The sequence below is a fragment of the Arvicanthis niloticus genome, chromosome 13 (genome assembly GCF_011762505.2).
Source record: "Arvicanthis niloticus isolate mArvNil1 chromosome 13, mArvNil1.pat.X, whole genome shotgun sequence".
Classification (NCBI taxonomy): Eukaryota; Metazoa; Chordata; class Mammalia; order Rodentia; family Muridae; genus Arvicanthis; species Arvicanthis niloticus.
Window position 1 is genome coordinate 41,450,954 of NC_047670.1, and position 144,179 is coordinate 41,595,132.

Genomic DNA, 144,179 nt, shown 5'->3' on the forward strand with positions numbered 1-144,179 from the left:
GGCACAGAGTCAAATTCAATGAATTCCAATGCACTATACTACATAAATCATTTTCAAAGAAATGTTTAAAATTAAAGTGTTGATATTAGAGCCTGAGCCACTAGTTTTTTGTTCAAAAAATTTCTCCTGTACCAATGCATTCAAAGCTATTTCCCACTTTCTCTTTCATTAGGTTCAGAGGGTCTGTTTATATGTTGAAGTAGGGCAGGTCAGGTATGGGGAAAACAGGAGGAAGGCCCAGAGGACCATGAGAATGAATCAAAATATATAGCTGCTGGGAGTGGGGGGTGGGAAAACCTTTAGAAAGTCCCAGAGACCTAGGATGCAGGAGGCTCCAAGGACTCAGTGTGGATGATCTTATCTGAAATATCCAACAGTGGCGACATGGAACCTGAAAAGACCACTTCCCATAGTTAGACCAGACCTCCAGGGGAGGGATTGGGACACCAACCCACCTACAAAACTTTGACTCAAAATTGCTCCTGTCTAAAAAAGCAGGGACACAAATGGAGCAGGGACTGAAGAAATGGCTGACAAGTAACAGTCCCAACTTGGGATGCAGCCCATGGGCAGGAACCAATTCCTTACACTACTACTGATGCTATGTTGTGCTTGCAGCCAGGAGCCTAGCCTGGCTGTCCTCTGAGAGATTCTACCCAGCAACTGACTTAAACAGATGCAGACACTCAAAGCCAAGGGTTGGATGGAGGTTGGGGTCTTCTATGAAAGAGTTAGGAGAAGGATTGAAAGAACTAAAGGGATGGCAACCCCATAGGAAGACCAACAGTCTTCCTATGTAACTATGTAACCTAAACTATGTAACCTAAACTATGTAACTATGTAACCTAAACCCCTGGGAGCTCCCAGAAACTGAGTCATTATCCAAAGAGCAAACAGTGGCTGGTCTGAGTCCACTGGTACATATGTAGCAGAAAACTGCCTTGTCTAGCCTCAATGGGAGAGGATGCACCTAATCCTGTAGAAACTTGATGCCCCAGGGTGGGGTGCACCCTCTCAAAGGCAAAAGGGGGAATGAGGCTGGGAGAAAGAACTCTGCAAGGGGAGATAGGGATGGGAAAAACATTTGGGATGTAAATAAATAAAATAATTAATAAAAAAGTGTTAAACATAATTAAAACCGCTATAGTTAAAAACATAGTGTTCTTCTGTAAGTGCAATATCCACATCATACCCTTTTCCCTGAGGCTCAAGAAAAACCACAGAAGAACAGGCCGAAAGATTTATGAACCAGTGGTAGGGGAGGACTGCCTCAAAACAATGTCTTCAAGACGTGGCAGGGCACTTGCACTAATGAAATCATAGTACTTTTGATCGCCTGTACAAGACTAAGGCAGTTATCCAGCATAGATGGAGAGAGGACTTCCAAAAGCCCACTGTTAGCTGAGGAAGTGTTACCAACTGATGACTGATGTGGGAGGAAGAGTCAGTTTTTTAAGGGTACAGCTTATGGTAAGTTGTTCATGTTCCAATGGATATTCCAGTATCCATGCAGATATGGTTTCATTAATTAAATTTAGGGGTTATTTTAAAAAATCAAAATAAAAAGTAAAGAGGACACAGAGCCTAGAAGAGAATGTGGTTAGTGGATCTAAGAAGAGTTTGAGAAGGAATTGGAGCATGGACAGAATCAAAATACATAGATACATAATACATAGTTACAAAATAAATAGATACATGTATGAATACAAGTTCTCCAAGAATAAAAACAAAATGTATTTTTAAATGTATACTATGACATCTATCCCTGGTTCAAGGGGTAAGAAAATAAAAGAAATTTTGTATCTAATTGAGTTTATTAACCTGAAACAGCTGTTAATGTTAAATTGTTGTTATGTTATAGCCTTGAAATGGTACCTCCTGCCTGCCTGCAGTTTTGTTACATTAACTGTGATCAAGCAGGGTCTGAAAATATGAAATGGAAAGCTCTCAAAATAAACAATTTATACTTTAAATGATATACCATTCACAAAAGTGTGATGAAATTGTTCAGTGTCTATGAAATGGAAAATTCTAAAAAGAAATAATTTATAAGTTTTTACATTACATGCCATTCATAGTAGCACGATGAAATTTTCAACATCCTGTTCTGGCCCACCCAGGATACGAATCATTCTGTTGTCTACATTGTCACACCTTAGTCTTAATCTACCAGTTAATCATATAGAAGCTGTCTGGGTTATCAGACTACCTATCATCATATGATGGTGCTTGTATGCAAGTAACCTTTATGTGGTTTAATAATGGCCTTAAAGGGAAAGAATTCTGGTGGTAGCAATTTTACTATAATAAATTGTTACATTTGTTCTATTTCCTCATAATTATTGTTGTTAACCACTTAATATGCCTAATTTATACCTTAACTTTAACATAGGTATATTATTAACTATGTAGAATTTTGTAATAACTTTGGTTTCAGGATATCTTGGAACACATCTGCTTCAGATATGAGACAACCACTTTATATACTGGTAGAACTCAAAGCTTCTTGGAAGAAATCCTTGAATGACTACACAAAAAAATAATGAGGGACTCAAAGCACATAGATACATAAAATTCACCGATTTAAAAAATGCAAAGAAACAACGGAGAGCTAAGAGTATCATTAAACAGTTAATAGATTACAATAACATCTTACTCTTTGAGTAAATACTTTAAATGCAAATAAAGAATATGCTCCAAAGTCATAAAAAGTTGAATATCTTTAAAACAATAGAAAACTGAGATATGACAAAAGTTTATCCTGTCTATGGGAGACTAATTTTTGCTTATATTAAAATCAAGGTGAAATATAGAAAAATATAATCTATAAAAACAGCATCAGAGAGTAAGGGTGGCTATAGTTTAAAAAACATAGTTTCAGTCACAAAAATCAAGAACAGATACTGTATAAAGAGGTCAATTCATCTGGAGATATAAGTGTAATCATGTGTGCATTCAACATCAGAGAACCTAAATATGTACATCAAATATTAGCCCAAACAAATAGTGAAAAGAATGGTAGACTAATAATAGGAGTGTTTGGTACCTCATTTTCCAAAATTTATAGATCATCCAGACATAAAAGACAGAAACACTGGACTTTGATAATGCTAAACATCAAATGGTCTGTCTTAGTTAGGGTTTTACTAAGCTGTGAATAGATATACTATGACCAAGGCAACTCTTATAAGGACAACATTTAATTGGGGCTGGCTTACAGGTTCAGAGGTTCAGTCCATTATCATTAAGGCGGGAATATGGCAACATCCAGGCAGTCATGGTACAGGAGGAGCTGAGAATTCTACATCTCCATCTGAAATCTGCTAGCCGAATACTTATTTCCAGGCAGCTGGGATGAGGGTCTTATAGCTCATACCCACAGTGGCACACCTACTCCAACAAGGCCACACCTTCTAATCGTGCCACTCCCTGGGCCAAGCATACAGAAACCATCACATGGTCCTAACAAATGCACATAAAACATTCTATCCAAAGCAGCTAATATAAATTTTTCCAGGGTCAATGTATAATAATATTCACCACAATAGATCATAAACTCCAAAATGAATGGTAACCAGTTTGAAAATAAGTAAATCTTATTAATCATTTTTTTAAAAATAAAAACTCATATTTCTATGAAGCCTAATTCAGTAGCACCAGACAGTAAAACAATTCACAAATTTGTAAAAATGAAAAAATAAACTCTGGAAAGACCAATGGCTCAGAGAAAAATGAAAAGAAAAAAATAAGAGAGATGAAACTGTCAATATAACACAAGATATGGAGCTAAGCAGAAGTGTTTATATGCAGAAAGTTACAGCAATAAATGCTTCCATTACAAATCTGACATATATAGCATTGATGTAGTCCTCAATGGACTAGATAAAATTTAAAAAAATTATTCAAAAGTTGGTAGAAGAACCTGAACAACAAATATCAGAGCAGAAATAATTGAAATGAGAAAGACAATAGGAAGGATTAATGAAGCTGAAAAGTTTAATAGATCAGCAAATTTGGCAAACTTAAATATAATCAAGAAAAAGACAACCTTAATGTATGCAACCATAAAAGAAAAAGAGAAATTATAACTGAAATTACAAGAACAAATAACCATATGACCATTATAAACAACTTACCAACACATTGAAATAACTGGGTGAATTACAGAAAACATAGCTACCTACCATGACTGAGCCATGGAAAATAGAGCTTTTGAAAGGACAGTTAATGAAAATATAAGCCACAATCAAAACATCTGGGGAAAAATGATCTTAGAACCTGATGGCTTTGTGCATGAACTCAGTCAAATAATTAAAGGATGAATTACAACCATTTTCATACTTGTACCCCTTAAAAATAACAAGAGAACGATGCTCAAAGTCGTAAGACTAGAATCATTCACATGACAGTAACATGACACTGCAAGAAAAGAAAATTACATATCAACATCATCATTTCTAGTGAATATACATGCAAAATTATCCAAAATTTCTATTAATAGAAAACAAAGGTCAACATCTATTAAAAGCATCATATACTATGATTAAATACAATCAGTTTAATACAAGGTTAGATCAACAGGAGCAATACAAGGTTAGATCAGCAAGAGCTGGCAAATATCAGTAAAAATAATCATGATTTTATTCTAAGCAGGAGAATAGCTTGACAACAACAAAGAATAAGAAAGACTCTATGAGCAATTAGCTTTATAAGGAATATACTTCAATATAGCAAGAGCCATACAGGACATGGACACCTAACAGCCAGCATTGTTTAATCTGAAAAGTTGAAACTTTTTTTCTAACATCAGATAAGAAACAAAGACACCAATTATCACTTCAGCTTAATGAGATCCTTAAAGTCCTAACAAGAGCATCAGGCAATGGGGCTAGAGAGATATCTCAATGGGCAATAGCATTGGTGCTGGGTTTGGTCCCTGAGTTGGGCTCCCAGCGCCCATTTCAAATGGCTCACAACCTACTGTAAGCCCAGTGCTAGAGGATTCAATACCCTCTTCTGGTTTCCACATGCTGCTACATACATGCAGCATACTTACACACCAACACGAAATATACAATATATCTTATTTTTTAATTTTTTTCTTTTAAAAGTGTTTGTACCATGTTTTGATCAGACACTTTCCTTAGCCCAACTCCTTCCAGATCCTCTCAACTTCCTACCCATCCAACTCCATAACCGACCTAAGTGAGTGTGCGTGCATGCGTGTGTGGTGTGTGTGTGTGTGTGTGTGGTGTGTGTGTGTGTGTGTGTGTGTGTGTGTGTGTGTGTGTGTTCTGCTGATTCAATTGGTCTCTTCATTAGTTGATCGTTGGTACAATTCCTATACAGTATCTTCCACCAAATAAATTATAAGTTGAGGTGAAATTACATTCACATAAGGTGTGTCCTTTGTGAGAATACTAGTATTATATTTTAAAATGTTACATACCAGCCACTCTCTAACTAGACTTAAGACCTATTGAATAAGAAGTAAGTGGTGCCTTTTACTGGAAACCTAGTCAACCAGGGCTAGTGCCATTGTAGATCTTGGAGGAGAACCTGTAAATACCACCTTATCATACCAGCATAATCAGGGGTTCTGTGTGAGATTGTGATTTATAACAATGTCAGAATCTAAAACCATAAAGTTTCACATGTCCACATAAACATGGGCTGAACATCAAGAGGATCTTGAGGAATCTTCTGGAAGAATAGGGATAGGATTGAGCAAGCTGGAGGCACCAAGGATACTACAAGAATACCTGCACAGGCAATTAATTTGAGCCCAGGGGGGCTCACAGAGACTGAACCATCAACCAAATAGTGTGCAGGAGCTGGACCTAGGTCCCCTACACATTTGTAGTAGTTTTGCAGCTTGGTCTTTATGTGGATCTCCAAAAATTGGAATGAGGCCGTCTCTGACTTTGTTGTCTGTCATTAGATCCCCTTCCCCCTAGCTGGACTGCCACATTGGCCTCAGTGGGAGAGGATATGCTTAGTCCTACTTCAACTTGATGTCTCATGATAGGATGGCGTCCATAAGAAGCTTTCCCTTCTTTAAAGAGAAGGGGAGGGGGATTTTAGGGAGAGGCTTGTGAGGGTGGTACTTGGAGTGGACTGCTTTTGGGATGTAAAGTGAAAAAAAATAAATAAACTAATGAAAAAAAAAGATTAAATGATTAAAAATTTGTACACTTACCATGGTCGTCCTAGTCCAAGACACAATGTATATGTTCTCATATCTTATTAGATGCAATTCTATACCTTTATTCTTTTTCTTTATCTAAATGTGAAGCTTTGGATCTCTGCATTCTGAAAAGCTGGCCTGACAACTGTATATAATCCATTCACAATGCATTGCTTTTAAGTGTTGTAAGCTAAGCATGACATGAAACAAATGCAGAGAATGAAATGAGCAGAGAGAAGAGACTCCAAGGATAATGGAGGGAGGCTCAATATGAGACATGTGACTTTGTAAAGATGGCTTTGCTGCCAGAACTCCGTTTCCTCAGCTGATAAAATGAGGTTGTTTTGGTGTGTCTTAGTTACTTTCCTTGCTTTGTGACAAAGTAGTTAACAAAATCAATTTAAGGAAGGAAGGATTTACCTGAGCTCAAAGCTTAAAAGTTACTTACAGTCAATCACAGTGGTAAAGACATGTTTGAAGCACCTGGTCATATTGTATCCACCCACAACCAGAAAAAAAGTAAATAAAAAAGTAAAACAGACAAACAACAACACAACAACAAAACCCCCAGAGATGAATGCAGGTAGACAACTAGCTGTTTCCTCTGTGTGCAGTCTGCTTTCTCAGTGTAAGGGGTGGTACCACCCACATGTAGGATGAATCTTCCTATCTCAATTAACATAATCTAGAAACTTTCTCACAGACATGAACAAGGGTCTGTTTCCTTGATTATTGTAAGTCTCATCAAAATGTGAAACAAGATCATCTGTTGTAAGGCTCGTAACTCTAAGATCCAGCTGTATATGTAGGGGAGGATGGCCTTGTCGGGCATAGGTGAGAAAGGAGATTCTTGGTCCCATGAAGGACGAACACGGGGGGAGGGGAGGGAATGTGAGGGTGGGGATGGGGGAGTGTGGGTGGGGGGTAGGTGGGGGCACAGCCTCATAGAAGCATGAGGAGGGGGTATGGGATAGGAGGTTTCTGGGTGGTGGGTGGAAGTGGGGTAAGGGGATAAAATCTGAAATGTAAATATAATACCCAAGAAAAGAAAAGAACAGAAAAGAAAAGAAAAAAGGCCCCTGTGATTTTTAAAAGGTATAATGCTGCTTTTTTATCTTCTAAGTTTCACATAAGTAGTAAGAACCCCCAAAGAAGTATCTATTTATCAAAAATATAAGGCATCATACAATTGGTACATAGATATCAAAAAAAAGACAAAACAGGTTTCCTTTGAAGGCTCCTCTCTTGCCACTGTTTAATGAAGACACTGGGTGTTGGAGTGCCACAGGCAGCGATTACAGGTTATTAAGTTCTTTCCAGTTAAGAGGACACATTTTAATTTACATTAATGAATATGCATGAGCATCTTTCAACTGAAAAAAAAATTTTGCCAGTTGTGACAAGGCCTTCACCAAAACTGTGACATGAGTGTTAGCGATGAGGATGTGAGGCTTCCTCCTCCAGCAGGAAAGCTGGGATCCATAGAGTTTCCACACAGACTGTGGGCGAATGTCTCGCTTTCTAGCAAGACCTAAAACAAAATCAGTTTCTACTGGCTTCTCTTGGTACTAGGTCTCAGAGTGGCGTGGCTAACACATTCTTCTTCATTGGAAAGTGGAAAGAATGTTGAAATGAAGGCTGAAGGACTGACGAAGAAATCTACCCATAATGACCTCTTCACCAAACAAGTCACTGAACTTCTTTTAAATCTAAATATTAAGAAACTTAACTGGTCCATATATATGGGTTGCAATGTATTGTTTCAATGTGTGCCTATGCTGTACAATGTTCAAATAAAGAAAGATATGTTCTTTTTTGCAAACATCTATCAGTTCTTGTAGTAAAACTATTTAAAATATTTTCTTCTAGTATTTTATGCTTCATACTGTTTTAAATTAAAATATAATTACAACCTTCCACTTTCTTTTTTCCTTCCTCTAACCCTCCTTATTTCCTTTCAAATTTATCTTTTTTTCTATTACAGATATATGCATGTAAAGATAGACACATGTTAGACATAAATAGATGACAGAGGGAGATGATAGATAATTAGAGATACAGAGTAATAGAGAGATAATAGAGGGAGAGATAGATAATAAATAGATGATAGATATATAGATGATAGATAATAGATAACAAATTGATGATAGATATAAATGATAGATAAATAGATTACAGCTAGATAACACATAGATAATAGACAAGTAGATGATAGCTAATAGATAATAGCTATATGACAGTTTATTGATAGATAATAAGTAGATGATAGATACATAGATACATACATAGATACATAGATAGATGGATATAGAAATGGATGGATAGATCGATGACAGTTGATTGATAGATAATAAGTAGATGATAGATACATAGATCATACATAGATACATACATACATAGGTAACCAGTTGAGTTCATTTAATGATGCTTTTATGTACATGATTTTAGATATGACCATTAATATTGTAAAGTCATTGGGAATTCACCCTTTAGGAAGAATATTTCTTCCTCTATCAGTAGTTATTCATCGCCTTGCTTTTTATCTAGGGGTATACTTTCCTCATGAGTGTGTCTATTAGTATGTCACTATTAATGTTTGATATCAGTAACCATATTGTTGTGGTATCATGGCTGCAGTTTTTCTGTAATTTATTTTGGCTTTCTGACATGCATTGTGTAGTATCTATAGTTGTTTACTCTACAATATTCTATCCGAGTAGTTTTGTATGGCTATAGTTTGGTTTACATAGATCATTCTGTCGCCATTGCCCCTTTTCATTAATCCCTTCAACCTCTGACAATGCCTTTTCTAGTCTAAACTTTTATGAATTCAACATTTCTCTTATATTCCTCATGTGAGTGAGACCATGTGCTATTTGTCTTCCTGTGCTTGTTTTTCCATTAAAATTATTACCTCCAGCTCCACGAAGGTTATCATAAATGAAGGCTGTCTTTGTATTGTGGCTGAATAGTATTCATCTGTGTTCATGAACATCTTTCATCAGCTGGTACTCACTTTGGTTGTTTAGATTTTGTAGCTATTAAATACTAACACAATAAGTACAGGGCCTTTCCTTTTTGTGTACATCTGGTGATAAATTTGATAGATCCTTTGGTTGCTATAATTTAATGTTCTGGGAAAACTGTTTCTCATGATGGTTGCAATGATTTACATTGCCAGAACTCCTTTTTCTGTATACACATTATCTATCACCAGCATTTATTGCCATATATCTTTTTGTAACAACTGGAGTGAATTTGTATTTAATTATGTATTTCTCAATAATTAGAATGTCCCCTGGTAACAAGAGATGATGGACATTCTTTTCATCTATGAATGATCAAAATGAATTTTGCACTATTTATATCTTCTCATGAAAAACGTCTGTTGAGATCTATTGTGAAATTTTAATAATTGGAGACAGGAATTCCTGGAATGTCATGGGCCTAATTTGGCATACACAGTGGTAAACAACAAAGCACCCCTGGTTTAAATAAATGAGGACCAACACCTAAGCTTATCCTCAGATCTACATACACAAGCACTCTGTGACAAGCCCCCTCCCACATACACATGTGCATTCACACACACACACACAAGATTGAAAAACTGGACTCCATGGAACATTTTAAACATTAATGTGTAAATAATACAAATAATGTGCAAACATAAAATGTACATGTTGACACCAACTTTGTGTTTAACTGAAAAGGCCTGAAACAACAAATCACTAATGTTAAAATGTGGGCTTGGGTTTATTCTGATCTCCAAGGTAAGAGCTGGATTAAGAACAATATTATGTCCTAGGCAACTGGGCCTTCATTCAAAAACTGAGTTGAGCTTATTTGGAAAATGATAGGTCCATAATAGGTCTACAAGCTTGAAGCAATACAAATTATCAAGCAGGAGGCAAGATGTCCCTGTTATACAAATGATGGGGTTGGTACACCTTGGTATACCATGAATCCTACTGGGATCTCTGAACAGTAAAAATCCCCAGAACCATTCTTGGCTACATGATGATCTAGGCTTATGATGATTCACTCAGAAAAGTGAAGGGAGAGAACCAGGATTACCATCGGTGTGGGACTAGACATTCATTATTGCAGAAGGGTTATTTCTTCACCTCATTCTCCCATTCACAAGACAATAAGAATAATGACACAATGCCAAGAGATAATGCCTGCAGGGCATAAGTATGGAAGCCTCAGTTTTAAAACATATAGTTAGTTGACAGACAGTAACATTGAACAATTCCATAGATATGACTTCCTAGTCATCATAGAAATATGCCTACTTATAAGAAGCATTATACTCACAGAAGTTCCAAGCCAGAGAATGCCAACCCAGTATTTGTCATTCTCCTATAGTTTATCATTTACAATGATAAATATTGGTTACTAACATAGGTGACATCATAAGCTTACTGATTCCTAGAGTCACTTAACAAGACCAGTCACTGTAGATCAAATGTCCACGCAGCAGAGAAAGTCTTCATAACCTTTAGCACTAGAAACGGATGAAAGTGTGTTACTAACTGCTCTCTTCAAGTTCATATTACTCTTTTCTGGGTGACTGCCAAGAATTATCACGTGTCTTATTCCTTTTTATACCCATTTTCCCAACTGTCTGAAAAATAAACAAAAAAAAGGAGTCCAAGCTAGACATGGTAGCATACACATACAATCCCAGCACATTCGATGTTGAGAAGGAAGATCGCCATGAATTTGAAAGTTGCCTGGGCTGCTTAGTGAGTCCTAGATCACCTGACCTAGGTAACAAACACAAATTCAATTATTTAATTTCTTTCTTCTAAACATTTCAAGGCAGCTGAACCTCAGGTATACAGGAAACACCTGTGTAAATGGAAGGATAAAGACGTATAAAAGCCAGGAGTTCCATTTAAAAAGCAATGAAAACACTGGCAAAAAGAGTGGTCAAAATAACTTTTTCATGGCCCTAAAAATAAACTGAAGCTTTACAATAAACTGAAAACAAATGAACAAACAAACATAACCCTGTTGGATATGGACAGAGTAGCTGACTGGATTTAACTTCCCCAAATATATGTATATCTTCTATCTGGAATGCCCTAATTTCTCTAAAAGACATCCTTTCAAGTCTCAGCTCAAATGTCAACTTTTAAAATAAGAATCACCTGGAAGTTTCAGAAACACAAAAATATACTCTACAACATGGTCCCACAGTCCTTTCCCTTTACCTCTGTTTTAGATCTGACTTATCGTTAGGCAATCATCTTTAAATTCTGAATCACTGGGCAACAAACTTCATGTTATAACTGCACTTGGTAACTCAGGAGCTAGTATATACTTAACAGAGGTTATGATCATTACAAAGAATGTTTGCTAGACACAGGAGTAACAGTCTTCTTTGTGTATACTTTAATCTCCACAGCCTTCCCAGCAAGTGTAAATGGAATAGGTGGTTTCTAAGATAGAAATGAGTTTTCCTACAGTCTTAAAACTGGGAAGTCTCAGATTGGGATGCTAGCTTCTTTATGTCCTGATGTAAACTCCATTAAGCTGTCAGACCACAACTTTCTTGCTATATTGTTACTTAGACTTTCCTAGGTGACCTTATGTGGAGACTGACATAAAGGAAGAATGAGACAGACACAGAGATGAAGACAGAGAGACAGAGAGAAAAAGAGAGAGAGAGAGACAGAAAGGGAGAGACAGAGATACACAGAGTGAGAGAGAGACAGAGAGAGAGCAATTTCTACTTTTTATGAAGACACCAGTTTTATAAGATAAGGACTCACCCCCCTATAACCTCATTTAACCTTAATCATGTCCTAAAGTCTTAAATCTAAGGGAAGTCACACTGGGGTTTCAGGCTTCATTATGTAGACTTTGTGGAAAAGTAATTCTGGTCACAGCAATCTACAATAGGATAGTATGCTCTAACCATGTATAACAATAATCACTAGACAATAATACCATTATTAACTCTGATCCCAATCACTCTTATGCTGTCACAGTTTGGAAATTGTGTCTTGACCTTGCTCTCTGAGATGAATTCCCATGGTCAGTAAAATATGCTAATTTATCATCAAGTAATGTGAAAATCAGCTTATATTTAACTATTCTTCTCATTTTACATAAGAAGCCTCTTGTCCCAACCTGACATGAGTAGAAATAGAAATGTACCAATTAAATGACTGTTCTGTGTATCAAAATCCTCATTGGAATATGTTGGGCAGGAAGCAATTTTCTCCTCACTTATTTTCATGAATATACATGACTGAAATGTTGAAACCAAATACACATTAGTCCGTGTCTGTACCCAACATGAAAGTGTATGTAATTTATCTTTTTTTTTTTGCCTTTATAGCCTGGGGTTAAAAAAAAAAACATGAATGGAAAAAGCTGGCAAAGGCACCAAATATTTATATACTACTTAGCAGTTTAAAAGGAACATGTATGCACTTGTGGGGGAGATATGTTAGCTATCGCTGATTCAAAACTAGCACTCTGAAATGCTAATTTCTCCCAAGATAATTCTACTGTTACATTACCTGTGGATTTAAGTAATCTCATCCACTAATTTTAGAATCTGAGCTTCTCTCCTATCCTTAGATGACCCTGAAAATCCAAAGCTTAATTTTTATTTTGTGTCGTATTTTACATACAATTTTGATACATTAATTTAATCAATCTGCTTACCACAATGAGAAACTTGAGGATGAGGATTTAGGGGTGATTACCTCACAGAAAGCCTGAAGTGATAGAGTTTAATTCTGAGCATCAGTGATCTGTCAGCACAGGAATCGAGATCCCTATGCCTCGGCTTCCTTTTTCCCGATGATTGACAAGTTTTCAGTTTTTAACAGGCTTCCCTGCCTCGTTCCATTTCCTCTTTCCATTTTCAGCTCTGATGTCTACTTATCAGGATATTACTTTCTCATTGCTGTGACACAGTATCATAAGGACTCAAGATCAATGGGCCTTCTAAGAAGGAATAACAAAATACTCATGGGAGCAAATATGGAGACAAAGTGTGGGACAGAAACTGAAGGATGGACCATCCAGGTACTGCTCCACCTGGGTATCCATCCCCTGTGCAGTCACCAAAGGCAGATGCTGATATGGATGCCAGGAAGTACAGGTGGACAGAAGCCTGATAGAGCTGTCTCCTTAGAGATCTGCCAAAGCCTGATATATACAGAGGTGGATGCTCACAACTAATCATTGAACTGATCATAGGGTTCCCACTGGAGAAGTTAGAGAGAAGACTGAAGGAGCTGAAGGGGTTTGCGGCTCCATGGGGAGAGCAGCAATACCAACCAACTAGAGCTCCCAGGATCTAAATCACCACCCTGGGAGCACATAGGGAAGGACCCATGGCTCCAACTGTATATGTAGAGGAGGATGGCCTTGTCAGATATAGGTGGGAGAGGAAGCCATTGGTTCTGTGAAGGCTGGATGCTCCAGTGTGGGGAAATTCAAGGGTGGGGAGGTGGGAGTTGGTGGGTAGGTGGTGGCACACCCTCATTCAAGCAGGAGGAGGGGATATGGGATAGGGGGTTTCTGGGTGTGGGGAGAAATGGAGAAAGGGGATAATATCTAAAATGTAAATAAAATGTCCAATAAAAATTAATTTAAAAAAAGAACAATGGAGCGGGAGGGTCAAAGTTCAAAAATACAATCCATCATGGCAGGCAAATCATGGTAGGAGCTTGATGTGTCTGTTCACATTTCATCTACAGTCAGGAAGCAAAGATCAATCAATTACTGAAGGTTTGCTATATTCTCCTTTTTATTCAATCCAGGATCCATGGAAAGTTACAAGGCACATTCACCCTTCTCAGTTCAGCCATGTGGAGAGTCTCTCTCAGGCATCTTGGAGATGATTCCAAATACAGCCACCTGATTCATAGGCTGTTTAGGATTCTCATTGTGGGCTTCTTTTTTGCCTCCAATAAGTTTCTTAACCATCATCTAAAAATTTCTAGTCATAAAGGAAACTACAATAAATCTGAACTATATATAAAAACTCTGATGTTGATGGGAGGTTCCACGACAACTCAATGCCTGGGGGAAATGTATAAATAGAATAAGAATTACTACAAATCAATAGAAAAGACTTTTCTAAATGCAGTTTAAACCATGATAGGTACATCAAAAACATACTTTGCAGTAATTGGCAAACAGGAAACTGTGTCCCATGGGGACAGCGACAATACCAACCAACCAGAACTCCCATAGTCTAAACAGCTAGCCTGGGAACACACATGGAGGGAACCATGGACTTGTGTTTTGTGTAAGAAGGTAAAATGGATAGATTTGCATTCTTCTACATGCTGACAGCCACTTGAGCCAGCGCCACTTGCTAAAAATGCTACCTTTTCCCCACTGAATGGTTTTAGCTTTCTTGTCAAAGATCAAGTGACCATAGGTATGTGGGTTCATTTCTGGGTCTTCAATTCTATTCCATTGATCTTCTTGCCTGTCTCTGTACCAGTACCATGCAGTTTTTAATCACTATTGCTCTGTAGTACAGCTTGAGGTCAGGGATGGTGATTCCTCCAGAATATCTTTCATTGTTGAGAATAGTTTTCACTATCCTGGGTTTTTTATCCTGCAAATGAATTTGACGATTGCTCTTTCTAGCTTTATGAAGAATTGAGTTGTAATTTTGATGGGGATTGCATTGAATCTGTAGATTGCTTTCAGCAAGATGGCCATTTTTACTATATTAATCCTGCCAATCCATGAGCATAGGAGATCTTTCCATTTTCTGAGATCTTCGATTTTTTTTCCTTCAGGGACTTGACATTCTTGTACAGATCGGTCACTTGCTTAGTTAGATTCACACCAAGATATTGTATATTATTTGTGACTATTGTGAAGGGTTTCATTTCCCTAATTTCTTTCTCAGCCTGTTTATCTTTTGAATAGACGAAGGCTACTGATTTGTTTGAATTGATTTTATATCCAGCCACTTTGCTAAAGTTATCAGGTTTAGGAGTTCTCTGGTAGAAGTTTTGGGGTCACTTAAGTATTCTATCATATTATCTGCAAATAGTGATATTTTGACTTCCTCCTTTCCAATGTGTATTTCTTTGGTCTCCTTTTGTTGTCTAATTGCTCTGGCTAGGACTTCCAGTACTATATTGAATAGGTATCGAGAGAGTGGGCAGCCTTGTCTAGACCCCGATTTTGGTGGGATTGCTTCAAGTTTCTCTCCATTTAGTTTGATGTTGGCTACTGATTTGCTGTATATTGTTTTTACTATATTTAGGTATGGGCCTTGAATTCCTGTTTTTTCCAAGACTTTTACCATGAAGAGGTGTTGACTGTTGTCAAGTGCTTTCTCAGCATCTAGTGAGATGATCATGTGGTTTTTTTTTTTCCTTTGAGTTTGTTTATATAGTGGATTACATTGATGGATTTTCGAATACTGAACCATCCCTGCATTCCTGGGATAAAGCCTACTTGATCATGATAGATGATTATTTTGATGTGTTCTTGGATTTGGTTTTGGAGAATTTTATTGAGTATTTTTGCATCAATATTCATAAGGGAGATTGGTCTGAAGTTCACTTTCTTTGTTAGGTTTTTGTGTGGTTTAGGTATGAGCATAATTGTAGCTTCATAGAACAATTGGGTAGTGTCCCTTCTGTTTCTATTTTGTGGAAAAGTTTGAAGAGAATTGGTATTAGGTCTTCCTTGAAGATCTGATAAAATTCTGCACTAAAATCATCTGGTCCTGGGCTTGCTTTTTTTTTTTTTTGTGGGAAGACTTTTAATGACTGCTGCTATTTCTTTGGTGGTGGGGTTATAGGACTATTTAGATAGCTTATCTGATCCTGATGTAACTTTGGTGCCTGGTATTTGTCTAGAAAAATTTCCATTTCATCCAGATTTTCCAGTTTTGTTGAGTATAGGCTTTTGTAGTAGGATCTGGTGATCTTTTGAATTTCCTATGTTTCTGTTGTCATGTCTCCCTTTTCAGTTCTGATTTCACTAATTTGGATACTGTCTCTGTGCCATTTGGTTAGTCTGGCTAAGGGTTTATCTATCTTGTTGATTTTCTCAAAGAACCAGCACCTGTTTTTTTTTTTTTTTTAAAATTCTTTGTATAGATTTTTTTTTTTGTTTCTACTTGGTTGATTTCAGCTTTGAGTTTGATTATTTCCTGCCATCTACTCTCTTGGGTATATTTGCTTCTTTTTGTTCTAGACCTTTCAGGTGTGCTGTCAAGCTGCTAGTGTATGCTCTCTTTACTTTCTTTTTGTAAGCACTTAGAACTATGAGTTTTCCTCTTAGCACTGCTTTCATTGCTTCCCACAAGGTTTGGTATGATGTGTCTTCATTTTCATTAAATTCTAAAAAGTCTTTAATTTCTTTCTTTATTTTTTTCTGAATAAGTTATCATTGAGTAGACTATTAATCAGTTTCCACGTGTATGTGGGCTTTCCATTGATTTTATGGTAATTGAAGAGCAGCCTTAGTCTGTGGTGATCTGATAGGATGCATGGGATTATTTTAATTTTCTTGTAGCTGTTGATGCCTGTTTTGTGACCAATTATATGGTCAATTTTGGAGAAGGTACCATGAGATGATAAGAAGAAGGTATTTTTTTTTTTTTTGATGAAATGTTCTCTAGATATCTGCTAAATCCATTTGGCTCATAACTTCTCTTAGTTTCACTGTGTCTCTGTTTAGTTTCTGTTTTCATAATCTGTCCATTGATGAGAGTGGGGTGTTGGAGTCTCACACTATTATTGTGTGAGATGCAATTCATACTTTGAGCTTTAGTAAAGTTTCTTTTATGAATGTGAGTGTCCTTGCATTTGGAGCACAGATGTTTAGAATTGAGATTTTCATCTTGGTTGATTTTTCCTTTGATGAGTATGAAGTGTCTTTCCTTATCTTTTTTGATAACTTTTGGTTGAAAGTCGATTATATTTGCTATTAGAATGGCTACTAAAGCCTGTTTCTTGGGACCATTTGCTTGGAAAGTTGTTTTCAAGCCTTTTATTCTAAAGTATTGTCTGTCTTTGTCACTGAGGTAATTTTTCTGTATGCAGCAAAATGCTGGGTCCTGTTTATGCATCCAGTCCAATAGTCTATGTCTTTTTATTGGGGAATTAAGTCCATTGATATTAAGAGATATTAAGAAAAAGTGAGTGTTGCTTCCTGTTATTTTTGTTATTAGAGGTGAAGTTATGTTTATATGTATCATCTTTTTGGTTTGTTGAAAGAAGATTACTTTCTTGCTTATTCTAGGGTATAATTTTCTTCCTTGTGTTGGAGTTTTTCCTCTATTATCCTGTATAGGGCTGGATTTGTGGAAAGGTATTGTGTAAATTTGGTTTTGTCATAGAATATCTTGATTTCTCCATTTATGGTAATTGTGAGTTTTACTGGGTATAATAGCCTGGGCTGGCATTTGTGTTCTCTTAGGGTATATATGACATCTGTCCAAATTTTCTGGCTTTTATAGTCTCTGATGCGAAGTCTGGTGTAATTCTGATAGGTCTGCCTTTATAAGTTACTTGACTTTTTTCCCTTACTGCTTTTAATATTTTTTCTTTGTTTTGTGCATTTGGTGTTTTGATTACTATGTGATGGAAGGAATTTCTTTTGTGATCTAGTCTAGTTGGAATTCTATAGGCTTCTTTTGTGTTCATAGGCATCTCTTTCTTGAGGTTAGGGAAGTTTTCTTCTATAATTTTGTTGAAGATATTTACTGACCCTTTAAGTTGAGAATCTTCTCTCTCTTATATACCTACTATCCTTAGGTTTGGTCTTCTCATTTTGTCCTGGATTTCCTGGATGTTTTGTGTTAGGAGCTTTTTTGCATTTTACATTTTCTTTGACAGTTGTGTCAATATTTTCTATGGTATCTTCTGCAGCTGATATTCTTTTATATCTTGTGTTCTGTTGGTGATGCTTGCATCCATTACTCCTGATCTCTTTCCTAGGTTTTCTATCTCCCTTTGTGATTTCTTTATTGTTTCTACTTTCATTTTTATGTCCTGGATGGTTTTGTTCAATTCTTTCACCTGTTTGATTGTGTTTTCTTGTAATTCTTTAAGGAATTTTTGTTTCCTCTTTAAGAGCTTCTAGCTGTTTACCTGTGTTCTCCTGTATTTCTTTAAGGGAATTATTTATGTCCTTCTTATCATCCTCTATAATCAATATGAGAAGTGATTTTAAATCCAAATCTTTCTTTTCCAGTGTCATGGGGTATTCAGGACTTGCTATATTGGGAGAACTAGGTTCTGATGGTGCCAAGTAACGTTGGTTTCTTTTGCTTATGTTCTTGTGCTTGCCTTTCACCGTCTAGTTATCTCTAGTGCTATGTTCACTCACTGTGTCTAATTGGAGCCTGTCTGTCCAATTATCTTGGTTGTGTCAGAACTCCTCAGAGTCAAGCTGTCTCTGTGATCCTATAATTCTGAGATCCTAGGTGTAAGAACTCCTGGAAGTCAGGCTGCTTCTGGGATCCTGAAATCCTGGTGTGACCAAGCTCCTGGTCCTATTATCCTATGTTCCTGGGTGTGTTAGAGCCCCTGGGAGTCCAGCCTCCTCTGGGTTTTGGGGGATTGGGTGCAGAGCTGGCACTCTAGGACTGCTGAGGACACTGGTGCAGACTGGAAGGATCCTGAGCTGCTGGCCATGAGGGAGTTCCTGGGTCCATGAGGGTCCCAATTACTTCCTGTTTGGGGGTGGGGTGTTGCAGCCTTCTCACCTAAGATCCTGGGCATGTTAGAGCTCCAGGGAGTTCAGCCTCTTCTGGGTTTTGGAGGATTGGGCACAGAGCTTGCTCCCTGGGACTGCTCAAATCACTGGCGCAGACCAGAAAGATTTCAAATCTCTGGCCATGAGGGAGTCCCTTTTCCAACTTTTATCTATCCCTAACTACCACCCAGCCTTGTATCCTCTTTCTAAAGATGAAAACTGCCAAGTCCAAGATTGACTGATCCGGGGCCACAACCATAAAGAAAGCTCTTCAGTTAGGTGGAATACTTCATGCCCACCTCTACCTATATTCTTGAATTCTTTTTTCTAGCATAAGTTTGTATAAGCTTTCTTCCTGCTGTCACAACCACTGTGAGTTCAAATGTGAAACTGCCTTGTTGTGCTAGGAAACAGTTTCCTTACAATTCGCTACCAACTCTAGTTCTTATAATCTCTCTTCCTCTTATTCTGCAACAATCATGGAGCTTTAGGAGAAGGTAGTTTGATACAGATGTCTCATTTAGGGCTCAGCACTCCGTATTATCTTACTGTAGTCTCCTTCTTGACCAGTTGTAAGTCTACTTGTTAATAACCAACTAGTATCTACTAAAAAAAAAAGGATCCTCTTCTTTATGAGAGCTGAGGCTTTAATAATCCCTGGGTATAGCAATTTGAAGCTAATTTGATTCTGTATCTATTTAGCAAAATAACAAGAGGTTCTATCCAGAAGTTAAGATCTATTGAACCACAGGTTCTTGGCCTTGAAACAGTACCACATATGGGTTCCGTTTCTTGGAATGGACCTTAAATTTAAACAGAATATGGTTGGTTATTCTCATAAAATTTGTGCCACTATCTCACAGGCAAGCATATCTTGCCAGTCCAGTCATTACTGTAGCTCATAGTATTCACAGCTGGATAAGATTTGTAATTACTTTTCTCTTCCAATAGCATGCATAGTACCTTCTAATACATAAAAGCTAGCCAGTGAGTATGAAGATCCCAATATAGTACCAGTTAGATTTCTCTATATTCTATGACTGAAGTACATGGGTCTTCAGTAATAGAGTCTTGATGTCACATTCTGGAGGATAACAGAAAGCAACGGCAATAGATTGTAATGTCTGGGGGAAGTCTATAGAAGCTTCTTAGTCAACATCTCCAAAAGAGAAAGCCCATTTCTTACAGTAGCCCTTTCATTCTTTAACTGATGTTATGCAGAAGAGGCATTATAGAGTAATTACACTTAAATTATTTTTATATGTATATACTTATATATTTTAGGAGGCTCCTAGAGTAGTAGGTTCCCATAGAACCTTTCCCAAAAGGCTTTAGTGTTAATTTTGTCTCTTTGTATTCCCTTTTCTACCCTTCCCAATGCCCTTTACCCCTTTATATTTTGTTAGATCTCTTCTCCCTTGAAATCCCCCATGGTATCCCTTACCAGCTTCCTGATCTCCACCAGTATTCCAAATGAAAAATACATATTTAAAGACTCAAAGCTTGAGCAGACACATGAAACTCGTCTTTCTGGGTTACCTCACTCAGAATAATTTGTACAAGAAAAGAAAGAAATGAAATGAAAGGGATACAAATAGAAAACTTCAAAATATCCTTCTTTTCAACAACATGATGCTATACAAAGGAGGTCATAAAGATGCCACCCGAAAACAGAGTTAGAGACCACTTTATGCAAAATGTCAGAATAGATCATTAACACAGGAAAGTCAGCATCCTTTATCATGTCTACTCACATTTCACGAAGTGAAGCCTCTAAAATGGGTAACATGCGGCAGTTGTATCTAAAGAAGAGATTAACTCATGTTATCTGTGCACAAGACAAGATAATGAAGCTGCTTTTTAAAAAGCTCTTAAACCATTCATAGGATGTCATTCACAGCTGATGGCACTTTTCTTCTCTACAGACAGCATATATCTTTTTAGTACTAAACATATCATTGTTTCTATGATCTAACTACCAGAAAAACAGTTCCTATTTTGGAGCTATGTGGTTGCTTATTTAGGGTTTCCATTGCTAGGAAGAAGCACCATGACCAAAGCAACTCTTATAAAGGACATTAAATTCAGGCCTGGCTTACAGTTTCGGAGGTTGAATCCATTATCATCATGTCAGGAAAGATGGCATCCAGGCAGCCATGTTGGAGAAAAAGCTAAGAGTTCTGTACCTTTATCCAAGTGCAACCAGGGGAGACTGACTCTTCCACACTAGGCATAGTTTGATCACTAGGAGCCCTCAAAGCCTGCCTACACAGTGACACACTTCCTTCAACGAGGCCACACCTCCTAATACTAGCACTTCTATTGGCCAAGCACATTCAACCACCACAGTGGTATAAATACTATACCTTTTTGGCCAAGTCTTTGTGAATTAATTCTGACAATCTAATTGTGCATAATCTCCATATGTGCTTTCTCTTTCCTTATAGAAACTTTATTGAGATATTAGTAGCATATCACAAAACCTTAAAACACAAAGCTTTTTTAAATTGTATGATTTGATTGTTTAATGTGGTCATTAAAGTTTGTAACAACTAATACTAAATGATTCTAAAACACTTTAATTATCCCAAAGAAACCACATCTTAGGACAATCATTTCCAATTCTCCACTCCCCCTGCCCCTGAGGACACTAATCTACTATCTGCACCAAAGATCTGCTTGAACAGGACATTTCATAGCAGCACATTCATACTTTCTTACTTGTGCTTGGGCTTCATTGATGCATAGTTATTCTTTTATACACAAATACTATTCTGTTGTATGGATAAGCATGTTTTATTTATCTCTTTGTCGCTTACTGGACAATTGGACTATACACTATTTGGAAAATTCTAAATAATATTTCTTTCACAGCCAGACAATATGCAGGGAGTGAGACCTTGGTACATTATTCCCTAAAGGGAATATCTCCATCAAATCCCTATCCTCAGAGTTACCATATGAAAGAAGAGACAGGAAGAATAGAAGAGCCAGAGGAGATGGGGAAACATCAAGGAATCAGGCCTTCTAAACATAGAAGGACCAACGCATATAAAAACTCACAGAAACTGAAATGGTATGCACAAGGCCTGCATGGATCTGGCCAGACAGGGTCCTAGCACTAAAAGAAAAGGTGGACACATGCACCAGCCCTAATCCAGAAGCTGTCTTCAATTGATAACCACTTACAAGTAAAAAATAGAAAATAGTTTTCTGCAGTGAGTTTCACTCAGGAAAGAAACTACTTTTAAGGGTGGGCTGCATGCCCAGCAGGCCAAAAGAAAAATAACTCTATGACATCTTGGGAGGATGGTCTCAAAATGTTGTGTCAGGATATTTTTTTAACTAATGGGCCCTTTGCATATATGGTATGGCTTCCAGCTTCGTGTTTTTATGGGATTCCTGCAGTGTGAATGTGTGTGTCTCTGCATTTATGTGTTCCCTCTGCTTTTTCTTTGGTACTTTTTTCCTTTGTTTGTTTTGTTCTATTTTAATTGGTTTCAGGATTTTTGGTTTGTTGCTTGTTCATCTTTTTTTTTAAATTTTTATTTTATTATTATTCTTTAAAAGCCTTTTTAAAAATTCATTAAGCTATCTTTTTTACTTCTTTTACTTTGCATCCCTATCTCAGCTTCCTCTTTCTTCTCTTGTTTCAGCCCCTTCCTCTTACCTCCTGTCTCGTGCCATCCACCCCTCCCCACCTTCTCCTCAGAAAGGAGGAGGGCTCCAATGGATATCAACCAACCTTGGCATATAAAGTTGCAGTAAGATTAGTTGCATCTTCTTCTGTTAAAGCTAAACAAGGCAGCCCAGCTAGGGAAAAGAGGTCCAAAGGCAGTCAATGTATTCAGAGACAGCCCCTGCTTCATCTTTAGGAGTTTCACATAAGACCCAGCTGTACCACATATGTTCAGAGAGCCTAGGTATGTTCAATTCATTCTCTCTCGTTGGAAGTTCAGTTTCTATGAGCCCCTGTGGGGTCATTGTAGTTGATTCTGTAGGGTTTTTTTGTGATGTCATTGACCCCTCTGTTGCTTTCAATCCTTCTTTTCCCTCTTCCATAGGATTTCCCAAGCTTCACATAGCAGTTGGCTGTTAGTCTCTGCATTATTTTGGAAAAGTTGCTGACTGAAGTCTCTCTGATGACACTTATGCTCCGGTCTACAAGTATAGCAGATTATCATTAGTAGTGTCATATTAATGATATGACAGCCATAAGCTCCCTCTCATGAAATAGGTCGCAAGCTGGGCCAGTCCTTGGTTGGCTTTTCCATTTAATTCTGCTTCATCTTTACCCCTGTACATCTTGTAGTCTGGACAAATTGTGAGTCTAAATGTTTTGTGGATTAGTTAGTGTCCTAATAACTCCATTGGAAGTCTTGCCTGGTTAAGAGAGATGGCTGGTTCAGGCACCACATCCCTTTTTGTTAGCAGTCTTAGCTAGGGTCACCCTCATAGGTTCCTGGAAGTCTCTATTATCTTACGTTTCTAGTTCAAGTGTTTTAAGTATTATGAGGCAGGTGTATTTTCTTTTTTTGGTCCACTCTATTTTGGGTTTTGTCAGCTTCGTCTATATTTATAGACATCTCTTTATTTAGGTTAGGGAAATTTTCTTTTATGCTTTTGTTGAAAATACTTTCTGGGCCTTTAAGCTGGAAATCGTCTCCTTTATCTATTCCTAATATTCTTAGGTTGACCTTTTTACAGTATCCCAAATTTTCTGGATGTTTTGTGTCAGAAACTTTTTAGATTTAACATTTTCTTTGGCATATGTATCAATTTCTTCTATAGTATCTTTTACACCTGAGATTCTGTCTTCCATCTCTTATATCCTGTTGGTGATGCTTATGTCTGTAGTTTCTGTTCTCTTACCTAGATTTTCCGTCTCCAAGATTCCATCAATGAGTGTGTCTGTCTACCTGTCTGTGTCTGTCTGTGTTTTATTGTTTCTATTTCCATTACTGTGTCTTGAACAGTTTTATTCATTTCCTTCACCTATTTGATTGTATTTCCTGTATTTCTTTGAGGAATTTATTCATTCTCTCTTTAAAGGCCTCTACCATCTTTACAAGATTGAATTTAAGGTCATTTTCCTATGGCTCAGCTGTATTAAGGGATCCAGGGCTTGCTATAATAGGTAAGCTGAACTCTGGTGGTGCATTACTGCCCTGGCTCCTGTTGATTGTCTTCTTATGCTGTTCTTCAGCCATCTCATTGCTCCTGTTATTTCCAGACCTCTTCGAATGAAGGCAAAGTTGAAGGCCAGAAAATGGAGCTCATGGTATCTGGTACACTTAACACTGTTGGGTATGCCTTAAGGAATAACAAAATACTCAGGGGAGCAAGTATGGAGACAAAGTGTAGAACAAAAACTGAAGGAGGGTCTGTCCAAAGACTGCCCCACCTGGGTATCCATCCCATGTACATTCACCAAAGGCAGATGCTGTTGTGGATGCCAGGATGTGCATGCTGACAGGAGCCTAATACATGTCAGCATGTCTCTTTAGAGGCTTTGCCAGAGCCTGACATACACAGAGGCCCATACTCACAGCTAACCATTGAACTGATCAAGGGGTTCCCAATGGAGGAGTTAGAGAGAAGACTGAAGGAGCTGAAGGGGTTTGTGGCTTTATGGGGAGAGCAACAATATCAACCAACCAGAGCTCCCCGGGTCTAAATCACCAGCCTGTGAGCACACAAGGAGGAACCCATGGCTTAGCTGTATATGTATGGGAGGATGGCCTTGTTGGGCATAGGTGGGAGAGGAGGTCCTTGGTTCTGTGAAGGCTGGATGCTCCAGTGTGGGGGAATTCGAAAGTGGGAAGGTGGGAGTGGATGGGTGGGTGGGGTGACACCCTCATAGAAGCAGAAGGAGGGGAGATGGCATAGGGAGGTTTTGGGGGGAGGGAAATGCCAATAAAAAAGGCAAGGGTTTGGGGGGGGGGGGTCTTACCTGGTTGTCCCTAATGCTGGTTGGCCTCAGAAAATGGAAGCAGACTGGTGGGCCAGAAAGTGGAGAGCATGGGACCAGGTACAGCTTACTGCTTTTAGGTGTGCACAAAAGAACCTAGCAGGAAAGGATCTGCAGGCAGGAATCTTCCTGGCCATCTCTGATGACAGCAGGTCTCCAGGAATAGAGGCAGAGTTGTAGGCCAGAAAATGGAGCTCAGGGAACAACAAGCCTGTTCTTTTTTAATGAAAGACAGAAAGAGGGTGATCCAGATGAAAGGGTTATTAAGGAGGAACTGGGAGGAGTTGGGGAGAGGAACTTGAAATTACAATATATTGTAGGAAAACAATCCTTCAATAACATAAATAAATGCTTTTATGGATGTTCATATAAAAATTTCTATATGGACACAGGTTTTCAACTTTTTACAGAAACTGTCAAAGTTTCTTCATCATTTAACATTTTCACAATGTATAAGAGCTTCAATTTCCCAAATGTTTCCCAGCACCTCCTACTGTCTGATGTTTATTCCAGCCTTTCAAGTGAATTTAAGTAGTGTTACATATGGGTTATGTGTACTAGAGATGATGTTCAAACAAGGTTGAATTGAGAAGTGTAGTTACCACTTTATTGACATGTTGCCAGTCTATTACTGAGCTGAAAATGCAGATAACATTGAAGGGTGTGTGTATGTGTGTATATATATATATATATATATATATATATATATACATATATGTCATTTTTTCATATGTATAATGCTTATGTTAATTTATGGACTACACATAATAATAGATTAAAAACAACATACACTAACACATAATAATTACAATGAAACTGTTATAAGTGCTATATGAATGTTGTTTGTTTCTATGCTTCTGCTGACTTAGTCAAAAAAGTATTACCATTCTCAGATCTTAATTTCTCACAGGTAACTAAAACATTAAAACATAGAACTACAGCTAAAGGAGAACTACTATACATAAAAATTTTAAACCAAAGACCAATCATATTGTGTTGGTAGTGTTATTATTATGGTTACTGTAATAAATAAAATACAGTGGACAGGGTTCTTCACTGTAAAAATGAAAAAATACAAGTTTAAAAAAAACTTTCTGAATAAGTCAGATAAAGAACTTGTGAAAAATATATCAGGACACTGATAGATTCTGAAGAATGGATAGAGAATATAGTTTAAAGACAAGAAGTAGCTTAACAGACTAAGGGATGAAAAAAAATGCCATGCTAGCACATGGAAATGCATTGGAGAGTCAGCTGCCTCTGGTGTTCCAAGTGAACCAGGTGCCCATGCCCAGCCACTCCACTGTATCTCTTACCATTCCTTAATGACAACGAAAAGAATTCTGCTTATGTCATTTATCTCAGGCTCAATGTCATGAAGGAAAGATCTGATCTACCTGCCAAATGTCATTTCTGTGATGGCATCTGGGAAAGGAATTGTTTTCCTCCACTTAGTTTTTCTGGACACACTAAAATAAAAATTTTTATTGTAGATAACATATTTAAGAGCACAAAACACAGCTCTGTGTATACTAAACTAACCAGCAAATGTATTTCCTGTCCTCCTTTTATAGTGAACACCTTGTGAGCACACAGGAGGCAGGGTCCACGAATAACTAGTGATGACCTGATCCTTCCATCACAGAGACTTAGGGGAATCCAATAGTGCCCTCTATGCAACAGTGAGTTCAATGGATTCCTTCCCAAGAATGGAAACTTCCACTCTCTATTCTTATTAGTATTTCTCTGTCTTCTTGTGATTTTTCAATTACTTATGTAGTATTTAACATTATTCTTGTCAAGACCCATGCATAAACCCTGAAAACAGAATGCCAGCATCGACTGCCAAGTCCCTGAAGTTTCCCATTTTAATTCCCAATATTCTTGGCACATCAAGAAGGAAAATAAAGAAGTAGCCAATACTAAAGGGCATCGGGTCTCTGGCTTCTGGAAATGACAAGAAAATTCATGTTATCCAAAGAGAGCTGTATTCTTGCAAACCTACCATGTCTGCTGTTTTTTGTAGCCTTGTCTATACAATGACAGAATAATTGAATGACAAAACTACTTTTGTAGTCTAACTTAGAAGGTCCTAGCCATTAACTAACTGAGTGCATTAAAGATACACCATTGAGAAACCAAATGCCATACGTCCAGATGGCCAACCATAGACCTCCATGGTAATAGTGTAAGGAGAATAAATATTAGTGGTAAGCACAGTAAGGGATGGAAAGCTGTTTTGTAACCTGTTGAAATTGTACCTTAGCAAGGCAATCTATACAGCATTGCATATTTGTAAAAGCCTAGTAAATTTTTTTTCAAGGATTTTCTATAACCTATCTTCATTGTCTAAGCATAGGCAAACTGTGGATATGAAGCTTTCCTATTGGCTAGCTTTCATGCTATGCATGAAAGATGCTATGCATGCTATTGAAGGAAAATATAATCATCAATTCTACACAGCTTTGAACTCTAGAAGCTACATAATAATTAGCAGAATAATACATACCTACTGGTGCAATAGTGACACAAACATCAGGGAGACAACCAAGCCTGGATTTAAGTTCTACTCCACAAAAGGAAATCCATACATTGAACCTCTGTTGGGACAAGAACATTGGCAAAACAGGTAATAAATCCTAGGAAAGAACTTACCACTATAATTATATTAAATAGACATGCTATTAAACTGACTCTAAATTGCTTATCACTATGCCTATAAATTAATGTATTTCTCAACCTTCATTACAGAAGCTTTCTTATCTTTTTTCATTTTTTTCCATTTTATTGAAAACAGAGAAGCTTTTATTTGCAACAGGTGGCAATTAACATAGAGCCACCTAGGTCAACACGCAGAGCATAAGAGACTACAGTATTCTCAATTTAAATGTGACCTCTACACCACAAGTCCTCCTCCCAATGTTTAGGAGTCAAGAAGAAGAGGCAGAGTATTAAGAGGTGATGGATAATTACAAGGAAAATGATATTTTTTTGACACAGCAGGACAACTGCACTTATGAACTCACAATGGTTGTGACAACACAATAAGACCTGTGTAAACTCAAGCCTGACAAACTTCCAGTAGAGAGGGAAAGGTGAGCATCATTACCACCGCCATTAAGACCCATTGGCAAGTGGTAGCTGCTGGGACAAGGAGAGTGAGTTTTCAAGAGTGTCAGCCCTCATAGGTCAGCCATGCTCAAGTGGAAGGCTGTGTCACACACCAGAGAATATGTGCTAGCACAACATAGACTTGATGGATGGATGGATTTGTACTTAAAAAGGACATAAAGGGATGAGGGAAGGCTGGGAGATATGAGAGAAGGAGTGACTATCATCAAAACACTTTAGATGAAATTCTCAAAGAATGAATAAAGAAGTGAGAGAAAAAAGATTAAAGCTTATCAAAAAAAATTATGATTCACTGAGTCTAAGGTGGAATTCAGCAACAACAAACTTATTAAAATTCCCTGAGGTACTTCTTCTGGCTGGAGAAGCACTGGTTTGGAGAAAACATTTACACCTAATTTTCCTAGACTTGCTCCCATTTGTAAGTGATTTAAATATGGGCACTGCAAGTTCATCAGAGGCATGGCAGGGTCTGAAGGGTTGCGGGGGAGAACCTCTGGAGAGGAACTAACAGTCTGACAAAGGGAAAAGCATTCAAATAGAAAATTTATCTTTAAAAAAAATCACCACAGCCCTTAAATAGACTCCTGACTTGGAAACAAGAGAACAATTTTCAAATATCTCAATGAACACTGCACTTAGCTAGCTGTCAAATATGCAAACACACTAATTTTCTATTCTAATTATTTTGAGATATTTTTCCTTGGCTTCATGGTTATGTGGCTAGCAATCCTAATTTGATACTTAAGTCAGTGAAGATGCATGCAAGCCTTGCAGTCCACAATAATGGCCAATGTACTTACTGACAGAGCTTGCCCTTGCACATTTCTGACTCACAAACATGAGTAAAACATTTAAAAGTAATTAAAAAACAGCATCACCTTCTAACTCCAACAGGACTGATATAGATGTAATTTCACAGTCTATAACAATATGTTCAAAACCTGCATATTTTCAAATCAGACAAAAATGCCACCATAGAGAAGTGAGCACCGAGTCCCACTCATAGCCATGAATCTATTTCTAATTCATATCTGCTGGGAAAGGAATAATTGGTTTTCTCCAATGGAGTGACACTTGGTCTATCAGCCACATCCCAGAGTAGGGCCATGTCCAGGCATAGTAGGCTAACACAAAACAGACTCCATGTTCATGTGGAAGAGGATGTCTGTGTGTATGTGTATGTATGTATGCGTGTTTGTGTCTATGTATGTCCGCATGTGCTTTTTGTTTTTTTTCATATTATTGGTTATTTAAAAGATGTCTGTTTTGATTTTATTCTTTTGTTTTGTTTTTCTTCATTTGTATACATATGTGAAGGAGATAGAAAAAGAACATGAAGTTGAATGGGTATGAATGTGGGGAGACCTGGGAGGGGTTGCTGGAGAAAGGCTATTGTTCAAAATGATGTATGGATGAATTTAATAAAAAAACAAAAAAAAATTAATAAAATTCTAAATAAATTTAAAGAGATGTAAAAATAACTCGAAAGGCTTATGTATTTAAGGTACGAAACATGATGGCTTGATATAGGTATAAGCCATGTGTCATTTTCTCACAAATTACTAAACATATCTATCACCATGAATATTATACTTTGGATTCCCAGAATGTATTGTTAATGCAAGTAAAAGTTTGCATTTTGTGATTAATGCCTTCTTAGTTTCCCCCACGGACCCAGTCCCTGACAACAAACAGTCCACTCTGTTTCTGTGAGCTGAAGATTTTTGAACTTCATAAATGACAAATATAGTGTTTGCCTTCTGATGTTTGGTTTAACCCATTTAACAAATGTCATCCAAATTGGCACAATTCTTTACTGTTACAGCTGAATAATTCTCCATTATAGATGCTTGCCCTATATTTTCTTTTCCTACTCCTGCTAGCTTGTTCTGATATGTTGGCTGCTGTGATTAATTCTACGATGGACAAGAGGATACAGATTTCTCAAGATTCTGATTTTGTTTCTTTGAATTTAAAATCAAAAGTAGGAAACTTGGATCACAAGGTAACTCCTTTTTTAAGAATCTGGGGGACCTGCCAGGATTTTTATACAAATATTCTGTTTAGTCCACACCAAAGCTAATACACTCTAAATTACAGGTATTTTAATGGATATAAGGTGATGACATGGCTTGGTTGTGCTTAGCATTGCTTGTTATCAGTGGTGTTGAGCACTTTTATAAGTACCAGTTTCTACAGGCAAACCTTCTTGGGAGAAATAATTTTTAAACTTATCCACCACTTAGATTCATTTCTTTGGATTTGTTTTTTTTTTTTTCCAATTAAGTTGTGTGTATTCTTTTATTAATATTTCATATTAACCCTTAATATAATAGATGGTTTATAAATATCTTCTTCCATTTTGTATGTTGTATTTTAATTTTATGGTTTATTTGATATATAGAAGTTTTTTAGTATAGTTAATCCTTTTAGTAGTATATCAGGTACATGCCACAATACTATATCCCATGCCTAATATGTGTTAAATGCTAGGTTTGATCCTTACCAATGCAAACATAATTTGTAGAAATAATTTTTATGTGAAAAACACTATTTGTAATTTCTATCAAAATTACATAAAACCAATATCAATTTTAGATAATTACATAAAATCAGTATCAAAACAAATATCAGTTGTACATTAGGTATTGATACTGGGCAATCCAGAAAAATTAAGAAAACAATTCATGAGAGATTGGCTGAGAGATTTGGCATTGTTTTTCCAGACATAACAGTTCTGCATTTTTTTTTTTCTTGAGAAACTCTTTACAGGTGACTCATTGATAAGTCAGAGTTTCTGTGTATTTGTGGTTCAGCTTTGACAGGTTGTGGCTGTCAAACAGAGGTCCAGACTACCCAAAGTAATCTGTAGATCCATGCTACTGTAGCACAGTTCTAATGATGGGGCTGAAGAGATTGCTCAGCAGTTAAGGCAGAGTATTCTTGCAGAGGACCCGAATTTGATTCCCAGCATCCAGACTGGGTGGCCTCTAATGGCCTGGAATTCTAGATCCAGTATATCCTTTACCCTCCTCTGGCTTCCATGGATGCCTGCACTCATGTGTATGTGCATGCATTTGCACAGACATAACACATAATTTAAAAGAAATATTGTTTTAAAAAATCAAGAAGGGCACGGCGCAACTGTGCGTAGTGAAGCAGAAATGATACGATGAATATTGTTGTATTCTCTTGAGAAGTGTTTTTCAATTCATTTGTTTGAGCTGGTGTACAAAAAAAAATGGCTTTCGTAATGTCATTGTCACAAATATGTATTACCATGCTCTGCATGTTTGCCCTCATTATCATATCATGCCCCCCACCACAACTCTATGGTCCTTTTCCTTCCTCAAAATAACCCGTTTTCCACATTTGCTTTTTGTTGGGTTGATATTCATTTCATATCCCTGCCTGATTTCCTTTGTTGAATAATCTCTCAATTTCATGTCATCTTACTGGACAGTGTATAAAGATCTAAGAATACCTTTCTCTAACTGAAAAAAATAGATGAACAGCCTTCAAATAAGTCCATCTGACCTTTGTTTGTGAATCTGAATATTATGCAGAGTTAACACAAAAAGTGACTAGAATCAATCCACATTGCTCATTTCTTTCTGCTTAAAGCATTAGGTCAGAACTCTCATTTTTCAGAATACCTGCTGCTTAATTTTCTTGTGATTTTGTCTGCTACCTGTGTTCATCTAACACACTTACATTTAAGTTAAGTATTTGCAATCTGTTTCTGTTGACTTGCAGCATCCAGAGAACTCTAATCAAGTTAGCAGTATGTGATGAAATATGCAGCAGTGGCTTCAGACAGTATTATTTCTCCCTGGCTCTAGATGACATGCAGAGAATCTGTCATCCAAGCATTTGCTCAACACCTACCCTCAGCAGCTTTGATTTTTTTTTTAAAGTAGAAGATGCTTATTTCCTTTTGAGTAAGGTGGTTTTGTTTGTATAAGTGCACATTCACTATGTAAAAGAGTGAGTTTCATTATAATATTTTCATAAGTGTTCATATTCACATCATACTCCCAGACTTTCTTTCCCATTTTCCTTTTTTGCCATCTCTCTCTAAGACTCAGGAGAGAGATAAGGTATATATGTTCTTTTAAGGGCTGAGCACCCTCTGTTCCTTGACCAGTTGTGTATCTCTGTGTTAATCATCATCTACGGGAAATAGAATTTTCTCAGATGAGGGCATGTCTTCCTAGGCCAGTCATTATAGTCGTTCATGGAGCTCACAGCTGGCTGTTGATTAATGATTACTCTTCTCCTCATATTGCTCCTCTCCTCATAATGCCAGCATTATGAAAGTTAGCAAGTAAGTGTGAAGCTTTCAAACCAGTAACACTTGATATCTTCATGTTCACGGATGCAAGGATGCGGTGTCTTCATCAACGGGGTTTTAGAGTTAAGTCCTGGAGGATGACTAAGCACCACCTGACCACTGGTGTTGAGTAAGGTAATTGTGCTGTATAGAGATGGGTAAATAACACTAAAGACTTAGAAATGGATATATGGAAACTTCCTCCTACTGTAGAAGTCTCTCTCTCTCTCTCTCTCTCTCTCTCTCTCTCTCTCTCTCTCTCTCTCCCTGTGTGTGTTAAAATGGAGTTACTTTATGTATTTTTCGATCTATCTCATTAGTATTTAAAGTAATGAGTTTTATGAGGACACTTCCCTACATATTTATCAATAGTCTTCCTTCTTGTACGTCTCCCACCCTACTTTTCTCATCCCATATCTCCCTTTATTTATGGATCTTCTTACTCACAAAGACTGTTCTCATTTGATTTCATGGTATATATATTCCATTACTCACCCAACACACACACACACACACACACACACACACACACACACACCTTACAGTCTCTTCCACTTCTTTCATGGTCTCCTTTCTAATTTCTTGACTGATTGTAGAGACCAAAGTTCATAAAAACTATCCCAATAACTCAATTCTAAATGGATTGTGCCCATGAAGTCCCTCCCCTTAGGGCTCAGGGGAGGGAACCCTGTAGAAGAGGAAAGAGAAAGGTGCTAAGAGCCAGAGGAAAGAGAAAACACCAGTAGATATATTGGTCCTCTAATATAGCAAGACCATCTGTGGCAACATGCTCAGGGCCTGAATTGATCTGGGCCAGACAGGGGCCCCAGTACTGATAGGAGAAGTGGATGCAAGCTCCCATCCAAAACATAGAAACAATCTTTAATTGATAACTGCCAATAATGAAAAAAAAAAAAGTTTCTCCAATGGAGTCTCACTGGATAAATAAACTTCTATTAAGAGTAGGCCTGCACTTATGAGTGAATATGTACCATGCATGTCTGTTTGTGTCTGGGTTACCTCACTCAGGGTGATCTTTTCGTGTTCCAACCATTTGCCTGTAAAATTCAGGATGCTCTTTTTTAAATAGCTGAGTAGTATTCCATTGTGTAAAGTAAACACATTTTCTGCATCCATTCATTAGTTGAAGGACTTCTGAGTCCTTGTTTCCAGTTTCTGACTATTACGAATAAAACTGCTTTGAACATAGTTTAGCAAGTATCCTTGTCGGACAATGGGGCATCTTTTGGATATATGCCCAGGAGTGGTATTGCTGGATCTTGAGGTACAACTATTCCAATTTTTCTGAGAAAGCACCAAATTCTTTTCTAGAGTGGTTGTACAAGTTTGCACTCTCATCAGCAATGAAGTGTTTCCCTTGCTCCACATCCTTGCCACTATGTGCTGTCCTTTGAGGTTTTTTATCTTAGCCATTCTGATCGGTGTGAAGTAAAACTTCAGAATAATTTTGATTTGCATTTCCCTATTGGCTAAGGACATTGAACATTTCTTTAAGTGTTTCTTGACCATTTGAGATACCTCTGTTGAGGATTCTTTGTTAGCTCTATTTAAATGAGTTATTTGGGTCGCTGGTGTCTAAATTCTTCAGTTCTTTATAAATTTTAAACACTAGCCCTCTGTCAGATATAGGTTTGGTGAAGATCTTTTCCCATTCTGTAGTCTGCTGTTTTGTCCTATTGACAGTGTATTTTGCCTTACAGGAGCTTTTCTGTTTCATGAGGTCCCATTTATCAATTGTTGATCTTAGAGCCTGAGCCATTGGTGTTCTGTTCAGGAAGTTGTCTTCTATACCAACGTATTCAAGGCTATCCACTACTTTCTTTTCTATTACATTTAGTGAATCACATTTTAAATTGAGATCTTTGGTCCACTTGGATTTGAGGTTTGTGCAGGGTGATAGATATGGATCTGTTTGCATTCTTCCACATGCACACATTCAGTTAGGCCAGCATCATTTGTTGAGGATGTTCTCCCTTTTCCATTGTATGGTTTTGGCTTCTTTGTCAAAAATCAAGTGTAGGTAGGTATGTGGATTCATTTCTGAGTCTTCAATTCAATTTCATTAATCAACCTATCTGTTTCTACACTAATACCATGTAATTTTTATTATTATTGCTCTGTAGTACAGCTTGAAGTCAGGGATGGTAATACCTCCAGAAGTTCTCTTATTGTTCAGGAATTTTTTAGCTATTCTGGATTTTTTGTTTTTCCATATGAAGTTGAGAAATGTTATTTCAAGTTCTGTAAAGAATTGTGTTGAATTTTTATGGCAACTGCATTAAATCTGTAGATTGATTTTGGTAAGATGGCCATTTTCATTATGTTTATCCTACTGATGCCTGAGCATGGAAGACCTTTTCATCTTCTGATATCTTCTTCAATTTCTTTCTTCAGAGACCTAAATTTCTTTCCATACTAGTCTCTTATTTGCTTTATTGGAGTTACACCAAGATTTTTTTTTATTGTTTGCTGGTGAGAGTATGAACTTGTACAACCACTCTGGAAATCAATTTGGCAGTTTCCAGAAAACCATTCCTGGACATATACCCAAAAGATGCTTCATTGTCCCACAAGAACACTTGCTAAACTATGTTCATAATACTTTTATTTATAATCATCAGACACTGGAAACAATTCAGATACCCCTCAACCAAAGAATGAATAAAGAAAATGTGTTTCATTTGTACAATGGATTACTAGTCAGCTATTAAAAATAACGGCATTATGAGTTTTGCAGGCAAATGGATGGAACTAGAGAATATCATCCTGAGTGATTTACCTAGACCAAAAAGACATGCATGATATGTACTCACTTATTACTAGATAGTAGCCATAATGTAGAGGATAACCATCCTGTAATCCACAGGCCCAAAGAAGCCAAATAACAAGGAGGGTCCAAAAGTGTATGCTTGAATCTTACTCAGAAGAGGAAATAAAATATACTTCAGAAGTGGTTGGAGGGACTGAAGTGGTTGAGAGAGGAGATGGGGAGGAGATCTGGTACAGCGGATCAAGTGTAGGAAAAGTTGAGAAAAGAGAACTGAAATTGGCTGCAGACATGGGACACGGCATCACTAGGACGTGCCAAAGACCTGAGACAGGACTAGGGGTGACCCCAGGCAGTATATGAGGAAAAGTCTATCTGATACTTAGCAGTGAGAGATTTGGAGCCTGAATTGGCTACCTCTTGTAGCAAGGCAGAACTTCCAATAGAGGAATAAGGAGACAAACTGACCCAAAAACGCCTTAACCCAAAATGTGTTCTGCCTACAAGATGTGCAGGGACAAAGATAGAGCAGAGATAGAGGAAATGACCAATCAATGACTGGCCAAACTTGAGATCCATCTTATGGGCAAAAACCAATCCCTGATATTATGAATGATACTCTGTTATACTTGCAGACTGGAGCCTAATAGAACTGTCCTCTGAGAGCTCCAGCCAGCAGCTGATGGAAACAGATGCAGAGACCCACAGCTAAATATTAGATAAAGTTTGGGAAGTCTTGTGGAAGAGTTGTGGGCCTGAAGGAGATAAGGACTCTATACAAAGACCAACAGAGACAACTAACTTGGAACCTTAGGGATTCCCAGAGACTGAACCACCAATGAAAGAGGAAGCATGGGCTGAACCTTGCTTGCCTCAGGAATATGTGTAGTAAATGTCTATATTGGTCTTTATGTGAGGCCCCCAACAACTGGAGAGGGCTGTCTCTGAATCTGCTGCCTGTCTGTGGATCCTGTTCCTTTAACTGAGCCAAGTTGTCTGGCCTAAGTGAGAAAAAATGAGCCTAGTCCTGCAATAACTTGATATACCAGGGTGAGGTGACAATCAGGGAGGACCTCCCCCTTCTCCAAGGGAAAGGGGAGGGGAGAAAGAAGGGGCTTTGTGAGAAGGGTACTGGGAGGAGGGGGACCTGCATCCTGGATAGAAAGTAAATAAATTAATTAATTAAGGAGAAAACAAAGAATAGGCCCCTATCCAGCAGTAGATGGTAATACAAAATGAACTCAGAGGCATTTTTGGAGGTTCTTCATCTCATAACACTTTGTCAAGAAGTATTTTCTTACAGTGTGGGAAGCCGTGGTCAGCGGTGATAATCCGCCATTCCAAGATGGCTCGGACATCGTGTCCTTCCCACTAGTAAACAATGGACTGTGCAGGTGCAAAGGCAGAAAGCCCGCCAAAGTCACTGGCCAATCCCGAGGCGTAATATTGGGTGATGAGTGAACAGCCAATCAGAAGTGAACACGTCACTCTAGGGTGTATTTAAGCTGTGCCTCTTCCTGTCTTTGGCCTTTCTGCGGTTTTTCCGCTTCTGCTTATACAAGAAGTAAAGCCTCGTTTGTAGTAACTACCCGATCACTGCCTCCGTGTCCTTTTTCGAGGGTGAAGGGGACACAAGAGGTGCACGCAACAACTGGAGCCAAAACCCAGAGTTTCAAGGCGACGCAGAGGCCCCCAAGTTTTGGGGTGGGTTAAAAGACTACAGGACGAAGTATGCCTTTGGAAGATATGCCTGGGGTGGAAGCGTTTGTGGCAAGCGGACTTAAACTCACTGCTGCTGCTCCACTAGCAATCCTCTTGCTTGCATTGCATTTGTTTTTAACTTATTTGTGTTGTGAGAAAGAGGGCCACTCTAGCATACCAGAACCAGGGCGTGTTAGCCGGCATCAGGCCAAAGAGCCTGGGGGTCAGGCCAAAGAGCCTGGGGGTCAGGCCAAAGAGCCTGGGGATATAGAGTACTCAAAAGGAACAAGGGCTACTGCAGAGCTCATTAAGCTTATGGAACCTTCACTGGCGGGTGGAGAGAGAGCGGAGGATAAAAGGACCCTCCTTTATGACAGAATATTTGGGGAAGCGTCTGCGCTCTGCTGCCTGCAGCGGCTTGCAGCCTGGCAGAGCGAGAGCAAGAGAGCGTGGCGCGAAAGACAGGCAGAGGAGGGAGACAGTCTGCTCTGAGAAACGGCATACTGCCGGCAGACACACGGGGAGTGCCCAGCGAGCTTAGAGCAAACAATGCCAGTGATAGAACAGATGATCTTTGAAAATGTCACAGCTGAATGCCGTACAGCCATTGTCCCTCGTAAGAACAAGAGGCTACAAGATTGGCTGAGGGCCTGCTGTGGCCCGGGGTGGGAAGCTGTTTGTGCTTATTCCACAGGTGAAAACAATTCAATTTGGGTCCCTACGCGGCTGGTGCAGATTGTGAAGAATGAAGCTAGGTTGCAAGATTATGGCCTTGATTCTCTTGACACTGATGTTCAATTTGGCGATAAGTATACCACTGTGGGCCATAGTTAGATCTTGGCCTGTTCCCAAGCCAGTACATTCAAATGCTGAAGTACTGCCATTGTTTACAGCTATTGAGTGTTACTTGGTTGCCCCGTCCTCAGGGCACACCGGCCAGCAGCCTTAGTTATACAATGCTACAAGTTTTCCATTAAATTTTACACTTTGTTTTGTGGCAGCAAAACTTTACAGCATAAAGGTAATCTACTTGGTGTTGATTTTAGATAGAGAAAAGATACAACACGTGTCTTTTAAGGTTTACAGTTTAAATTTAAGGTTCAAAGCTAAAGTCAAAATGCACAATTTGGCCTAGCCAAGCCTCAGAGAGCAGGCAGAGGGAGGTTAAGCACATTTACATTTGAATTAAGACAATGCAGACTGAGCTACAGAAGCCCAGGTGCTAAACATTCGCTTTTGTTCTGGGTCTTTACAACCGGGTCCTAGAAATGTGCTTATTGGAATTTGTCTCTTGTCTTCATTGTTTCTTGTGAGAAGAGGGGTAAATCTAAGACCCAAAGACTTTACAACAGTCTGTGGGCTAAAAGTTATGATTATGCTGGAGAAATTAGAATTGTGTCTGCTTCCCTCCATGAGTGTGATTGTGCCTGCTGATAGAGTATGGTTCAAATTGTTCTAATTCCTTTATATTCAAAGTTGTTAAAAATGAGATGCTTTAGATTCCTCTAATATATGTAACAGTTATTAGAGAATAAGGTTGGCTTTTATCCAATATTCTCATTGGACAAAAAAAAGATTGGTTGTTAAATTAATCCAAAATAAAGTTCAAATTTAAGATTTATACAGCCTAACTTGCCTACTCCAGCTGCCATTTCAGTAAATGCTTATATAAAAGATGTTTTTATACCATCCCTTTACATTTCTGGTAAAGGTGAGAGATTTACAGTTAGTAAATTTATTCATAATTTTTAAGAGCCCATGAAGCGATATTTGTCAGAAATAATTGCTTCAAAAAATGGTTAATTGTTTTTATATATATATATATATATATATATATATATATATATATATATATCTGCTGCTTTAATACAAAAAATTAAGAGGTTAAATCTTTTAATGTATATTATTCATTGTGTGATACTTTATTAGTGGATTTCTCTAAAGAAGTTTTCTACAAGCCATTGCTCCAATATAACGAGCTTTAAAAATTTTTAGAGTACTTGTTACTCCAAAAAAGGATTCAAAGACAGTGTCTTTCAATATTTGAGACCTCAGTTATATCCTAATCAGATGGGGCTAGAGAGATGGCTCAGCCATTAAAGGCTGGACTTAATTTGAATTATAAAGGCTGAACTCCCAGCAACCACATGGTGGCTCACAACCATTTGTGGTGGAGATCTAACGCCATCTTCTGGCTTGTGAGTGTACATACAAAAGAAAATGGTTTACTTTTAATTTTGATTTGCTCTTAGTGATTTTTAAAAGTTGTTAAGAGATATTAATTGGCTAAAACCTCATCTTAAGCTTACCATAGGAAGATTTAAACCTCTGTTTGATGTTTTCAAAGAGATGCAAGTCCTAAATTAAATCATATGTGTATTTTCTTGAGTTTATCCTGCTTCAACACAATTAAATTATGTGTTGTAGCCACTGTTTAAAATGTTAAAAAGGGTGTATCTGCCTTTGTCTTGTTGAATGGTGTGCTTCATGAAGTGCAGAATGTTTCGGCTACATGATCTAATATCTCTAGCTATTTGAATAACATTAAAATTAATAAGGTGTTTAAGAATGCATCTACACAACCGGTGTCCGTGTGTGTGGACCCTCCATTTTTCTTTATGTTATCCAACTTTCAGAATAATTCTGATATCTTGGATTATAAGAATGTTACATGCCTTTTGGCACAATGTTAGAATGGATCACTAGACCTAGCCATGGTTAATAAAGTTACAGCAGCTACTGTTGTTAATCAAATCTCAGAAAAGACCTCTAAGGCTTTGACCATTTTACAGAAAGTGGATGCATATCAGGCATCCTGTTGGTTAATCAGAGAGTTGATTTGCTCCAAGCCCATGTGGAGCAGCTCACGGATGTGGTTCAAATAAGCTGAGTGTCAGCAACCCCACATCCAGGTATTACACCTCTGAGATTTGTGAATGATACATTTGTTCAAAGCCATAATCTTTCTGCTTATTTAAAAGGGAAGTGGACTGGGAAGTTGGACCAGGTGCAACAACAATTGCAGATCCGGATTTCGAGCCTTGATGGAGCACAGATGGACCCTGTTTCCCTTGGCGATTTTACTTCTTGAATTTCTTCTGCCTTTTCCTTCTTTCTTAAGTGGTAGGGATAGGCCTGTTTGATGCAGCCCTATGTTGTGGATTAGTGTTCATGATGGTTGGTCTGTAAGCTCAGAGCCCAACAAAAATGTGACAAGGCAGCTAGCACCCAAGCACTCGCAGCCTTGAGCAAGCATCTCCCCCCTGAAATTTGGCTATCTAGGCTAAGAAAGTAGCCAATGACTAAGACCCTCAGTCGATGCACCCCAAGGGTTCAGCCCATTGCACTGGGTCGATGAGAGGTCTAAGTCCAGCCAGCCCTTGCCTAAATAACTGTGGTACCTGAATAGTAGGTTGACAACCCTTGCACTCCTGGGAGCTATACTCCATTGCACAGGGACGGGTGTCAATTCCTCTTTACTTCCCCTTAGCCCTTGTACCCAGAGGACTTGTTTCCATTGCACCTGGTAGGGTAAGGGAGAATCTTCGGGCTGTAAGCTCTTGATCGCTTATTCCCTCAAGATGGAGTTTGCTTGATTGGGCTTGAGTTCGAATCTTGATTGGTGCTGCGCTTAATAGGCAATAGGCTATTCCATATTAATAATTTAAACAGGGGGAGATGTAGGAAGCCGTGGTCAGTGGTGATAATCCGCCATTCCAAGATGGTGTGGACATCGTGTCCTTCCCACTAGTAAACAATGGACTGTGCAGGTGCAAAGGTAGAAAGCCCACCAAAGTCACTGGCCAATCCCGAGGCGTAATATTGGGTGATGAGTGAACAGCCAATCAGAAGTGAACACGTCACTCTAGGGTGTATTTAAGCTGTGCCTCTTCCTGTTTTTGGCCCTTCTGCAGTCTTTCACGTTTGCTGATACAAGTAAAGCCTCGCTGTGGTGATACCCGAATTCTGCCTATCGTGTTTCTCTTCCACAGTGGAGGGGACATGGGAGGTGCGCGGAACATTACAGGTCTTTTGTACATATATTATGGTTTCCAGTTTTGTGTTTTTATAAGAATTTCATTGTGTTCTTTCAATGTCTTGGAGGAGTTGAGAGGAACAGAAACCATAATCAGAATGAAAAAGATCTATTTTTTAATAAAAGAAAAATATGAGTCTATTTTAAAGGGACAGGAAACTGAGCATTTCAGAGAGACAGTAAGATGTGGAAGGCTTTGTTGTTAGAAAAAAGCTAAAGATTTTCTTCCAAGTGCTCTGCCTCTAACACTGTTCCTTGCACTTCTATTTTAGATCTTCTTAGTGTCTCTCTTGTTATTCTACTATTAGCTTGCTGATTAGCCATGCAATTTATAATTTACATTTCAAATAAAATACTATGTAGCCACAGTTCATCAGTAGCCTTCTTGCAACTCTTTTAGCTACATCAATAGATCTCATAGGGCATTTGTTATCCGTCAGGCCAATGTCCAGGCTTATTCCATCTGTGGCAATCTGTTCACCAAAAATTAGCCTGGAGATCTTCTCTTTATGACTTCTGGGGATTCAAATGGCTTCGCTTAAAACAAATGAAAAAGTACTGAGCAGAAATGTAAACTCAGATCTGAGTAGCTCAATAGCCTCAAACAGAGTTTTGCTCTTTGGCCTTCTGATTTTCCTTCTATAAAATAGCTTAGCCACTTAGTTCATTTTACATTGATAGTAAAGCAGAAATACAATAATTAAGAATGGAACTTCAAAAGTAATAAGTTTAATCTTTTTATCTTTTATACTGTAACAAGGGTCTCAGAGCCTGTCCCAGAATCAATAGGCTATCAAAAACAGAAACAAAAACAAACAAGACAGTCTAGATTATTTCTTTTTCAGTTGTCAGCCAATGGAGTCCAATAGCCCCTCTCAAATGTTACAGAATATTTACATTATTCTTGGTTACCCTCTACAACTTGATGGTAAGAGCCTACTGCCAACATACTTGAATCAAAGAGGATAAAAAAATCAAGCAGGAGGTTCTCTTGCTTACAATGCAAGGGAGCCCTGGTGCACCAGTATCATTAAACCTCATGTTATTGCAGCGAATCTGGTCCATGTGAATTTCTGGGGGAGCACATCCCCTGGTTTTGGATTTTACAGTCCAACATTTTGGAGGTCCCACTGAGATATGCTCTTTCAGAACCCCACGACTCAGGGATCAGAGGTTTTTGCTTGAGCAGGTGTGTTTTCTGTTTTCTGTTTTGTGTCTATGTAATGTCTGTGCCCCTGGCAGAGGCAACTGTGTGTGTGTGCTGTCTGTGAAGTATCTGTGCACCTGTGGCAGGGGCAACTGTTTATGAAGCCTGGTTTCTATGCTTGTGGCAGGGGCAAGAACTGGGCAAGCCATGGAGGGGCAGGACCCTGGGATAGGGTCGGGACCCTGGGATGAGGGTTAGGTTACAAGTTCCAAAAGGGAATTTGTCAGTAGTGGAAGCAGTGGGACTGACGTGTCAGCACACTGCAGGCCACAATTCTCTGAGGGACACCCAGAGTTTGTTTGTATGGGAGATAGGGTCAGGAATGACCCCTCTCCATTTGAAGGTGGTCTTTGGCCACTGCTGCCTGGGGTGGTGCTTGTTGCGCTCTCGTGGCACTGTGTCTGTGTCTAATTTTGTTTGTATTGTTCATTGCTGGTGGTGTTAGAAATCTGTTAGATTTGGTCCAGGATGGGCTGGCCAAGTCATCTGAATCTGTTAGATTTGGTCCAGCATAGGCTGACCAAGTCATCTGAATCTGTTAAATTAGGTCCAGTGTAGACTGGCCACATCATCTGGTAATTGGAGCCATCTATCAGCAGTCTTTTTATGTCCTGATTGTGTAACCTGGTCTCAGCGCCTGTAACAGGGATGAAAACTGTCTGTATTACCGGGTTTATCCGCCGCTCTTGACAGGGGTGAGCTGTCTGTGTTGTTTTTCTTTCTTTTCTTCGCAAACTGTCTGTGTGTTGGTTGTTGTTCTTTGTGTTCTTGAACTTTGACTGACGTTATTTTAGACTGAATCTACTGTGTTCTAGTGTATCTCCCCCAGGGGTCAGTCTTTTGCATGTTGCCTGCTAGTGTAGGCTTCTTCCTCGTCTCCTTGGTCATTTGTGGTCGGCTACAGCCCAGCGGCCTTGCCTGAAGCAGAGGGTCTGGGGCCCTGCTTGCTACCATCACCCCTGTGTTCCTTCTCCCCCTTGGATAAATTTTTTTTTTGTTTTGAGGCAGTTTTCTTTCTCATGGCTGAGAACTCCAAGCTGGACCTGGAGAAACTGCTCCCAAGAGCTGCTGGCTCCAAGCCAACCTCCACATGTCTCTTTCCCATAACCCAAAATCTCACTTCTTCTGATTCTGACTCTCCTATCAAGCCTCTATGTTTCTTCCTCTAAGCTTTTCTTCAAAGTTGGCCTTTCCTCTCCTTCTCTACAGTTAAGATTTGCCAGTTTAAAAAAAAAAAAAAAAAAAAAAAAAAAAAAAAAAAAGGAGGGAAACTGGGAATACAGGGGACCTCTCTGCTGGAACACCCAGCCACCACATGGCGGAACAGCCACTGCATGGCAGGGTAGACCCCCTCCCCCACTGCTTCTAAACTCTCCATTGAGATAGACTCTGAGTTCCCACTGACCAGACTCAATTGGGACTTCAACATGCCTGACAGTATGAAACACCTGAAGGTCTACCGTCAAACTCTAATGGCAAGTCTCCAGGGAGCTGCACAGCATTCCACTAATTTGGCTAAGGTAAGAGAAATGGCCCAAGGGCCTACCAAATCCCCTTCAGCATTCCTAAAATGGCTGATGGAGGCATTTCACTGGTTCACGCCCTATGACCCTACATCTGATAAGCATAAAGCTACAGTAATGATAGCCTTTACTGACCAATCTGCCAGTGATATTAAGAAAAAGCTACAGAAGTTAGATAGATTACAGGACAAGTATTTTAGAGATCTGGTGCAGGTAGCTGAAAAGGTGTTTTATAACAGAGAGACTGAGGAAGAAAAAGAAGAGAGAAAGTAGAAAGAGCAGGAAGCTAGGGAACTGAAAAAAAAAAAGACAGGAAAAAACTGGACTAGAATCTTGGCCACAGAAGTTAGAGAGAGTCAAGGGCCAGGCAAGAGAGTACTGGGCAACTGAAGGGGGCCTTTAGATAAAAATCAGTGTGCCTATTGCAAAGAAAAAGGACACTGGACAAGAGAATGCCTGAAGAAAAGGGGGATAAACCCCTGAGGAGCCCAAGAAGAAGCCCCTGGCCACAAAATACTGGCCCTGGGTAAAAACAGTGACTAGAGAGGATGGGGCTTGGACTCCATCCCCAAGTTCAGGGTAACCCTGAGAGTAGAAGGGAAGCCCACCCAGTTCCTGGTGGACACTGGAGCCCAACATTCAGTCCTTTCATGAACCATGAGCCCATTGTCTGGCAAGAGGTTGTGGATCCAGAGAGCTACTGGTAATAAACAATATTCATGGACGACCCGAAGGACAGTGGACCACCTCAGCGTGGGCCAGGTGTCCCACTCGTTCTTAGTCATTCCAGAATGTTCCTACCCTCTCCTGGGCAGGGACCTGCTTACAAAGATTAGAGCACAGATTCACTTCCTTCCAGAGGGGCCCCAAGTAAAAGACAGACAAAGAAATGTGTTGACTGTAAAACTCGAAGATAAATATCACCTTTTGACCACCCCCCCCCCAAAAAAAAACCCAGCAATATGGACTTGTGGCTCAATCAGTTCCCTGAGGCATGGGTGGAAACTGCAGCCTTGGGTGAGGCTAAGAACCAGCTGGTGGTCCCTGTAGAGCTGAAAGCCTTAGCCATCCCAGTAACAGTCCATCAGTATCCCATGAGTAAAGAAGCCCGAGATGGAATTAGACCTCATATCCTCAGATTGCTAGGTCTAGGGATACTTAAAAGGTGTCAGTCAGCATGAAACACACCCCTGCTCCCATTACAAAAACCAGGTACCAACGACTACCGACTGGTGCAAGATCTATGTGAGGTAAACAAGCAGGTAATTTGTTGAGCTCTCTTCCCCCAGAAAGGACTTGGTACACTGTACTGAATTTTAAAGATGCCTTCTTCTGCCCCCAACTGTGCCCAAGAAGCCAACCAATCTTCACGTTTAAATGGTAGAACCTGGGGTCAGAAATATCTATACAACTAACATGGACTCGTCTTCCACAGGGGTTCAAGAACTCCCCTACCATTCTTTTTTTTTTTTTTTTTTTTTTTTTTTTTTTTTTGTTTGTTTGTTTTTCGAGATAGGGTTTCTCTGTGTAGCCCTGGCTGTCCTGGAACTCACTCTGTAGACCAGGTTGGCCGCAAACTCAGAAATCCACCTGCCTCTGCCTCCCAAGTGCTGGGATTAAAGGTGTGTGCCACCATTGCCGAGCACTCCCCTACCATCTTTGATAAAGCTCTACTCCAGCATCTTGCCCTGTTCAGAACAGAAACAACCCCCCCCCCCCGTAACCCTTCTTCAGTTTGTAGCCTGGTTGCCCCTGACAAAGACACATGCCTCAATAGAACCTGCCGGTTACTAGCTGAACCAGAAAAACTTGGTCACAGAGCCTCTACTAAGAAGGCCCAGATCTGCAGAAAACAGGTCAGTTACTTGGGGTATCTGTTCAGAGATAGAAAGCAATGGCTTTTAGAGGCTAAAAAAGAGACTGTGTTTCATACCCCTCCTCCCTCCAATGCCAAACAAGTAAGAGAATTCCTGGAGACATCGAGGTTCTGTCAGTTAGCAGAACCCACACCTCCATTCCTATATACGGCCCAAGATCTGGCCTTAATGACTCAATTCAAAAAGGAGTTTGATAAGGACCTGAGGGTGTGGAAAACCCCAGCTGGAAAGATAATTCTGTCCCAGAAAGAGGCAGAAGTCATGGTGAAACAAATGCATCAATGGACCCGCCTAAAAGTCAAGAAACTTGTGGCAACTGTGTTAAAGACAGACAAAGAAATGTGTTGCATGTGTTGACTGTAAAACTCGAAGATAAATATCACCAAGTTCCACCTGCTTGGACTCACACTGGCTGGTTGAAGATATCGTACATGCATGTATATCCTGTCAAAGACAAATGCCTGCCGAACCAAGGCTGAACCTGGCAAATGCCTCTGAGGCAACAGACCGAGAGCCTATTGAGAGGTAGATTTCACAGAGATCAAGCCCGCCAGGTATGGTAATAAGTAACTCTTAGTATTTATAGACACCTTCTCTGTTTGGATAGAGGCTTTTCCAACAAAGAAATGGCAATAGTGGTGGCGAAAGAGATTCTAAAAGAAATCTTTGAAAGAGATTCTAAAAGAAATCTTTCCATGGTTCGGGGTGCCTAAGGTAATCAGCTTAAATAATGGGCCTGCCTTTGTTGCCCAGGTAAGTCAGGGATTGGCCAAGTACCTGGGGTTTTATTAAAAACTTCATTACATTTATAGACCCCAAAGCTCAGGTCAGGTAAAAAAAAAAAAAAAAAAAAAAAAAGCCTAAAAGAGACCTTGATTAAATTGTCCATGGAGACTAGTGGTACAGACTGGGTGGCACACTTTCCTCTGGCTCTTTTTAGGGTTAAAAACACCCCTTCAAGGTTTAACCTAACTCCTTTTGAGATTCTATATGGGGCACCCGGTCATTTGACCACCTTTGGAGAGGTGACTGTACTTACTTGCCGTAGTAACAGTAATTTGTATGCTAGGTTAAAAGGACTTCATGTGGTGCAGAAAGAAGTGTGGACCCTGTTGGCCCAAGCCTATGAACCAGGGACCCCGGAAACATCCCATAGTTTCCAGGTTGGAGACCCGGTCTACATCCAGCTGAAAGGGACCGTTGCTGGTGTTGCTAACCACTTCCACCGCAGTGAAGGTTACTAAAATATCAGCTTAGATTCACGCCTTTCATGTGAAACCAGCTCCAGAGAGACCATCGCCCAATTAGATAGTCCGGTGCACTCAAAGCCCACTTGAAATAAGGATCCAAAGGCAGACTAAAGCTGACTAACATGATTCCACCTGAGGTACTCATGGTCTAGACCGCGATCCCGTTCCTGGTGGGAAGGCCTGGACTAGCCCTTGGTGGTAACCCTTGTGCCCCCCCCCCCATAGTTGATGCCTACCAGGTCTCCTTAGCCCACAATACTTCCGACCCCGAAAGCCATATTAGCTGAGACTTGCCAAATTTAGATGGGTCAGAACTCAGGTTGGTCCAAATAATAGAGCAGGCTTTTCAGGTGTTAAATTCTACTAACCCAGATGTTACTCAGGCTTGCTGGCTCTGTTATAATGTAGCCTCTCCTTACTATGAGGCTGTGGGGCTCATAGGTAATTACTAAACCTCTGTCTCACCCTCAAACTGCTGCTGGACCTCTTGAGGTGCTAAGATCACTCTAGCAGTGGTCTCTGCATGAAGGCTCTGCCTGGGAAAGATCCCACATACTCACTCTCACCTATGCAATACAACCATCCATGTAGCACAAGAAGACAGTATTAGTTACTGACACCCCCCTAAAGATGGTTGGTGGACATGTAGAACAGGGCTTTCCCCCTGTGTTAATTCCAGGGTGCTAAATGAAGCCCAAGACTTCTGTGTCATGGTCCGGCTAGTGCCTAGGCTAATAATATACCATGCTGAAAATGATCTCCTAGATGCCTGAGAGGGAAAACTTCACAGGTCCAAAAGAGAATCCGTTAGCTTGACTCTCGAAGTCCTCTTAGGTTTAGGAGTAGCTGCAGAGTAGCTACTGGAAGAACTGCCCTAGCTCTACAGCCTGAGTACTACCAGAGACTTAGTGAGGCCATAGATGGAGATATTCAGGCTATAGAAGATTCAGTCTTCTATAAATTACAGGAGTCCTTGGCCTTTCTTTCTAAAGTAGTCATGCAAAACAGAAGATTAGATCTCTTTTTCCTCCAACAAGGCAGGTTTTGTGCAGCCTTGAAAAAAAAAATGTTGTTTTTATATAGATCATTCAGGAGTAATCAAAGATTCCGTGGCCAAGGTCCGAGAAAGGCTAGCTAAGAGACAAAGAGAAAGAGAACAGGATCTAGGGTGGTTCCAGTAATGGTACAATAAGTCTCCCTGGTTTACTACCTTGGTTTCGGCCATAATGGGACCCCTTATAATCTTGCTTCTATTGCTCACCTTTGGCCCCTACATTCTAAATTGCTTAGTTAAATTTGTTAAAGATCATGTTAATACCATACAAGTGCTTATGCTTAGACAACAATATCATGGTGTATACCAAGATGATAGCTTGTGATTCCAAGATTGGAATCAGCCACAGAGAAAAAGGGGGAATGTTAAGAATTCGGTTAAACTTAAAAATTAACTGCCCCAGGACACATCCTGGTAGAAGCACATTCCTTAGTCCAAGGACACCTTCTGGATTACACTGCTGGATTAACATTCAGAGGAAGAAGGGATTAAAATTCCTCAGACAACAGGGAAGAGAGCATGTGGTGATTGCCCAGAGTATGTAGACACATTCTGCAGGACGACCAACCCTTGACACTTACAGACAAGGGAAGTTTTTGCTACCTCATTCCCCAAAGACAAATCAATTTGAAAGTCACACTGTTCTGCCAATCATATCGTCCCTAGTCACTGTTTCTGTAGTACGCCCCTTAAAATGTATAAAAACTGCTCTTAACCTCAACTCAGGGTTCTCTTGCCTACAATGCAAGGGAGCCCTGGTGCACTAGTATCATTAAACTTCATGTTATTGAAAAAAAAAAAAGAGAGAGAGAGAGAGAAAAAAGAGAAAAAGAAAAAAGAAAGTGAAGACCCCCAAACTCGGGAGACCCTTATTCAAGTCTCGGGAAGTCACAGCCACCCACAAACTCAGAAACTCGAAAGACACCTGGATGCAATCAGCAGAGGTTTATTAGGGAGGAGAGTTGGCAGCCAATGGTCAAACTGCTCACTCCTGCAGGAGTAGAGTTTGACAAAAGACCAGCAAGCTGAGGGGCTTTTTAAAAAGGTAAAACCACAAACCAGGGGAGTGGGAAGGGGGGTGGTGAGGGGTTGTCAAGGATACATAACATAAAAATAGTGGAACATTCCAGAGGAGCCCATACCTAAATGATTCAGGGTCATGTGGAAAGCACTCTGCACACCCATTCCTCACAAAAATGTGGTCTTGCCATGTCACTTGTTCAACTATTTCTCAGTTGTTGCCCTGTCACTTTGCCCAACTATTTCTCAGTTGTTACCCTGTCACTTGCCCGGTGATTGTGGCTACTAGCTTCCCAGTCCCACCTAGATGACTTGCATCTTTTTTTTGTAGTCAGGAATGTGTCTTCCTGCTTTGGGGCTTCCCTACCCACAGGTGGGTTCTCTTCCCTGGGGATTGAGGAATGTTAATTCAGCAAGTGTCCTCTGACTCAGGGAAAATGTACTCCTCCCGGAATGTATCCCAGGGCAGTGAAGGCCTGAAATATTACATTCAGTTCCACTTTCTGGAACCTGCATTTTTTTCCTCAGGTCTAGGGGTAAAGAAAAAGCCTGTATATATTTTATAAAATAGTCTTTATAATTTTTCACTCTACAAAAGGAAGAAAGAAATCAAGCAGGAAGCAACCGGAACGCTTCCTCCATGCTGCTAGGATTTATAATCCTGGAAGACACTATGCATGGTCCTGAGGGAGTAATCAACTTTCTTACCCATCAGTGAACCATCTGAGCTACAATGACAACTGGCTTCACAAAATATGGACACTAGTACAATAGGGGTACCAATGTTGTGGTTTAAATAACAACAATCTGATAGAATTTAAAGCCTACTTCATAATGCAACTTGGTACAATTAACTGGGCCAAAAAGGAAAAAAAAAAAAAAAAAAGTGGCTGGGTAGATCACAAGCCCACAGAACAACCTAGTACTATTATTCTGGTAAATAGAAATAATATTCAATAGCTCCTTCCAAGTTCTTCTCTTTATACACATAGATTAATACATCTCTCATTAGAATAGACAGTAAAACACAGAAGCTCACAATTGGTTGACATGCAAACAATAAGATATTCTGGAGTACTCAAATCAAATGGGACATCTATGTCATACTCTTTCCCCAAATCACTCAGGCACATTGCAGAAGAAAGATTTAAGAGTCAGAGGTAGTGGGCATCAGCAGTAAAATAGTATTTGTCAAAAATGACAGTGCCTTTGCACAGATGAACTCATAGCACCTGTGACTACATACACAAGACCTATACAAGACTAAGTCAGAAAACATCTCCACACAGATGGAAAAGGGATTCTGATTAAGTCCCATCTGTGAAGAGCTATTTTTCAACTGATGGCTGCTGGAACAGAGAGAGTTGTTTTTTTGTTTTTGTTTTGCTTTGTTTTGTTTTTTTACCAGTGTGATCCCTGAGAGGCTACTTATGCTCCAGTAGATATCCATTCTTATATCCATTCATGTATGGGCAGCATTACATTAACTCAGGTTTTGTAAAAGAGCATATGAAGGAATAAGAGAAAAGCAGTGGGGAATGGGGACAACTGCAGGGATGAGAATGCAGGACTGAATTCCATGAGAATGTGTATGCTTATGTGAAGTTCTCAAATAATAAAAAAAGTCAAGAAGAAAAACCCAAGTCCAACTTGCCTGCTAATAAACTATGATGTCTTAGTTGTTGGCTGGCTGTTCAGTCTCTCCAGTTATAATGCTATTATAACCATTCTTACTGGATAACCTTGCTTTATTCATTGAATAAAACAATATGTGCAAATCCCCTGTGTTTTCATAGGCACTTTAATAAGCCATAGCTTACAAAAAAAAAAAAAAAAAAAAAAAAAAAAAGATTGGGTCATTAATCCAGAAACACAAAGTTACAAAACCGTTGTCTCTCACATAATATTTACAATAGCCCCATGTCGGTGAAAGGGGCTAAGAAAGTACTCAGTTTAAGTTGCCTGTTCCCCAGTGTAATAATAGCACTGACTCCTACTAAAGGCCCTGACAGATGTGAAGAACAGCAACAGCACCCAACTCAGTGACTTCTGCCCTAAGTACCACATATACTTGCATGTATTTATTAAATCATTTATTATCTCATTTATTTCATAAACTATATGCCAGCTCTATGACAGACATTGAAAACAACAAGACAAATAAAGGCTAGTATTTCTGGCTCACTTTTTGTATGAATCTTACTAAATTGCTAGGTTTTCCAAAAGTGCCCTCCCCCCATGATGACTTGAGATTACCAGCAAGTGCTTGGATGGGGACATCCACCTCAGCTTTCCACTGAGCCCTCCTTAGTCACACTCTATCTGCTCTTTGACACCCATTAGTACAGCTGCTGGAGAAAGATGGAAAGTTTTCCTCAAAGGACAAGACACTAATTCCCCTCTAGCAAAGAGAAGGTCACTCATTCACCTAAAGCTGGAAAAAATTTATTCTGTAAGGGTAAAAGAGAAAACAGCTTCATTAAGTTGACAAATAGTCCTGACCGCTTGCCTCCCAGGGCTGGAGAACTGGAGATTTTGGAGTAATTATTTGTAAAGGCAGACTTAAACATCATTTATTATTCTGCCTTAATCAACTTGCAAATCAGAAGCCTCCAGACTTTCTCCTCTAATTTCTATAGCAGGAATGCTATCCTGTTTTTAAAAAGAACAAGTTGTTAATGTTCTTCAAGCATCTTTCCACATTAATATGTAGTTATGCAACTCTCACAGCATTAATTTAGATAACACAGTTTTCCCAGCTTTATCTCTATTTTCAGATAAATAAACAAAGCCACAAGTAAAGTCAGTGCCTACCAAGCTTCCAGCCATACAAGATCACCATACTTCAAAATTATATGTTTTGTGAAAAATTGTGAAAAAAGGTTGGAACTCCTAATCCTGTATTTGGGATGATCTAAACTATGTAACTAGAAGGACAGAAGAGAGGACACAGTTGGTGGCGGTGAGTTTTTTCCTATGCGAAGAACTTAAGAGACTTCTCCATATTTTATTATTAGTTTTCCAAAATGTTTGTATACTATTTTTGTAATGTAATGGTTGGCTTTCATTCTCCTCTAAAGAAAAAAGAAAGGAAGAAAGAAACAGAGAAAAAAGAAAGAAAGATAAAAAAGAAAGAAAGAAGGAACAATGAAGGAAGAAAAGAAAGAGAAGGAAGGAAATGATTGTACATTCATTTTATTTTTAGAGATGTTAAAAAGGTTAACTATTAAAAGCAATATGTGAGAGCAGAGATATTTCTACTCTGTTAAAAAAAAAAGAACCACTAACCAAAGAGCATACATGAGGGAAACCTAGGCTTCTCCACACATATGTAGCAGATGTGCAGCTTGGTCTCTATTTGGGTCCCCCAACAACTGGACCTGGGGCAGATTCTGTTGCCTGTATGTGCATCCTGTTTCCTTAACTGGGGTGTCTTGTCTGGCTTCAGTGGGAGAGGATGTGCCTAGTCCTTCAGTGATTTGATGTGCCAGGGTAGGATGGTAACCAGAGGATATCTCTCCCTACTCAGGACACACACACACACACACACACACACACACACACACACACACATATATACACACACTAAAAGCATAAACAATGCTCAAAATAAGATCTGCAGATATCTGGGAGAGGCCAGAAGAAGCTATTTACAATTTGGGGCATTGCTTAATTTGAGGCATTGCTAATAGCTGAGGCATGTCAGGAACGAAGATTATCTAAAACCCAAATACACTGGCAGCACAAAAATCTAGTTTTAACCAAGAAGAAAAATTATTTCTTGCTCATGCCATAGTCCAGTGAGTCAAGGAGATGTTTTAGAGTTTCTGCTATGTGCAGTCATTCAGGGACTCAGGTTTCATCAAGTGCTAGGGACTCAAAGACCTCTGCAAACAATAGGAAGGACTTAAGCTACTGCAAGAGTATTGATGACAGACATGGGACCTCTCCCTTCCATTCCACTCATGTCCTGGTTCACTGTGAAGACCTGAAAATGAAATCTAGTAGATATGTAGGAATGAAAAGACATGGGTCTGTTTAACACTTTGCCAATGTATCCCACAAAGGATTTTGGAGAATAGTGAATTGCTGCAGGGTTGAATTGCCAGTGGGTATTATGTATTTGCATATAGGTATGGCCCCATAGACTTCCCCACACCTTATAAGCAGTTCAAATATTTTTACAGTAGAGAAAAATCTGCTATGGATACATTTCTAATCTTCTGGTAACAAACAAAGGAAGTCCTTGCCAGTATTTCTCCACCTTATTCATTCCAGGGTGTATTTTTAAATCATAGTATTTGTAGAGTCCTGTAGAATAGCATACAGAGTAAAAATATGTACAGCCAGCTGACAGAACTCCAGAGGTCCCTGGCCCTACCTAATATTTCAGTCTTCTGTACAACTGACCCTGAACTACAGCTCATCTGTGGGTAACTTTCTCTTGATCATGCAATTACATAGGGTAGGAAAGAAAGAAATATTAAAAAAAAAAAAAAAAAAAAGTATGGCCAGACACTCACAACTTTCCCACTGCTCATACATACTCCTGCAGTGAATAATTGTTATTTCTGGAGAAAAGACAGCTTCCCAGGCGAAATTGGAAAAATATCATTAAATCTACATTAAATCTTCAATTAATCATTATGTTAAGAATGGGAGGAAGTACCAACAAATTCTGTGGCCATATAATAACTCATGAATATAAATCAGAGACTTTAAATTATTCCTTAACTAAATATTTGGACATTCACCATTATCGATAATAATATAGCTTATCTGAGAAGGAAAATTGAAAGAGCAGTATGGACTTAATGCTCATTTAACTTTGAGTGAGCTCAGTTCTTTAAAGGACAAACCCACTAAAGTGGCCGTCCAAATCCTTGCATGGAGAATGCTTTCCAAAGCCCCTGCTTGTCAAAAGTTGCTTTTGTGACTCTACAGTCTTGTTTGTCATTTCATTGAGTGAAGCCAAAGATAGTTTATTAGAAAGAAGTAACTATCTGGTATTTAAATTGATTCATTCTTAAGAATTAATTTTTTAGAAACCTGAATGCTCAGACAGCATGATCCCTGGTCACCAAAGAGATGCTATGAAATCTCCAACTGAGGGAAGAACAGAACTGTGTTGGTGGAGGCCCCAGAGGGGCTAGGCCAGCAGTTCTCAACCTGTGGGCCGTGACCCCATTGGCGAGCCTCTATCTCCAAAAATATTTTCACTATGATTTATAACAGTAGCAAAACTACAGTTATAGTAACAGAAGTAATTTTATAGTTGGGAGTCTCCACAACATGAGGAACTGTATTCAAGATTAACAGACTTTTAGTGAACTCTATTAGGCAGGTTGGGAACATTTGGGCTAATCAAAGACCTTACCTTGTAATTCTCTGATTTCTCCTTAAAGAAATCTGTTTTGGAATTTCCTTGTCATTGAAGGTCATTCTTCTGTAGTTTGTATCACATGTTGAGCTTCTGTTAGGGTTTCTCATTCTATTTCTAACTGTGTCTTCTTTGCATAGATGGATTTTTCCCTTGGTGCTCAGCTACCAAGATGTTGGTATAAAGTATTATACTTGATGCCTCCCTTGCATGGGAGAAAGTGATGAGAGCAGAAGGATGAGGAAGTCCTGGACTATCATGCAGTACCCACTCCTCTTCTCCTCTCTGAATCTGCCATACTAAAAAGCAAAATTAATCTCATCCTTCTGAAAGAATTCTGAAAACTAGAGTACTCCATCCTATCATTTCAACTTTGAGCTACAGGTCAGTCATGAATCACTGCAGGCAAAAGTCCTTGGTTAAGCTTTGAGGTCACAAACCTTGGCAGAAATTAACATATTGAAAGGTAAGACTTGTTTGTCATAATGCAGCCTACACTGAAACAGAATCATGAAGCTGAAGACTAAGAGATTATTCAGTACCCTAAAATCCCCAAAACTATTCAAAATATTTATTTCAAAGTACCTTAAAATATATAATTCACTAGTTGTAGAAGTTAGTAATTCCAAATAACAAAAGTCATACACATCCCTTCAGATGAAGGAATTAAGCACTCATTTACTAGCCCCATCCATGCAAGAAGCCTGTGAGAACAACTCAGACTACATATTTATATGATGAAGGAAATACTTAACTTAAAAAACACAGAAATAAATTTATGATTATGAAGAACAACAATCACAGGAAACACAATCATTAGTATAATAAGTAAAAGCAAGTAGTGAAATTAGTAATAGCCAAACTAAACCAGCCCACCAAGCAAGGGAACATACATAAGCTTAGAGTAAGAAAACCCAGCTCATATGAGGAATGTTCCCTTTGATGGATGTGGTCTGGGTCTTGGCCACAGTGTTAGAGGAATGCACATTTAAATTAAATTGTCCAGAACTAAACACACACACAATACACAAGCGCACACACACACACACACACACACACACATGTACTCACATATACAAATGCATACCCATGCACAAACATGCACACACACATGCATACATAAGCATACAGACAGACACATGTACACACAAATACATAGATATATGCATACACAAAAACATGCATTTATACATGTTTACACAAGCACATAGACATACACAAAAATAGACATTCATACACATACATACATGTACATATGCTCACATGCACATACATGCACACACAGCTGTATATAAAACTAGTAAAATGTAAATAATGGTTGTATGAATGACAGTCTCCTGGCCATAGTACTGTGCTACAGGTATGCAGATATTAGCTTTTAGAAGAAACTGAAAATACTGCATCACTAAGGTCTGTCAGATGACTCTGGGCCAGAAGACTGAAGATTTGATGCTCCAACGTTCGGTAGTATAGGGGCTTTTCAGGTGTTCAGTGGTCTCTATAAATTGGCTAAGTTTTAGAAGCTATGTTTAGTGCCCATAACTTCAGTTAACTCAGTCATTCTGGATTTCTGACAGGGTTGAAGACCTATAGTCTCATAGCCAATCCTGGCTATTTACTTTGAGAGAAAAGATCTGAGTAGATGGTTTTCAGCTGACATTCATTCTAAAGCCAAAAAAAAGCCAGGATCAAAAGTAAGGGTTTTAGTTAGAAGAGATGACAGAGGTTCTGGTTAGTCAACAAAATGATGGACTGGGTATTAGGACTATCTTGTACCTCACTGGTACAATTAGGAATAAGTATGCTCTAATTGTATTGTGAGAGAAAAGTGTTACTTTAACAGGAAGAGTGATATGTAGGAGGAGCTAAGTGGGAAGGAGTACTGAGAGGAAGAGATGGAGTAAGGAGAGAAGATGAAGGAGAGGAGAAGCAAGGTGATGAGAGAGAAAAAGAGAGAGAGGGCATGGAGGCAGATGTTCACATGTCTCCACCAGTCAAAGATAGTTTTTATATCTAGGTTGGGTATTGGGTTATGCTTCTGATTGAGCATTACCAAACTTATAAATCCTTTGATTAACATTTAAAAAATTGTATAATAGCAAAAAGGAAAGGGGGGGCATGGGACAGGGGTTTTCTAGGGAGGGGAAATGGGGAAAGGGGATGGCATCTTAAATGTAAATAAAATATAAAATAAAATTTAAAAAAAGAAGAAACTGAAAAGAAGAAGCATAGCTCTCCCAGGATTGTTCCTTGCAACTATAAGTGAACTTCAACTGGCACAAAGCTTTTAAAGTATAAGGAGCAGCTCATAAAAAAAGTTGATCCCAAAAGGAAGCTGGAAGGAGCTGAAGAGAGGAACCAGCTAAGAAAGTTAATTAAAACATTTAAAAACAAATAAATAAAATAAACCAAAAAATAAAGTTGACCACTCCCCAGAGCCACTTTACATCTATATTCTTCCAAGCATTACATGAGTGACAGTGTTCAACACATAAGACATTTATATCTTGACCACATTCATCATGAATGACTGACATAGGACATCAACGTTTTTAGCACTTATTAAAAATTCCAACATTGCTTTACAATGATTTGCACCAAAGTGGCACAGCTTTGGAAACACGAAATAATATGCCTATTGATCCACACACTGAGCACAACTTATATGGGCCTTCTGCTCAGGGTCTTAGGGCTGCTGTCATGGTGACAATCAGGTTGTGTCTGGAGACATCACTAAAGGGATATACTTCTAACTAAGACTGTAGTCAGAGTTCATTTTCTTACATTCATGTCAACTTTCTTCTTCAAGGCTATGTGAAGAATCTTTCACTCTAGTCCACTAAAATAAGTCCCATGAGGTACCCTAATCAAGGCAGCAACTGTCCATCAATATCACCAAGTCCTTTTGGCCAGAGGTATGTCACAGATTCAGCTCGTATGCTGGAGGAAGAGACTACACAAGGCAGAACTCATCAGGATCGCATTGAGTATGCCTTCCCCCAAATTATTGCATAGTATTCTGTGTGAAAAAAAAAAAAAAAGCTTTTGGTCACTTCAGTTTTCCAGGAGTTAGGGAAGAAATAGAGACTTTGTGAGTCTCTGAAAGAAAAGGAGAAGATTCGGTCATCAATCAAACCATGTGATAATATGTCTTTGTCTAATCTTTATAAAAGCTTAAGATGTAAGATCTGTCAGCTCCATTTCACAGATGACAAAATCGAAACTCAACTGACAGTGTCTGTGACCCAGTCTACATCTCACAGGTGATACATGGCAGTGGCAGGGATGCATCTCCCCCTCTTTTCAATGGAAATAAATTCCTTTCTCATACAATAAATTAAAATTACAGTTTCCCTTCCTTTTATTCACATCCTCTCCTATCTGGATTCCGACAGGCATCCAAGAGATAGAAACAAAACATAACAAAGTAAAATATAATAAAATAACACAAAACCATAATATTGAGGTTGGACAAGTCAAATCAGCAGAAGGAAAAGATCCCAACAGAAAGCACAAGAATCAGAGACCCACTCATTCACACACTCAAGAGTCCCATAAATTTTAAAATGAGAGCTATAGTATATATTTGAAGGACTTGGTACAGATCCATACAGGCTCAATTCTGTGAGTTTTACTCAGTTGATTTAAAGAGACATGTCCTCCTTGTGTCCTCCATCTCCTCTGGCTTTCACACTCTTTCCTCCAGGATTCCCTGAGCTCTGATGGGAAGAGTTTGAGCTGTGTGTTCCAAGGTCTTTGTCCCTCTGTCTCTGTCTCTCTGTCTCTATCTTTGTGTAAATGTGTAATATCTTTCTGTGAGTCTCTGCATTTGTTCCCATTTACTGTAGGAGGAACATCCTCTGATGATGGCTGAATATGACACTGATATTTAAGTATAGCAGAATACCATTAGAAATAATGTTATTACTACTTTTCTTTCAGATAAGTAGTATTTAGCTTTACCATAGGTCTCTGGGCTATCCAGTCTCTGACTCTTGGTCATCCAAACAGTGTCAGGAATTAGGTACAGAGCCCTGGGTATATGCCCAGGAGAGGTATAGCTCAGTCCTCAGGCCCTACATATACCCAGCAGAGGTCCTGAAGTGGACCTCAGGTCAAATCAAACACTGGTTGCTTAGTTACACAAGGTTTGTGCCACCATTGTCTCAGTGCATCTTGCAGGCAAAATAGCATTTCAGACCAAAGGTTTGATGGCTTGGTTGGTTATTATGTCTCTCCCTTGGTATCCTGCAAAGTATCTGCAGTTTCAAAATGATTAGAAGATAGGGTTGAATATTCTATGTAGGTACCAGCTCTAATTCTCCATGTTCAGTGAGTTGTATAGGTGTTGTATTCAGCAATGGGGCCCTGCTGTCAGTTGGTGGAGATCAACCTACAGTCTTGGCAGCAGCCTAGGTTGTTTGGAGATTTCTATGGGTCTCCTATGGCCAACAAAACTTCTGGTACTGGAGGTCTTATTTGGTGACAAGGGATGGCCAACTGGGACTCCATCCCTCTTATTATCGGAGACTTCATTAAGATTGAGTGGCAGAGATCTTAAATCTCCCATCTGTTTCACACAGTTTTTCTCCCTGAGGAGTAGGAATAAACCAGTGAAATGTCAGGTGTCATGATCTTGCTGAGGGATGAAGAAAAGCCTCAGCCTAAAACTTTTCCAGTAGATGAAATTCTTAGAAACCTGAGAGAAGTAGATAGCGAAATGTGGTTTTATTCTACGAACAACAGCAGAATGTTATGGTGGCTCTGAGTGAAAGAGACAAATACAAGCAAGGCAGTCTCCATCTGCACAGGGCAGCACTGTCTACAAATAGAGCCTGGTTAATATCTGGCTAAGATCAAAAACTCAGGTGATAGCAGATGCTGGCAAGGATGTGGAGAAAGAGGAACACTCCTTCGTTGTTAGTGGTACAACCATTGTTAGCTGGTACAACCACTCTGGGAAGAAGTCAGGCAGTTCCTCAGAAAATTGGACATAGCATTATCTGAAGATCCGCTATACCACTCCTGGGCATATACCCAGAAGATGCTCCAACATATAACAAGGACACATGCTCACTATGTTCATAACAGCCTTATTTATAATAGCCAGAAGCTGAAAAGAACCCAGATGTCCTTCAACAGAGGAATGGATCCAAAAAAAATGTGGTACATTTACACAATGGAGTATTAATCCGCTATTAAAAACAATGAATTTATGAAATTATTAGGCAAATTGATGGAACTAGAAAATATCATCCTGAGTGAGGTAACCCAATCACAAAAGAACACACATGGTATGCACTCACTGATAAGTGGATATTAGCCCAAAAGCTTGCAATACCCAAGATAGAACTCACAGACCACATGAAGCTCATAAAGAAAGAAGACCAAAGTGTGGGTGCTTCGGTCCTTCTTAGAAGGATTAACAAAATTCTCACAGGAGCAAGTATGGAGAAAAAATGTGGAGCAGAGACTGGAGGAGGGGCCTTCTGGAGACTGCCCTACCTGGGAATCCACTCCATGTGCAGTAACCAGAGCAGGCACTGTTGTGGATGCCAGGAAATGCATGCTGACCAGAGCCTGATATACCTGTCTCCTGAGAGGCTCTGCCTCATAACTAACCATTGAAATGATCATGGGGTCCCCAATGGAAGAGGTAGAGAGAAGACTGAAGGAGCTGAAGAGGCTTGCGGGCCCCATGAGAAGAGCAACAATACCAACCAACCAGAGCTCCCAAGGTCTAAACTGCCAGCATGGGAGCACATAGGGAGGGACCCATGGTTCCAGCTGTATATGTAGTGGAGAATATCCTTGTCAAGCATTGATGGGAGAGGAGGTCTTTGGTCCAGTGTAGGCTGCATGACCCAGTGTGGGGTAATTTGAGGGGGATGGGGAAGTGGATGGATGGGGGAAGCACACCCTCATAGAAGTAGCAGGAGGGGGGATGGGAAAAGAGGTTTCTAGGGGGGAGGGGAATGGGGAAAGGTGATAATATCTGAAATATAAATAAATAAAATATCCAATAAAAAAGGGAGAAAGTGAAAAAAATGTTACTGCATCAAAAATAAAATTATCTAGGCAACAGCCCTTGAGACCCCAAACAGAAGGTCCTATATTGTGCCCAAAGTGTGAATTTCATCCCAGCAACATTGTGGCAATTTAATGCAAATATTTAAAACCAATGGAGAATTCTTATCAGTGTTCAAAACTTAATATATGAACAGCAACTGTGAACTATGAAGGTGGCCTAGGAAATATGGATGTAAGCAAATCGAAATGGATGAATAAACTCAATAAAGAACAGGCTTTATACCGAACAAGCAGCTTCTCTCTAAAGGAGTAACAGTGACACAGTGGTTGGTAAGATATGGCTGAATTGCTCTGCTCTTTTCCATCTACACAGTTTTGCTTTCTCTGTTTCCTCTGCTGTAAGTTTGCATATGACTTCTAGCCCACAAAATCCTTCTGGTTTCAGGACGCACTCCTGTGTCCGCTTTGTGAGGCTTTTTGGCCTTGTCACTGACCAAGCTTATATGCTATGAATGCTAACATCCGTTTTATAATTCTACATACAATGTATTACAGCGTATTTGAACACATGATGCTCTGTCTGACCCCACCAAATGGTAATTCATGAGATCTGGGTGCTGTTCTCATGATTTGTCCACTTCTTCATCCAGGATCTAGAGTGTTGATTGACTCAAAGGTGGAGCACGATAACTGTAGACAGAGTGCTCCACTGTTGAACCAATCTGCAGATCTGGATGAGGAGAGGGAAAGTAGAGGAAGTTGGCCCGTGTCACAATACATCACTGCTCCTTCAATTCTGCTCTGTTTTCAGGGAGAAAAAAAAAATAACTTTATTTCTGTCCTCAGGGGAGGCTATGTAAGTGGGAGCTGCCTGCTGCCTCTGCCTGGAGTCTTGTGCCAGCTTGCTAAATTTAAGTCACAACTTTTCATCTCTTCATTTTCTTCTCAGCAGAAGGCAGACAACAAGACTGGTGAAAGCCAGTGGCAAACACAGTTGTAGAATGAGCTGAAAACAACAGAGGAGAAAGCAAGCTGGATGGTCCTTTGGAAAAACAATATCCCGACTTCTTTCAAAGTGCATATCATTTCATCACCTAAAACTTCCCCACTTCTAGCTCCCTTGGCTGAGTTCTCTAGACATCCACTGTAATGTACCTGGTAACACAGACATATCGCTTTCCTCCTCCTTCACCAGAATCTAAATGAAGAAAGCTCCTGTATGCTTAAGATTTTACATCTAGACATTAATCATGCAATTTTTACTGAGTGGTTACTATGTATATAGGTGGGATGTTATAGGCTATGGCAGAAGTCAGAATGAGTGTTGCAGAGTAGAACACTGCATTGGGAAGAGACTTGGAAAATACTGCTTCCTATTCTAGCCAGGGAAACTGAGGCTCCTGAAGAGCAGAATTTTGGAGCTGTGTTTTTGCTATAAACAGCTTACAGTCAATCAATGAATAAAACTAATACATAATGCAAAGAGTAAATGTTACTTCAAGTGAACATTCATCATCATTGGTGTGTTGTCTCCTTCACCTTCACTAAGAGCTATGAAATGCAATTCCATACCAGAGATTCTGTTAAATGCCTCATGGGTAGCACCTTATTTAGTCAAGGTCAACAATTGTAAAGGTGAGAAATCTGAGCTCTAACGGTTCAGGTTTAAGACTCCGGGAATCAGAAACATGAGCTCACATTTTGCTTAGGCACCTTATAGATGCTGTCATTTGTTTGAAGGAAGAATGGATATTTGAGAATGAGTGAGGTGTGCATGGATGTGTGGAGATCAGAAGACAATCTTAGGAACCATCCTCGGATGCTTGTCACCTTTTATTCAAGATAAGGAACCTTATTTGCCTGGAACATTGCCACACAGGCAGGTTTTCAGCAATTTACATGTCTCTTCATCTCCTATCACCACAGATGAGATTAGAAATACATGTCACCACATTCTTTTTTGGACGTTTTATTTATTTACATTTCAGATGTCATCCCTTTTCCCCATTTCCCCTCCCTAGAAACCCCCTATCCCACACCCCTCCTCCTTTTTGCTTTTATACCATCTTAATTACTTGCAAGTATTAAGGTCAGCACTAGGTTGAGGAACTAGCAATACAATAGAAACAGGACCTCCCCTCCATTGTTGGTGGGATTGTAAGCAGAAATGTCACCACATTCTTAACATGGGTTCTAGAAATCTAAATCCAGAGCAAAGTCTTATCTCAGGTCCTCATGATTAAAACACAAGTGCTTTACTGACTGAGCCATATCCCCTGTTGCTGTTATTTCTTAACTTTGCTGTGTCTCCTTTTTAGTGGCATTTGCAATCAGAAGCTAGGAATGATTATCTCATTGTATCATTACAATCATCTTGTGAGTAGAAAATACTTAACACTTAACTTGGCCCTCTCTCAGGCGCTATGCAAATCAAATCATCAGCTGTCTGTTCCTTTTTTATTTATTTATTTTTTTGCATTGGTGTCACCCTTGCTGTCCCTTTTAAGGTTACTTTGTGTTAATTACTATAGTAGATTTGATCTATAGCTTTAGGAAAAAGCAAACTGTGATCTAGAAGAATACACAGGGGCTGCCAGATAAAGGTGATTGCCACCAAACATGAGGACCCGAGTTTGATCCCCAGGGCCCACATGGTAGAAGAGAAACAGCTCCTGAGAATTTTCCTCTGCTGTTCACACGTATGTCCTGTGATGGGACACACACACAAAAAAAATAAAAAAAACACATAAATCAAATGTAATATTTAAAACTTAGAATAGAATTAAAGGACAATGCTGAACAGAAGCCTATTAGATAAGATACTAGTAATGGTAGAATTCCTGTAAAGAGCTCCATGTGCTCTCTATGTGCCCAACAATATGTATTTACAGGACAGCCATTAAAAGAATAGTATCTGGGAGTTGACCCTGTAATTCCAGTACTTGGGAAGCTAAGGCTAAAAGATTATGAGTTTTAAGATCAGTCTAGGTTACATGGCAAGTTATTATCTAAAAAGAAAAAGAGAAAGAAAAAGAGAAAGTAAGAGAAGGGGAAAGAGAAGAAGAAAAAGGAAAAGGAAAAAAACCTTTGAAAGTAAAGGGGTAAACTGGGTATCTGGGATAAAAAGGACCTTGTGAACATTTGAGCAAGTCTGGGGGAGATGGCTCAGTCAGTATTGTGATTGTCATGTAAGTACAAGGACCTGAGTTTGATCCTGAACCCATGTATTTAAAAAGCCCGATTCACATACATAACCCTAATACTAAGGAAGCAGAAACAGGCAAAATCCCTGGCAGTCGCTGGCCAGCTAGCCTAGCCTATTTGATGAGCTTGAGGACAGTAAGAGGACTGTGTCAAAGAATCAGGTGGATAGAAACTGAGTCACTAACCTCAAGATTGGCCTCTAGCCTCCACATATATAGACACATATTGTTGCACACTTACATGTATGCATGCACACACACAGGAATACTAAAAACCTAATAAATAAGTAAGAAAATACGTAAATAAAAAGAAATAAATAAGAGGGTAAAAGCCCACCTGAGAAGACACTGATTCCCTGCAGGAGACAATGAACTAAAGGATACGATCCATTTGGGTAGGATGGAGAACCACCTTCTTACCTGGAAGGGATTCAGAGTTGAACCTCTGGACAACCCCAAAAATGTCCGTGGGAATAGTTAAAAAGTAAATGCCACAGAGTCCTCTGAAAGTTTACCCTTGAGGAAGAGTCAGAACATAGGGTGCCTTAGGCAAGGCTGAATGAAAATAAACAAAGCCAAGCGGGGAATTATGCATTGACTTGTGAGATATCAGAATAGACTCTGCATACTTGCTAGGAGGTCATTCAGTGCCTTCAGTGTACATGCATGTGAATAGCTGAGTTCACTGAAATCATTAAAGTAGGACACTGGAAGAAAGTTGAGGACTCTGATGTCAACATCCATCTATCCATTGTTTTATCGACTCATTTCTTAATACTTCATGGCAGAAGGTATACAAACACTGGGAATCTAATGAGAAAGAAAAATACCATCACAGTGACCAACAAGATGGCAAGTAGTGGCCAGGATCCTTAAACAAGCTGACCATCGTTCATGTGAAGAACCCTACTATTTAGATTTTATCATGACCATTGGTGCAAGGCCCACAGGAGAAGATGAACATTGCTCAGAGTAGGAGTGACTTTCACAAAACTCACATAGCTGGAAAGAAAAGGTTCAGGGAGGATTTAACTCAGCCACTCAATTCAAACATCAGAAGATAATGAAAAAAAAAAAAAAAAAAAAAAAAAAAAAAACCAGTTTTTAGCCTCAAAATCTCCCAGATTCTCATTTCTAAAGTGGTTGTGGTTAAATTTAGAAGCCCTTAATCGCTTCCCAGTCCAGTCTGCCTGGCTGACTGCAAGATTTTAGGATGTCATTCTTTGATTAGGGGCATCAAAACTGGCTGCTGAACCATCTTGGCCCAGCACAATGGGGGCTCAATTGGGGTATGAGTCAGCCAGGAAGCCACCGTGAATGTCAGGAACAAACATCCCAGAATAGCTGTCCACTGGGTACCAGGCTTCAGTGGCTGCCCCAGACTGTCAGCCTGTGAAGTGGGAATGGTATTGAGCATGACAAGATGGGTCTAAGCCAAAAATAATAATTGCTCCCTGTTCCTAATGCCTTCCAGAAAAGTAAGGAGAACACACGGACAGCACCGAGCACAGAGCGTTCGCTGCAGGTTGTAGAGAACAAGACCTGGTGTGGTGACCATGGCCCAGATGCAGAAATGTTTTGTCCTAAGACTGTCCTGGCAATAGTAAGAGGCCTTTCTAAATATTTGCTCTTAATTCATTTATTACTGTTTTCTGTGAATGTGTGTTTGTTTTATGTGTGAATGCACATATGGGTGTGTGTGTAGCATGGTAAGGCTGTGGGGGTCAGAAGACAGCTTTAAAGACTTCCCGCTCTCCTTCCATGATAGCTTCTGGTGCACTAAACCCAGGTTGTCAGGAATACACAGCAAGTGCTTTTCTCATGCTCATGCCCCCCACCTTAATTTTTTTTTTTTAATGTGCTAACAAGACTTTGGAAAAAAAAAAAAAGAATTCAGTTCAGAACCTAGAATGTTCACTAATCATGAGAAGCAATGTAAACTGAGGAAGAAAAGGACATGGGCTTTCAGATACCAATTACTTAAATAGGGCTCATGAAGTGTTGGACAAATAGCTAAGTACTAGAGATGTAATGGTAAACAATGCATCATTAAACAATGAGTCTCCACAACATCCAAATTCATTAAGCAAATGCTCATGGGGTCTCCCTTTGGGAGGATGCATAATGCATCATTAGATCTCCCCGAGTTAAGTATAAGAAAAACACACTCCAATTACATAACAAAAAAAGCAGATTTTTTTTTCTTTGTTTTGTGCAACAAAAAAGCTCGGAATTAGGATGTCTTTGGATGTCCTCTGATCCAGATGCCAAAGCACAGTTATTGAAACTCCCTCTTCTCTCTGTCCCTCTCCCTTCCCTTCCCCCAGCCCTACCCTCTTCTCTCCTCTCTCTTCCTCCCCTCCCTCTCTTCTCCCTTTGCCTTTCCCTTCCCCCACCTCTACCATATCCTCTCTCCACTATTTCTACATGTTTTGTTCTCATGCTCCTCTATTACTCTATTGTGGTTTCATTTCTGGTGACATTTTTTTTTTTTTTAATTCCTAATATCTCTGGGCTTTCATAGTCGTGGATCATGTATAGTGAGAACCACGAGAAGGCTTCATGATTATCTCTTTGAATAAGATGCTTATCCTGAATTATTGACAGTTGATGAGGCATGCTGATTGTTTATTACTAGACATAATACCTCTTAGTATTACTTAGTATTATAGTACCTGGAGATGGGAATCAGATGCAGACAATTCACATGAACTCTAAGTAAGAAAAGGGTACTTTCTGTAAGTAAAGGGTTAGTTTCTGCACTTTTGTGGGACAGAAACTAACTGCACAATAGCCAGGTGTAGTAAGACTTCTCTAACCTAAAGGAGTCTAGTGGCCACCAAGTTTTATTTCTTGCTCCTGCCATTAAAGAACCAAGTTACACCAGAAAGATTCTTCCAGCTCTGAGCCTTGGGTTCACTTCTGAAGTAGAGAGTTTTACCAATTCCTCAAAGTGCTGTACAATTAAATGCTATAGAGAGGACCAATACCCAAATAAGACATCAGACAAGCATCCACCTGTTTTCTGGGGAGAAGCATCACTCCTGAGATTCCTTAGTTAAGGACAATGGATTGGCACAAGTTTTGATCACTTACAAAATATTGTACCAAGTACAAGGTAAATTACAGAGGAAAAAAGACAAGAACTAAGTCAAAAGTAATTGTCAAATAAGTTATCACTGTGAAGATGTGAAGACAGGAAAAGGTGTCCCACTATGGCACCATGGTGGACAGTAAACAAAAACATGATCTTAGAACACCTAAGGTATTTATCCCTGTCATCAACCTCTGTATGCTGAGGATTGTGTCCACGTATTATCACTAGTTCATTTAGTTACATTAGATAAAGCCTTGAGATAAGAAGGAACACCACTGTATTATTGATTTATCCCAACCTTGTACAGTTTGGTGACCAAGTGGCAATGGTGACAGCTAATGGATTTTAGCAGGTTAAGCACTGGCTGTGCAGGAAGTGTCTATGTGGTTTAGTGTCTCCTAAGACTCGACTGCATTTGATACATGAGAACTAACAATGAGCCCTTGTATAAACAGGGCATACTTTTCCCATTTCACAGGTAGGAGATTTTTTTCTTCTTGATTTTACTGTTGCTGCCATAGTAACCTATAGTTGTTGACTTTCTACTCTACTATCTTTGGCTACAGCTCCTTGCAACATCTACATTCAAACCAGGAAAGAAAAGAAAAGAAAAGAAAAGAAAAGAAAAGAAAAGAAAAGAAAAGAAAAGAAAAGAAAAGAAAAGAAAAGAAAAGAAAAAAACAGAACAGAAAAGAAGGCAATGCTAAGCTTTTCGGCCTTCTTGTTTTCCAAAACATCAAAATTATTCCCAGAGACTCATAGTGGAAGTCCACCTGTGCTCTGCTTGATGACCTACTACATGAGAGTCTTGAAGAAGTTCAGAAAGAAATCAGCAAATCTCCTAACAATAACAGATAGGAATGAATAGCATGACAATCCCTAAGAGCATCTACAACACTCAATGAAAGCCTGGTAGAAGTGGAATTCTTGCCTCCGTTCCCAAGTGTGAATCCTCAACAGAGAAGAACAACATGTGCAGGTTAACAATATCTGACTTATGAGCAGCTGTAACCCATTACTGTGTTTCTCAACCAAGAGCCCCATGATCTTTACCACAAGACATTCTGCAAAAAGAGACAGGAAGAAAATCTCTACATTTATGTTTATATGTGGGCAAAACAAATAAGCCTTTTGCTTACAATTTCCTCGATTCATAGAAAGAGGTTATTCGTTAAGAAGGCAAATGCAGGACGTTCCAGCCATAGGTATCACATGAGAATCAAATCAGCTTCTGCCTGTTTTCTAAGCATGCTTTATAACTAGTCTCTCAATGTCAACAAAATGCCACTTGAGTATATATCTCTACTAAACACCCTACATTTTGAAAGTTGAAATGAATCACAATGAGGTTGTTTTAAATTGTGCAGGGCAAAGAAACAACCGAGACTCACAAAAATAAAAGCTTTATGCTGTTCATTTAAAGGCAAACTCTGCTAAATCCATTCAGCTGGAACCTCCTAACAGCTTAGAGGAAAAAAAATTCCTTTGTGGCCTCTTGAATTTGTTTTTAATTTTGAATAATATTAATAACATAAATACCTTCCAGCCATTTGTTGCCTTCCTTCCTAAGGGTAAAAACTCTTTCTCATAAGCATTCCCTGTCTTTACCAATGCCTGTTGCAATTTATAAATATAAGAAGAATTGTATCTATTTTACAGACAGGGGAATTAAGACTCAGAGAGATACAGTTGCTTAAGGAAAGGGCAAACACTTGTCAAGGTTACACTGACATTCCACTTGTAAATTTCTATTAGGCCCCATACTCCAGAAAACAAACTCTTGATTTATTTACCCTAGGGCCCCTGGTGGTTAGTCAGATTCCTTCTTATACTATAGCAGGCAGGACCAAAATGTTAGTTATCAAGCAGCAGCTGGGCAAGACCCCTACATATAAATTTTTCATGAAATACACTGACAGCTTCCTTTGATTTAACTACACCTCCCAGAACCTGAGTTTCTTGGACTTTTTGTCTGCATGGAGAGCTTCCTTTCTCTAAGGAGTTTTCCTATATAAGGGATATTGAGACTTTCTAATACCTCTACCCATCCTTTCTGGATCATATGTGGAGGGCACATCATCCAAGAGAAGTAGGGAAACTGGAGTGAGCTTTGCCCACTATCTCCATTTGTCGTTTGCTGGTGGTCAGTTACCTTGACACAGCAAATGAGAAGAGTACAGAGAAAAGTAAGTTCAAGTCCACCTGCAGTGCCTGTGAAAAGATAGAGTCTGTTATACCCATACTGAGGTACCTCAGAAATTTCTTGGACCAGCCAGGTGGCTAAGCAGGAAATAGCTTCTGCTGCACAAACACACAGACCTGGGTTTGAGACCCTGGATGCAGCAGCCCATAGTTGTAATTCCAGCCAAAATGACCCCAATATCATTTAAAAGGACTCTGGCAAGAATATCAGCTAGATGGAGCTGAACTGATGCCTAGGGAAACACAAATGACTAAAAATCATTGGAAATAGTCACAACATCCCCTCAAGAATCTGGGAATGGGGGGAAAAAATCAAACATCAAAAATCCCAAACGGCCATACAAAGTGGAAGAAGGTGATCGAGTATTTCTTAAGAAAAAACTCCAATTATTTGCTAAAAGTTTTAATATCAAGCACTAATAATTCTTTGGATGAAATCAAAACATAAACAATATAAATTGCATGTTTTTTTTCATTAAGTGCTGAAATGATGCAGCATGTTAACAAATATACCTTGGTTTTTTTGTAATGGCAGCATGCCGAGAGCATAAACAAGAATCAGATTCACAATATGGGAAAGTAAAGGAGAAGTCAGGGGCTCTGATAAAAAGTCTTTCTCAGAAAATGAAGGAAGAAAATGGAATGATAGAATGGGTCGCCAAAGATATGACACCTTTACTATCTGACTCCTAACTGGGGGCCAACTAACATAATGCCTTGCAAAACACATCTGTCCTCTCCAAGAACAGGTTTACCGCTCCCCTCCCCCCACACACACACATACAGATTTAAATGACTCCAAATGAAAATGCCATTTAGATCAAAATGCTGGAAATATATCAGGACATTTAAAATTACATGCCAATCAAAGACTATAAAATCATATATTTTCTGGATCCCCTCAAGACTGTCATCAAAATAATAAAGAATCAGCTTCCGACTTCCCACACCAATCCTAACATCATCAAAACACCGTTACATATTTGCCTTTGCTAAACTGGGATTTGCAAGATTATGAACAGAAATGAGTGCACTGTCAGACTCTGATGTTTCAGAGAAAGACATTTGTAACATTTGTATATGGCATGGTGGTGATGCATGAAACTTTAATTTAACTGGAAAATACCCAATGGCTACAACTGTAGTGAAATATTTTTATAAAAATATTTCCTGACTTCAAAAGGATTGAACTTTTGCTGGACCCCAGAGCTGAGGTAATAATATGCATCACTCCTTATTACATTCTAAATCTTACCCATATACCCAGTTAGGTATAGCTACCACCTCTTATCCAAATAGTCTCTCTTTACGGCAAATGGATACCATCACAGAAAACCACAAACTGGACACAGTGCTCAAGTCAGTGGATCATGAGAACCCCATTGCCAAAAGGATATAGTTAGATCACAGCTTCTGCATTGTGGTTCAGAGAATTGTGGAAAAGGGGAGCAGAAACATTGTAAAAGTTAGAAGGCCAGGAAATTGGCTGTGAAAAAGTGTCTCCTAGAAATGACTATATGAGAAAGAGTGGAACAATGGCAAAATCGATAGACATGTTAATGTGGAAGGGGAAATTTTCATGAAGTTCCACCCATAGATAAAGCATACAGGCAACTAATGACTAAAGACAGAGAAGTATCCTCCACAGAAACAAGACCCCTCATTGGTCAGCTCTAAAACTACTGACATACAAACAACAAAAATGGACTCAGCAGATTGATGTATGCTTGCACGTATTTGTGTGTGTGTGTGTGTGTATGTGTGTGTAAAGAGAGAGAGTGCAACATAATTTATTTCAAAACTCGATAGTTTGCTTTTGTTCACATTTAAACCTATTTATAGGCTCATTCACACACACACACACACACACAATACACCACACACACACACAGAGAGAGAGAGAGAGAGGTATACACACACACACAATGGAAATGTAGGCACTCGAGCCTGGTCAATCTTTCAATTTCCATTTCGGAGTAAAGATTGAATTCTCTATGGGCATAAACAGTAAGGAAGAAATAACCTATTACTTTGGTCACTCTTTTTGGATAATTCACTCCTTGCAAACAGACACAAGAGAGGCAAGTAGGTGAATGTCTGACCAATGCGCATTCTCTTGTTGAACTCTCTCATACTTGAAAGGCTTCCAGACTTTTGAGGTGATGGGCTGTATTAGCTTTGAGGTTGCCAAGTCTATAAAGACTTCATCAAATGGACTAGATACTTTGATGAAAACTGACATGTTGGAATAACTATGTGAATATTTGTTTTGATGCTGAATTTCTATAGACAACTCATAGAAAACAAAGTCAGAAGAAAGAAAAGGTTTGAACAATTTTTGTATGAGAAAAATCACAAAGGCCACAGCGATAGATAATCACGATTGAATATTTAGACAGAACTTCACAAGATCTTTTACCCCTGAACTATTACATTGTTACAAGAGTTGGTCAATATTAGTACATGAGCCTATAAAAATGTTTAAGTCTGAAAAATAACTACCATGCTTAGAAATGAATTACACAAGACTTCAGAAAGCCTTTCCCAAGTATTTGTCCCATATTACATCTTCACTGAGGTTGATCCTTTCAACAACATAGAAAATACATTGTATCTGCTACCCTAAAGTCTGACATCAATAGTTAATACATACTAATTTGCTATAAATTCCAGGGTCAATTCTTTTTTCTTCTCTCCGCTGAGCAGAGTTTGGTTAAGAAACACATCTATTCCCTTAATTATTCTTTTGCTCTGCATTGTGTGGCTGAACAACTATATTCCTGGGACATATTTGTTTTTGAAGCTATTTTAATGTTTTCTATTAGGTTGGAGCCAAGATCTGTAGTCTGATAGACATCCTGCACATGTAAAATAGCTTGCATTTGTTTTCTCTCATTAACTACATATCGATTTCCCAGTTCAGGCCCCAGGTACACTCTCTTGTCCTCTATTGCATATCTTGGTGACTTAAAGCTACCTGAAACAGGAGGCTGTAACAAGAGACCAGAGGAGAAAACTACTGGCCATGGTGCTGAAAGCTCTTTTATGATAAATTATGTCTCCCAAGAAGTTCAAACTGGCTGAACAGAAACTCAAACTGGAGATAGAACAAGAAGATCTGAAGAATAAAGATAAGAGAAAGGATAAAGAGATGGAGGGTCTCTGTGTAACTCTCCTTCATGAAGAAGTAATGGAAGTGACAATGATAATATTGGTGGTTTTACACAGTACATTCTCTATTAGGAGATAATCATCTACAAAAGGTATTTTCATCACCTCTGAGGCACTTACACATTTTATCTACAGTTTAGGCATTAAAAAAATAAGGCCTAAAGAAGGTACATAATTTTTAATTAAACATAGGTAAGTGATAGGACTGTGGCTTCGCACTAAGAAATTGTATTCCAAAAATCCTCTCTGACCATGGTAAAATGACACCTTGATCTTTCCCAATCAGGGTGAGAGAACATCTTCTACTTCCTCACAGTGTTCTCATATTTTTGTATTGACCTGCCTGTTGAGGTTCAGTCTGATGCTATGTATTGTAATGCTAAATGTGGTGTTCAAGACCTAGCTGCCCCAGAAATAAGAGAGTCTACACATAGACAAGTGACTTTATGTGCCCTTCCCCCCAAATCATTGGTGAATAAAGATGCCTACAGCCTATAGCTGGGAAGAATTGGGATAGGCAGGGCTTCTTGTTTCAGGCCTTGGTGTCAGAGGAGATCATGAGGAGGGAGAGAAGAAGGGGAAAAAGAGAGAAAGACACTATGGGTTAAGAGTCAATAAAGTATGGCCCTGAGGGCTGGCCAATTGTGTATAAAAACAGCCCAGATGAAACATAGTAAGTAATAACTCAGGACTATCAATATAAAATTAGATTCTAATCACATAGAGGGTAGATAACTGCCCATCTCTAGTGCTGATTAAATCTTATTATAAATATAAAGGTTGTGTGGCTTTTATATAAAAACTAAATGGTCAAAAGAGGGGTAAAAACCCCACTTTAGATTAAATATGTTCTACAACATAGACAAAATTGTTGTTTCCCTTTATGTCACATAGTTTAGACATGATTTTTTTTCTCATACACATTATCAGCCATTTCTTCAAGAAAGGAAACCACTAACATTTGAGCATATGCTACCCTGATCTCCAAGAGAATTCCATATGTAACTGTGCCTATGCATTTAGCTCTCATTCCATAGGAGTCAATGACTAGCAGCCCTTTAGAATTACACTTAAAATCAACATGTCTTAGACATTTCTCAAGAAAAACTGTGATAACTCTCCTAATGCTTTCTTGCTGTCTATGTCTAAAAGTGTCATCAAAGTTCTAAACATATGTAGCACATTCCTAGTATGTTCTATGTAAAAGCTATTCCATATCCAACCTAGTTAATATTTTCTCTGGTCAATGGGAAAATAAGGCTTATCATTATATAAAAAAAAGAGTGCAATCCAGAAAAATCCAACAAATATTTTGTTTTATAATATGATTATCATAGAATAAGCTGAGAAGCCAAACAAAGCTTGGACTGATTCCCAGAATGGTCTTTTTCTGGCTGTATAGACTCTGTATAATGACTTTTCTGTATCAATTTTGCCTTCTTCATTTGCAAGAAAAGAATAAATAAATAACAATAGCAATGTGCACTTCTGTTCATATAAAATACTAAAATTATTTACCATCATGAGGTTTTGGACAATAGGGTAAAAAAAAGTAACTTTCTATGGGAAGATAATGTTACCTGTAGATCTTAGAGACTAGAACATAAAACATCATTAGAATCCAGAGATATTCCATTCAGTACTGAGGACTTGCTATCCATGGTTCTTTTCAAAGCAGAAGCCCATGGTTCTTTATGCCTTTGGTACCATAATGTGTCTCATCTTTGTTTGAACTCTGCTTTCCTTTGTATTACACATTCTCTTCCACCTCAGCAACTTTTAGCTGTCCCATGAATTTCACAGTATAAATCCCCCAAATGGAGCACTGTCTGAGCATGTCTTGTTGGTGTGACCTCAGTCAAGGAAGGAGACACAAGACTCAGAATGCATGCAGTTTAGGATCATTTAACCAGGAAATATGGCCAAAGCTTTTCTTCCAAGATACCAGTGGATCTACTTCTTAAAATACTGAAACTGTGTTAAACCTTCATTCCCAGAGTGCTGAGCCAGATAAAACTCTGTGAACACAAGGCAAGCCTGGTCTACATATCAAGTTCCAATAAGTCAGAATGATATATGGAGCTTTCTCAACTGTTTCTTGTCATTTCTCTATAAAAGATAAATTTTACATTTGAAGGAAATTTCAAATTAAATTCCAGCTCTCATAATAGGAAACAATGACATGATAGATAGATACCTTAATTGGGTGCAGCCTATGTGTCACCCCACCTTATCATTTATCCAATACCCACAATAACTTGAAAATGCTATTATCTCTGTCATCTTGAAAAGAAAATACAGTCACAGGTGATTTCTATAACCTCCCTAAGGACACAAAGCTAAGGAACTTACACCTAGCACTCATTAATTATATAACCAATACTTATACATACTGTTTTGAAAACCAAGATACAATATCCTGGTTAAAAGTCTGAGTTCCAGGGCTCTGGCCTTAACTAGTCACCAACACTTCCTGGGAACTTGTGATCACACAATGAAGGATACAATTTACAGTGAGAAAATATGACTTATGAGCCCAACACATCCCACCACTTCCTAGTTATGCGGCTTCCATAAAGTTCAAACACTACTGTCTTTGAGTCATAGGTTGCCCAGAGCATTAGGTTCCCTGCCAGCCTCAGTATGTGGTTTAGGGTCTAAATCAGAAGAAAATGCAGTGTGAGAAAATTACCTAATTATTTAAGCATTATATGACCTCGGGCTATTATTTTTTATCAGAAGTCCACTTGAGCAAATATTTCATAAAATCTCATTGCAGTGTCCTGTATAATGCAGTTTCTCAACTAAATTTAAATTATTCATTGTTTTTCATACAGACCTACTGACTTCCTACTGTGGCCAAAGTTTGTGACAAGAACAGGAATGTGAAAATAAATATGGAAAGACTTCTATTTTCAAGTGTGTACAGGGTAGAAGAAGAGAATAACAGGAAACTACTGAGGGAAGAGTCAACTTGTAAAAGTCTACATCAATTTGAATACAGGGTATCAAGATGAAAAGCAAAACTGTGAATTACAAGAATTAGACTTGCCGGACTGTGGTGGCACATGCCTTTAATCCCAGCACTTGGGAGGCAGAGGCAGAGGCAGGCGGATTTCTGAGTTCGAGGCCAGCCTGGTCTACAGAGTGAGTTCCAGGACAGCCAGGGCTACACAGAGAAACCCTGTCTCGAAAAACCACAAAAGAAAAAAAATTAGACTCTGGGAGGAAGAGAATTCAGGCAATGTAGAACAGATGAGAAGGTGGATGATGATTGACTGTTTAAAGAGAAGAAAGATCGGTGGAGGGCCAATATCGTGATTTTAAGAGCTTTGACACCAAGCAAAGATGTTCAAGGAAGGAGAAACACAGAAAGATTTTGAATTAGTAATAGGGAAGCTTCACAACTTCCCACACACGTCTTTGAGAACTATTTTAGAGGAAAATAAAGTAGAGGGAGATCATTAGCAAACTAGCACTAGTGCAAGTAAGAAAGTGTGGGGGATGGAGAATGCAGACATGGTGGTGAGAGTAGTTGATAGATAACTAAATAGGAAGATTCAGAAATTACCTATGGATGATGATAGATAGATGATAGATAGATAGATAGATAGATAGATAGATAGATAGATGATAGAGATGGATCGTAGATACATAGATAAAAAGATAGATGATGATAGATAAATATTTAAATAGAGGGATACTAGATAAATGATAGATAGATGATAAATAGATAAATAGATGATAGATAGATAGATAGATAGATAGATAGATAGATAGATAGATAAAGAGATACTGCTTCTTAAATAATCATGTTTGTCAAACTGTTTTCAGATGTGGTTTTCTAACCAAACCAAGGCTGGATGTAAAGAATGCTTTTCCAAGGAAAAATATTTTATAGAAAAAATAATAAAAGGAACATGCTCTATATGCATCATTACTGAGAAGAACTAACAACATGGCAGCAAACAAATACTATTTGTAGTGATGGAATGCCAACCTCAGCCACCTGCTCTAAGGTCTTCCACAAAGACAAATCAGTTGTGAGAAAGAAGCAATATCTGAAGTGTTTTATAAGAGACTAAGAAAATGGAAGAACTTTGTGTTGAAGTCAGTGACTGCCTAAAAAACAAGACTCAGCAAACGGTTTTGTTTTTCACTAAAATGTAGCATAAGTACAAAGCACTGTCAGCAAATAGACAATGTGGAGAAAAGTACAGAGGAAATCAGACTCAAGATGACAAACGGATCACACAGGGAATGCTTAACTTCCCCAGAACAGGCTGTGGCAACACTTGTGTGTTGATTACCAGGAAAACTCATTAGAGATTGGGCATCTGAGGATTTATTGACAAGTAGTCATCTAAGCAGCCTCTGCCCAACACGTATCAGGAAGTAAGCAGAAGCTTCACATAAATTATACTGTGTATATAAATTAAGGTTTATTCATTACGTTTTTCAGTGCTGTAACAAATACCTGAAAAACGTGGCTTAAAGAATAGTGGGTTTATTTAAGCTTAGAGTTCAAAGACAAGTCCATCACAGTAGGACACAGGGGGCAGCAGGAATGTGAGGCAGTTGTTCGTGATGCACCCAAAATCAGGAAGTAGAAAGATGAACGCTTAAGCTTAGACACTTCTTGCATGTGTAATCTGGGAACATTTAGCAGTTGGAATAGTGCTGCTCACATTTACGGTGGACCTTCCCACCTAAACCAACCTGATCCAGAAAATCCTTCATCCGCATACCAGGAAGCTCACCCTCCAGCTAATTCTACATTGTGTAAAGTAGAAAGCTAGTACTATCAGAGATGTTTTTCTTATTATTATTCGTGAGATATTTTATGTTCCTGCAGGGAATTATTTATTAGGCAAGTTCCTAGTTGCCAGCAGGTCTTTACAGGGATAGTGGCTGCCTCATCTATTTTGTACGTGATCCTGTGTGGTGGAGATACTGATGGCCCTGCTGAGAATCAGCATCCCTCTAGACATAGAAGACTTTACAGGAGAAGTTTGTAAAGCTCTTTGCAAGCAAAAGTGCAGTTGCATCAGCAATGTCCTTGACCTCCTGAGTTAGTGGATAATTACACAGCCCAGGGGATCCATTCCCACTGATTAAGAAGAGTCCAGCTGCATCACAAGCAGATGCGTAGCAAAAGATGCCTTTGCAGGGGTGGCTATAAGATGATGAGGCTTCTAGCAAACACCAATCTAATTACCTGAAATCTGCATCTCAGAAAAGAAATACTTGCAAATCCATCTAGACTATCATTGGTTCATATTTGAATTGAAGAACTTTCTGTGGTGAAGTAAAAATGTCTAAAATTTTTAGATCTAAATATAGTTTTACTTATTATTAATTAGGATAAATAACTCCCTTTATTATCAAAATATAGTTTATTTAGAGAAGTAGAGTTCAAGACCAAAGAGTTGGATTAATCACAGTCTTTAGAACGGCCCAACACTCATTTATTCATACAAAGACACTCCAATAATGTCATTTTGTAAGTTTCCCATGAACTCCTATCTTCCCTCTCTTTCCCATCCCTTATATACATCCGTAATCAATATGCCTCTAGCATTTTTCATAAGTACAAAGAATAGAATATTACATGACCCAGATAATAGAGAACATTTATTCTTCAATGAGGTAGCCACTGATAAATTTCCTATGCAGTAAGTAATCCTACACACATGCTTATGCAAGAAACCTTAATTATCCTAGTTGATAACTATTCTAGTTCACCAAAAATGCATAAATATAGGAAAGGACTTGTTTGGAAGGAAATAGAAAATGAAAAAGTAAGAAAAGGATAAGGAAAAGTAATGTAGGAAATATGATCAAAATTTACTATATACATGTATGAAATTGTCAAGAAACAAACTTTAAAGTTATTAAATATGCTTCAAAACACTTATAATAGGTTTGGCTCCATAGACTCGTGTATTTGAATGCTTGGCTATAGGCAGTGACATTGTTAGGAAGTGTGGCCTTATTGAAGGAGGTGTGGCCTTATTGGAGGAAGTATGTCACTGTAGAGGTGGGGCTTTGAGGTCTCATATATGCTCAAGGTACACCAATGTGAAACACATCCAGTCTCCTTCTTGCTACCTGTGATTCAAGAGCTAAAACTGTCAGCTCCTTCTCTAGCACTGTGTCTGCCTGCATGCTGTCTTGTTTCCCCACGATCATGGTAGTGGACTGAGCCTCTAAAACTATAAGCCAGACTGAATTAAATGTTTTCTTTCGTAAGTGTTGTCGTGGTCATGGTGTCTCTTCCCAACAATAAAACACAAAGACAGAAGTATTTTATCTTTTCATTGTAATTGAGTTTGTTTTGTCTTGTTTTGCTTTTTGATTTTGTCTGCAAATATCTTCTAAGGTTTTGCTTAATGTTTATCACTTTTTTCATCATCCCTGGGCAGACCCAAGACTGATCCAGGATCACTAGGTTCATATCTGTTGTACCTGGGCTTGTGCTCATGCCCCAATGAGGTGAACAGGTCCTAATTCTTAGGACCTGTGACTGTGACCTTACCTAGACATAAGACTTTGCAGATATAATCAAGTATAGGTTATACTGAATTACATTAGACCCTATTATTCTCATAGGAGAAGAGAATTTGTCCACAGAAATATAGTTATATGACAAGAGGCAGGAACTGGAGTGAAACATCTACAATCCAAGGAGTACTGACAACTGATAACAGCTGTCACATTGAGGAAGAGGCAAAAGCATATCAGGTCATTCTTGGAGGGTTTAACAAAAACATAGCCCTCCACATATATACATATTTGACTTCCATACTACAGAATTGTAAAGAAATAAATTTCTGTGGGCTTTTTAAAATATTCTGTTTCATTAAATATACTCTGACCACACCCTTCCCTCCATCCATTTCCCCTGGTACTCCCATACCAAATTTCTCCCCTATATACATGCCTCCTCTATGTCCTTTTATAAGAGAACAGGCTTCCCAGTGATATTGAACAAACACAGCATAACAAGAAGCAATAAGGCTAGGCACAATCCTCATATAAAGACTGGACTAGGCAACCCAGTAGGGGGATAAGGGTCCCAAGAGCAGGCCAAAGAGTCATAGACAACCTCTGTTCCTAGTGTTAGGATTTGAACAAAACTCCCAAACTAAACAACCACAGCCTGTACACAATGGCCAGACCCATACAGGTTCCATAATTGCCAGTTGTCTCTGTGAGCCTCTCTGAGCCCCGCTTAGTTGATTATTTGGGCTGTGTGCTCATGGTGTCCTAGACCCCTCTGGATCCTACAATCCTTCCTTCTCTGCCATGGGGTTCCTGAAGTTTCACCTAATATTTGGATGTTGGTCTCATCTGCTTCCATCAGCTGCTGGATGAAGCCTCTCTGATGCTGATTGGTCTAGGCACTGATCTATGAGTATAGCAGAATGTTGTTAGGAATAATTTCATTAAATTTTTTTGTTCAGTCATGTTTGGTTCTACCTTAGGTCTCTGAGCCATACAGCTTTAGGTTTCTGGCCATCCAGGCATTTTCAGGCATATGCCCATTCTCTTGGCCTGGGCTTCAAGTTAGTCCAGTCATTTGAGGGCCACTAGCCTCCTTGTAATTATTTGTGACGGCAGTAATTATTTGTGGTGGCAGCAGATATTTGAATACCACCACTGCAATGGCTGCCACAGTATCATCTTAGTGGTTTTGGCCAAATAGCAAATAGTGGTTTTATGTCAACTTGATACAAACAAAAGTCATCTGAGAGGAGAGAACATCAATTAAAATATTTCTCATAGAATGAATTTAGCAGTGTTCCTTCTGTTCCTATTTTGTGAAATATTTTGAGGGTTATTGGTTTTAGTTATTCTTTGAAAGTCTGGTAGAATTCTGTGCTAAAACCGTCTGGCGCTGGGCTTGTTTTGGTTGGGAGACTTAATGACTGCTTCTGCTTCCTGAGGGTTATAGGATAGTTTAGATAGTTTATCTGATCTTGATTTAATTTGTTTAAGTGGTATCTGTCTAGAAAATCATCCATAGCATTTAGATTTTCCAGTTTTGAGGAGTACAGGCTTTTGAAGTAAGACCTAATGATTTTTTTTTAATTTTCTCAGTTTCTTTTGTTATGTTTCCATTTTGTTTCTGATTTTGTGAATTTGGATACTTCCCTGTGTCTTTTAGTTAGTTTGGCTAAGGGTTTGTCTATCTTGTTGATTTTCTCAAAGAACCAGCTCTTGGTTTTGTTGATTCTTTGTATTGTTCTCTTTGTTTCTAATTATTACAGCCCTGAGTTTGACTATATACTACTCTTCAGTGTTTGCTTCTTCTTGTTCTAGAGCTTTCAGGTGTGCTGTTAAGGCCCAAACAAGGATGCTGAATCTCATGCTGAAAAGAGAATAAAATAGTTATAGGAGACAAAGAAAGGGAGGACACTGGGTGGGAGAGGGGTTGGGGAGGTCAAGAGGGGTCAGGATCAGGTATGGGGAGAGACAGGAGAGAAGGCCAGGATAATGAGTAGAAATCTGCAGCTGTGGGTAGGGGAATCGCTAGTTCCCAGGAGTCAATGCAGGCAGCCTTACGTGAAATGCCTAACAGTGGGGATATGGAACCAGAAGAGCCCACCTCCTGTAGCCAAGCAGGAACCACAGTGAAGCGATAGGGACATGAACCCACCCACAAAACTTTTGACCCAAAATTTGTCCTGTCTACAAGAAATGCAGGGACAAAGATGGAGCAGAGACTGAAGGACTGGTCAACAAATGACCAGCCCAACTAGAGACTCATCCAAAGGGAAAGCACCAATCCCTGACACTATTAATGATACTTCATTATGCCTGCAGATAAGATCCTAGCATAACTGTCCTCTGAGAGGCTCTACCCAGCAGCTGTCTGAAATAGATGCAGATACCCACAGCCAAACATTGAAAGTAGTTTGTGGAATCTAATGAAATAGTTGGGAGAAAAACTGAAAGCCCTGAAGGGGAGGGGAAATTCACAGGAAGACCAACAGAATAATGTAATCTGGACCCCTGGAAACTCTCAGAGACTGAGCTACCAACCAAAGAGCATAAAGGGGTAGGACTGTGGCCCCCAGTACTTTTGTAGCAGATGTGCAGCTCAGTCTTTATGTGATTCTCTGAACAACTGGAACTGAGGCTGTCCTTAAAGCTGTTGCCTGACAGTGGAATCCATCCACCCAACAGGGCTGCTTTGTCTGGCCTTAGTAGGAGAAGATGCCTAGGGGTGGGAGAGAATCCAGAGTAGGCCCCACCCTCTCAGAGAAGAAGAGGAGAGGAGAGGGGAGGGACTCTGTGAGGGGGCACTGGGAGGTGGCAGCATTTGAGATGTTTTTTCATAAGATTGGGATGTAAGCCAGCCTATAAGACATTTTCTTAATTAGTGATTGATGGGGGAGGGTCCAGGCCATTGTGAATGCTACCATCTCTGGGCTAGTGGTCTTGGCCTCTATAATAAAGTAGGCTGAGTAAATCATAATGTGCAAGCCAGTAAGCAGAACCACTCCACAGTTCTGTCTCCAGGTTCCTGCCCTGCATGAGTTCCTGTCCTGATTTTCTTTGATGAAGAAGAAATACAGAAGTGTAAGCCAAATAAACCCCTTTCTCCTCAACTTGTTTTGGGTCATGATGCTTCACTGAAGCAATAGAAACCCTAAGACATAGATGTAGCCACCGTGTTGTTCAGACGTGAGACAAAACAGGAGTAAGTTCATTGGGTATAAAAATAGTAGCCTAGAGTTAGAGCCAGTCCTTGGGTACAACCAAAAGAGAAATTTGCTCTCTAGTGCAAAGAAAGTATGGCTGCAGTGCTGTATATTCAGTTTTATGAATACGAGGAACCAAGGCTGTAGGAGGTGAAATTCCACAGCTGTGGTTACACTGTTGGATGTAGTAATACCAGGGGGAGCTGATTCCTGAATCAGTTGGGCTCTCCACATCACACACAGAATGCCCAGTTTGGTTTCTCTCACACTCAAAAAGGTGTAAGAGTTGAGGAAGAGAAGACAACCTGTTAAGAGCAGGGGCAAAGCAGCCTTCTGCAAAGAGCAAAGGTTGTGAACCCTTTGTAAAATCAGTGAGTCAGCATCCCTCAGTTGTGCCTCAGAAGCACAGGGAGGGGCTGTTACCAGGGACCTCCTTGGTTGATTTGCTGTGGGTGAAGAGCAGATAGTGCTTGTCCATTAATTTTAATGGCAGCTCAGTTTAAAGGGATTTATGACCAAAGAGTATAAAGAATGATTTGAGTTACAACTTGGCCCGGTCATGTTTGGAGGCAAGGGTAGAATGTTTCATTTTCCAGACTACTGACTTTCTTTTTAACTCTCCTTCTCTGAAAACATAAATAAAAGAGAGACAATGAAAAATGATCCTGACTTTCTTCGTGGTTGAACCTATTTGGAATGGAAAGAATAAAAGCTTAACAGTTCAAGAACACAACCTGAGAAGGTTTGCACAGTATCAAACCAAGAGTTCTAAAGTGGGTCATCTGCTCTGCCCTCAACTTACTACGGTGTTCTGGAAGAAGCTTCTACAACCTGGACCTCTACTTTCTCATCCATAAAAGAACATCACATTGTTATGATCTCAGAGGAACTCTTATGTCACAATGTCTCTGAATTCAACACCATAGATCAACTCTCCCAAGCTCTGTGACCTTGAGCTGATCTCTCCACCTCTATATTCCTTTGGGTCCCAGGAGTTTATATGTGCTTTCAAGGGACAGAAAAAGGAAAGGGGGGCAAGGTGTAGTCCTCCAGTCTACAAAAGCCACTTAGTAAGACACTAGGTCAAACCAAACAGAGACTGGATTTTGTACTTATGGTCAATTGACTTCAGAGTAGTGACCCCACTCATCAGCAAAATGTATTCCACTGATTGTCAGTCAGTACCCTATCACATTAGTCAGACCACAGCCCTCTCTGCAAGGAAGAAAGTGGATGGTTAAAAGAGCTAGGAATTGTGGGAGGTTGTCCTCTGGTAGACAAACAGCTTAGTTCCTTGTGAAAAAGTAATGGCTGTGGCTATCACTGCATGTATTTTAAAGAATATCAACTTGACTCTGAGTTTCACTGCAGGACAGACACATGGTTTAAGACTTCCCCTACTGTCTCATCCCTTTTGGTTCTTAACAGAGGACATTTCGAAGCTTACTCAACTTCTGTGTGACTCATTCACTCATCTTTAAAGTGGAAACAATAACAGTCTAATATATATATATATATATATATACATGCATATATATTAATATATATATGAAGAGTTAAAAGAAATGCTCATTATGTGAAGAAGCATAAAACACAATGTCTAGAGTATGTGACAGGAAATTACACTCATTATCAGTATTTTATGAGAAAGTTCCCCAGAGCCCTTGAATGCATATGTTTCATTTCCCTTTATCATGCAGAAGAATGGCTGATGATCCCCTGTTCCATTGTCAACTTGGCTATGGATCTCAACCTATCATCCAGTGTATGTCCTTTAAGTTCAAATCAAAATCCTTCTTTTTCAAGGGAAATGCCTACAGCTTTAAGGTTTTTTTTTTTTTTAATTTTTCAATTCTTTTAATTCAGAAGCTCTCAATGAAAAACTTCACTTCCATTGAATGCAATGATAATGCCTCCCATAGGTCAAGCACCCTACCTTAGAGCAAAGATCTAAAGAGTCCCTAGGAAAATGAGCCAATCTCTGTGATAAAAGTCTTAGACATTGTGTTATGAGTATTAATTTCTCTAACATTCTTGGCTTGAGGATTATTTTATCATAGTGATCTATGTCAGAGAAGTGAAAATGGGGAAGGATGTTTGCATGCAATACAAAGATGCCCCTATTGCCCTGTTCTACATTGGTAGAAACTTGGAAATAATTCAAAATTTGGACAATAATAAATTAGCTTAGCTACCTGGTAATTAACCGTGCAGTCAGCTGCAACTGGGCCAACTCACTAAATTCTTTGCAGTGCAGCCAAACCCATATACTCATTCAGCCTTCCAGACACTCTTGTGTTTAGTAATGCTGATTTTATGGGAGATAAAATATGCTTAACTCTGAGAATGTACTCTAAAGCAGTACCTGGCAATCTTTGCCCTTAAATTCATTGTTTCTAACAAAGTACCTAAGAAACTACTAAAAATGTATGTAATTATTAATATAAGGGAGTATAGCAAGGCTTTTAGTTCAAAAGTCATTTTAAAATGGTAAGTTTGGCATCATAAAATTGGAAACTCCCACTATAAGCTTTAGCATTCACAGTTCATTGGCCTGTTGTTAAATAAATATTATAGATAAAAGGTTAAGGCATACACTAAGAAATATAATTGTAGGATATATTTAGATATAGGACTATTATCTACAATACGAAGGAGCTCTTAAAACTCAATGATTAGACAACAAACCAGCTAAAATATGAGAAAAAATTTAAATGTAAAAACATATCTCAGAAGAAAATATACAAATAGGTTTCCATTGCAGGCCATTAGAGAAATAAAAGTCAAAGCAATGAGATACTTCAACATAGCTAAGAGAGTATGCCAATACGTAACTGTAGAAATTATTTTAAGTGAAAAAAGCTGATATCTATTATAATATTGTTGGGTTTCTAGTGGCAGAAACTATGTTAGATCACTAGTGAAATTTAGAAGAGCTGGATGACACAGTGGTACAGCATACAAAATAGCTCGTTAGATACAGCAATGAACATCAAGTGTAAGAACCTCACATGCTACACTTCTTGTTTACTTTACTGTAAAGGTGTGTACATTTATGTCCACCCTTTATATCTTAGTTGTATGAGCATCTGCAGTGCATAACTCCTATTGTGGCTTTCATCCTATTCTGAAGAGTCTGAACAAATGAGCTAAAACACATGAAAACCCCATGAGAAACCAAAGTTTAATCTTTGTCTCAAGGGGTGCTTCCTGGTATAAAGGAAAACAGATCTGTGAACACTACAGTTTAGCATATTTACTCATGTAGATAAGAAGGCATTGGAAGGAATCTTTTTGCCCATGTACAGCTGATTTCCAAAAAACAGGAAATCATGAAAGGACCAAGTAGGATATAATGTTAGCCCATCTTCCCCATGCCTAAGAAACAATGTAAGGCTTCACCACATCTGCAGTTCAGATGTAATGTAGTTTTAATGAAACTGTTTAAGTAAAAATGAAGAAAGAACAAATGTATTTTAGTTAGTTTTAGTCAGCATGACACAAACCCAGCCATATCTAGCTTCAAGAAGGAATCTTAACTGAGAAACATCTCTATAAGACCAGCAAGTCTATAGGAAAATTTTATTTATTACTGGTTGACAGGAGGACCAGCCCAGTTGTCAGCAATACTAATATTGACCAGATGATTATGGATGCTATAAAAAAGCAAATTGAGCATGCCATGAGGATCAAATCAGTAAGCAGCACTTCTCCATGGCATCTACCTGAGCTCCTGTCTCCAGGTTCATGTCTGAGTTTCTGCTCTGACTCCCTCAGTGATGGACTGCTCCCTGGAAGTGGAAACTCTTTCCTTTTCTTCCCCAAATTCCTTGATTTCATGGCATTCAATTCATAGCACCAATACAAAAGTAACTAATACAAGGAAAATTCTTAGAGTAAATTCCCTCCCTTTAGCAACGAGAGGGATGAGAACTGAAACATTCCCCTCCATCAATTCTACAGTCCAAATCTCTCCCTATGGTAAAAGAGGATATCAGCAGCAATGATGTCATTATTTCCGGCATGGAACTTTTAATACAATGGAAGCAGCATTCCTCCTCATGTTCCCATAGCAATCCCACAGAGAATACGTATCAGATTGGCTTTACTTGGGCCACCCTCATATCCCTAAGATGTTCATTCCATTCCAAACAAGACTTGAATATTAGTCAGCTATCAGTTGTGTGCCTATTCTGGGGTTTAGGTGAACAACAAGATTTTCCAAAAAAGGGAACATATAGAAATGTGCTTAAGATTTACACTTCCCACTGGATAGAATAGCAGTTCACTCAGAAATGCACAAAACCTGTGACGTTTGACCTCTGCAATAGTTACTGTTTTGTCGTGATTTAAAAAATAACGATGATGATGAACAAAAGCAACTTATAGAAGATTTCAGTTGGGCTTACTTTCTAGAGGGTGAGTCCATAATGGCAGGTGAGGCGTGGAAACAGATAGGCCAGAGCAAGAAGTGAGTACATTACATCTTTAACCTCAAATATGAAACAAAGAGGGAAAAGATGCGGGTCAAGGTTGTATAATCTCAATGGTTACTGCTAGAAACATGTATTTTCCCAAGCAAGGATGGACCACCTCCCACATCTCACCACCAAATGGAAACCAAGTATTCAATTACCTGAGCCTGAAGGACACTTCTCATTCAAGCAACTACAGACTCTAAATCCATCCTATAGCAAGTCAGATAGAAAGACAGTAATACCTACTTCCTGACCCTATTCGTTGTCAACTTGATATCACTAGGAAGAAGGAACTTCAACTGAAGAATTAACTCCATCAGAATGGTCTATGGACATACTATGGGACATTTGAATGATTAATAATGTTTGTAAGAGGGCCTAGCCCCCACTATGGGTGATGTCTTCCCTAGGCAAGTGGATTTGGGATGTCTATGAATTGTACTCAGATGTAAGCCCTAGAAGTAAACCAATGAGCAGAGCTCACCATGTTTCTCACTTCAAGTTCCTTCTTTGAGTCACTGTCCTGACATCCCTCAGTGATGGACTGTGACCTAGAAATGTAAGGTAAATAAACTTTTTCTACCCTGTCTTAGGGTTTTGTTTTGTTTTGTCAACTTTTGACAAGAGCTAGAGTTATCTGAGGAGACAAACCTCAACTGAGAAAATGCCTCCAGCAGATTGCCTGTAAGCAAGTCTGTAGGGCATTTTCCTGATTAATGATTGATGTGGAAGGGCCAAACCAACTGAGGGATGCCACACCCCTGTGGGTTTTGCATGGTATAAGAAAGCAGGCTGAGCAACCCACAGGAAGCTACACAGTAAGCTGGACTCATTCCTGGCCTGTGCTTCCATTTCTACCTCCGATTCTTGCTGTGACTCCTCTCACTGACAGACCCTGACCTGAGAATTGTAAGGTGAAATAAGCTCTTTCATCCATGATTTTCTTTTGGCCATGGTCTTTTATCACAGAAACAGAAAGTAATGATGGCCCTCTTTAAACCATTTTGGATCAATATTATGTCACAGCAGTAGAAATCTCACTAGGGGAACTTGTAATTTAAACTGAACCAGTTGCTGCATTGCAAGTGCTGAATAGATTTCTGATGGATGGGTAAGTGTGGCTTGGGGCCTGAACCCTTGAAATTGATAACATTATCCCTGTTTTAATTATTTTTACTTTCATTTCATATATTACTATTATCATGGATATGTGTGTATTTATGTTTCACTATATATAGAAGTCAGAAGACAATTTTGTGTGATTGGTTCTTTACCCCCCACCTTTATGTGGATTCCAGGAATAAAACTCACGTTGTCTAGCTTAGGTGGCAACTGCAACATCTCACTGGCCCTTCTGTTCCCACTTAACAGAGAAAAGGGATGACAAGAGAAGTTAAATAAATGCCAATTTTTACATAGATAGTAAATGGAGGGTTCAAGTGAAAAATCATGCCTCCCAAGCTGGGAAAACATTGTTAGTTGGAACCAAAATTTAGTGTTTATCATTAAGATCTGTATCTCTGGCCCTTAACCCTCACCTCAGTTGCAAAGAGTCTTTCAAGCACTCCTGTTAAGGTTCTAATTTCTCTTTTCCAAAACAGAATTTAAGATTTTTACATAATGTGTATCAGAAATCTACATGTCAGCCATAGCTATGAAATGGGAACTCATTCAGAGATTGCAAATGCACTAAGTCTGGACTCAGAACCCCAGAAAACAAGCCCCATTCTTCACATCTGTTTCCAAATCTTCCCAAGTTTCTCTTATTGATAAAGTCAGCCAAGAGCTGTTCAAGATGAGAGCTGTAGTGGTGGTTCATGGGACACACACACACATTAACATACAAACATACATGCATAACACACATGCATGTCAAAATATCAGACATACGCATGATTACTTGCACACAAGCATACACATGCATGCACACACACACATATACACAAACAGACTCACACTGATGTCCAGTTTCAAGAGACATGTAGGTAACCCCAACCTATTCATTGATTAGGAATATTTGGAGTTAGATAGAAATTGTCCCCAAACTTCCAAGCTTAGAGACATGGCACAGAGAGATAATTGCCTTCATTATACTTCTGTTTCATTCTAGCTGCAATATTCCTGTCAACTCATGCTTCTTATAAGCTTGCAAATATGAAGAATGTGCCTCTCTGGATCTGTAGGCTCTCTATACTGACTTCAAATCTATCCAGCTATGCTCTCCATGCCCAGGTTCAAGCTTAATCAGTAAAACACATAATTCACAAACACAATCCGGGAAAGATTTGAAGTCACTAGTCATGTTCCCTAGGCTTCACTCTGCCAAGTTCTTACCAACTTTATGAATCATAAGGCATGGATTCCCTGACTATCCAAGCCCTGTTTATTTATCTAACAAAACTTGGATGTTTTGTTGCAAAAAAAAAATTAAAAATGAACACTTTACCCACCAAAAGTAAATCACAAGTATTTTCCTCTCTGATGTTCCTTGTAATCTTGGGGAACTTCATCTCATTAACACCATTAAAGGGGTCAGTCAGGATTTCTGAAGTTTATTATCTGTTACCATCTGTCTCTTCCATCTATCCCTTTTCCCTTTTTCTTGAAAATCGGTATTGGGCTAGCCTCAGAAATCTACATTTCATCCACAGATATGAACTGGGAACTGAAATGTTCTTTTTCCCTCTTTCTCTACTTTCCCCCTCTTTCTCTGATTCCTCTAGTCATATTTCTCACGTTTAAAATGTCTTCATGTTTTATAGATTCTGTTTCTATTGTCTCCCATACTCCTTGGCTTCTCTTTCTGTGCCTTGGGCTACCTCGGTCTTCCTGTTATCTTTCTGACCTTGGATAATGGTGCATGCCCCTGAGCTTGTGAAAAGAAAAATCAAGACAAGGCCTCTCTCTTGTAGAGATTCCCTGCATCAGGTAGAATTTTTGCAGCCAGAAGCAGTATCCCTAAGAGGCTCTATCCATCTAGTTTCCCAGATTGGAGCCTCCTTCTCCTCCGCTGAAGCAGGCGATATGATACCTAGGGAGCTAGGGATACTGAGAAAGTGTCTGTGCCAAGAGCTAATGATCTATGAAATGAAAATGCTTGGCCCACCTGCTCCGCATGGCCACTCCACAGCAGGCACTTACAGCTGGCCCAGGCCAATGCTGAGGAAATACAAGCAGATACTTGCCCCAGATATCAGTTGAGAGAAAACGCTAAGAGAGTCTACCAAGTGAAAATAACTCAGGCAAAGATTCTTCACTTACCAGTATCATCCAACCCTCCAAATACCCTGTAGCGTGAACTCCAAATAACTCCAGGAGTCAGGAGGCTGAAGTTTGACTCATTTAGGGCTTTGCCACTAACTGACTATGACCTTGGGGAGATCACTTCTTCTTTATGGGCTACCAGCTCTCCAGCTATAAAGAGAGGAACATAAACCAATCATCTACTTTAATTGCTTCAATTATGAAGTTTTTGTAGCAGAATTTGACAAAATTTAGCCTCTTTAATTTCTGTGTCTGCTGCCCATCCATATTTGCTTATAGTACTTTCCTGTAGTACTATAAAAAAGGAAATAAAAGTTAGTGGTTTATGAGAAAGACCTAGAGTTTCCCCATTCTTGCACAGAAATCTAAGGACTTACAAAGGAAACAAGGCTTCAGGGTCCTGGTCCTGGCTGTATAGCAATGTGACCAATGGGACATTTTGATAAATGCTTTATTAGTCTATTAACTGTACTGCCAGTGGTACCTTCCCCTATGATCTGAAGTTTCTTCCCCTGAAAAGCAGTATCATGTGGTTCATTTGCTCAAGACAGGTGGTTCAACAAAAAGAAAATCCTACCCATGAAAACACATCCATAGGGTGGTAAGTAGAACTTGAGGTACCCTACTAGAGCAGAGACACAAAAATAGGGAGAATAATTGACAGAGTCAGTTATATAAGTTCGTAGTAGAGTTTCTTACAGAGGCTGGGGAAAGATTAACCAAGTACGGATAAGAAAAAAAAAAAAGTGATTAAAAACCTGAGAAGAAATAGGGGTCCTAGGGAAAGAGCAACTCATTTTGTGAATATTGGAGACTAGTGGTCCAACATCCAGGAATTTCTGGAAGCATCCAAGATCAGCAAAAACTCCAATCTCCAGAAATTGGCCCTTCTAGTTCATAAGGCATACTGAAAAACAGCACTCCTAACAACCCAGCAAGCCCCAACAGTGCCCACACAAGGAGAACATTTCAAGCCACAAGCTACAAACTACTGTAGAAGCAGCAGGAGGCCTGTGTGTCCAAAGCCAGCCTGAGCTACATGAGCCTGTCCCAAAAGGAAAGCTAAATTACAAGAATCAAACAGAAATGGAAGATGAGACTTATATAAGAATCATTTAGATGATTCTTTTTAACAGACAGATATAAAATTCTGGATATAAAATTAACTATGCAAATGTATGTCTATTCAGAATAAGAACATGCAAGTGAGAAACCCTGAAGCTTCAGTTTCATTTGCACCACAAAAACTACTGCCTCTGGCCACCATTTTCAATTCTTCATTCTGGAACTTCTATGATGGCTCTGTGATCATTCCTTGCTTTTAGATCTGGTGTAAGCAAGACTCAAATGCAGGCATGGATGGGTCCTGTACCTAAGGTTTTAAAGACAGGATTATGAAATCAGACATACGAGAATATTTACACCAAAGAACTTAGAAAACAATGTAAAATGGGATTCCTTCTACCCATCTCATTTTCTTGTCCCTAGACATGTATATTTATCAGAAAAATTACTTTTCTTGTCATTTGGCTGTAGATATTTTATTTTTAAAAGGGGGTTCTGGGGAGGGGAAATGGGGAAAGGGGATGACATCTGAAATGTAAATAAATAAAATATCCAATTAAAAAAAGTCTATGTACTCCAAGATAGTCTCAAACTTCCTATGTAACTGAGGATAACCTTCAACTTCTGATCCTTCTACCCCTACTTCTTAAGTGTTGGAATTATAGTCATGCGACTCCATGTATGGTGTGTAAAGTGTCAGGAATCAACAGGTTTTCCTGCCTGCTGGGCAAGCTACCAACTGAACCACATATATCACTGATTCCTGAGCTGTAGAATTTTTTATTATTATTTAATCTTTATTTACAGTTCAGATTTTATCCCCCTCCTGGTCCAGTCTCTGACTCTTCCACATCCCATACCTTATCCTCCCCAGCCCCCCCCAAACCCCACACACCCACCCTGTCTCCAGGAGGATGTCTCCACCCACCAACCCTACCCCACCAGACTTCTCCACTCCCTGGGGAGACTGGGGTCTCCAGTCTCTTGAAGAACTGCAGGGACAAAAATGGGGAAGACCCTGCGGAAAAGGAGGTCTAGTGACAGGCCCAAATTGGGATCCAGCTCAAGGAGAGGCCCCAAGGCCTGACATGATTACTGAGGCTATGGTGTGCTCACACAAAGGGGCCCATCATGACTGCCTCTGGAAAGGTCCAAAAAGGCAGCTAAAGGAGTCAGAGCTGTAGAATTTATAATACAAGCTCTTGCATTTTATTCAACTCTGTCCCCGGAGGTTCTTAAAAATATAGTAAACATGATTTTTTTTTTTCTGATGGAAACATATGATAGATCTCTTGCTTCTTCTAATCTTTGTTGTAACAATGACGAAAGGAAAGGCTTTGTCAGTGTCCTGAATGTTGGTCATCAACTGTAAAATAAATAACTTGCTGAGACTCAAGAACTGACAACAATCAGCGGGCCTGTCTGAATAGAAAGCCACATGTCTGCTTCTGACTGTATAGAAGAGCCCTTCCTTTCAGAAAATCCAACAAGAAATGAAATTGATCCCTGAGCCTTGAGGAGACGGGTGTGATATCAACAACCCTAGGCCCTGAATTCCAGTACCTTATTGTCTACATATGGGCCAAATGTGGCTTTTTATGTGAATTGTCACTTGCCACAAGGAGACATTTCTTTGGTAGGTGACTCTAAAGAAATCAGTTTCCTATAGTGATATTTCTGAGAATTCTGGAATGTTGGTTCCTTAATAAAAACACAGAAATATTTATCAGAATGTACTTTCATTTAGATCCCACGTGTAGCGATATGGAGTTACTTCTGACTGAAGCAGCTGACCGTGGTTTGCCTCATCCTCTAGTATGGTTTTGCCAGCAACAGATAATTTCTGAAATTCTATGACATTTGGAATTCTGGGAACTTTTCAGAGGCCATATAAATGCTAAAGCCATGAGTGGTGTGGGGATGGTAGTTGGTTAGCTTTGAAGGAGGTTGGTTAACTTTGTTAATAGTCATGGTCAAGGAAGAATCAAAAGGAAAAGCATTAGATTCAGAGAGTTTCCTAATTACTGTCTCCACTGCCTTTGTTTTTGTTCTATCTAGTATTAGGAGGTGAAACCAGAGGAATAAAGGGGAGGGAAAAGAAGACTAGCTACAGTTTCCAGATACTCAGTGTAGATGCACACGAGAATCCACAGAAACTGGAGCAGCATGCATGCACAAGACTTATCTAAGATCAAGCCAGACAAAGTACAAGCATGAGGAGATGAGGGGAGCATGAAGTCCTACCCTCACCAAAACCCCTATTGCCAATTGATACCTCCTGGAAGACGGAGAATACGTTTTCTTCAACAGAGTAACACCGAGCATATCAACCACACTCTAGGGCCTGCCCCATGCTCAGTAGTTATCCAACATAAACTGGATTCCATATTTGGGGGTTTTGTTTTATTTGAGGTTTTGATTTTTAGAGGTGTTACGAAAATGAAGTTCAGTGGGCAGGAAGATGTGGGAGAAGTTGGAGGAGAAGGACTATGATCAAATATGTTCAATGAAATTCTCAAAGAAAAAAATAAAATCTTTAAATAAAGAAATGAAATAAATGAAGAAAGACAGGAAGCGATGCACTAGTCAGTGTTTCTCATTGGCCCCTAAGTATTCTGGCTCTTTCGGGATATAACACTCCTCAGAGAATGGTTTAAGCATTGCTGTGGTGTACAAGACTTGAAAGTGTCTTCAATTCCACTGAGAATAATAAACAAGTAAAATACTATACTATTGATCTGACTGGCCTTTCAGAGAACTCTCAGTCAAATAAATGACAGCATGTCCCGAGACAAGTAGCATGATCACAGTGGCTCCAGTGGACTAGAGAGTATGTGGAGGAATCACAACATACCAGCCTTGATGGAGGGGGAAAAGAGGGAGGGAGTCTGCCAATATGATGCTTGGAGACAGGGAAGATGGCTCAGTGGGTAAAGTTCTTTATATACAATCATGAGCACCTGGTCTAGAATAACCATAATTCGTGTAAAGCCTGCACAGTAGCACCCATCTGTATCCCAGTGCTCTTATCAGAAGATGGTAGGCTGAAACAGAAGAATTTCCAGAAGCTCGTCAATCATGTAGCCTAGCGTTTACAGCGACGCACAGAGAATAAAGCATGCTTCAAACTAGGTAGAAAGCAAGAACAGGTTGTTGTGCTGTGACCTGCACATACAAGCCATGGTACTTGTATGCCTGTATTTACATGCATGAATATATGCAGATATACAATTATGTATAAATGTACCAGAGAAAGAGATGGGGGAAAGGAAGAGATTGACAATGATGCCTGGATGCTTGAGATGAGCCTGGAGGCTAATTCAAGCTTCCCTGGTGATCATTCTAGTTGGGATGAGTATAAGCAAAGGTGTGCTAGCGAGCAAGGGCTAAATATGGAGATAGCTTAGCACTCCTAGGAACACTTGACAGAGGGTGGAGAAGTAAGCTTTTACAAGACTGTTACAAACACTTTTCCGTGAATTATTACTTCTCTTTCTCTCTTTTTTTATTTTATTGGATATTTTCTTTATTTACATTTCAAATGTTATCCCCTTTCCAGGTCTCCCCTCCAGAAACCCCCTGTCCCATCCTCCCTTCTTCTGCCTCTATGAGGGTGGTCCCCCACCCACCCTCAACCTGCCCCGCCTTCTCAGCCTGGCATTCTCCTGAATTGAACCCCCACAGGACCAAGGGACTCTCTTCCCACTGATGTCCAACAAGGCCAGCCTCTCCTCTCACTTCTCTTTCATTGTTTTTTTTTTCCCCATGAGACGTGGGAGGAGACAAACAGGACAGAGCGGGATTCGAACACGCGGGTAGAGAGAGAGCACAGAGGGCCCCGCACCCTCTGCAGGCGAGCACCTTAGACGGTTCCCTATTCTCTTTCTTTGTTGAACAAGCTGAGCACCAGTCTGGTTTAAAACATTTCCTGTGATGACCCCGATTGTTAGTTTGGGGCAGAGTGAGTATCAATCACATTGTGTGGAACCTGAACTTTTCTTCTGAGTGTTCAAGGTGAAAGTTTCCTGAAATAAAGCAATATGAGAGAAAGTCATGGAAGAAAAAGCAAACGTATTTGATAATCGTTTCACTTAGAGCAGGAATCTTCACATTGAAAACTCAAAGTCCAAGTCTGAGAGCATGGCCTTTGCTCTTGGGGTTGATAAAGCATAAACAGCCATGTAGAAATACCTCTGCAAAACAACAGGTAAGATAATGAAAACTTTAGACAGAAAACGGAAATCCAGCCAGTATGCACAGACTATTCTGGGCTTAGCAGGTGTAGCCCTTACTCTCTTACATATGGGCTATAATTTCTTTATAGTTAGCTCCTGTGCATGGAGGAAAGTTAGAGCAATCATTCTGGCTTTCATAACTTAGAAAAAGTAACTCCATTTCTATGGCATGCCTTGAGGAAGACAATGTGCAGCTTCTTCAACGTCTTAGGAAGTTGGAAGCAACTCAGAGACACATTATTCTGTAGTTGCCTTTGAGAATTCCTCTTTGGGATGTGATTTTTCTAAGCACTGGCAATAGACAAGACTTTGAACTTTGAATTCTAACATGCTTTACTCTGTCCTTCTCTGCAATAGTCCTTTCAATCCTACTATCTATCAGAACTTCTCAGGGAAATGTTTAAACAGGTCCAGTGTCTGGAATTCACCCTAGAATTTCTAACAGCTCTAAACTTTGTAAACAGCATTAAAAAAAAACAGTCACAAAGGCTTGAAAACAGTGGTGCAAAGTAAAATCAAATAAGCAAGGTACTATGGAACAGACCTTTGGTTGTTACAGTTAGGCAGAGAGCATATGTGACTGTTGTTGGCTGTCCCTGACTTACAGAAATAGACATTGCAATAAGACATTTCCACCTTTATTATATGGGGCAAAACCATGTAATCTGAAGCCTCAAATGGCAGGTGCTATCATAGAAATGAATCAAAGTCTGCCCTGGGACATTGGTCCTTTGAGTTGTTTGCTTCCTTACAGCAGATTGGAACTATTAATTCAAAGCTCATTGGAGCCAGATTCTCATTCTTCCACTTCCAACTGCTTTAAATAGAACCCGAATAAGCATATTTTTAGCCAAGTAGAGCAGCTTAGTTTGCCTCCCCCATGAAATTGACCCTAGTATCTCCAGACAAAGCCCAAGCTGCTGCTGAGCTGCAGACTCTCCAACCTAGAACCCACTATAGACTTCCTGTGGACATCTTTACATATACACACATTCCCTCGCTTCACCTCCCCCTACCCTTTGATATCCCCTGAACATCTTTCTCTCTTGGCTGTTAACACTTGACACCTTCCACATGAAAGTCTTGATGTCACAGATACCCTTTTTCATTCAGGATAAGCCCAGCCTAATAAGGGGTTGTTATGCAATATAAGATTTTATGGTTCCATCTTTCCCTAGTCAGCCTCTGTAAAAGTTGTCTAGAGGAACAAATTCAAGAAAAAATACATATGATAAAGATACATTTATTAAATTGGCTTACACAATAGGGGCTGGGTAGTCCAATGATGATCATCTTCATATCAGGGAAGCTGAGAGCCTAGTAGTTGATCAGTCTATGAGTCTGGGCACCTCAGCAATCTAAATGTCTAATTAATGTATGTATGTGTGTGTGTGTGTGTGTGTGTGTGTGTGTGTGTGTGTGTGTGTGTGTTTGTGTGTGTGTTGCATGTGTGTGCGCACATATATGTTCCTATTAAAAATTACAATACAAGGCATGAACTACTACCCTACAAGACACTGACCACAGATGTCCAAAAGGTCTCCAAAACAACACAGTGATTGTCATTGCCATTTGTAGGAGTTATGCCTGCTTTTTCCTCCCAGGCTCACGTTCCCAGAAATAAGACTCAGACTCAAAATATATTTACAAACACCTTGGCCATACAGCTAGGCTTTTGTCTGACTAGATCATAATTTAAAATAACCCATATATCCTAATCTACATTCTTCCAGGTGACTGGTTCCCTATGCTCAGGTACCATTCATTCATCTGTCTTGTCATATCTTCCTGTACATATCTCTGCCTGCCACTCTCCCAAAATCCCTTCTGCCTCCCAGATATCCAACCTTTTATTCTTACCCTAGGCCATCAGATTTATTATTGACAGGTGCCACATCCATATGAGCATAAGATATTCTTTATACACCATTAGTGGCCCATCATAACCACATGGTAATATTCTATTGCAGAAGACATCACAAATTTCTGGTTTAGGACATAGAGACATTAGTATCAAACTAAAGAGACAACTTCTTTCTTCTAGTTACCTTTCATGGTTCCAGAAAGTACTTTGTAGGCTGCTGGGGAAAAAACACACCAAAGATCTTACCTGACTTTAAACACTTGCTTCAATGCCACCGATCAATAGTGGAACATCTTTTAAGGTGTACTTAAACAATTCCGATTGGATTTAAGGACTTTTCCCCAGGAGGTAATCTTATTCCTGGTACTGAAAACATTGCCAAAAGCCCATGGCTGGAGATATCGTAGGCTCTAGGCTAGAATCTACAACTGTTATTTTGCTAAGTAGTCATGCTATACAATCAAATGTTGAATCTGTATACTTATACCTATAGACCTGGGCAGCTTTCAGTTTTGGTCAGGAAAGCATCTTCTTGTAGTAGGCAGCAGTCAATGAAGACTTGTATAATCTGTCAGTGCTGAAAATAAAGGACTGAGTGGTCAGTTCTAAACAGACAGTTATACTTTTCCTATCAACGACAAGGCTCAGAGAACATTGAGGAAGGCAAGGCAGAATGAATTTAAGAGCAAGAGGGTAGAGAGGGATGCCAAGATATATTGTCTTCCTCACATGACATTGCTATTGCATGTGTAAAACCACCATATCTGATTACAGTGCACAAGACCTGAAAGAGAAAGCCAACCGAAACCCTGGCATAGATGAGGGAGATGATCTTTAGATCCACTTCTTATTAGGTAATTTTTGTCAGAGTATAGTTGTTAGGGGTAGAAGAACCCTCTTTCTTCTTGAGGATGTGGCTACTTGTACATTTTTTATGTTCCAGTGGGTGGTTTTATACCTATGCCCTTATGAACAGCAATAACTTGACTTAGTGAGTAAATTTTTAAAAGACATGATATTAGGAAGAACACGTGTTAAAAGATATATGGGACAAATTAAGGGGTATGGGAGCAGATATTATGTTTTCTTGTATGTATTTATGAAATTCTCAAAAATAAAAAAATAAATAGGGCAGAAACACTCGTGGCAATTACAGTCCTCATGTTTGTAACTTGTCACATGACCTTAGCTGGCATCTAAAACAATCATCTTCTACTGCTCATTCAATGTTTCTCCTCTTTCCTCTTCTCAGAAACTATATCAGCAGGACCCATTGGTTTTTATTTTATTTTATTTTATTTTATTTTATTTTATTTTATTTTATTTTATTTTTTGGAGCAGTGACCATTTCCTGAAATGTCTGAAGCATTTATCATCCCACTTGGATTATATTGTCACAGTTTCCTGTTGCCCTTAATTATAGGACATGGTGACACCAAGAGATGCTCTACAGGGTCCCCTGCTTTCCAGATATATTATTCCTTACCTCCTCTATAAATAAGCAATCCAATTTCTCCCAGAAGTCTATACTACTCTCTCCTGATATAACTGCAGCTCCTCTGTAACCCAGCTGAGTAATAGGAGCCACAGAGAACAGGGAGACGTCATAGTTTCCATCAATAGGATATTTGTTGTGTCTCATGGTAGAAGTTCCTCTGCAGCAAAACTCCTGAGATAGAGACATGTCCAGTGGTAGAAGAATGGGGAATCCTGCCTTCACCTCTGAGCACTGGAAACATAGTTATGTACCACACACAACTTATCATTTTTTTTCTTTAAGCTCTTCAGTATGAATAACTGTTTATAATCCATTTATCTGGGATCCTGTTAAGATGTAGACTTACTCAATAGACAAGCTCCCATGAAAATACTGATACTGGTGTTCTGAGGATCATCAGTTGCCTGCAGCTGTAGAACAAAGTCTACAAAATAACAGCTGATCCTTCACAGAAGGTCACATGAGTGAAGGTTTTGCCACTGAGCAGTGAACTCTCACAGATTCATTTCACAGTGTTCCTGCCTCTGACACCCAACCTAGCCACATTTTTAGCTGTCCCAGATCCCCTTTCCTACAAAACTCTTTGAGAATTTCACACATGGCATGCAATGAATTTTGGCCCTCTTCACTCTCTCTCCCTTTTCAATTCTTCCCAGACATTCCCACCATCCCACCATGATTCCCTCACTGTTTCATTTCTCTTTTTAAAAAGGAACTCAGACTCTGATTCATGCTGCCTATACATGCATGACTATAGAACAACCTGCTGGAGAACAGACAACCAACCATGGACCACACCAATGAAAGAGACTAACTATCTCTCCCCCAGCATCTGTCAACTATCAATAACTTCCCAGCTAGGGGTGGGGAACTCATGAATGCCTTACCCACCCACAACAGAAGTTTGGCTGCCATGATCTTGTGAAATCTATGTGCATGGAACCACAACTGCTGTGAATTTATGAGACATCCTTGTCATGGCCAGAGACATTGTTTAATGCAATCCTCTTCCAGCTCTGGTTCTTACTGGCTTTCCTCCTATCGTTCCATGATATTCTCTGGAATTTCTGCTTCATCTAATCATATCTGCTGTGGATTTATAATCTCTGTTGTGGTTTTGTTAGTTCTAGTTTATCTACTTTAAGCAGAAATAAATTTACAGTGGGCTATAGAGAAGCTTATAGGAGTCCTTGGATCTCAAGAGGTGTGAAACCACATCCAAAATACCACAATGATTTTGCTATCTAAACAAGATTCAGGAAATAGCAGTATCAACAGACATACTAACATGGAAGGAGGAAATGTCACGGAGGCTCAATCCTAGACAAAGAATGAGAGGCACCTAAGTAATGTTGAGAGAGGAAGAATTAGTCTTCCCCAGAGATGAGAATCCTAATTCGCTATCTAATATCAAATGATCAGCCATGAAATTATATGCATATAAACACTACTAAACAAACTCAGAAATGTGTGTGTGTGTGTGTGTGTGTGTGTGTGTAACAATAATAATAAAAGAAAAAGTGGCCGTGGGGCCAGCACTGTGAGCTAGAAGCAATGCCAACGTTCCGCAACTAACCATACTGACAAATGGGGAAAAAAAAAATCAGTGTTCTATAAGGAAGTATCACTGCATATAACAGCCACATTCAGCGTAGATGCCATGCTGAACAGCAGTGGACTAACATAAAATAACACCAACCTCTTGCTTTTGTGTATCGTTTTGGTTTGGTTTGCCTTTGGTTTGTTTGTTTGCTTGTTTGTTTGTTGAGGTCTCTTCATTTCATTTCCTTTTGTTTGAATATATTTATCTGGTTTTGTTTTAGATTTTTTTTGTTTTTTGTTTTGATTTTTGCTTTTGAGGTTGTTGAGGGTTTTTAAAGAAGATAAAAGGGAAAGAGGGGGAGGGAATATAAAACTAGGCAGACAGAGAGGTGGGATAATCAAGGAAGAGTTGAGAAAGGAGAAATAGGATCAAAATATATTATATCAAAATTAATAAAAAATAATAAGACTTGGAAGTAGGAAGAAGGCTGGTAGAGAAAAAGAAGGGAATCTGTATGAATAAAGAAAGTATACAAGAGAGAGTGTATGTTTATAATACATTGCATACTTATGAAATTGTCATAAGAAATGCATTTTTAAAGGAGAATATGAATTTGAGAGAGAGTGAGATTGGACATGGAAAGATTGAAAGAGTCATGGGAAAGGTTGGAGGGAACAAAAGGGAGACAACATGATGTGCTTGTATTTTAATTTAAAATTAAAAATAACGAAAGAGAGAAAATATATAAAACAGTGCATAAGAGGCTAGAGAAATGGCTCAGTGGTTTAGGGTCCTTACTGCTCACACAGAGGATCTAGATCTAGCTCCCAGAACTCACATATCAACTCACATTAACTCCAATACCAGGGAATCCTATGCCTCTTCTGACCACCATGGGCTCCTGCATGCACAGGATGCATACATGCACACAGAGACTCACACATAAAATTAAAGAAATAAATAGTGCTCAAAGACACTGATACATGGAAGTGACTAAAGTAGAAATGGCCACATAATACCCATTTTCTGAGCACTATAGGTGCCTTAGACATCCCCTAATCAAAACACTCATCTTTGATCAAAACTATACCAGGAGATGGGATTCAGCTCAAGACCAGGCAGCCAAGTCTCAGAGAGGCAGAGTGTGACTGCTCCTGCCTGTGCTAGCTCAGCAAATCTGCTCAATCTCAGCCAAAATCCTCACCTCTGAGTCCTCACCAGAATTCCTGGCATAAACAGGCTTTGTTCCTGTGACTACTGCAGCTGCTCACCAAAGACACTCAGTCCAAAATGCCATCTGCATTGCACCTGCTGTGGCTTGTCCTGTAGGTCAAGGACAGTGAAAGCTGGAAAGACTTTAAAATTCTCCACTATCTAAGCTTTGGCTTTCCCTATTTGGGGCAATGACATCAGTGGTTATTTTGCTGCTAAAGCCAAAAGTCTGACATTGGTTTCCCTTTTCTTGCCCATTTGCTTTCTGACTATCAGCAAACCCTGTTGGCACTGTTCATGAACCATGACTTGAATGTAATCACCTGTTTCAGACTCCAGTTCATCAAACTAAGATCAAGGCAAGCTCTCTTCTTGGCTGGACTGTCGGCAATACTTTCCTTAAGAGGCGCTCTCTTAATACACAGGCACCTATAACCTACTTTACAAAAGAGGGGTAGAATGTAAAATAAAATCAGCAGCTGAGAACATCTTCTGCTTAGAAAATTGCAATGACAGTCTGTTGTTATTCGATTAAAATCAAGAGTCTTACTCTTTTTCTCTTTCTCTCTTTCTCTTTCTCCTTCCTTCCCTTCCTCCATTTCTCCCTCCCTGCCTCTTACAGTGCCTCCTCTTGCTCTCTTTCATTCAGTGTCTGTATGTCTCCTGCCTCTGCCTCTGCCTCTCTGCCTCTCTGCCTCTCTGCCTCTCTGCCTCTCTGCCTCTCTGCCTCTCTGCCTCTCTGCCTCCCTCTCTGCCTCTCTGCCTCTCTGCCTCTCTCTCTGCCTCTCTCTCTGCCTCTCTGCCTCTCTCTGCCTCTCTGCCTCTCTGCCTCTCTGCCTCTCTGCCTCTCTGCCTCTCTCTCTGCCTCTCTGCCTCTCTGCCTCTCTGCCTCTCTGCCTCTCTGCCTCTCTGCCTCTCTGCCTCTCTCTCTGCCTCTCTGCCTCTCTGCCTCTCTGCCTCTCTGCCTCTCTGCCTCTCTGCCTCTCTGCCTCTCTGCCTCTCTGCCTCTCTGCCTCTCTGCCTCTCTGCCTCTCTGCCTCTCTGCCTCTCTGCCTCTCTGCCTCTCTGCCTCTCTGCCTCTCTGCCTCTCTCTCTGCCTCTCTGCCTCTGCGCCTCTGCCTCTGCCTCCTCTGCCTCTGCCTCTGCCTCTGCCTCTGCCTCTGCCTCTGCCTCTGCCTCTGCCTCTGCCTCTGCCTCTGCCTCTGCCTCTGCCTCTGCCTCTGCCTCTGCCTCTGCCTCTGCCTCTGCCTCTGCCTCTGCCTCTGCCTCTGCCTCTGCCTCTGCCTCTGCCTCTGCCTCTGCCTCTGCCTCTGCCTCTGCCTCTGCCTCTGCCTCTGCCTCTGCCTCTGCCTCTGCCTCTGCCTCTGCCTCTGCCTCTGCCTCTGCCTCTGCCTCTGCCTCTGCCTCTGCCTCTGCCTCTGCCTCTGCCTCTGCCTCTGCCTCTGCCTCTGCCTCTGCCTCTGCCTCTGCCTCTGCCTCTGCCTCTGCCTCTGCCTCTGCCTCTGCCTCTGCCTCTGCCTCTGCCTCTGCCTCTGCCTCTGCCTCTGCCTCTGCCTCTGCCTCTGCCTCTGCCTCTGCCTCTGCCTCTGCCTCTGCCTCTGCCTCTGCCTCTGCCTCCTCTGCCTCTGCCTCCTCTGCCTCTGCCTCTGCCTCTGCCTCTGCCTCTGCCTCCTGCCTCCTGCCTCCTGCCTCCTGCCTCCTGCCTCCTGCCTCCTGCCTCCTGCCTCCTGCCTCCTGCCTCCTGCCTCCTGCCTCCTGCCTCCTGCCTCCTGCCTCCTGCCTCCTGCCTCCTGCCTCCTGCCTCCTGCCTCCTGCCTCCTGCCTCCTGCCTCCTGCCTCCTGCCTCCTGCCTCCTGCCTCCTGCCTCCTGCCTCCTGCCTCCTGCCTCCTGCCTCCTGCCTCCTGCCTCCTGCCTCCTGCCTCCTGCCTCCTGCCTCCTGCCTCCTGCCTCTGCCTCTCTCTCTGTATGTGTGTCTGTCTGTCTGTTTTTATCTTTGTGTCACCTTACTCCCAACTAGATTAATTTTTTCTATTCCTCATAAAAAGTCAAGGCTGTTGCATGTAAAAACATTACAGATTTTTGTATGGTTCTAGATTTTATAGGAAGAAATTAAATAAAACTTTAGATTGCCTAGATGGGTGGATAAGTGCATGAGTGGATGGACACATGAGTGGGCCAATAGAAAATCATTTCTGTGGTTTCTGTGGTTAGGTTCAGGAGTTGTGTTGTAGATATATCCATTAGAACTGGGCTCAAGAACTGCGTTTTACTGGTTATGTTTTCTGTAGTACTCTCTGTCTGTTGCAGTTTCTTTGATAGGGATCACACTTATCTGTGACCATAAGAACAAATACTTAGAATGTAGTTGGGGATTTTGCTGGTCTGATAAATTGGTGGTGGTAAGTTCTCCCCCAAGATTCATGACTTCACTAGTCCTAGGTAGAATACAATTTTAAAATATATTTTAGTTACTCTTTAAGACTTCCATACACAAACACAGTATGCTGTAATCATTTCCTTTTCTGTTCCCTCCTCTGCAATTTTCAAACAGCCCCCACCATGCCTCCTTCCCAACTTCATGTCCTCTTTTTTATTTTTAATCCACTCGATCTAATTAGTTCTTCCACTTCCATTGGTGGAGAGCCATCCACTGGAGCATAGACAGCCTGCCAGAGCCACATCCCTGAAAAAATTAGTAACTCTACCTCCTGCATCAACCAGTCATTGCCAATAGTTCCCCAGTTAGAGGCAGAGCTTCACTCCTGCTAGAGATTTAATAGCCTTCATTCTATGTAGGCCTTGTGGAGGCAACTACAGTCACTGTGAATTCCTGTGCGCAACAACCATGAAAGTGTTTCCAGACACAATATGGTTGTCTAGAAACACGTTGGTGCTTGTCTTCCCCATTGTTATACCTTACCTTCTTTCCACCCACTCTTCCATGATGATTCCTAAGCCTTGAGGTGGGAGGGCATATACTATAAAAATTTCATTTAGTGTTAAACAACTTTGAATAATGCTAAGAATTGCATCTCATGTGTTAGGCAATTTTCTCATTGACCTGATGGTAAAAAGAAAAAATTTTAAGATCTTCATAAACAGGAATCAAAGTCTTCCCTGAAGAAGAGATGCTGTTAAAACCAAGGTGAATCAGGATGAACTTGGGATCATGCCCCCCCCCCAACAGGACTTCTGTCCCCTTGTCATAAATTATGAGGCTCTAGATCTGGCAGTAGTAATTTTTCAAAACCTCAGTGAAGCTATTATTCACTTTACAATAAAATATAGAGAAATTACCGGCCTCCTCAGTTGCAGAAAGCAGCTCAAAATGAAGGATTATATTGAGTTTGGGCTCATATACTTTATTATTTCTCCCCTCTTAAGTATAAATTAGATTGAGATGGAATATTTCATTGTTCTCTAGTACAACCTCTACATAGGTCAGAAGCTACAGAACAGAATTCAGAATTATACTAATACTGGCCTCTTAGAAAGCTATTTGAGATCCCATATACTCCTAATGTCCAACTGTGTCCCAATAGCCATCCCACAGAGAAGGTGACTCTAGGAAAGATTACTAATTTCATTTTTATCATTAAAGGAAAATTTGTTTTTAATTACATAAACTAGAATGAAAAACACTCAGAATCTGAAGAATCACTGGGTGGGCTCTGAATTCCAACACCATGACCAACCAGCTACTTGGATATGAAGAACACACTCCTGAACATGTTCATGACTAAGAGAATCAGTAGTGAGATTTGGGAGAGAAAACTAAAGAAATATTATGTGAAGGCATTTATTGTGGCCCCCTGAATAAAGCATGTCTTGTATTAATATGTCATTTCTTCCTCCTCAGCCCCCATATCAAATCACCTTTTCCTAATCTGAGGTTTGTTGTAGGGTCAGGTATTTCTAACATAGCTTTCCCATTAGTGACAATAATATTTGTAATCTCACCCCTTACTCAATGCTGCTGAGTGGTAACCTGACAGCATTATAGTTCAGAAGAAAGACTACCGACAGTTCAGGCCTGGTTTGGACTTTGCTTGTTGTTTAACCTGCTACAAGTTATACAATACCTCTTGTCCCAGTCGCTCTATGTGTAATCATACTGCCATCCACATAGGATTGATGTGAGGAGCAAAATGAATTATATGCAAACAGTTTGAACAGGGCCAAGAACATGGGAAGACTTATTCTCCATACCGGGGAAAGTTGGAAGCTGGAGAGATGACTCTGGTTTGGGGCACTTAGCACTGTTCCAGAGGACTCAAAACTTCTCTAGCAGTTACTTTTTGGTTGTTATGAGAAACTATGATCAAAATATAAATTATTCATGGAAGACAGTTCATTTGGTTTATGATGTGTGTGTGTGTGTGTGTGTGTGTGTGTGAGAGAGAGAGAGAGAGAGAGAGAGAGAGAGAGAGAGAGAGAGAGAGAGAGGAAAGACATGGAAGCAGGTGACCAGAACAAGAAGCTAAAGAGCTCCTATCTTCAACCACATACAAAAAACAGAGAGAAAACTGAAAACAAGGCAAGACTATATAGCCTGTCAACTTCACCCTACCCTCTACCACACACACAGAGAAATATGCTTCCTCCAGCACAGCTACACTTTATAAAAGTTTCATAACCTCCCCCAATCAGAGGCCCCAAAAGGAGTCCAAGTGTTCAAATACAACAGGCACTTAAGTGGGATATTTTATTTCCTAACCCCTGTAGACTCATGGCCATTGCATAAAGTTGTGCACATAGCACGTTAAAAGTTCCGAGTCTTTAACAGTCTCAACACAAGGAATTAGTTGCCAGTCCTTACATTATATGGCTCACAACCACCCATAACTCCAGCTCCAAAGGAACTCAACACTCTCTTTTTCTCTTCATGGGCATCCACATGCATGTGGCATACACAGACACATAAACACACACCACACACATATACAAAAATAAAATGAAACTTAAAGGAGGTGAGGGGAGAAAGAGAATTAGAATATGTAACATCCTTGCAACATGAAGTCTGCTTTATCAAAATGTATTCTAGGATCTCATTCTCGCTCTCTCTCTCTCTCTCTCTCTCTCTCTCTCTCTCTCTCTCTCCCTCCCTCTTTTTCTGACACAATTTTTCTTCTACATCCCAATAATCCACACAAACTTGTGGTAAGAAAAGGTATCTCTGGGCAGAGCTGAAACATGGGGCTTGATACAAATATCAGTTAATCAAGAACTGCAAATCACCCTCCCCCCAAATAAATAGGAGAAAAGTACCATTTTTCTCTACACATCTTGAGTTTTTATGAAACTAGTTTCAAAATCCAGAGGTCTAAATTTTTTTTCCTAGCTTGTATATTCGGGTAGTACACACCACAAAGAACCCAAAAGGGACAAGGACAGTTACTTCATAGTTTCAACTAACATGCTGCATTTTGTGACTCGGCTTGCCTAGCTTTGTGCCATTCTGCTTATTTCTATTTTGTGTTAGCCATAATAAATGGATTTTGTCCTATATGACAGCTCTAGTCTGCAGGTAGAATTTGATTTATTAGAAGAAAATTGATAATTTAGCTCTAGCTGAATTCACCAGAATGTAGGGGTCATGATTAATTGTCACCATCTGCTATGATAGATTGGGAAGTGAGGATACACGGCCTTTGAAACTCATACTTCTTTGATCTGTCCAGTTCTTGCCTTGATGCAGCTGCACCATCAGAAGCAATAAATAAACCAGATATAGATAATGCACCTGATCTAACCTGGGCATATCAGGTCCTGTGTCTCCATAGAACAACATTCTTCTTTTTCCATGCTTTTCAAGTCTCTCAAAATGCTTATGGGGTATATATAAAGCCACTATGCATAAAATATTTAACTTTAACTTTCTACGACCCATATCTTTCCCATATGTGCCCTATATTATTCCATATCCTTCACAATTCAGATCCAAAGCAAAACAAAACCAACATTTAGATAAACATTCAAAGGTCATTACCAAAAAAGGTCCTAAATTTCAGTATCTTGCTAGAGACCTTCAGTGCAGGGCTAAAACAAAAGCTTATGAAGAGTCCACCATTTGGAAACAGATTGCTTGACATTAAATATTAGCATCTTCCTATTAGCTTGTGTGTGAGGAAAACATTTAATTTTTCTAGACTTCCACTTAGTCCTATGTTATGTGTGTTATAGCAAAAGTTCTTTTTTTTTTCACATGACCGAAAGGGTCACAAGTGACATAGCACTTGGAGCAGGGGCTGGTATGCAGTGAAGAACACGTAGGTGCCAAGTGTTCCAATTTTGGCAGAGAGTGTGAGATTAAGATGTTTTTCTTTCCTTGCCTTCCATGGTTTGATTTTTAAACATCTGCCAGGAGAAGAAAAGTATGAGGAAGAGTATAAGAGAATTAGATGTTGGTACCTTCTTTGAGAAAGGGTCTCACACACTGCTCACTATAGAGTGAGAAAGTCTACAATAAAATGCAAAGCAGAATCAGTTTGATTATTTTTCCTCAAGGAATTGAATTTACTTCTTAACAGAGTGACTAAGAAAGCCAATGTGTGCCTAGGGCAGACCTCAATGAGGCAAGACAAGAAAAGGACTACATAGGGACAGGGTCTGAGAAAAGGGAAGCTTCCTGACCTGTTCTTGCCCCAGAGCCTACAGAGTGTGTAATGAAGAAAGCTGAGGGTCCTTGCTTAACCAGTCCTGTATATGGGGGAGGGGAGAGCAGTTGGCTTGATGGTGTCAACTTAAAACAAGCTAGAGTCACTTGAGAGGAGGGAACCTCAATTTAAAAAAAAAAAAATGCCTCAAAAAGAATAGCAACTTTGTGAGGCATTTTCTGATTGATGTGGGAGGGCTACCCCATTTTGTATGGTGCCACCTCTGAGGAATGTAGTGCCATGATATGTAAGAAATTGAGCTGGGCAATGTGTGAAGACCAAGCCTATGAGGAGGATTTCTCCTCTATGGTCTCTCCTTGAATGCTTGCCTCCAGGTTCCTGATTGCTTGAGTTCATGCCTTGATTTCCCTCAGCTAGCGACTATTACCAGGGAGTGTAATTATTAAAGAATCTTCTCCCTCCCCCCCCCAGTTTATTTTGGTCATGGTCTTTATCATAGCAATAGAAAAATAGTTGACCAGTACCACACAACAGACAAATTCATGGTGATTTTTTTTTCTACAAAATTAGAGGTCATAGTAATTAGGAGTCTTAGAATGTTTGGGAGTGACAGTTTGGGGGAAGATGAAGTACAACAGATGGTTCTGTTTGGTGTAATCTGAAAAGCAATAAGTTTCAGCACTAGGAGCTCAAAGTGGCAACTGCCCCTGCTGATGGTGATGCACTCCTTCCAGCTCACTGTGTATCACTCACCTGCCACAGGACTTTAGTACATCTCCCCCATCCTTTGTACCCTTCTTCTGCATGAACAAGTTTCTCAAAGTTTATTCCCTACCCCCATTACATTTGCATCTAGTTCTGCCAGGCTGTATATCCACTCATTCCACTGAAAAGCAGTCAGGCAAGAGGGGTCCTAACTCAGAGCACCTCCTTGTGTCCCACCTCTCCAGGTAGGAGTCAAACTACAAGGGTAAAGTGCAGACAAAGATTAGTGCTACTTGGTATTCTCTCTAGCAGCTGTGTGCTCTTGAGTAAGCCACACCACTGTGGTAGGGCCTCAGTTAGTATATGCTGTAAACCTATTAGACCACAGCAGATCAAAGCTTCTCAGTAGCACAAACATTCCATAATGTATTGATTCTCACACTCACACTTCCACTTTACCCTTACTTAACTTTCTGGTTTTTTTTTCCTCCCTTTGTGAACCATCTTCTACCATGTGGTTGAGGCTGGCAGTGACCCGTGGCCCATTCCAAACAGAGTATTTTGCCAAAGTAGACTCAAGAGAGAACTCCTGCTAGCTGCTGCTGCTGCCGCCTCCTGCTGCCTCCTGGTGCCAATCAGCAGTAGCAGCAGTATTTGCAGGACATTTTTAGAATAAGCCCTGGGCAGAGGAATAGGATTGCATAATAGCTTTGCTTTAATGAAGGAGAGAAGGGGATGGGAGCAAGGGGAAACTTGGCACAGATGCGAGGTTTTAATGAATTGTTGAAAAGAACTCTCAGTGTGGAAAGTGGGGATGAGATACTGAGCTGTGCTAATGCTTCATTTGCCACTGAACTGTATGGTGAAACACTTGGCACCCAAATGGAATTGATTGTTTTGATGGCATAAACTAGTTGGTAAAGTTAAACAGCCAATCAAAACAGTTAACAGTTTTGTGTGTGTGTGTGTGTGTGTGTGTGTGTGTGTGTGTGTGTGTGTGTGTGTGTGTGTGTGTGATTCACCTGCTCGGCAGCTGGTTGTTTTCCTCAATTGTGTGAAGAAACAATGTATAAAGGTCACTTCTAAGCCTGTTCAATTGCCACTCAGATTTCACTCGTTAAAAATCTGTTCTCTCTCCTGCAATAATGTTATCCTCTCTCCCATAAAGTTGGTGGGGCACCTTTGTCATTCATAGTTATTTCTTCCTTGGAACAGCTGCATTTATAACATGACCCCTCTTTTACTGATCCACAACAAACCTGAGGAAGGAATCCATCCCCAGGTCACATCTGTGGCACATTAGAAAGCTTAGAGCATGATGAACATGTTAAAGAAAGAAGGAGTGGATGGAATGTTTGATGTTGGCACAGTATTAACCCTTCGGGAAACTGCTGCATGCCTAATTACTCACTTAGAAGGATTTGTAACACTGAGTAGAAGGTAAATAATTGGGGATTGCTTTGTGCAAGCAAGCTATTGATCTAGGTTCTGAGGATATTTTAAATGAATAAAGGAGAGAAGGCTGATCCCCACAGGACTTAAGTGTTCCTTCACAACTGATTTTAGTAAGCATCAAAACTACACTAATGAACCAAATGTACAAATTTATAATCCTAGCGCTTGGGAGACCTAAACAAGAGGCCCACAAGTTTAAGTTCAGCGTGGGCTATATAGCAAGACCTTTTCTCAAACAAATGAACAAATTATCCTCTACTTGAAAACCTGTAGATCTCTGAGGACATGGAGTATATCATATGGCATCAGATGATAAGATCAGCAATCATAGTACTTCTCAAAAGCCTGGTGAAAAACTGATCTGACCTCTCTGTGTCAGGCCTGAGCCTTTCACTCAATCCCATTCCTCTATAGACGTTTGACATCAACCAAGTAAAGATACAGAAACATGAAAAGCAATATGGATGTCTAGTGTTAATCAAGCAGCCAGGATGACTATTGGACATGTCTCATGGAAGACATCGATTCACCTCATGCCAATCATGAAAAGAATATCAAAACTCCAGTAATCGATGGAACTTGTCTGTGGACACTATGTATAAATGAAGGAATCAGAATTTTCAATAAGGCTTAATTATAAAACCTGCAAAAGAAAAAAGGTGTTACTTTGTGATTAAAAGAGATTTGTAAAACTTTCATCCTTCAGTTTTTACGCTAAGGACATTAGTCTTAAGAAGCATATTTTAATATAAATCTTTAAAATACAAACTATAAAGAGAATTTTTAATAATGGAAATATGCTTTTGATGAAGCACATAGACTAGACGTCAGTTTCTGAGGAATCTTCTTGAAATGTTATAGTAGTACCAGCAAATATAAATTATGACTTACCATAAGATAGCAAAAAAATCTGTATGTTGATTTCCAATGACTGGTTTCACACACATAACCTAAATATCAATAAGGTAGGGGTTATTTTAGGGTTTAAAGAAAGTGCTTTGGGGGTCTATCCAGATGCTGGCCCATTTAAGGTATTCACAATCAGTTTTCCTTCAGTCTCATGCTACCACCTGTTCGGTGAGAAGCAGAGTCATGCACGGCCTATTCCACATCTTCGTGATTGGTGGGTGAGAGATAGTCTATCTTCCATGGGCTCTATCGAATACATGAAGCAATTCCTGAGAGAAACAAACCCAGTGCTACTCACAATGTCACAGATATTCATTTTCTGAAACAGTGACTACATCCCCATCTTACCCAAAGCAAAAGCCTCTTAGCTGGTGTGATACATCTAGCACTCCAGATCTTGCAAAGTGGCTTTTCTGTGAAGAATTTCTGAAAAAGGAAATGTCTCTTGTTTCTTTGACCCTTGAAGATGAAACTCAGCTGTGTTTTAGGTTCAAAAGATTCCTATTTTTGCTGAAGCATCTTACATCTTACCCAGCTCTTTAGAACGCAGAAGTGGCTTGTCAAGTGTTTCAGATAACAGCTTTTACCACCACCCTGTGAAATGACATGGTGTACTGAAAACAAATAAAAGTCTCCTGTTCTGCAAAAATCAGGAGCTCACACTGAAGGTGGTGGAATTATGGAGAAAATTTAATATCTTTGTTTTTCCAGGACAATGCTTTCTCTTCATTCTTTACCTAATAAGAGATCCCCTTTATCTGATTTTTCAACATTCTGCACATGTCAACATTTCCCTGTTCAGGTGAGTTGTGATGCTACCTAGTGTCATCCTTCTACAGAGAATGCTTTCTTTCTCATCCAGGCAGCACCAGCTTCTCTTTCAAGATCCACCTCATCTTCCACCTAATCGTGTGAACCTTTTCTCCAAGACTTCGGATGAGATTGTATTATTTTTTCTTACTAACGTCATACCTTCATTTTCTACTGTTCTATTTAGAGATAAGAAGGGCAAATGAAAGAAAATAGAGGTATAACTATTTCTGTGTGGAAAACTACCTCTCCTCTTGAAGCAGTCTTCTAGACAGAAAAGTTGTTTTCTTCTGTGTCCTTTTACTCTCCTCATTGGTTGATTTGAGTTATGTGATTGTTGGTCAATTCAATCAGTCCACATGTCTCAACAGGTAAGAAGTAGCCCAACAAAAATCATTAACAGTTTTAGATTCCGTGCATTCTTGGATAGACCAGTGGAAAGCAGATATCTGTATGCAAGTTTTCTCTTTGATGGGTTCTTCCAAATCCATGACTGAAGGCCTAGCATAGAGATTTGGGGCTTATAAACTAAGCAATATTCTTGGACTTAATCTGGACCATTGAGAATGAGATGCTTTGTTTTCTCATCTGATTCCTATTTTATTCTCTCTTGTTCCATTAAAAACTTGAGTGAAGAAAGATGAATACTATAGTATGTGCTACTTAAAAGAACTCTAACATAGGCATAGACAGGTTGGAGTACATTGTATACGGATTGCCTTACCATTTGTTTCCAGTTGATTTTCTGCTGAGTGCTCATTTCATTGTTTCTATTTTCTTGTGAAAGGAATCTCAAGAGAAGGTAATTAGAATAGGGGTTGTAGGTAAATCTGTGAATACAGGAGAGTTGGTGTCTAGGTAACAGAAGTCATGAAAAGGACATAGTGTTTTCACACAAAGATGGCAAATTTATAGTCTTCAGTTCTGAGAGCACCATATTTCCAACCTACAGGCCTCTGCTGCTGTTCAGTGAGATTTCAGAATCCCACAGCTGATGAACTAGCTTTTCTGTCTTCTCAAGATAGATGCTCATTCCCCATGCTCTTTCTTCATTTCTTCCAGTAACAGCCCCCAGATGAAAGTTAAGACTACATACTAGACATTTCAGCAAACCTTCCAGTAAGTTGTTGATTCTTTTTCAAGGCTCTGACTGAGATTGTAGGACAAGCCTTATTACCTTCCACCACTCTCTTCTCCTACTGTACTTCTGACAAAGCCTCTAGCTTTTCTTTTTTCTTTTTAATGGTTATTTATTTAGTTTGCATGTGTTTGCATGCACATGACACTCATGTGAATGTCAGAGGACAACTTGCAGGAGTCAGTTGCCTGCTTCAACAATGTAGGAGCCAAGGGTCAAACACAGGTAGTTAGAATAGGTGGCAAGTACCCCTTACACCTGGAGCCATTTCCCTAGATCAAGCTTTTCAAAGACTCATTAGATCATTATTTTCAAATAGTAACAACAGTCCAGCAAAGGGAAAATATTTGAGAGGGTAAAAAATGATTCAAGAATTTAAAAAGTACAACTGGTGGGAAATTATACAGTCAAATCAAACAAATATTTTCTCTGCATCCCTGGAATATTACTGACACTATTTCCACCTAACACACACACACACACACACACACAGAGAGAGAGAGAGAGAGAGAGAGAGAGAGAGAGAGAGAGAGAGAGAGACTCATACATGCACACATGTGTGCACACACACCCCTTGTAGCATCATCTGTTTCTTTTGGTTGAGGTGAAGAAGTCATGATTCTTTTCTCTCTTTCCAGAGAAGATGAGATTTCTGAGATTTCTGCTCTTCCTTCCCATTCTGCAAAAGAAGAAGCTAAGCTCATTGGTGAGGATCTAATTCCTGTCTACATGTTACTGAGGATGGAGTAGAAATTCTAGAAGTCACCACCAGCAAATAAACTTTAAAATGAGCAGTATGGCCAGTCATGAAAAAATGCAAATCAAAATTAAAATGAGATATAATCTCACCCTCGTTAGAATGGTTATTATAAAAAAGAACAAAAGGAAACCATAAATATTAGCCAAGTGTGATAGCACATGCCTAGAATCCTATCACCCAGGAAGCCAAGGCAAGAAGATGTCAAATTCAAGGCCAATCTGGTCTATAAAGTAATACCTTGTCTCAAAAAAATAATGCCTAAGAATGTATAAGGAAATCATGGTTTTACACCCTGTTGGTGGGGATATAAATTTTATTATGAAGAGCAGTACAGTGATTTTTAAATTTTAATATTAAAATTACCATTTGGTTGATCCATCTTTGAAATCGACCACCAAAGGCATCGCACTGCCATTTGACATGGTCCATCCATGCTTATTGCAGTACAACCCACAAGGGTCAAGATACAGAATCAACCTAGATGAGTGCACATCAACAGATAACAAGTAGGTACAGAAAATGTGCAACACAAACACACACACACAAGCACGCACACTGAAATATTATTCAGTCATTTCAAAGAATGAAATGATGACATTAGCAAAAAAAATGCATAAAACTGAAGGGCATCGTATTAACTGAAATAAGTCAGACCAAGGAAGAGGTTACAGCAGGTTCTTTCATATGTGAAAGCTAAAGCTTCAGTATGAATGTAGATTAATGAGGTGGATGAAAGGAATGGGAGAGAGAAGTGACTATGAATGGTGTTCTGCAGCATGCTGGGCTGACAATAGTTCACAATAGTCCAGCATATGACCCCTGAAGATCTAAAGTGGATCTTGAAGGCCCCAGAATATGAAGAAATGTTAACAAGGTGAGAGTACTATCCCCCTGGGTCGCTCAAATTAAATACATGTGTTAAAATATCAAACTGTAGCCTATGAATGCATATAATTTCTTCATATCAATTGAAAAAAGACAAGAACATAACCATTTAGTCCCTTCTGGCTTCCTTTCACTGCCTAGGTGATACCTGTAAGAAAAACTTCCACCCCAACCCCTGCTTTCACTTGTCTGTGCTGAGCTGGCCTGTTTATAACTTTCTTTAATGGACAGTGAGTATCTGAAGCTTCCGGTACAATACTGTGTATCGGTTCATTCTGAAAGACTGTATACAGACAGCTGGGAGTCAGCTGATGAAGCAGTATCTATCTCCATAGGCAGGCTGTGTGTTCTGGATGTAAGGAAAGATACGCACTCGGCTTTTTGGCCTCAAATCAGTTTTTCAACATGTTACTCGAGTGATTACTGAACATTTTATTGTTTCTATGCCAGTACTTCACTTTGTTCTGATTTAACCACTATGTGTTTCTACCTCTCTGAGTTTAAATTCTGGTTCTCAGAGTTGAGAATTAGGCCATCAATTGCTAGATCCCACTTCTAGAATTTCTAAATCAGCAAGTTGCAGGTGAAGTTCAAGAATAGGCATAGAAACAAATTCTCAGGCTTCCCAGATGGGGCTTCTGCTGTTATTTCAAGGATCACATTTTGAGAATTATTGTACTAAATACAAAAAGGGAATACATGGGTGTTTCATAATAGTCTCCTGGTCATATTTGTGGTTCCTGGTTGGATAACTTCCTTCCCCCTGAGTTACAGGATGGCAGAAACCTTGTCCATCTTACCATCTTAGTGTCCTCTGTACCTAGCACTAACTAGCAGCTCTATGATTGTGCACTGATGAGTTAAACACAACACCTGTCATTACTAATGGGACATTTCTAACACAGAGAGCATTTGGAGATGCTCTGAGCAGTGGGCTATTCATCATGGAATTCTTCTGGGAGGTACAGAGGCTACATATTACAGTTTGTCAGAGATGCAAACTGTTTCATGGGCATCATGGCCCCAGTGTGTCTATTTCTGGTGATATCTGCCCTGGGTGGAAACGGAAAGATCAAACCAGAAACTGGATCTTTATTTGATTAACCAGAAGGGAGAGCCTGAGAAGTCACTCTCTCTTCTAACCCTGGGTGGGAAATCAGTGCTCGATGGTCATTGTGATTAGAGCCAAGGGCAATAATAAGCCTTGTACACTATCTGTGGCATTGCTAACAACTAGGGATGCCCTGATTGCTCACCGGCTTGTGCTGTACACATTGGAATGTAACTGGAGCTGTGATGAAGGGATGGGCTCAGAAATAAATCAAATTTGGTGCAGAAACATCTATATTTCATGTGCCTCCTTCTGCAGGGATGCCTCGGTAATTGGTTTAAAAATATCCATGACATCTGTTGATTCTTCTACTTTTAAGTTTGATTTTTCAATTTTTGTCTGTTTTTGCAAAAGATTATGCTGCAAAGCAGAGAAGCATGGAGACAGTGTTGCAGCAACTACAGTAAACTACCCTTTGTCCCTCCCAGAATTATGGTGCAGGCCAATTCACTGGCCAGCCTGAGCTGATGTAGAAGCACAGCTCTTTTAAACCCTGTGAGCAATGAACTGGGCTATAAATGACCACATGGCATGTTTCCCTGGATATAACTGCTTGCCTAGCACTGAACATAGGGTTTGATCATTTCAAGGTTTAATATGTGTCCCAGGAAAAGTACCTCCTTTGAAACACATAAGAAAATCCACTTTTGCCTTTAGGATTTTCAGCTGGAGATGTCTCTCTGGAGAATACTCTGTTGCCTCAGTTAAATCAACTAAAAAAAATGATCCCACAAAAAAATTATTGTGAGAATTAAGGGGAAAAATATGTGAAATATAAATAAGAACTGTGTAAAGATAACCAATATTGCTATCATTACACTCTAGGTATCATTACATGCTACACATGATACACCCAAGGCCCACAGCACCCATAAGACATGTTAGGGAAATCCATTTTAAGGAATTGCCCATACCTGATATATGCCTTATATTTCAGCTATGTCTAATCCTTCACAGTTCCCTTCTGCATGCTTATCATTCCTTTCTGGAATACCTTCTACCTACAAAGTCCTCACCTAAGTTCTCTTTGTCTAAAATAAAACATATCTATCATATCATAAAATAAAACATATCACTATCTCATTAACCTCCCTCAAGCTATCCTATTCAGAACCAGGGCTCTGCTTTCATCCCTAAAGACCTGGGCTACTGCCAGTCGATTTTATGCTGTAGGATCCCTGCTTGATTACTGGTGTGTCTCTTCCTCTACGTGGTGAGCATTCTTAGATGAGAATCAGATAATACTGAAAATCAGATCTTAAAGTAAATATACAATCAATAAGAGAAAAGTATCTAGCCCAAGATAGCAGGGGCAGATCTTTTGTTAAAAACAAGATGGATGGCTCCTGTTGAATGTCACCTGAAGGTTACCTCTACACACACACACACACACACACACACACACACACACACAAAGTGTACCTTCTTACACATAAATACACACATGAACACATACACATAGACTATATGTAAATAAATAATGCCATGTTGCACAAATAGTACAAAATGTAAAATGCCATTTTATTATCAAGTATAAAATGTATCTATTTCATTTGAGCTATATCAGAGTGCACAACCAATATAGAATGCTTATAGTAAAGCAAAATTCTATATAAAATGTAACTGACTAATCACTTGACACGTCATATTTTCTATTGGTAATATTTTTTAATTATTGAATAATCTATATGAGCAATGGGACTCACTAAGGCTTTGCTTCATCTTTTCTTTCTTCCCACTGGCTATCTTCTAATGAATGAATGAACGACCTGGGAATATGGAGTGAATTTCCTCAAAACTGCCTTCATATAGAATTCCTCTAAAAAAACTAAAAACAAGAAACTGATGGCTGGACCTCAACCTATGTAAGATGTGTTGATGTACAGAATGTCTGAGATGAATTAAATAAAGAAGGATTTATTTTTTAGCTCACAGTTTCAGAGAGTTCAGTCCATGGACAACTGGCTCTGTTTCTGTACCTGGGACTGTGGGATGGTAGAAGTTCCTAGCAGAAGAGTATGACAGAGGGAAGTTGTTCACCTCATGGAAGCAAAGAAAAAGATGAGGACCGTAGATAAGAGACACTCTTCAAGAACACACTTTAGTAAGGTACTTTTCTCCAACTAAGCCCAATTTCCCAGTAGTCTGTTCAACTATGAATTTATCAATGAATTACTCCATTGATGAAGTCATGGCTTTAATGATTCAGCTACTAGCAACTAAACCTTAACATGAGCCTATGAGTCAATTTTTAGATACAAATCATAACACACTCAGAGATGTGTGAGTCTGAACACCTTCCCTAGAAGATTCAAATGTCCACCCTCGTTTGAAAAATGCTGATTAGAAAAATAGCAAGAACAACTGTGTAGAATGATAGTAATCATTTAACAATAGGATTTCTTTCTTAGTTAAAAGGTCCAAATAAGGAGCTGAATATTCTATTTGTGGAAAAACAAGTGAAATTCAAAGTCTCTGAATACTTGAGTTAGCCATGCTTTTTGAGTGTACTTCATATGAATTGAGGTTAACAGCATTCCTCCTTAAGTTATCAATAATAGCAATAGAGTAAAGGGCATTAAACAGGCTCTAACAGAGTTTCAGGTCTGAGTGCTCTACAATTTTCTCAGTTGAGATTTACAGCAGCCTTGAAGGGTAGATCGGAACTGTTATCCTTGCATTTATGGGGAGTGGGGAGTCATAGTTGCACTAAGGAGTCATGATCTAGGTAACCCACCGGATTAGAAGTAAGAAAGATGGCTTAATGTCCAAATCTTTCATCATAATCCTGCAGCCTTTTTCCCTATGCTGTTGGAAGAGCTTTGAAAGATATCACCCCAGGACAGAGAACACAAATGGAGCCCTTCACATACTTTAAACTCACCTGTGTAGGGCAAAGCTAGGGTCCAGGGATTGATACCCAATCCAAATTCTAGAAGATTTCAGAGGCTAGAAAACAGGTATAGAGCCATCAGTAATAGAACATGACAGAAGCAGTGGCTAATTCAAGCCAGCATTAGCCTCACCTTAGCCTAGAGCTTTCTCTCAGTGAAGCATCAGGCCAGGCACCAGCAGTCAACAGTGGTGGATAGTGCAAGTCTCTTAGTTAATACACCTCTCAATTCTAACAAGGTCTGCAGGGAAAAGTAATCAAGCTCAAGCAAGTGAATGAACCATAAAGCAAAAGGGAAACAGCTTTGACTATAAGGATAGATAAAATATAAAAGAAGACTAGAAATCCGCCTTTATCTTGCAGGAACATCACTACGAATATTGTCATGAAAACAAATACTTTATGCACAGAGATTAGAGCAAGCAAAGAACTAGGATAAAAGAAAGCTGATTTATTAGGTAAAAGAATTGTCAGCAAAGGTTTTCATTTTGTTAAAGCGGCCCTGATTCTTGCTTGTATAATAAATGAGAAAAGGATAATAATTTCTAGTTATAAAAGAGCCATAAAAACATATCAAGATAAGTTGTGGTCTGTATTTTGATTAGAAACAAGAAGCAGTATAGAAAATGGTAAGAAGCAGTCACCCAAACTCAAAACCATTTCATTGTTGCATCCCTTTCCTCAACCCCTCCACTCATTATTAAAAAACTCAAAAATTACATATGCCATTATTGAAACTTTCACACACACAGATTTATATATATACATTTATGAATATTTATATATATACATATATATATATTTGCCTCATAGCTATAGCACATATTTACTGCTTCTTGTATATACACACATTTATATATATATATACATTTATGAATATTTATGTATATATATATATACAAATATATATTTGCCTAATAGCTATAGAATGTATTTATTGCCTCTTGTACACATACACACACACATATGTACATATATATATGTATATATATGTACATATATATGTGTATATATACTCATATTCTTAGGAGAGTTCTATGTTGCCTAACAATATTCTTTATTTCATATTATGTCATGATTATTCCAGATGACCTAAAATATCTACAGACACTTTAATGGCACAATAACATTCCATATATTTTAATATAATACATGCCCTATTTTGAAACTTTGAGGCAATTGTATTTGTTGATTACAATAAATGGTACTGATATGGGTAATTGCTTTTTTCATATAGAAGTATTAAGATATGCAATTACTATACTAAACCATATGGTTCGAATCATGTTACAAATTTTTTTCTTCCAAAATCCTTGAGTTTATATGCCCACCAAGTAGTATCGTTAACCTCTAATATTCTATGCAACAAACATTAACTATTTTTAATTGGTTAGCTGAAATTTTTCCCATGGGATCATCAAGCAGGAGTCTGCCTCTGAGTCTGTCCATTTCCTGTTTGTCATTTTTATTATTTTATTAAACATATGCTTATGTTCTGGTGGTATAAATGAATTTTAATGAGTCAATGTATACCTGCTATTCCTTTGCTAAGTCTAGAATCAATTGCACTGATTCAGAGTCAGGTATTTGGAGATAAAAATGTGAACTTCACTTGTGAAAGCACATGCTTTAGAGCACATGTGTGTCTGTATAGGAAGGGGGTTTGCTGTAAGTTTATTTCTGAAGAAGCTGGTTCTGTTAGTTTATCACTTCTGGAGTTGGACAATTACATGTCAACCTATGTAAAAGCAGTTTCTTCAGAGTAGGATGGCTGATAGCTAGAAAACAGGAAAAGTCAGGAGCTGAACCAAGTTCATAGTTACACACTACACACCACTCATATGGGTAGAAAAAAAGCAGTGCATGGAAGGCATGGCCATGGCTGTTTCCCCAGTGAAGAATCTCACCATGTGAAAGTAAATAAGGGAAAACTAGTCTTCTTGGTGATTGACCTTGTGGAATGTCACTTAGCTTCCCCAGGGAATGTCTTCCCTAAGCACTGCATTATCCAGACCCTTCATAGTGAGGACCTTGGATATCATCTGAGGCATGAGCTTGTCTAAGATTTGAATGGTGAAAATAGAGTGGGAGCTATTTATGAAGCTTTCTTTTGCCATGGTCTTTGTGAGTTTTATTTTCTGGTGGTTTCATGATGATTGAAGATGGCATAGGTTTTAAACCAGTATTTTAACAGAAATCTTCTCAATTTAGCATATGGCTTCTTGGTCTTTGGGGTCCTTTACTTACAAAAGACCATGTGATTCTAAAACAGCAGCTCCCCCTGCTCTCCCTTTCAGAGGATTTCAGATCAGAAAAAGAAAAAGGCCAGTAGTTCCTGGGGTGACCCAGTTTCATAAGGTGATCCTGACAGGTCAGTCACGAGACAGCTCCTCAGCCAGAATGCTTATGAAAGCCATTTAGTAACTGCATTTGTTACATTTCTGCTTGAACAATCTAGAATAAATTCTGCCATTTACAAACTACATTATAACTATTGATGCCCTAGACATCTGTCATTACTAGTAATAATCTACAAAGACAATGTAAGGACTGCTACAAAATCTTTGTTATATTATGTGTTATTTACGTAGAGTGTATTATTTCATACACTTGTCACAAGGATACTATCAGATTAAGATTTAAATTTCTCCTGTTACTGAGACATGAAGAAGTCCAGTGCATATTTGGTACCTAATATATATTGAATAGCAGTGGTTGAAATAAAATGTACATTAGCCACACTGCCATCTCTGTGTTGACCCATTAGTATAGTTAACTTATTTTCATAACATGGCACTTAATTTTTCTCTATATATCTAGATATGGCAAGATTTCCCCTGAAATAAATTTAGTTGTATTTTCAAACATCTAAAATGATCTCTCACCAAATACATGCTGCTTTTCATGCCAAACATCTGCCCAAGTCAATTCTCAGCCTCAACATGCAACATCATCTGACTCCCTCACCAAATATACTGAAAGGAAGAAAAGACTAAAGATGATACAAGGATAGAAGCAAGCCATAAGAATAGTAGTTTGGGGACTAGGCAGATTAAAGTTACAGTATTAACCAAACAATAGTGACAAAAAGTATACAACCCAAGCACCCAGATAATTGTCCAGTGGGTAGGACATCCTACCTGTAATCCCAGTGCTCCTGATACAGAATCATGGATCCCAAGAACAAGCTTACTGTAGTAGACAAATTAGCACACTCTGAGTTTAAGCAAGAGACCATGCCTCAATATATAAAGTTGAGAAAAGAAGTGAGAAATATACCTGATATCAACCTCTGCCTCCACATACACATGTGCCAACACACATGAAAATATATATACATACATACATACATACATACATACATACATACATACATGTTGTGTGTAGTTTTTACTCTACCCACCTTTGCTCCTGGATTGGCCATGCTACCAGACCCTACCTGCCTCCCCTTGAAACTTCCCTCAGACAAAAGACACACACATACAGTTGTTCATTTTCAACTTGCCTTCTTGCCACACTTGGTAGATGATATTATCTCCCACTGGAAAAGCAGTTCTTGTTAAATTCTTACTTCTTTCTCTCCCACCTGCCCTAAACCTCAGTTGCTAAACTCCCCTGACCACCTGCCTGTAGAAGCAGGCTGTGTGGCCACTCCCCTTTGAGATCTCACACAGTTGCCCAGTTCTCCTATCTCCAAAGCATGGTGAACTTTATTCTCCTTTCCTGAGTCTGCTTGCCTTCAGGGACAGGGAAGTCCTGCCTATTCCTTTCACTCAGCAATTAGCCCATAATTTTCTTTACTGACAGATCAAGAACCAACTGGAGAACAGGACCTTAGCATCAGAACTGCCTCCTACACATGCATACATATAAACATACATTCACACGTATACACATCGGTCATGCACGTATTTTTAAACAGAGTCTTCACTCTGTTTGAGATATACATACCTATGCTCTTGAGTGAGCATTTGTCTTAACCTTTCCCGCTTGCTTGAAATTCATATTAGGATGTCTTGGCATAGTCTCAATTGTATTTCATAAAAGAAAAGAAGGCTGTCCAGGCCAGCTAGACAATCAAGTGTGACCCTTAGACCCTGTGGAGAGGACTGAGATGTGTGAGAAAATAAGGAGGCACAGCAAGTCAAAAAGTCTGATCAAGCTGGCAAAATTTTTTTGTTCACACAGGTTATATACTCTAAAAACAGGATATGTGGAGGGGTAGGAAAGGAAAGAGGGCTTTGCAGGTAGAGAAAGCTAGCTGCAGCTGCAGGGTCTAAGTTATTCTCACAAAGCCTTTCCATTACCAGGGGTTCTAAAAACATCTATCTAGCAGGATGTTGGCTAAATCTAGAGATCAGAAGGAAGGGTTACTAAGGTGGCTTGTTATGAGACCTTGTTTAACGTTCTGAGAACTGGCAAATGAATCATGGAAGGTAAGCAGAAAGAATAATAGTAGATAGGAAAGCCAAGGGTGAGTGTTTGCCAAGAGTAAGGCCTTGCCATGGCTTCCCACAGAAGGCCAGTGCTATAATTTGGATCTGAAATGCCTCCTCCCAAAAGCCCACATTAATGTATTGATCCTCTACTCTCTCGTTAAGGTGATATAAATTTTGAGAAGAAAATGTATAGTAGAAGGTTTGAGTCCCTGGAATTTGTCTCAAAGGTGTCTATAATAGGCTTCTTTCTCCACTACATCCCATCCAGACAGAGAATGGTTTCACATGCATTCATGATATACCTTCACAAAGTGACTCCAAAGTAACAGCAAACCAATTGTTGTAGGCAGTTTGCTCTGAATTAAAATATTCCCTCTGGGAGGAAGCAGAGGCTTCTAAGACTAAACAAAAAGTCACATGCTTGGGAAAGTGGAAACCTGGAAGTCTCCCAAGAGACCCTCTGTAGATGTATAGTAAGGGGAAGAAACTGAACCCTGCAGAGAGCTGTCAAGCTGCTTGAGAGTTGAGGGAGCTCCAGAGTAGCAGCTTTCACAGGTGCAGGGATAGGCTTTGCTGACATGCACCTACTATTGAGTCATCCCTGCTCCTGTAAGTAACCCCTCACCCATGCGCCTATTAGAGTATTACAATTATAATCCCACTAAAAAAAAACTCCCTGGTTCATCAAGTTGGACTTTAGTGCAATCATTACTTTGTTCTGTCAGGAATTTTCTTTCTGCGTTGAGTAGCCACTTGTGGGTTGTGACTCCCCAGAAAGTATCTGTTACATGATACCACCTATGACTGCATCCTCCCAAACTGTGAACCTTTTATGTTTAGAAGCTGACTGGCTCAGGGATTTCCTGCAGGAATAAAAGATAACTAACTCAGCTAAGGTAGTAGAAAGAAAGTATAAAGAAAATGCAGTATCCCTGTTATGCAAAGGAGTCTTCTTTCAGGTTAGCACTATTTTTAGTCCTAAGCTCTCCCCATTTCACAGGGTTGAGAATCCTGGGAGCTACCTTTGCCCAGATATATATATATTTAATAAGAGACTAAAATGGGCAAAAGTCAAATTTCCTATTATTGCTTCCATAAATCAGCCAGATATATTCCTAGACCTCAACAGATAAAAGCACATAGGGAAACTGTTGGGGTTTCTCTGGCACTCAGCTTGCTGAAAATGTGACAATCAAATATAATCACCATTGGAGCTTCCCTGCAGTGCCTGAACATCCAACAGCTAACAGGAAAAAAAAAACCCAGCAACATGGCCTGGCTTTTGCTCCTCCACCAGCACCTCCAACTATGCTACATCATGAATGTGATCCATTAAGATACCACTTGCCTGAAACACCATATCTGTTTTTCTGGTGGACACATCAATGATTTCATCCTAGCAATACCACCAAAGAGGCTGGTCCAGGTTCTGCTCACTGCCCTCCTCTGAGTCTGTTTCCTCAATAACCAGAGAAGAGAGTTAGACTTGGCTAAATACTAAGTTCCCCAACTAGCAAGGAAAAAAAATCACTCTAGAAATCCCTCTGTCTTTCCTTTCTACTCTTTCTTCCCCTCCATTAATCCTCTGCAAAAAGACGTTTTATTTATTGAGCAGATTCCATACTGACAACTTCTACTGGTAAAATTGTGTTGAGAACCATGAAAGGGAGGTGAATCAGATATACTCAGAGGAGCCAGTTCACACAGATACCACTTTCCAAGAAATTGACTTAATGCCCAAAACCATTTCACTTAATGGATACATGTCCCCTGCCATCTGCCACTGAAAGAAAATAACTTTTACTGGAATGATTCTTTACTGATTCCTAAAAGGCCTTCCTAGGCCAAGGCAGAATGTCTGAGAAAGTAGAGAACCTTGTGTGGCTCATGAGTCTTGCTTTCCTTATTGGCAGAATTAGCATATGCGGAGAGCAGGGCTCATGGCTTCTCTAGATTTGAGGCTTTCTAGACTTAAGACCACTCTCCAATAGTATGGGTTGCCAGAGCAAAATGCCACACACAGCCTGTGTGTTTTCAGCAACTGATGTTTTCTTGGATTCAAAGGCTAAGAAGTCCGAAGTCAAGGTTCAAACAGAGCTGGTTCCTAGTGAGGGCCCTTGTTGCCTTCCGTAAAAGTCCTCACCTTGCAGAAAAGTAGTTCTGGTTTCTCCTCCTCTTTTCATAAAGATACTAATCTCATGTTGAGGGCCCCAGCCTCAACTGTATATAAACTGCATCACACCATAGCTTCATCTCTGAATCCAGTCACACTGGCCATTAGGCCTTTGCATCTTGAGTTTGAGAAGGACACACATATTCAATCTGATATTCTTTGTCTCCTTTCTAATTATGCCATCCCTTTGAGCTCCTCAGAAACATTGTTCTTGAGCTGCCTTCCCTTTTCTGATTCCACTGCTAAGCACACTTCTATTAAGACACCCTCCTAGGGAAAAACTGCTTATTATATGTGATGTCTACATAGCTTCCTCAACAGACTAAACACCACATAGTATGGAAGCAAGAAAACTGTTTCACCAGTATTGCAGCCCACACAGTAGAACATGGTTGAGCTTATTACATCTAGGACATGAGTGATTGAACATTTCTAAGCCAGGATTTTCTCAACAGCAACTGCTGTGGGAGTCCATGGTAAAGGGATACATACAGTAATATACATAGACAGAATTCATTAGTCTTTGGAAAGGGTAACCTGGGTGAGTGGAACAGCTTAGGCTTTGGAGAACCTCCAAGCCTCTTAATAACAGTACCTTCCTACTGGATAGCACTGTGACCTCCGTGAGGTTCTGACATCTCTGAGGTACCAATAATTATTCATATGAAGTGGGAGTGTTAACTGCTTAATTCACATCACCATCATTAAGATTACATAAAATACCTCAAGTTGATACCTAGTCTGTAGAAGGGGTCAACAAATGTGTGCTTCTGCCTGTCGTACTGGGCAGTTGTATGAGTTGGTACTCATATCAGAAAAGAACAGTGGCTCTTCCTTGACTCACATAGTGAAGTTTGTATTTTACAAATAGCTGACAGCATTTCTGTTTTTGCCACCACTACCTATGCCAAGGCTTCATCAGAAAAAGAAAACAAAATGGCTTAGCCTGATCATCTCCATTACTTCGCTCTGTCATTCAGAGCACTGGCACTGCCAGGACCAGGAAGTGCCTTGTGGGCTGGTGCCAGCCCAGCCACAAGGCTCTGACCAACAGTAATACAGCCCAAGGAGCTCTTACACCTGAAGGGAAGAGTATTCAGAAACAAAACTCATAGAGAATGGCTGGAAAAATGACTCGGTGGATAAAACCAGTGAGTGCTCTTTCAGAGGACCCAGATTCAGTTCCCAGCATCCACAAGGAAGCTCACATCTGTAACTTCAGTTCCAGAGCTATGATGTCCTCTTCTGGCCTTAGTGGGCACCAGGCATACAAGTTGTTCACAGACATACTTCAGGCAAAACTCATGCATATTAAATAAAAAAATTAATTTAAAATTATAGGGCTTCCTAAAGTGTAAGGCTTCTCTTCTCTCACTACATGATTAAAAAAAAAAAAAAAAAAAAAAGAGTAGCTTTCATGCAAAAGAGGATAGGAGTGGGGGGCTTCCGTATCTCTTCTAGGGCCTCCTCAGCTGTGACACTGTCTGAATGCAGCAACTTGTGCCAGACTGTCTGGGGAGCTCACCCACATACCCTGATTATTACTCTTGCAATACCTGCTCAGGAAGTCAAGGTCCAGTTGCTGACACTGCTATACCCACCATCCTTTGCTTCTAAACACTCACCTGATTATTTGCCAGTGCACAGGTAAAGTCACAAGAGCCTAGAGAGTTATAGCAGAGAGAGTTCCTTTGGGTTTAAGAATTTGTTACTAAAGTGCAGTTTATTTCTGAAAAGAAGTAATGCCATTCTAGTGTAGAATTTCAAAAGTTTAAGCCATAGGATAGATTGCAATATTATGGACCGAGTGTATAGCTAGTCAGAGCTGGCCTAAATTTGCTTTGCCTTGTGTTGCCTTGCCTTGTTTACTTTGCTTGAAACAGGCTATAACCCAACCTGATGTAGAACTCATGACAATCCCCTGGTGTCATCCTTCTAAGTGTTGATAATATAGGTATGCTCTCTCATTTGGCTCAGTTATGGCTTGACAGCAGGTCTGCCATCCACCAGAAAATGGCCATTAGCATTTCTGAGCTACATATGAGACATCGGTACAATTGCCTGGTTCAGCAAGTATTTATTAGGATGCAGGACTTTAAATACATGGTGATGAGCAAGACAGATATAAGCTCTGCCCACCAAGAATTTACAGTATGATAGGAAATACTTTTGAATTCCAGTTCAGAAGGTTAGAGGAGAGACAGAGACAGAGACAGAGAAGTAGAAGACAGAGGGAAAGAGAGGGATCTATGACAGCCTGTTAGATCAGAGTAGTTAAATATTTTGAGTATATAAATTAGCCACATTCACAGAGCCAGGATCATCCTGCAGTGACCTCGCTGAGACACTGTGTTTTGTTACCATGCATTTCTTCAACTCACTTATAATATCACTTATCTCATTATATTTAATTAGTAGTTTAATAACTAATTCTAATGCTTAGATTGTGCTAGGTACTGTTCAAAACAGCCTGCATGAATTAACTTTCTCACGTCTATCTCTTTTGTTTGAAATTAGCATTTGGAAATTTTACTGCTGAATATATTTAGAAATAAATTCTATTAAAAGCAGCATTCATTTTTCTCCTTAAATATTTTTATTTGATAAAGACAGAAAAACAATCTCATCTTCAGGGTACAGTTCCAAAGATAAATGTGCAGCTATTAAGAACTTTATATTTCCAATATCTTGTACTAATTTAACTTGCTCCAACCCAGCCTTTAACAGTAACATTTTCATTTGTGATTCTGTGATTTTAATTACTCTCACTGGCACAAATACAGTGAAATTATACTGTATATGTTCTTTTGTAATGGTTTATATCCCTGAAGTACATCTACATATTAGTATGTGACTGTATTTTCCTTTCTTTTAAATGGCTATGCAATTTACCACTGCGATGGTTTGAATAAGAGTGCCCTTCAAAGGCTCATCTATTTGAATGCACCAGGGAGCAGCATACCTGAGATGGATCAGGAATATGGCTTTGTGGGAGTAGGTATGGCCTTGTTAGAGGAAGTGTATCACTAAAGTTTCAAAAGCATAAGCTAGTCTCAGTGTCTCTCTTCCTGATGCCTGCAGATCTGGATGTAAAATTCTCACTTACTTCTTTGACACCATGTCTGCCTGTGTGCCACCATGCACCCTACCATGATGACAATGGACTAAAACTTTGAAACTGTAAGCCAGCCCCAATTAAATGCTTTCCTTTATATATAAGGGTTCTGTTGCTCTGGCATCTCTTCACAGCAACAGAACACTGACTGAGACACCCATTGTGTGCCTTAACCTTATTTTATTTTCTATTGGTAGGCATATGAGTTATTCTTATAGTTTCAACTTACTTGTGCTTTATAACCATTTTGGCAACATAGAAATTGAGGTTCTTTCAAACAATCTCTAGGATATATCATAGATCTGGTATGGGTGAAGACCCCAAGAGGAATATGGAGAGCAACTCTAGCTGAGACTTCTAACAATGGGGGATATGCATCCAGAAGTAGCCACTTTCTCTAGTCAGGAAGGACTGCAGTTGGAGGATAAAGGCAGTAACTCAACCATAAAACATTCAACCCAAAATGTGTTCTGCCTACAAGACATGCAGAGACAAAGATAGAACAGAGACAGAGGGTACAGCCAGCCAATAACTGCCCCAATCCCATGGGCAAAAACCAATCCCTGGCACTACTAATGATACTCTATTATGCTTCCAGACAAGAGCCTAGCATAACTGTTCTCTGAGAGGCTCCACTCAGCAGCCAGTGGAAAGAGATGCAGAGATCCATAGTCAAACATTAGATGTAACTTGTGGAACATTAGGGACAAGTTGGAATAAGGACCAAAGAACCCAAAAAGTACAGGGACTCCACAGGAAAACCAATAGAGTTAACTACTCTGGGCTCTTGGGGGTTCTCAGAGCCTGAATCACCAACCAAAGAGCAAGTACAGGCTGGACCTAAGTCCCCTGCATATATGTAGCCTATGAGCAGCTTGATTTTCATGCAGATACCCCAACAACTGGAGCAGGGACTGTTCCTGTGTCTGTTCCTTGCCTGCCTGTGGATACTATTCCCCAAAATGGTTCCCTTTGTCTGGCCTCAGTGGGAGAGGATGGACCTAGTCCTGCAGGGACTTGATCTGCAGTGAGAGGAGTAGTATGTGGTGCTACCACCAAGAGGAAAACTCCCCCTTCTCAGAGAAGAGGAGGGTGGGATGGGGGAAAGATCTGCATGAGGAGGTACTAGGAAAAGAAGGGTGCAGAGATTGGGTTATAAAGTGAATAAATAATTTAATTTAAAAATTATTTACTCAAAGTTACATGGGAGTAACTACAGTCATCTTCCCTGGCAATCTGGAGCCTTTGACTGTCACCTGCCATTGGCAGGACACTGCTGAGAGTACTGATTCATTCATTTTCTTTCATGACCTCATTGAAATCAGGATGCCCCAACTCATCTAGCACAACCCTTGACTTACAAAAGGTGTTTGATAAACATGAGTAAAATGTTTGAAAGAATAAGTGGGCAGGGCCTGGAGAGATGGCTAAGCAGTTAAAAGCACTGGCTGCTCTTCCAGAGATTCTGAGTTCAATTCCCAGAAACCACAAGATGACCCAAAATATGATGCCCTCCTCTGGCACACAGGTATACATGCAGATAGAGCACTCATATATTAGATAGATAGATAGATAGATAGATAGATAGATAGATAGATAGATAGATAGATAGATAAGTTGATTTTTAAAAGAGTAAGTGGGTTAATATTCCACTAATGTATAAAAAATTAAGCAGAAGCAATCAGTGCAAATTGAAGAATTTAAATTTAAAAGAAGCTATTGTTTGCAACAGGCTTTGAGGAGTAAAGCTTCCTGATTAGAGATGGAGAAGAGAGAGCCAGGCAGAGAGAATAGCATGGCCAAAGTTGTTTGCAATGAATTCTCCTGACACACTCAGCTTGCCCTTCTGGTTTGTGGTCTCATTCTCTCAGCCCTTGAAACAGGCAGCCATATGTTTATGTCTGAGCCATGTAAGCTACAGTGACTGGATCAATAGGTATATTGATCAATGGGCTCAGCACAACCAACTGAAGCTCTCTTAACATTTTTTAATTAAGAAATACCGAAGTGAGTCCAAAGATACTAGTACTTAAATTAAAGAGTCACATGTACTTGAAACAGGTGGATAGACATTAGTATCATAGTTAGTTAACAAAGGAAGACACGGGGGGGGGGGAGAGAGAGAGAGAGAGAGAGAGAGAGAGAGAGAGAGAGAGAGAGAGAGAGAGAGAGAGAGATGGAACTAAAAATAGATGTTAATTCATGTAACACAGGTAAAACACAGCCATCTGCATCTATCAATCTGTTTCTATGCTGTTTTCTGCCTTTTTCCTGTCTGGATTTACATGCTGTGACTGCCTAGAGCACACCAAAAACCCAAAATAACGTGAGAAGGAAGCACAAGTCTTATAAAGTATGAAGGTACATATTGTGCTCTAGAAAACAAACACTATTTGATCTGGCTAATCAATGGAAAGATTCAATAGTGTTCAGGTCAGCCCTCTTTCTACACACACTGTTATAGGTTCTTTTTCCTTTTGCTATGATAAAATTCCCTGACAAAAGCAACTTAAGGGAGTAGAGTCTCTTCCTGGGCCTTAGTTCATGGTAAAGTCAAGGCAGCAAGAACTTTGCCATGCTGGTCAAATCACACATTTACAGTTAGGAAACAGAGAGCAATGAATGATTTTTAGAAATCAGCTCACTTTCTGCACTTTACACAGTCCAAGAACCTCTGCTGAGAAAATAACCACACTCACGGTCAAGATGAGTCTTCCCACATCAATTAATATAATCAATATAATGCCCTATGGGTATCCTCAAGTTGACAATATTGTTATCACACCTACTATGGGCAAGATAGTCAACTAGTTGCCAAGCAGGGAATAAAGCTATAAAATAGCATGGCTCTCCACTTACAAAGGAGCAGGAATTTATTGTTCTGCTATTTACTCCGTACTTCAACAGTAACTCTGTGGAATACATTGTCAACCATCCTACCTGTCTCCATGTGTGCAGGACGCCTCACCTCGCCTGCTCCTTTCAGCCTCGGACATTGTCCCACACCAAGTTTAATGTCTCTGAAACAGTTTGTTTATAGAAGCATGTCAAGAGCTGCAGAGGCTGGTGAGGGATACTTGTTCACCGTGCTCTGTGCAAATAAGGATATTAAAAGTCAAGTCAGATAGTTATCTTCTCAGAGCTGCATAATGGACCTGAACCTGATATGGAAAGAATTTTTAATCTCAGGGATTTTGGAAGAATAGGAACAAAATTTGGAAATCTTCTGGGATTATGTCACAAAACAAAGAATTTATATAATTCTTTGTACCAGTGGGGAAACTCTGCTCTGCCTCATGAAGAAATGATAGTACACAAATTGTTCTATGGTCTTCAAAGATCACTGTAGGAAAAACTCCTATAGACACTGAGCACCCTCCAGTTTTCAAGAAGGAAGGCTGAATATCAGATGTCAGAGTTAAATGTGTCACTTATGTTCTGTGAAGCTTCCTTTCAGAGCACATCTTAGACATGACACCCAGCCCTTCCTTGCATGACTCGAAAAACCAAGAGTTCACTCAGATACTACGAGTGACTTTCTGGTATAGACTTACAATTCACTTCTCCAAACATCATAGGGCAGGCCTGCTTCTCCTTGAAGCCAATAATATACCTTCATCTCTCTTATAATCACTGTTTGTTCCAACCCATTCCATCTTCTCAGTCTGTATTCCCCTCATTAACCAGCATCTCTGCAGGGACCTTTGCAGCCTCCTCCTCAACTAGATTTGTTTTTCTCCAGAAAAGAAAACAGACATCAGAGAATTAGCTTTAGATTGCCAATTAGCATTCCTAGTAGGGTTGTAAAAAGTAGAAGAAGAAGAAGAAGAAGAAGAAGAAGAAGAAGAAGAAGAAGAAGAAGAAGAAGAAGAAGAAGAAGAAGAAGAAGAAGAAGAAGAAGAAGAAGGTTTATTTTTTCTCCTCAAGGTAAATTAGTAACATTTACTCTTCTAGATTTTGCATCTTTTACCTGGATTGTCTCGATTCATTAGATAAATCTGAAGACCTAATATTTTAGGGCTAGACCTTGCCTAGAAAATGAAAGTAACCTAAGAAAGGTGTCTAGAGAATTGTGCTACTGGGAGATAGGGAAGATTTTCCGTAAAGTCATACATAGAGAGGATAGGTTTCTCAAAATGTCTGAGTTCATAAGGCAGGAGACTGAGAATGTTCAAAAACCTCAAAATAATGGCTAGATTATGATTGTGCAGACAAAAAACTATGTATGACCTGCGTCCCCATGGTGAAGAGACTCTGATCACCATTGCGTCCAGGTAATATTGCTTCCATATTCATCTGGTAACTTTCTAAGTGACCCGGTGAGCAAAGCTGAGCATACAAAAATGGACATAATGAGTGAATCCAAGGTAAAGACTTCTGAGACTCAGTGAAGAGCATTAAAAACTTAAAATCTAGTGTAGCCTATCTCTCATGTCTGTGGAGCATTGGCTCCAGAACATATTTAATTCCACAATATGTGGTTTCCTTCAATAAACGGTGCTGTGCTTGTGCATAACCTTCATGCATCCTCCTATATTCTTTAAATCATCCCCAGATTTCTCTTTTGCCTCCCTCTGTGACACAGACAAAGAAAGTTCTCTCCTCTTAAGAACACATGTGGATAGATTGAGCCAACACAGAAAATCTGCTGTTTGACATCAACTCATGTGGGATTTTAGTTACATCTTCAGGCATTCACCAAATTACCCACTGTTTCACTGAATAACACTGGGATATATAATCTTTAGAACATGTTTAGCTCAGACTGTGAGATTCACAGAAGGCTACTTCTATGAGCTAGCAGAAAACCTGGGTCACAAAATATATGTTAGCCAGAAAGTGATAGAACAGAGACCTTAGCTAAGGATCAAGGAAAATCTAGGTAAATCACTACATTTAATGGTAAATGAGAGTAATTCAGTATGGCTGAATGAAGACTAAGGAAAACGGGCAGTGAGAGACCAGACTAGAAGGTGAATCACAGGCTGTCTGACAGCCAAGTGAAAATAGACTGCAGCTCCTCCCAAACCCAATTCACATGCATTTGCATACTGCAGACATGTCACATATTAAAGCTCATAGCTTCTTCATGAGAGGAGAAGGGTCCAGAAGGAAGCTGGATGCTGGATGCTGGATGCTGGATGTAAAAGGTTTAAAGCTGTAGCAAGCATTGGGTATTTATGACAGTCCCTCTACTCCCCTTCATCTTCATGAGTTCTATTTTCTCTAGAATCCAGATTCACAAATTCATTTTCTTCAAAATATACCTTTTCTGCCCGCAGCTGCCATGCATAAATAATGCAGTGATAGATTAACTTTCATGAATCTGAGAACCTCACAGACCAGAGGGAGATGTTGATATTCAGTGTCGACAAATAAATAGTAAAGTGTGTGAGGAAGACAGTAATAGAGGTGCTGAGATTTGGGGAGCATTCCATCATAACTTAAAACTCAACTCTGTTCCTGTGGTTTTTGAAACAGCTATTTTGATTATCATCTGTAAAGAGAAGTGAAAGAAACAGCTCTTACAAGGTAACTCTGGGAACTGTGGGCAACTGAAAACAAAATGTTTATCATAGACTGGTACAGAGTTCTGCTCTCATAGGTGCTTATATTACAAGACTTGTTTGATATATATTTATGAAGGTTCATTATATTTAAGAAACTGCAAACTTACAGACAAGAATATACATCCTTCTCTTGAGATATCAGCCATCGTTTCATGGATCTCATTTTTAAAAGCTTCCTTTCTTATGTCACTTAACCACCTCCTATTTTGTTGACCCCTGGATGCATTGACTCTAAGCAAAAGAAATTTCTTTGAATAAAGAAATTTTTCTCTTACTCATGTGAGAATATGAATATTCAAGGTCTGCCCCATCCTTTCTGAGCTTCATCTTCTGGCCCACACCTCTACCTACTATCACAGATCACCACTCCTCTCCCCAGCCACAAGAAATAAAACCACACACTGATGGAGACTCGATTTTTGACACAGAAACCAAAACCGCACAATGAAAAAAAAAATCTTCAACAAATGATGCTGGTTTAATTGGATGTCTGCATGTAGAAGAATGCTAATAGAGTCCTAATACCACCAGGCACAAAATTTAAATCCAAGTGGATGAAAGACCTCAACATAAAACTAGATACACTAAATCTAATAGACAAGAAAGTGGCAAATAGCCTTGAGCTCATTAGTACAAGAGACTGTTTTCTGGGAGAGGATCCACCTAGCCCTGCAGAGACTTGATGCACCAAGATAAGAGAAAATACCCAGGAGGCTCCCACCATCTCAGAAGAGAAAGGGGGGTAGATGGAGGAAGGGGCTCTGTGAGGGGGGACCAGAAGATGTACTCAGCAGTTGGGATGTAAAATGAATAAATTGATTAATTAATGGAAAAAATAATATCAACTTTAAAATGCCATTCATACACACCATATTCTGGATCCTGCCATGCCATCTTTCTTTCCACCCTTTCTCTTCCTTTCTTTCATCTTCTCCAACTCCCTACTTCATTTTTTCTCTTTATTGTTCATTAATATTATAATGTAATACAACATTTATCCCTTCCTTCTCATTGCTTCAAACCCTTCCATATACTCCTTCTTGCTCTTCTTCAACTGCATGCTCCAAAATTCTAAAGGAGGGAGACAACCGGCAGTCGTATCTAGCTATGACACCTATGAATTACAAAAATGACCAGCATTTCACTCTAAGTATTCAGTTGTAGAACACATACCTTGATGGTAACACACAGGTCTCTAATTGGACTTAAAAATCATGCAACAAAAGGGAAAGCATGCCTAGTGTTGGAAATCAAGCTAACAACTTTATTCTTGTGAAGCCATACTTATTGGAGGAGAATTTGCAACCATACTTCACTAAATTACCATAATTGTGAATATTAGTCAAACCCACAGATAAGTGTAGTCCCTGACCATCATCAAGGAAACTTCTCAGAGAAATACACCCAATTAAAATGAAGAGCTGTGGAGCCCAGTCCCAGTAGATATATCTACAAACCATTCTTTTCTTCTTGGTAACAGTTGCTGCCATTGGCTAAAAACAGAGATTACTCTACAGCACTTTACAAAGACAACATGAATGATTTCTTTATGACAACCAGTTAAAAAAATCATTATCTTTTTTATTTGCTAATTTTTTTATTTATTAAATCATTTTTAAAAGAATGGAAAAGCAGACAGAGCAATAACTGCAGGACCCATCTGAAAGTCAAACACTCATTCCTAAGCCTGTATACTTTGGCTCATAACCTTGTATACTGCAAAGCTGAAAGACAACTATCTTCAATGTTATGATGCAAATCACTTCTAAGAGACCAAATATCCATAGAGAACTTTCAGTGATAAATATTAATAAAGGTATCATTTCACCAAGTAAAGTCATCAAAGTTTCTAGCCTGGAAGGAGTTAAATTTTCATTTCTATGATGGGCTCATATGTCTTAAGGTATAAGTCAAACCATGAATGGCATTGAATTTTCTATTAAGACTCTTATAGGAGTTAAGCTATAATTGTAACCTTTCTAAACAGGAGTTAGCAACCTTGATCATCACTTCTTCTATAGGACCCACAGAAATAATGTCATCTCCTAAACACTGTGCTTGAACATGTTCCCAGAATTTTTGGTAGAAACAGAAAATGGTTTTCTGCCCCTATTTTCATATCAGCATGCTGAGGCTTTAACAGGTCAAAGACCTTCTCTGTGCTCATACCTCTCTCCCATAGCTAAATAGAGGGATAAGAATGCATTTAGATATGTGTTTTCTCAGTTAGAGACCATAGCTTATTTTTCTCTGGATCCTCAGATGTTCTCATAGCACACAGCAGGTGCTCAATTCATGTATGCTAATGATAAAATTAGATACACTGATCGTAAAGATATTTTTCATCTTCCCTGGGGCAAAGACAAAAAGACTCAAAATTTATTTAAACATCTGGAAAGATTGCTGTGTCTGTGATTTATTCTCCCTGTAACACGGCTTTGCATTCAAATGAGAGAGTTGGTCATCTTGTGAGTCTCTTCAGTTCCTTTGTAGCAGCCTGGGGTACAGTGAGCTGTCTTGGGATATATTTCAATTCCTGAGATGGGTGGGGTGCACTCATAACTGCACAGCAGAAACAGGGAGCCTTATTAAGCTGCTCTGTGGCTGATAGCAAAGGATACATTCAGAGCAGAGAGCCTGACAGAACCTGTTCCTGAAACCCACGGTCCTGCCTCCACAGGGATCAGAGATGGATTAAGGATAGAAGCCACCCTTTATTAAGTGGGATTGTGGGGACAGGCAAGTGGGTTTTTCCTTCATTTAGAAATTAGAGAATAGATACTCAAATTTTTCAATGGGTAGATTTGAATTCAAATTCCTAGACTTTCTAGAAAACTTTTTGAAAGACATTGATTCTTGGCCTTCAAGCTTCTGTTCATCTTTGAAAACACTGTTAAGCGTATCATGGTAAAAAATCAAATGAAATGACACAGTTAAGGCACTTAGTCTGTTTACAGGTTTCCAGAATCTGATCATATACAAGATATCTGTTGTGTGATCAAAAGGACACAGTCTTTCAGCTACCATCCTAGCCTTTACGGGCTTGCCACAACAAAATACCCACAGACTGGGTCTATTTATTTTCTCACAGCTCTGGGTGGTAGAAAATCTAAAATGAAATGCTGGCCAATTCAGTTCCTGATGAGACGTCTTTTCTCTCTTAACTGCCTACCTTCTGTATCCTTAGAGAGTACAGTAATTTCTGTTGTCCCTTTCTTCTTATAAGATTTTATCTCATTAAGAATCCACACTTATGATTATACTTAGCATTTATTGCTTTAAAATAGTTGTATTGTACTACAGTCATATTGAGAGTGAAGGCTTTAGTACATGAATTTAGAGGTAACACTATTAGGTCCTAACAGCTGCTCTTTGGAATAGTGAGGAATTAAGAATAATGAGTCTGGAGTTAGAATGTGGGTTTCAGGCATGACAAGTAGTAGACAATAGCAATGTCCTTTCTTTTAATTTTTTATTTTTTTATTTTATTTAATATTTTATTTACATTTAAGATGCCATCCCCTTTCCCCATTTCCCCTTCCTAGAAAACCCCTGTCCCATGCCCCCCTTTCCTTTCTGCTTTTATACAATTTTTTTTTAATGTTAAGCAAAGGATTTATAAGTTTGGTAATGCTCAAACAGGGGCGTAACACAATACCCAACCTAGATATAAAAACCATCTTTGACTGGTGGAGACCTGTGAACATCTGCCTCCACACCCCCTCTCTCTTTCTCTCTCTCATCACCTAGCTTCTCCTCTCCTTCATCTTCTCTCCTTACTCCATCTCTTCCTCTCAATACTCCTTCCCACTTAGCTCCTCCTACATATCACTCTTCCTGTTAAAGTAAAACTTTTCTCTCAAAATACAATTAGAACATACTTATTCCTAATTGTACCAGTGAGGTACAAGATAGTCCTAATACCCAGTCCATCATTTTGTTGACTAACCAGAACCTCTGTCATCTCTTCTAACTAAAACACTTACTTTTGATCCTGGCTTTTTTTTTTTTTTTTTTTTTTTTTTTTTTTTTTTGCTTTAGAATGAATGTCAGCTGAAAACCATCTACTCAGATCTTTTCTCTCAAAGTAAATAGCCAGGATTGGCTATGAGACTATAGGTCTTCAACCCTGTCAGAAATCCAGAATGACTGAGTTAACTGAAATTTTGGGAAGCACTAAACATAGCTTCTAAAACTTAACCAATTAATAGAGACCACTGAACACCTGAAAAGCCCCTAGCAATGTCCTTTCTTATCTATTTAATAACTTCTTTCTTAGCCTCTAACTCAGCTCTCATGTCACATCCCTTGTGAAGACTCCTCAAATCTCTCAACTCAAAATTCAATGCCCTTCAGTGAGGTACCATTGAACTTCTCATATATATGCATAACTATCTATTCACTCATGTGTCTTATTCATTGGACTAGGTGCTCTTTGAAGGCTCCTACTGAACAATATGTTCTAATACTTCATCAATGGGGTTAGATCAATCTTACTCAATAGACAGTGTTTATGGTATGTTGGCTAGTATTAAGTCAAGTTGATGCACAAACTAGAGTTAACTGGAAAGAGGAAACATCAAATGAGAAAATACTTCCATAAAATATGTCTGTAGGAATTTTATTAATTAGTGATTGATGGAGGAGGGACCAGCCAATTGTAGGTGGTGCTATCCCTGAGCTTGTGTCATGGGTTCCACAAGAAAGCATGTTGAGCAACTCATGGAAGTAAACCAGTAAGCACCACTCCTCCGTGGCGTCTACATCAGATCCTGCCTCCAGGTTCCTGTCCTGCTTGAGTTCCTGCCCTGGCTTCTTTCAATGGTGAACAGCAATATGGAAATGTAAGCTGAATAAACTTATCACTTCAACTTGCTTTTAGTCATAGCTTTCAACACAGCAATAAAAATCCTAGCTAAAACAGATGGCTGCCTGGATGGCTGGATGGCTGGATGGCTGGCCAGTTGGTGGATGGATAAAAGGATCTTTGGGTTGATGGGTCAGTGAAAGTTTCCACAAACACACAGAAAAAAAAAAAAAAAACAGAGAAGATGACTAAGACTAAAGAGTCTAGCCCAGCACTATTAGTAGGAAAAAACTCCAGACTCCTCAGTCGAGTTTTAGAACAAGGTGCCAATTTCTGCTATGCCAACTCAAAACATGGCACGTCAATGAACTATGAAAATACAGAGATATTATGTAGCTCACTATGGGGGAAAAGAAGCAAAGAAAATGGGCAGCATTAGGGAGAAGGCATAAGGTATAGGTGTCACAGAGCCTACCCCACCAATAACTATTTAGATTCAGAATTTGAAGCTGAACTGTAGACACAGGAAGTCCCTAGATGGAAAAATACCCAATACCTTCAGGTAAAACTGGTTCTTGGGACTGGAGTTGGATCTTCAGTATCAAATAATCAGTATGAAGCCTCCAAAGCAGCTCTAATAGTATGAGTGCTATGTAGTAAGCTGGGTAAGAAAGTGTTCTGTGTACTACCCTGGGCTACTATGACTTCTGCTGGGTAAAGAAGAGCTAAGTAGAACTTGATTTCTTTGACGATAAAGAAACCCCTAGCCTGAATGTCCTCAAGTAGCCTGCCAGTGTGCCAAGGGTTGTCTGGGACTCTGCAAGAGGGAATTTGGTCTGAGATGGCTCTTCTTGTGGGGGTGGGGAGAAACAGAAAGAATTTAAGTTAAGAAGTATAGATAAACTCAAAACAACAGAACTAGAATAAATGAGACTAAACAACTGCCATTTGCTAAGACCCTGCTGTGACTTTGGAGGTGTATTAACTGATTCCCGTATGTTTTCTCATGTGAACACAGCAGCCATATGAGGTAGATAAATGTTATACTCCTTTGAGATTTGAAGAATCAGACTCTGGGGGTTTGCTGATTTTCCCATTACCAGAAAGCTAACAATTAGGGAAACATTATTCTCTTTTCATTACTACCTGCTTAATACTATGGTGATCTAATAATAATCACCTAAATATATCCACATCATATTACTCAGTTTTTAATACATTGCTTTATATGACCAAGAATACTAGAAGACAGATTGAGCTGAATATTCTGAAATAAAGATGACACCTTGGATACCACTCCTACTAAATCCTAAATGTAGTATCAAGTGCCTTGTGGGTCAGGAAGTTCAAAAGAGATAGGAGTCAATATGACAACAGAAGCTGCAGGTTGGAACGACAGGCACTTGAACAGAGAATGGATGTGATCCTTCTTTAGAGCATTCTAGGAGGGCCAGCCCTGCCACAGCCTTAACCCCAGACCACTGGGACAGATACAGCAACTTCCCACTTCTAAGATTGGTAATAAATTTCCATTGTCATAATCCACAATGCTTATGGTTAGTTTGTTATAGCAGCCATGGGAAACAAATACAAATAATCAGATCTAAAGATTGTACAGTGAGTGGAAAAATCTTGGATAATACTATTTTAAATTTTAATTAAAATTCTTTATTCTTAAATTTTTTATACATGTAAACAATGAAACATGGTCATATCCACACCATATTCACCTTCTCCAATCCCCAAGTCCTCTCAAAATCTCTGCCTCCCAACTTTATTTCTCCTCTTCCTCTCTTTACCCATCTTTCTTTTTGGCATCACACTAAGTTTAATCAATGTTACCCATGTGGGTATAGTTAATGGGTTCATCCACTGGGCCATGGGAACCCTGCTAGTGGAAATACCCTGACAAAAGAATGATTTACTCTCTTGAACAGTGATTGTTACCAATTGTGCCTCCATCAGAGGTGAGAGGGTAGAACACATCCCTGACCAAAGACAAATTTGGCTGCCTCCATCATGTGCAAGTCTTGTGCAGGTAATCAGAGCCTCTGTGAGTTCCAGGTGAAATAGCCATGGCATGTCTAGAAGACAGAATCTTGCAGCAGTCCATCCCATCTCCAGCTCTTCTGTTCTTTTGTCCTCCTCCCCATTCAAAATGTTTCCTGAGCTTGGGAAGTGGTAAACCAAAAGGAGTTGGTAAATTAAGATGTCTCATTGAAGGTTGACTTAGCTATATTTCTCTTGCTATGATTAAAAACCACACCCAACAACTTATGGAAAAATGTATTTTGGCTTATGGTGACAGCAACGTAAGAGTCCATTATGGCAGAGGGTATAATGGTGAAGAAATGGCAACAGCAAGCAGTTGGCACAGCAACAATAAAAGGAATTTGAAAGACTGTATCATCAAATAAAAATGTAAGACAGAGAATCAACTGGAAGTGCTGCAGGGCTATGCAATCTCAGATCCTACCTCCAGTGATGTATTTAAGCCATGCAGAATATATTTCCCCCACCTCCCCAAACAGCACCACTAAATGGGAATATACATAGGTCTATAGGGACATTTCTCATACAAAACACTCAGTCTCTTCTTTTTCATAACTTTGACCAAATATGTGTCTCTTCATTTGGCTGTTATCTGATGTGGAAAAAAATAAACAAACCAACAACAACAAACAATATCCTATCAAGATTGAGAGAAGTCCAAGTCTATGTATGTAAACATAAAAATTTAAGAAGGCAATCTAATAGCATGATCAATCTCAAAATAACAACAGCAGGTTCTACCCTCAGGCCTATCATTTTGCCAGCCATGGGCTATTGAACAAGACTATAGTACCAGGCATAAATTCCTTCCTGAAAAGGGCTTAAAATTCAAATTTTAAATTTTAAAATTTTAAAAATGCAAATACTTACCCCATGACAGCCATGTCACTATTGCAACAGTAGACAGACACACCTTGACTAGCAAGTCAGTATTATAGCACACAAGCTCTAGAGTTATGAAAGACCCCTGGTGTGGTTTCTCTTTCAATAGCTTTAATAGCAACTTCTAGCACTGTAAAAACTAGCCAGAAAGGACGAGGACTGCCAGCTAGACTAAAATTGGTTTCTCTATGTCAACCAGCCCAAATTGGTGTCTTTACTAATAGAATCTTACTATGTAGGTATTGGGGAAACCAAGAGAAATAACAATATCCTGGTTTACTTTGGAAACCTCTTGTGCTTTCCTGATCAGTAACTCACAGAATGGTATCCCATGCTTGGCACTGAAATCTTTAGCCACTTTGGAAAATCATTCTGGAAGCTTCTCAAAATACTAGAAATAGAACAGCCATATGAGTCAGCTATGCCACTCCTGGGAATATTTTAAAAATTAGTAAGAAGTTGGCAATTTATTTGATTATGAAAATGTCACAGAGTAAACAATTAAAGTTTGACAAAGGGTGTACTTGCTACCCATACCTCCCATGGTGACTAATCTTAGTGTCAATTGGTAGTACCTAAGAAGAGGAAACCTCGATTGAAGAATTTCACCCATCAAATTGGCCTATGGTCGTGTCTGTTGGACATTTTCTTAATTGTTAGTTGGTGTAGGAGGGACTAGCTCATTGTAAGCAATACAAATTTTGGACACGTATGCCCAGGCAGTATGAGATAGCTAAGTGAACAGGAGCCTGGGGGCAAGCCAGTAAGCAGTATTAGTTTCTGCTCCACATCCCAGCCTGGAGTTCTGGCTTTGGCTTCTCTCTGTGATGAATTATACCTATAAGATAAAATAACCCCTTTCCTCTCCAAGTTGCTTTTGGCCATGGTGTTTGTCATGGAAAGAGATAAACAAACTAGAATGGTACAGACATACATCTCACCTATGATGTATTCAATTTAGCTCAAGCACCCTCTTCTTAATAAATTTTCAACCTACCATAATCCACATATTTGCATCACTCTAAGATGGTGTGATCAACTATTCAAGCATAGAACTTAAATCTAAATTCATCATTTTGTTTTAGAAGCCATGAGACCACCAATTTCCTGGCTACTTAGCCTGGATACATAAAAGAAACTCTTGATCTTCTAGAAATCAAGATGATGGTGATGTCCATCACACGTGGTTTATCCTGAGACCTGTTTCTTTCTCTTTGCCTTAAAGATTGCTGTCCTCTTTCTGCATCTTCGGGTGATTTTTCACATATACATCCAAATCCTTACCACTTATAAGCACCCCAGCTGTACTGATTAGGACTCACCCTGTTAATCTCATATTTACTAAATTACCTCTTTGAAGATTCTATCTTCCATTTCAATCATACCCTGAGGATGGATTCTAAAAAGTGAGTAAAAGTACACAAGTCAGCTCTTCACAACTCTTTCAGGTATATCCATCTTTTTGACATATAGCAGGATGTTGTCATGTGCATCCATGGCACATGGCACACTAGACAACCATGGAGTCTCATAACAAAACACATCTCATAGTGCTATATCCAAGCTCATACTTTTGTGTCTGACTGTATTCATAGTTGCCTTTAGCCCTATGTGGTCCACGGGCCAGAGGTAGAACACACTTAGAAGGCCTATGTACTTTTGTTTCTCACTGATAGTACAATTATTTCTGATACATATAATGTAATTATTTCTCTAAAAATAACCAACTTGTATGAATTAGAATTATCATGCCAGAATTCTATGGCAGACCCTTTGTCTAACCAATTTTAATGTACCAGATTCAAAACAGAAACTTGGTTAAGACTCTGGGTTATAAAACCAGACACTCCTGACCAAAAAGTCTTCTGGCTGAACCCGCACATCGCCAGGGACACAGAGAAACCCTCCCTTGGAATCAAAGGAACTTCCACTGTCTGACAACCAACTCACACTCAGAAATCAAAAATTCTACAGTGAAACCAAAAGCCACCTATTTTGGCACCTTTTCATTATGGGAGAGTTGTTTGCTTTTCTGTTAGTTGACATTTAAGAGACTACAGCATGGCCAGATTGAGGAAGTTCCCACACAGCAGGAACAGGGAATGATGGGACAAACATGCCAAGTCTTTTCATATGCCAAAACGGACATCTCCAGGGTTGAGGGACAAATAAATGTCACTTTCTGAATGTAATCCTGCTTGTCAAACATCTTTTCAGTTTTATGACATTTCCAGTTACATTTTATTCTAAACAATTTTTGGAGGTGATACTTGTGGACACTACAAATGAAAAAACCAGAAGACTTAGATACTTTCTATGCAGGAAAAGGAGAGAGAGAAGTGTGGGAAAATCATGATGCTTATGTTCTGAATGTCAATGCTTCATTGAAACAAATACACTGTATTTTTTGTCCCATACTTTCCCAAGCTTCATTCTCCAATATAAACATGGACATGCCTACCTTTTGGGAACCTAAAGTTCTATTTCAGACTGGCATTTTTTTAAATTTCGCAATTGTTTGTCAACACACTTTTGCTCTACATATTAATGGGGTTCAGTACACATAAGTGTACAGTGTACCTACATCAAATCATTGCTCTAGATGAAGAGCCATAGACACTTGTCCCAAATACAATCTCTAGACTTTGTTAGGATAAACACATGCAATGGAGAGCACCTTTTTGATCCTCTGCTCCCTCTCATTCACTGGCAGAGTAGCTTAAAGGTCAATTTGGGGAGGCTCATGACTGGAATCTTCATACCTACGTAAACCAGGTAGATCCAGTTAGATCCATGTGAATCACATGGGGCTCTCCAGAAGACAGAATAGATATAGATGAATGCACAGATAGATGGATAAACAATGGGATGAAATGAATAAATACATACATACATAAGATTGACATGTTCTACTGGTATGTTAATAGATACATAAACTGAATAATTCTTGTAAAGCATTTAGTATATGCCTGACTTATAGTAGATACACAGTAAATAAAATTACTGAACGTTTTTCATAGGCACGGTACTAGGGTTGAACATAAATTTTCTGATTCTTTGCTTCCACCGTCCAAAGGACATAAATTGACACCAAAATACATAAGCAAATAAA